Here is a 144,179-nt window from a genome sequence, read left to right as displayed (position 1 = left end):
TATATAAGTATGGAATGGAGTTGGCAACTGAAAAGAAACTTTGTGTTCCCAACAAGCTAGGTGAACGACGGCTTTCACACACACTTATCTCTCAGAACTGAGCAAGTGGAGAGACGTTCGTTCATCTAGCACAATGGGAACGGGTTGCAGGAGACACTTTTTCTCTGCTTTCTCAGTCTGATTCCTAGTGCCGGTTTGAAGTTCCTGCAGTTTTCACTGTCAAACCGAGTTGGAGCTAGTACCTTCCCATGTATATGTATGGAATGGAGTTTGCAACTGAAAAGAAACTTTGTGTTCCCAACAAGCTAGGTGAAGGACGGCTTTCACACACATTTATCTCTCAGAACTGAGCAAGTGGAGAGACGTTCGTTCATCTAGCACCACGGGAACGGGTTGCAAGAGACACTTTTTCTCTGCTTTCTCAGTCTGTTTCCTAGTGCCGGTTTGAAGTTCCTGCAGTTTTCACTGTCAAACCGAGTTGGAACTTCTACCTCCCCATATATATGTATGGAATGGAGTTTGCAACTGAAAAGAAACTTTGTGTTCCCAACAAGCTAGGTGAAGGACGGCTTTCACACACACTTATCTCTCAGAAATGAGCAAGTGGAGAGACGTTCGTTCATCTAGCAACAATGGAACGGGTTGCAGGAGACACTTTTTCTCTCCTTTTTCAGTCTTTATCTTAGTGCCGGTTTGAAGTTCCTGCAGTTTTCACTGTCAAACCGAGTTGGAGCTAGTACCTCTCCATATATATGTATGGAATGGAGTTGGCAACTGAAAAGAAGCTTTGTGTTCCCAACAAGATAGGTGAAGGACGGCTTTCACACACACTTATCTCTCAGAACTGGGCAAGTGGAGAGACGTTCGTTCATCTAGCACCAAGGGAACGTGATGCAGGAGACATATTTTCTCTGCTTTCTCAGTCTGTGTCCTAGTGCCGGTTTGAAGTTCCTGCAGATTTCACTGTAAAACCGAGTTGGAGCTAGTACTTCCCCATATATATGTATGGAATGGAGTTTGCAACTGAAAAGAAACTTTGTGTTCCCAACAAGCTAGGTGAAGGACGGCTTTCACACACACTTATCTCTCAGAACTGAGCAAGTGGAGAGACGTTCGTTCATCTAGCACCAAGGGAACGGGTGGCAGGAGACACTTTTTCTCTGCTTTCTCAGTCTGTTTCCTAGTGCCGGTTTGAAGTTCCTGCAGTTTTCACTGTCAAACCGAGTTGGAGCTAGTACCTTCCCATGTATATGTATGGAATGGAGTTTGCAACTGAAAAGAAACTTTGTGTTCCCAACAAGCTAGGTGAAGGACGGCTTTCACACACATTTATCTCTCAGAACTGAGCAAGTGGAGAGACGTTCGTTCATCTAGCACCACGGGAACGGGTTGCAAGAGACACTTTTTCTCTGCTTTCTCAGTCTGTTTCCTAGTGCCGGTTTGAAGTTCCTGCAGTTTTCACTGTCAAACCGAGTTGGAACTTCTACCTCCCCATATATATGTATGGAATGGAGTTTGCAACTGAAAAGAAACTTTGTGTTCCCAACAAGCTAGGTGAAGGACGGCTTTCACACACACTTATCTCTCAGAAATGAGCAAGTGGAGAGACGTTCGTTCATCTAGCAACAATGGAACGGGTTGCAGGAGACACTTTTTCTCTCCTTTTTCAGTCTTTATCTTAGTGCCGGTTTGAAGTTCCTGCAGTTTTCACTGTCAAACCGAGTTGGAGCTAGTACCTCTCCATATATATGTATGGAATGGAGTTGGCAACTGAAAAGAAGCTTTGTGTTCCCAACAAGATAGGTGAAGGACGGCTTCCACACACACTTATCTCTCAGAACTGGGCAAGTGGAGAGACGTTCGTTCATCTAGCACCAAGGGAACGTGATGCAGGAGACATATTTTCTCTGCTTTCTCAGTCTGTGTCCTAGTGCCGGTTTGAAGTTCCTGCAGATTTCACTGTAAAACCGAGTTGGAGCTAGTACTTCCCCATATATATGTATGGAATGGAGTTTGCAACTGAAAAGAAACTTTGTGTTCCCAACAAGCTAGGTGAAGGACGGCTTTCACACACACTTATCTCTCAGAACTGAGCAAGTGGAGAGACGTTCGTTCATCTAGCACCAAGGGAACGGGTGGCAGGAGACACTTTTTCTCTGCTTTCTCAGTCTGTTTCCTAGTGCCGGTTTGAAGTTCCTGCAGTTTTCACTGTCAAACCGAGTTGGAGCTAGTACTTCCCCATATATATGTTTGGAATGGAGTTTGCAACTTAAAAGTAACTTTGTGTTCCCAACAAGCTAGGTGAAGGACGGCTTTCACACACACTTATCTTTCAGAACTGAGCAAGTGGAGAGACGTTCGTTCATCTAGCACCAAGGGAACGGGTTGCAGGAGACACTTTTTCTCTGCTTTCTCAGTCTGTTTCCTAGTGCCGGTTTGAAGTTCCTGCAGTTTTCACTGTCAAAAAGAGTTGGAGCTTGTACCTCCCCATATATATCTATGGAATGGAGTTTGCAACTGAAAAGAAACTTTGTGTTCCCAACAAGCTAGGTGAAGGACGGCTTTCACACACACTTATCTCTCAGAACTGAGCAAGTGGAGACACGTTCGTTCATCTAGAACCAAGGGAACGGGTTGCAGGAGACACTTTTTCTCTGCTTTCTCAGTCTGTTTCCTAGTGCCGGTTTGAAGTTCCTGCAGTTTTCACTGTCAAAACGTTTTGGAGCTAGTACCTCCCCATATATATGTATGTAATGGAGTTTGCAACTGAAAAGAAACTTTGTGTTCCCAACAAGCTAGGTGAAGGACGGCTTTCACACACACTTATCTCTCAGAAATGAGCAAGTGGAGAGACGTTCGTTCATCTAGCAACAATGGAACGGGTTGCAGGAGACACTTTTTCTCTCCTTTTTCAGTCTTTATCTTAGTGCCGGTTTGAAGTTCCTGCAGTTTTCACTGTCAAACCGAGTTGGAGCTAGTACCTCTCCATATATATGTATGGAATGGAGTTGGCAACTGAAAAGAAGCTTTGTGTTCCCAACAAGATAGGTGAAGGACGGCTTTCACACACACTTATCTCTCAGAACTGGGCAAGTGGAGAGACGTTCGTTCATCTAGCACCAAGGGAACGTGATGCAGGAGACATATTTTCTCTGCTTTCTCAGTCTGTGTCCTAGTGCCGGTTGTAAGTTCCTGCAGATTTCACTGTAAAACCGAGTTGGAGCTAGTACTTCCCCATATATATGTATGGAATGGAGTTTGCAACTGAAAAGAAACTTTGTGTTCCCAACAAGCTAGGTGAAGGACGGCTTTCACACACACTTATCTCTCAGAACTGAGCAAGTGGAGAGACGTTCGTTCATCTAGCACCAAGGGAACCGGTTGCAGGAGACACATTTTCTCTGCTTTATCAGTCTGTTTCCTAGTGCCGATTTCAAGTTCCTGCAGTTTTCACTGTCAAACCGAGTTGGAGCTAGTACTTCCCCATATATATGTATTGAATGGAGTTTGCAACTTAAAAGTAACTTTGTGTTCCCAACAAGCTAGATGAAGGACGGCTTTCACACACACTTATCTCTCAGAACTGAGCAAGTGGAGAGACGTTCGTTCATCTAGCACCAAGGGAACGGGTGGCAGGAGACACTTTTTCTCTGCTTTCTCAGTCTGTTTCCTAGTGCCGGTTTGAAGTTCCTGCAGTTTTCACTGTCAAACCGAGTTGGAGCTAGTACTTCCCCACATATATGTATGGAATGGAGTTTGCAACTTAAAAGTAACTTTGTGTTCCCAACAAGCTAGGTGAAGGACGGCTTTCACACACACTTATCTTTCAGAACTGAGCAAGTGGAGAGACGTTCGTTCATCTAGCACCAAGGGAACGGGTTGCAGGAGACACTTTTTCTCTGCTTTCTCAGTCTGTTTCCTAGTGCCGGTTTGAAGTTCCTGCAGTTTTCACTGTCAAACAGAGTTGGAGCTTGTACCTCCCCATATATATCTATGGAATGGAGTTTGCAACTGAAAAGAAACTTTGTGTTCCCAACAAGCTAGGTGAAGGACGGCTTTCACACACACTTATCTCTCAGAACTGAGCAAGTGGAGACACGTTCGTTCATCTAGAACCAAGGGAACGGGTTGCAGGAGACACTTTTTCTCTGCTTTCTCAGTCTGTTTCCTAGTGCCGGTTTGAAGTTCCTGCAGTTTTCACTGTCAAAACGATTTGGAGCTAGTACCTCCCCATATATATGTATGTAATGGAGTTTGCAACTGAAAAGAAACTTTGTGTTCCCAACAAGCTAGGTTAAGGACGGCTTTCACACACACTTATCTCTCAGAACTTAGCAAGTGGAGAGACGTTCGTTCATCTAGCACCAAGGGAACGGTTTGCAGGAGACACTTTTTCTCTGCTTTCTCAGTCTGTTTCCTAGTGCCGGTTTGAAGTTCCTGCAGTTTTCACTGTAAAACCGAGTTGGAGCTAGTACCTCCCCATATATATGTATGGAATGGAGTTTGCAACTGAAAAGAAACTTTGTGTTCCCAACAAGCTAGGTGAAGGACGGCTTTCACACACACTTATCTCTCAGAACTGAGCAAGTGGAGAGACGTTCGTTCATCTAGCACCAAGGGAACGGGTTGCAGGAGACACATTTTCTCTGCTTTCTCAGTCTGTTTCCTAGTGCCGGTTAGAAGTTCCTGCAGTTTTCACTGTGAAAACGAGTTGGAACTTGTACCTCCCCATATATATGTATGGAATGGAGTTTGCAACTGAAAAGAAACTTTGTGTTCCCAACAAGCTAGGTGAAGGACGGCTTTCACACACATTTATCTCTCAGAACTGAGCAAGTGGAGAGACGTTCGTTCATCTAGCACCACGGGAACGGGTTGCAAGAGACACTTTTTCTCTGCTTTCTCAGTCTGTTTCCTAGTGCCGGTTTGAAGTTCCTGCAGTTTTCACTGTCAAACCGAGTTGGAACTTCTACCTCCCCATATATATGTATGGAATGGAGTTTGCAACTGAAAAGAAACTTTGTGTTCCCAACAAGCTAGGTGAAGGACGGCTTTCACACACACTTATCTCTCAGAAATGAGCAAGTGGAGAGACGTTCGTTCATCTAGCAACAATGGAACGGGTTGCAGGAGACACTTTTTCTCTCCTTTTTCAGTCTTTATCTTAGTGCCGGTTTGAAGTTCCTGCAGTTTTCACTGTCAAACCGAGTTGGAGCTAGTACCTCTCCATATATATGTATGGAATGGAGTTGGTAACTGAAAAGAAGCTTTGTGTTCCCAACAAGATAGGTGAAGGACGGCTTTCACACACACTTATCTCTCAGAACTGGGCAAGTGGAGAGACGTTCGTTCATCTAGCACCAAGGGAACGTGATGCAGGAGACATATTTTCTCTGCTTTCTCAGTCTGTGTCCTAGTGCCGGTTTGAAGTTCCTGCAGATTTCACTGTAAAACCGAGTTGGAGCTAGTACTTCCCCATATATATGTATGGAATGGAGTTTGCAACTGAAAAGAAACTTTGTGTTCCCAACAAGCTAGGTGAAGGACGGCTTTCACACACAATTATCTCTCAGAACTGAGCAAGTGGAGAGACGTTCGTTCATCTAGCACCAAGGGAACCGGTTGCAGGAGACACATTTTCTCTGCTTTATCAGTCTGTTTCCTAGTGCCGATTTCAAGTTCCTGCAGTTTTCACTGTCAAACCGAGTTGGAGCTAGTACTTCCCCATATATATGTATTGAATGGAGTTTGCAACTTAAAAGTAACTTTGTGTTCCCAACAAGCTAGATGAAGGACGGCTTTCACACACACTTATCTCTCAGAACTGAGCAAGTGGAGAGACGTTCGTTCATCTAGCACCAAGGGAACGGGTGGCAGGAGACACTTTTTCTCTGCTTTCTCAGTCTGTTTCCTAGTGCCGGTTTGAAGTTCCTGCAGTTTTCACTGTCAAACCGAGTTGGAGCTAGTACTTCCCCATATATATGTATGGAATGGAGTTTGCAACTTAAAAGTAACTTTGTGTTCCCAACAAGCTAGGTGAAGGACGGCTTTCACACACACTTATCTTTCAGAACTGAGCAAGTGGAGAGACGTTCGTTCATCTAGCACCAAGGGAACGGGTTGCAGGAGACACTTTTTCTCTGCTTTCTCAGTCTGTTTCCTAGTGCCGGTTTGAAGTTCCTGCAGTTTTCACTGTCAAACAGAGTTGGAGCTTGTACCTCCCCATATATATCTATGGAATGGAGTTTGCAACTGAAAAGAAACTTTGTGTTCCCAACAAGCTAGGTGAAGGACGGCTTTCACACACACTTATCTCTCAGAACTGAGCAAGTGGAGACACGTTCGTTCATCTAGAACCAAGGGAACGGGTTGCAGGAGACAATTTTTCTCTGCTTTCTCAGTCTGTTTCCTAGTGCCGGTTTGAAGTTCCTGCAGTTTTCACTGTCAAAACGATTTGGAGCTAGTACCTCCCCATATATATGTATGTAATGGAGTTTGCAACTGAAAAGAAACTTTGTGTTCCCAACAAGCTAGGTTAAGGACGGCTTTCACACACACTTATCTCTCAGAACTTAGCAAGTGGAGAGACGTTCGTTCATCTAGCACCAAGGGAACGGTTTGCAGGAGACACTTTTTCTCTGCTTTCTCAGTCTGTTTCCTAGTGCCGGTTTGAAGTTCCTGCAGTTTTCACTGTAAAACCGAGTTGGAGCTAGTACCTCCCCATATATATGTATGGAATGGAGTTTGCAACTGAAAAGAAACTTTGTGTTCCCAACAAGTTAGGTGAAGGACGGCTTTCACACACACTTATCTCTCAGAACTGAGCAAGTGGAGAGACGTTCGTTCATCTAGCACCAAGGGAACGGGTTGCAGGAGACACATTTTCTCTGCTTTCTCAGTCTGTTTCCTAGTGCCGGTTTGAAGTTCCTGCAGTTTTCACTGTGAAAACGAGTTGGAACTTGTACCTCCCCATATATATGTATGGAATGGAGTTTGCAACTGAAAAGAAACTTTGTGTTCCCAACAAGCTAGGTGAAGGACGGCTTTCACACACACTTTTTTCTCAGAACTGAGCAAGTGGAGAGACGTTCGTTCATCTAGCACCAAGGGAACGGGTTGCAGGAGACACATTTTCTCTGTTTCTCAGTCTGTTTCCTAATGCCGGTTTGAAGTTCCTGCAGTTTTCACTGTCAAACCGAGTTGGAGCTTCTACCTCCCCTATATATGTATGGATTGGAGTTTGCAACTGAAAAGAAACCTTGTGTTCACAGCAAGCTAGGTGAAAGACGGCTTTCACACACACTTATCTCTCAGAACTGAGCAAGTGGAGAGACGTTCGTTCATATAGCACCAAGGGAACGGGTTGCAGGGGACACTTTTTCTCTGCTTTCTCAGTCTGTTTCCTAGTGCCGGTTTGAAGTTCCTGCAGTTTTCACTGTAAAACCGAGTTGGAGCTTCTACCTCCCCATATATATGTATGGAATGGAGTTTGCAACTGAAAAGAAACTTTGTGTTCCCAACAAGCTAGGTGAAGGACGGCTTTCACACACACTTATCTCTCAGAACTGAGCAAGTGGAGAGACGTTCGTTCATCTAGCACAAAGGGAACGGGTTGCAGGAGACACATTTTCTCTGCTTTATCAGTCTGTTTCCTAATGCCGATTTTAAGTTCCTGCAGTTTTCACTGTCAAACCGAGTTGGAGCTAGTACTTCCCCATATATATGTATTGAATGGAGTTTGCAACTTAAAAGTAACTATGTGTTCCCAACAAGCTAGATGAAGGACGGCTTTCACACACACTTATCTCTCAGAACTGAGCAAGTGGAGAGACGTTCGTTCATCTAGCACCAAGGGAACGGGTGGCAGGAGACACTTTTTCTCTGCTTTCTCAGACTGTTTCCTAGTGCCGGTTTGAAGTTCCTGCAGTTTTCACTGTCAAACCGATTTGGAGCTAGTACTTCCCCATATATATGTATGGAATGGAGTTTGCAACTTAAAAGTAACTTTGTGTTCCCAACAAGCTAGTTGAAGGACGGCTTTCACACACACTTATCTTTCAGAACTGAGCAAGTGGAGAGACGTTCGTTTATCTAGCACCAAGGGAACGGGTTGCAGGAGACACTTTTTCTCTGCTTTCTCAGTCTGTTTCCTAGTGCCGGTTTGAAGTTCCTGCAGTTTTCACTGTCAAACAGAGTTGGAGCTTGTACCTCCCCATATATATCTATGGAATGGAGTTTGCAACTGAAAAGAAACTTTGTGTTCCCAACAAGCTAGGTGAAGGACGGCTTTCACACACACATATCTCTCAGAACTGAGCAAGTGGAGACACGTTCGTTCATCTAGAACCAAGGGAACGGGTTGCAGGAGACACTTTTTCTCTGCTTTCTCAGTCTGTTTCCTAGTGCCGGTTTGAAGTTCCTGCAGTTTTCACTGTAAAACCGAGTTGGAGCTAGTACCTCCCCATATATATGTATGGAATGGAGTTTGCAACTGAAAAGAAACTTTGTGTTCCCAACAAGCTAGGTGAAGGACGGCTTTCACACACACTTATCTCTCAGAACTGAGCAAGTGGAGAGACGTTCGTTCATCTAGCACCAAGGGAACGGGTTGCAGGAGACACATTTTCTCTGCTTTCTCAGTCTGTTTCCTAGTGCCGGTTTGAAGTTCCTGCAGTTTTCACTGTGAAAACGAGTTGGAACTTGTACCTCCCCATATATATGTATGGAATGGAGTTTGCAACTGAAAAGAAACTTTGTGTTCCCAACAAGCTAGGTGAAGGACGGCTTTCACACACACTTATCTCTCAGAACTGAGCAAGTGGAGACACGTTCGTTCATCTAGAACCAAGGGAACGGGTTGCAGGAGACACTTTTTCTCTGCTTTCTCAGTCTGTTTCCTAGTGCCGGTTTGAAGTTCCTGCAGTTTTCACTGTCAAAACGATTTGGAGCTAGTACCTCCCCATATATATGTATGTAATGGAGTTTGCAACTGAAAAGAAACTTTGTGTTCCCAACAAGCTAGGTTAAGGACGGCTTTCACACACACTTATCTCTCAGAACTTAGCAAGTGGAGAGACGTTCGTTCATCTAGCACCAAGGGAACGGTTTGCAGGAGACACTTTTTCTCTGCTTTCTCAGTCTGTTTCCTAGTGCCGGTTTGAAGTTCCTGCAGTTTTCACTGTAAAACCGAGTTGGAGCTAGTACCTCCCCATATATATGTATGGAATGGAGTTTGCAACTGAAAAGAAACTTTGTGTTCCCAACAAGCTAGGTGAAGGACGGCTTTCACACACACTTATCTCTCAGAACTGAGCAAGTGGAGAGACGTTCGTTCATCTAGCACCAAGGGAACGGGTTGCAGGAGACACATTTTCTCTGCTTTCTCAGTCTGTTTCCTAGTGCCGGTTAGAAGTTCCTGCAGTTTTCACTGTGAAAACGAGTTGGAACTTGTACCTCCCCATATATATGTATGGAATGGAGTTTGCAACTGAAAAGAAACTTTGTGTTCCCAACAAGCTAGGTGAAGGACGGCTTTCACACACATTTATCTCTCAGAACTGAGCAAGTGGAGAGACGTTCGTTCATCTAGCACCACGGGAACGGGTTGCAAGAGACACTTTTTCTCTGCTTTCTCAGTCTGTTTCCTAGTGCCGGTTTGAAGTTCCTGCAGTTTTCACTGTCAAACCGAGTTGGAACTTCTACCTCCCCATATATATGTATGGAATGGAGTTTGCAACTGAAAAGAAACTTTGTGTTCCCAACAAGCTAGGTGAAGGACGGCTTTCACACACACTTATCTCTCAGAAATGAGCAAGTGGAGAGACGTTCGTTCATCTAGCAACAATGGAACGGGTTGCAGGAGACACTTTTTCTCTCCTTTTTCAGTCTTTATCTTAGTGCCGGTTTGAAGTTCCTGCAGTTTTCACTGTCAAACCGAGTTGGAGCTAGTACCTCTCCATATATATGTATGGAATGGAGTTGGTAACTGAAAAGAAGCTTTGTGTTCCCAACAAGATAGGTGAAGGACGGCTTTCACACACACTTATCTCTCAGAACTGGGCAAGTGGAGAGACGTTCGTTCATCTAGCACCAAGGGAACGTGATGCAGGAGACATATTTTCTCTGCTTTCTCAGTCTGTGTCCTAGTGCCGGTTTGAAGTTCCTGCAGATTTCACTGTAAAACCGAGTTGGAGCTAGTACTTCCCCATATATATGTATGGAATGGAGTTTGCAACTGAAAAGAAACTTTGTGTTCCCAACAAGCTAGGTGAAGGACGGCTTTCACACACAATTATCTCTCAGAACTGAGCAAGTGGAGAGACGTTCGTTCATCTAGCACCAAGGGAACCGGTTGCAGGAGACACATTTTCTCTGCTTTATCAGTCTGTTTCCTAGTGCCGATTTCAAGTTCCTGCAGTTTTCACTGTCAAACCGAGTTGGAGCTAGTACTTCCCCATATATATGTATTGAATGGAGTTTGCAACTTAAAAGTAACTTTGTGTTCCCAACAAGCTAGATGAAGGACGGCTTTCACACACACTTATCTCTCAGAACTGAGCAAGTGGAGAGACGTTCGTTCATCTAGCACCAAGGGAACGGGTGGCAGGAGACACTTTTTCTCTGCTTTCTCAGTCTGTTTCCTAGTGCCGGTTTGAAGTTCCTGCAGTTTTCACTGTCAAACCGAGTTGGAGCTAGTACTTCCCCATATATATGTATGGAATGGAGTTTGCAACTTAAAAGTAACTTTGTGTTCCCAACAAGCTAGGTGAAGGACGGCTTTCACACACACTTATCTTTCAGAACTGAGCAAGTGGAGAGACGTTCGTTCATCTAGCACCAAGGGAACGGGTTGCAGGAGACACTTTTTCTCTGCTTTCTCAGTCTGTTTCCTAGTGCCGGTTTGAAGTTCCTGCAGTTTTCACTGTCAAACAGAGTTGGAGCTTGTACCTCCCCATATATATCTATGGAATGGAGTTTGCAACTGAAAAGAAACTTTGTGTTCCCAACAAGCTAGGTGAAGGACGGCTTTCACACACACTTATCTCTCAGAACTGAGCAAGTGGAGACACGTTCGTTCATCTAGAACCAAGGGAACGGGTTGCAGGAGACAATTTTTCTCTGCTTTCTCAGTCTGTTTCCTAGTGCCGGTTTGAAGTTCCTGCAGTTTTCACTGTCAAAACGATTTGGAGCTAGTACCTCCCCATATATATGTATGTAATGGAGTTTGCAACTGAAAAGAAACTTTGTGTTCCCAACAAGCTAGGTTAAGGACGGCTTTCACACACACTTATCTCTCAGAACTTAGCAAGTGGAGAGACGTTCGTTCATCTAGCACCAAGGGAACGGTTTGCAGGAGACACTTTTTCTCTGCTTTCTCAGTCTGTTTCCTAGTGCCGGTTTGAAGTTCCTGCAGTTTTCACTGTAAAACCGAGTTGGAGCTAGTACCTCCCCATATATATGTATGGAATGGAGTTTGCAACTGAAAAGAAACTTTGTGTTCCCAACAAGTTAGGTGAAGGACGGCTTTCACACACACTTATCTCTCAGAACTGAGCAAGTGGAGAGACGTTCGTTCATCTAGCACCAAGGGAACGGGTTGCAGGAGACACATTTTCTCTGCTTTCTCAGTCTGTTTCCTAGTGCCGGTTTGAAGTTCCTGCAGTTTTCACTGTGAAAACGAGTTGGAACTTGTACCTCCCCATATATATGTATGGAATGGAGTTTGCAACTGAAAAGAAACTTTGTGTTCCCAACAAGCTAGGTGAAGGACGGCTTTCACACACACTTTTTTCTCAGAACTGAGCAAGTGGAGAGACGTTCGTTCATCTAGCACCAAGGGAACGGGTTGCAGGAGACACATTTTCTCTGTTTCTCAGTCTGTTTCCTAATGCCGGTTTGAAGTTCCTGCAGTTTTCACTGTCAAACCGAGTTGGAGCTTCTACCTCCCCTATATATGTATGGATTGGAGTTTGCAACTGAAAAGAAACCTTGTGTTCACAACAAGCTAGGTGAAAGACGGCTTTCACACACACTTATCTCTCAGAACTGAGCAAGTGGAGAGACGTTCGTTCATATAGCACCAAGGGAACGGGTTGCAGGGGACACTTTTTCTCTGCTTTCTCAGTCTGTTTCCTAGTGCCGGTTTGAAGTTCCTGCAGTTTTCACTGTAAAACCGAGTTGGAGCTTCTACCTCCCCATATATATGTATGGAATGGAGTTTGCAACTGAAAAGAAACTTTGTGTTCCCAACAAGCTAGGTGAAGGACGGCTTTCACACACACTTATCTCTCAGAACTGAGCAAGTGGAGAGACGTTCGTTCATCTAGCACAAAGGGAACGGGTTGCAGGAGACACATTTTCTCTGCTTTATCAGTCTGTTTCCTAATGCCGATTTTAAGTTCCTGCAGTTTTCACTGTCAAACCGAGTTGGAGCTAGTACTTCCCCATATATATGTATTGAATGGAGTTTGCAACTTAAAAGTAACTATGTGTTCCCAACAAGCTAGATGAAGGACGGCTTTCACACACACTTATCTCTCAGAACTGAGCAAGTGGAGAGACGTTCGTTCATCTAGCACCAAGGGAACGGGTGGCAGGAGACACTTTTTCTCTGCTTTCTCAGACTGTTTCCTAGTGCCGGTTTGAAGTTCCTGCAGTTTTCACTGTCAAACCGATTTGGAGCTAGTACTTCCCCATATATATGTATGGAATGGAGTTTGCAACTTAAAAGTAACTTTGTGTTCCCAACAAGCTAGTTGAAGGACGGCTTTCACACACACTTATCTTTCAGAACTGAGCAAGTGGAGAGACGTTCGTTTATCTAGCACCAAGGGAACGGGTTGCAGGAGACACTTTTTCTCTGCTTTCTCAGTCTGTTTCCTAGTGCCGGTTTGAAGTTCCTGCAGTTTTCACTGTCAAACAGAGTTGGAGCTTGTACCTCCCCATATATATCTATGGAATGGAGTTTGCAACTGAAAAGAAACTTTGTGTTCCCAACAAGCTAGGTGAAGGACGGCTTTCACACACACATATCTCTCAGAACTGAGCAAGTGGAGACACGTTCGTTCATCTAGAACCAAGGGAACGGGTTGCAGGAGACACTTTTTCTCTGCTTTCTCAGTCTGTTTCCTAGTGCCGGTTTGAAGTTCCTGCAGTTTTCACTGTAAAACCGAGTTGGAGCTAGTACCTCCCCATATATATGTATGGAATGGAGTTTGCAACTGAAAAGAAACTTTGTGTTCCCAACAAGCTAGGTGAAGGACGGCTTTCACACACACTTATCTCTCAGAACTGAGCAAGTGGAGAGACGTTCGTTCATCTAGCACCAAGGGAACGGGTTGCAGGAGACACATTTTCTCTGCTTTCTCAGTCTGTTTCCTAGTGCCGGTTTGAAGTTCCTGCAGTTTTCACTGTGAAAACGAGTTGGAACTTGTACCTCCCCATATATATGTATGGAATGGAGTTTGCAACTGAAAAGAAACTTTGTGTTCCCAACAAGCTAGGTGAAGGACGGCTTTCACACACACTTTTTTCTCAGAACTGAGCAAGTGGAGAGACGTTCGTTCATCTAGCACCAAGGGAACGGGTTGCAGGAGACACATTTTCTCTGTTTCTCAGTCTGTTTCCTAGTGCCGGTTTGAAGTTCCTGCAGTTTTCACTGTCAAACCGAGTTGGAGCTTCTACCTCCCCTATATATGTATGGATTGGAGTTTGCAACTGAAAAGAAACCTTGTGTTCACAACAAGCTAGGTGAAAGACGGCTTTCACACACACTTATCTCTCAGAACTGAGCAAGTGGAGAGACGTTCGTTCATCTAGCACCAAGGGACTGGGTTGCAGGGGACACTTTTTCTCTGCTTTCTCAGTCTGTTTCCTAGTGCCGGTTTGAAGTTCCTGCAGTTTTCACTGTAAAACAGAGTTGGAGCTTCTACCTCCCCTATATATGTATGGATTGGAGTTTGCAAGTGAAAAGAAACTTTGTGTTCAAAACAAGATAGGTGATGGACGGCTTTCACACACACTTATCTCTCAGAACTGAGCAAGTGGAGAGACGTTCGTTCATCTAGCACCAAGGGAACGGGTTGCAGGAGACAATTTTTCTCTGCTTTCTCAGTCTGTTTCCTAGTGCCGGTTTGAAGTTCCTGCAGTTTTCAGTGTAAAACAGAGTGGAGCTTATACCTCCACATATATATGTATGGAATGGAGATTGCAACTGAAAAGAAACTTTATGTTCCCAACAAGCTAGGTGAAGGACGGCTTTCACTCACACTTATCTCTCAGAACTGAGCAAGTGGAGAGACCTTCTTTCATCTAGCACCAAGGGAACGGGTTGAAGGAAACACCTTTTCTCTGCTTTCTCAGTCTGTTTCCTAGTGCCCGTTTGAAGTTCCTGCAGTTTTCACTGTAAAACCGAGTTGGAGTTAGTACCTCCCCATATATATGTATGGAATGGAGTTTGCAACTGAAAAGAAACTTTGTGTTCCCAACAAGCTAGTTGAAGGACGGCTTTCACAAACACTTATCTCTCAGAACTGAACAAGTGGAGAGACTTTCGTTCATCTAGCACCAAGGGAACGTGTTGCAGGAGAAACTTTTTCTCTGCTTTCTCAGTCTTTTTCTAGTGCCGGTTTGAAGTTCCTGCAGTTTTCACTGTAAAACATAGTTGGAGCTAGTTCCTCCCCATATATATGTATGGAATGGAGTTTGCAACTGAAAAGAAACTTTGTGTTCCCAACAAGCTAGGTGAAAGACGGCTTTCACACACACTTATCTCTCAGAACTGAGCAAGTGGAGAGACTTTCGTTCATCTAGCACCAAGGGAACGGGTTGCAGGAGACACATTTTCTCTGCTTTCTCAGACTGTTTCCTAGTGCCGCTTTGAAGTTCCTGCAGTTTTCACTGTAAAACAGAGTTGGAGCTTCTACCTCCCCTATATATGTATGGATTGGAGTTTGCAACTGAAAAGAAACTTTGTGTTGAAAACAAGATAGGTGATGGACGGCTTTCACACACACTTATCTCTCAGAACTGAGCAAGTGGAGAGACGTTCGTTCATCTAGCACCAAGGGAACAGGTTGCAGGAGACACTTTTTCTCTGCTTTCTCAGTATGTTTCCTAGTGCCGTTTTGAAGTTCCTGCAGTTTTCAGTGTAAAACCGAGTTGGAGCTTCTACCTCCCCATATATATGTATGGAATGGAGTTTGCAACTGAAAAGAAACTTTGTGTTCCCAACAAGCTAGGTGAAGGACGGCTTTCACACACACTTATCTCTCAGAACTGAGCAAGTGGAGAGACGTTCGTTCATCTAGCACCAAGGGAACGGGTTGCAGGAGACACTTTTTCTCTGCTTTCTCAGTCTGTTTCCTAGTGCCGGTTTGAAGTTCCTGCAGTTTTCAGTGTAAAACCGAGTTGGAGCTTCTACCTCACCATATATATGTATGGAATGGAGTTTGCAACTGAAAAGAAACTTTGTGTTCCCAACAAGCTAGGTGAAGGACGGCTTTCACACACACTTATCTCTCAGAACTGAGCAAGAGGAGAGACGTACGTTCATCTAGCACCAAGGGAACGGGTTGCAGGAGACACTTTTTCTCTGCTTTCTCAGTCTGTTTCCTAGTGCCGGTTTGAAGTTCCTGCAGTTTTCACTGTGAAAACGAGTTGGAACTTGTACCTCCCCATATATATGTATGGAATGGAGTTTGCAACTGAAAAGAAACTTTGTGTTCCCAACAAGCTAGGTGAAGGACGGCTTTCACACACACTTTTTTCTCAGAACTGAGCAAGTGGAGAGACGTTCGTTCATCTAGCACCAAGGGAACGGGTTGCAGGAGACACATTTTCTCTGTTTCTCAGTCTGTTTCCTAGTGCCGGTTTGAAGTTCCTGCAGTTTTCACTGTCAAACCGAGTTGGAGCTTCTACCTCCCCTATATATGTATGGATTGGAGTTTGCAACTGAAAAGAAACCTTGTGTTCACAACAAGCTAGGTGAAAGACGGCTTTCACACACACTTATCTCTCAGAACTGAGCAAGTGGAGAGACGTTCGTTCATATAGCACCAAGGGAACGGGTTGCAGGGGACACTTTTTCTCTGCTTTCTCAGTCTGTTTCCTAGTGCCGGTTTGAAGTTCCTGCAGTTTTCACTGTAAAACCGAGTTGGAGCTTCTACCTCCCCATATATATGTATGGAATGGAGTTTGCAACTGAAAAGAAACTTTGTGTTCCCAACAAGCTAGGTGAAGGACGGCTTTCACACACACTTATCTCTCAGAACTGAGCAAGTGGAGAGACGTTCGTTCATCTAGCACAAAGGGAACGGGTTGCAGGAGACACATTTTCTCTGCTTTATCAGTCTGTTTCCTAATGCCGATTTTAAGTTCCTGCAGTTTTCACTGTCAAACCGAGTTGGAGCTAGTACTTCCCCATATATATGTATTGAATGGAGTTTGCAACTTAAAAGTAACTATGTGTTCCCAACAAGCTAGATGAAGGACGGCTTTCACACACACTTATCTCTCAGAACTGAGCAAGTGGAGAGACGTTCGTTCATCTAGCACCAAGGGAACGGGTGGCAGGAGACACTTTTTCTCTGCTTTCTCAGACTGTTTCCTAGTGCCGGTTTGAAGTTCCTGCAGTTTTCACTGTCAAACCGATTTGGAGCTAGTACTTCCCCATATATATGTATGGAATGGAGTTTGCAACTTAAAAGTAACTTTGTGTTCCCAACAAGCTAGTTGAAGGACGGCTTTCACACACACTTATCTTTCAGAACTGAGCAAGTGGAGAGACGTTCGTTTATCTAGCACCAAGGGAACGGGTTGCAGGAGACACTTTTTCTCTGCTTTCTCAGTCTGTTTCCTAGTGCCGGTTTGAAGTTCCAGCAGTTTTCACTGTCAAACAGAGTTGGAGCTTGTACCTCCCCATATATATCTATGGAATGGAGTTTGCAACTGAAAAGAAACTTTGTGTTCCCAACAAGCTAGGTGAAGGACGGCTTTCACACACACATATCTCTCAGAACTGAGCAAGTGGAGACACGTTCGTTCATCTAGAACCAAGGGAACGGGTTGCAGGAGACACTTTTTCTCTGCTTTCTCAGTCTGTTTCCTAGTGCCGGTTTGAAGTTCCTGCAGTTTTCACTGTAAAACCGAGTTGGAGCTAGTACCTCCCCATATATATGTATGGAATGGAGTTTGCAACTGAAAAGAAACTTTGTGTTCCCAACAAGCTAGGTGAAGGACGGCTTTCACACACACTTATCTCTCAGAACTGAGCAAGTGGAGAGACGTTCGTTCATCTAGCACCAAGGGAACGGGTTGCAGGAGACACATTTTCTCTGCTTTCTCAGTCTGTTTCCTAGTGCCGGTTTGAAGTTCCTGCAGTTTTCACTGTGAAAACGAGTTGGAACTTGTACCTCCCCATATATATGTATGGAATGGAGTTTGCAACTGAAAAGAAACTTTGTGTTCCCAACAAGCTAGGTGAAGGACGGCTTTCACACACACTTTTTTCTCAGAACTGAGCAAGTGGAGAGACGTTCGTTCATCTAGCACCAAGGGAACGGGTTGCAGGAGACACATTTTCTCTGTTTCTCAGTCTGTTTCCTAGTGCCGGTTTGAAGTTCCTGCAGTTTTCACTGTCAAACCGAGTTGGAGCTTCTACCTCCCCTATATATGTATGGATTGGAGTTTGCAACTGAAAAGAAACCTTGTGTTCACAACAAGCTAGGTGAAAGACGGCTTTCACACACACTTATCTCTCAGAACTGAGCAAGTGGAGAGACGTTCGTTCATCTAGCACCAAGGGACTGGGTTGCAGGGGACACTTTTTCTCTGCTTTCTCAGTCTGTTTCCTAGTGCCGGTTTGAAGTTCCTGCAGTTTTCACTGTAAAACAGAGTTGGAGCTTCTACCTCCCCTATATATGTATGGATTGGAGTTTGCAAGTGAAAAGAAACTTTGTGTTCAAAACAAGATAGGTGATGGACGGCTTTCACACACACTTATCTCTCAGAACTGAGCAAGTGGAGAGACGTTCGTTCATCTAGCACCAAGGGAACGGGTTGCAGGAGACAATTTTTCTCTGCTTTCTCAGTCTGTTTCCTAGTGCCGGTTTGAAGTTCCTGCAGTTTTCAGTGTAAAACAGAGTGGAGCTTATACCTCCACATATATATGTATGGAATGGAGATTGCAACTGAAAAGAAACTTTATGTTCCCAACAAGCTAGGTGAAGGACGGCTTTCACTCACACTTATCTCTCAGAACTGAGCAAGTGGAGAGACCTTCTTTCATCTAGCACCAAGGGAACGGGTTGAAGGAAACACCTTTTCTCTGCTTTCTCAGTCTGTTTCCTAGTGCCCGTTTGAAGTTCCTTCAGTTTTCACTGTAAAACCGAGTTGGAGTTAGTACCTCCCCATATATATGTATGGAATGGAGTTTGCAACTGAAAAGAAACTTTGTGTTCCCAACAAGCTAGTTGAAGGACGGCTTTCACAAACACTTATCTCTCAGAACTGAACAAGTGGAGAGACTTTCGTTCATCTAGCACCAAGGGAACGTGTTGCAGGAGAAACTTTTTCTCTGCTTTCTCAGTCTTTTTCTAGTGCCGGTTTGAAGTTCCTGCAGTTTTCACTGTAAAACATAGTTGGAGCTAGTTCCTCCCCATATATATGTATGGAATGGAGTTTGCAACTGAAAAGAAACTTTGTGTTCCCAACAAGCTAGGTGAAGGACGGCTTTCACACACACATATCTCTCAGAACTGAGCAAGTGGAGAGACGTTCGTTCATCTAGCACCAAGGGAACGGGTTGCAGGAGAAACATTTTCTCTGCTTTCTCAGTCTGTTTCCTAGTGCCGGTTTGAAGTTCCTGCAGTTTTCACTGTAAAACCGAGTTGGAGTTTCTACCTCCCCTATATATGTATTGATTGGAGTTTGCAACTGAAAAGAAACTTTGTGTTCCCAACAAGCTAGGTGAAAGACGGCTTTCACACACACTTATCTCTCAGAACTGAGCAAGTGGAGAGACTTTCGTTCATCTAGCACCAAGGGAACGGGTTGCAGGAGACACATTTTCTCTGCTTTCTCAGACTGTTTCCTAGTGCCGCTTTGAAGTTCCTGCAGTTTTCACTGTAAAACAGAGTTGGAGCTTCTACCTCCCCTATATATGTATGGATTGGAGTTTGCAACTGAAAAGAAACTTTGTGTTGAAAACAAGATAGGTGATGGACGGCTTTCACACACACTTATCTCTCAGAACTGAGCAAGTGGAGAGACGTTCGTTCATCTAGCACCAAGGGAACAGGTTGCAGGAGACTCTTTTTCTCTGCTTTCTCAGTATGTTTCCTAGTGCCGTTTTGAAGTTCCTGCAGTTTTCAGTGTAAAACCGAGTTGGAGCTTCTACCTCCCCATATATATGTATGGAATGGAGTTTGCAACTGAAAAGAAACTTTGTGTTCCCAACAAGCTAGGTGAAGGACGGCTTTCACACACACTTATCTCTCAGAACTGAGCAAGTGGAGAGACGTTCGTTCATCTAGCACCAAGGGAACGGGTTGCAGGAGACACTTTTTCTCTGCTTTCTCAGTCTGTTTCCTAGTGCCGGTTTGAAGTTCCTGCAGTTTTCAGTGTAAAACCGAGTTGGAGCTTCTACCTCCCCATATATATGTATGGAATGGAGTTTGCAACTGAAAAGAAACTTTGTGTTCCCAACAAGCTAGGTGAAGGACGGCTTTCACACACACTTATCTCTCAGAACTGAGCAAGAGGAGAGACGTACGTTCATCTAGCACCAAGGGAACGGGTTGCAGGAGACACTTTTTCTCTGCTTTCTCAGTCTGTTTCCTAGTGCCGGTTTGAAGTTCCTGCAGTTTTCAGTGTAAAACCGAGTGGAGCTTATACCTCCACATATATATGTATGGAATGGAGTTTGCAACTGAAAAGAAACTTTGTGTTCCCAACAAGCTAGGTGAAGGACGGCTTTCACACACACTTATCTCTCAGAACTGAACAAGTGGAGAGACGTTCGTTCATCTAGCACCAAGGGAACGGGTTGCAGGGACATTTTTCTCTGCTTTCTCAGTCTTTTTCTAGTGCCGGTTTGAAGTTCCTGCAGTTTTCACTGTAAAACCGAGTTGGAGCTAGTACCTCCCCATATATATGTATGGAATGGAGTTTGCAACTGAAAAGAAACTTTGTGTTCCCAACAAGCTATGTGAAGGACGGCTTTCACACACACATATCTCTCAGAACTGAGCAAGTGGAGAGACGTTCGTTCATCTAGAACCAAGGGTACGGGTTGCAGGAGAAACTTTTTCTCTGCTTTCTCAGTCTGTTTCCTAGTGCCAGTTTGAAGTTCCTGCAGTTTTCACTGTCAAAACGAGTTGGAACTTGTACCTCCCCATATATATTTATGGAATGGAGTTTGCAACTGAAAAGAAACTTTGTGTTCCCAACAAGCTAGGTGAAGGACGGCTTTCACACACACTTATCTCTCAGAACTGAGCAAGTGGAGAGACGTTCGTTCATCTAGCACAATGGGAACGGGTTGCAGGAGACACTTTTTCTCTGCTTTCTCAGTCTGATTCCTAGTGCCGGTTTGAAGTTCCTGCAGTTTTCACTGTCAAACCGAGTTGGAGCTAGTACCTTCCCATGTATATGTATGGAATGGAGTTTGCAACTGAAAAGAAACTTTGTGTTCCCAACAAGCTAGGTGAAGGACGGCTTTCACACACACTTATCTCTCAGAACTGAGCAAGTGGAGAGACGTTCGTTCATCTAGCACCACGGGAACGGGTTGCAGGGGACACTTTTTCTCTGCTTTCTCAGTCTGTTTCCTAGTGCCGGTTTGAAGTTCCTGCAGTTTTCACTGTCAAACCGAGTTGGAACTTCTACCTCCCCATATATATGTATGGAATGGAGTTTGCAACTGAAAAGAAACTTTGTGTTCCCAACAAGCTACGTGAAGGACGGCTTTCACACACAATTATCTCTCAGAAATGAGCAAGTCGAGAGACGTTCGTTCATCTAGCAACAATGGAACGGGTTGCAGGAGACACTTTTTCTCTCCTTTTTCAGTCTTTATCTTAGTGCCGGTTTGAAGTTCCTGCAGTTTTCACTGTCAAACCGAGTTGGAGCTAGTACCTCTCCATATATATGTATGGAATGGAGTTGGCAACTGAAAAGAAGCTTTGTGTTCCCAACAAGATAGTTGAAGGACGGCTTTCACACACACTTATCTCTCAGAACTGAGCAAGTGGAGAGACGTTCGTTCATCTAGCACCAAGGGAACGTGATGCAGGAGACACTTTTTCTCTGCTTTCTCAGTCTGTTTCCTAGTGCCGGTTTGAAGTTCCTGCAGTTTTCACTGTCAAAACGATTTGGAGTTAGTACCCCCCCATATATATGTATGTAATGGAGTTTGCAACTGAAAAGAAACTTTGTGTTCCCAACAAGCTAGGTTAAGGACGGCTTTCACACACACTTATCTCTCAGAACTGAGCAAGTGGAGAGACGTTCCTTCATCTAGCACCAAGGGAACGGGTTGCAGGAGACACTTTTTCTCTCCTTTCTCAGTCTGTTTCCTGGTGCCGGTTTGAAGTTCCTGCAGTTTTCACTGTAAAACCGAGTTGGAGCTAGTACCTCCCCATATATATGTATGGAATGGAGTTTGCAACTGAAAAGAAACTTTGTGTTCCCAACAAGCTAGGTGAAGGACGGCTTTCACACACACTTATCTCTCAGAACTGAGCAAGTGGAGAGAAGTTCGTTCATCTAGCACCAAGGGAACGGGTGGCAGGAGACACTTTTTCTCTGCTTTCTCAGTCTGTTTCCTAGTGCCGGTTTGAAGTTCCTGCAGATTTCACTGTAAAACCGAGTTGGAGCTAGTACTTCCCCATATATATGTATGGAATGGAGTTTGCAACTGAAAAGAAACTTTGTGTTCCCAACAAGCTAGGTGAAGGACGGCTTTCACACACACTTATCTCTCAGAAATGAGCAAGTCGAGAGACGTTAGTTCATCTAGCAACAATGGAACGGGTTGCAGGAGACACTTTTTCTCTCCTTTTTCAGTCTTTATCTTAGTGCCGGTTTGAAGTTCCTGCAGTTTTCACTGTCAAACCGAGTTGGAGCTTGTACCTCTCCATATATATGTATGGAATGGAGTTGGCAACTGAAAAGAAGCTTTGTGTTCCCAACAAGATAGTTGAAGGACGGCTTTCACACACACTTATCTCTCAGAACTGAGCAAGTGGAGAGACGTTCGTTCATCTAGCACCAAGGGAACGTGATGCAGGAGACATATTTTCTCTGCTTTCTCAGTCTGTTTCCTAGTGCCGGTTTGAATTTCCTGCAGTTTTCACTGTCAAAACGAGTTGGAGCTTGTACCTCCCCATATATATGTATGGAATGGAGTTTGCAACTGAAAAGAAACTTTGTGTTCCCAACAAGCTAGGTGAAGGACGGCTTTCACACACACTTATCTCTCAGAACTGAGCAAGTGGAGACACGTTCGTTCATCTAGAACCAAGGGAACGGGTTGCAGGAGACACTTTTTCTCTGCTTTCTCAGTCTGTTTCCTAGTGCCGGTTTGAAGTTCCTGCAGTTTTCACTGTCAAAACGATTTGGAGTTAGTACCTCCCCATATATATGTATGTAATGGAGTTTGCAACTGAAAAGAAACTTTGTGTTCCCAACAAGCTAGGTTAAGGACGGCTTTCACACACACTTATCTCTCAGAACCTAGCAAGTGGAGAGACGTTCCTTCATCTAGCACCAAGGGAACGGGTTGCAGGAGACACTTTTTCTCTGCTTTCTCAGTCTGTTTCCTAGTGCCGGTTTGAAGTTCCTGCAGTTTTCACTGTAAAACCGAGTTGGAGCTAGTACCTCCCCATATATATGTATGGAATGGAGTTTGCAACTGAAAAGAAACTTTGTGTTCCCAACAAGCTAGGTGAAGGACGGCTTTCACACACACTTATCTCTCAGAACTGAGCAAGTGGAGAGACGTTCGTTCATCTAGCACCAAGGGAACGGGTTGCAGGAGACACTTTATCTCTGCTTTCTCAGTCTGTTTCCAAGTGCCGGTTTGAAGTTCCTGCAGTTTTCACTGTGAAAACGAGTTGGAACTTGTACCTCCCCATATATATGTATGGAATGGAGTTTGCAACTGAAAAGAAACTTTGTGTTCCCAACAAGCTAGGTGAAGGACGGCTTTCACACACACTTTTTTCTCAGAACTGAGCAAGTGGAGAGACGTTCGTTCATCTAGCACCAAGGGAACGGGTTGCAGGAGACACATTTTCTCTGTTTCTCAGTCTGTTTCCTAGTGCCGGTTTGAAGTTCCTGCAGTTTTCACTGTCAAACCGAGTTGGAGCTTCTACCTCCCCTATATATGTATGGATTGGAGTTTGCAACTGAAAAGAAACTTTGTGTTCCCAACAAGCTAGGTGAAAGACGGCTTTCACACACACTTATCTCTCAGAACTGAGCAAGTGGAGAGACGTTCGTTCATCTAGCACCAAGGGACTGGGTTGCAGGGGACACTTTTTCTCTGCTTTCTCAGTCTGTTTCCTAGTGCCGGTTTGAAGTTCCTGCAGTTTTCACTGTAAAACAGAGTTGGAGCTTCTACCTCCCCTATATATGTATGGATTGGAGTTTGCAAGTGAAAAGAAACTTTGTGTTCAAAACAAGATAGGTGATGGACGGCTTTCACACACACTTATCTCTCAGAACTGAGCAAGTGGAGAGACGTTCGTTCATCTAGCACCAAGGGAACGGGTTGCAGGAGACAATTTTTCTCTGCTTTCTCAGTCTGTTTCCTAGTGCCGTTTTGAAGTTCCTGCAGTTTTCAGTGTAAAACAGAGTGGAGCTTATACCTCCACATATATATGTATGGAATGGAGATTGCAACTGAAAAGAAACTTTATGTTCCCAACAAGCTAGGTGAAGGACGGCTTTCACTCACACTTATCTCTCAGAACTGAGCAAGTGGAGAGACGTTCGTTCATCTAGCACCAAGGGAACGGGTTGAAGGAAACACCTTTTCTCTGCTTTCTCAGTCTGTTTCCTAGTGCCCGTTTGAAGTTCCTGCAGTTTTCACTGTAAAACCGAGTTGGAGCTAGTACCTCCCCATATATATGTATGGAATGGAGTTTGCAACTGAAAAGAAACTTTGTGTTCCCAACAAGCAAGTTGAAGGACGGCTTTCACACACACTTATCTCTCAGAACTGAACAAGTGGAGAGACTTTCGTTCATCTAGCACCAAGGGAACGTGTTGCAGGAGAAACTTTTTCTCTGCTTTCTCAGTCTTTTTCTAGTGCCGGTTTGAAGTTCCTGCAGTTTTCACTGTAAAACATAGTTGGAGCTAGTTCCTCCCCATATATATGTATGGAATGGAGTTTGCAACTGAAAAGAAACTTTGTGTTCCCAACAAGCTATGTGAAGGACGGCTTTCACACACACTTATCTCTCAGAACTGAGCAAGTGGAGAGACGTTCGTTCCTCTAGCACCAAGGGAACGGGTTGCAGGAGACACATTTTCTCTGCTTTCTCAGTCTGTTTCCTAGTGCCGGTTTGAAGTTCCTGCAGTTTTCACTGTAAAACCGAGTTGGAGTTTCTACCTCCCCTATATATGTATTGATTGGAGTTTGCAACTGAAAAGAAACTTTGTGTTCCCAACAAGCTAGGTGAAAGACGGCTTTCACACACACTTATCTCTCAGAACTGAGAAAGTGGAGAGACTTTCGTTCATCTAGCACCAAGGGAACGGGTTGCAGGAGACACATTTTCTCTGCTTTCTCAGTCTGTTTCCTAGTGCCGCTTTGAAGTTCCTGCAGTTTTCACTGTAAAACAGATTTGGAGCTTCTACCTCCCCTATATATGTATGGATTGGAGTTTGCAACTGAAAAGAAACTTTGTGTTCAAAACAAGATAGGTGATGGACGGCTTTCACACACACTTATCTCTCAGAACTGAGCAAGTGGAGAGACGTTCGTTCATCTAGCACCAAGGGAACAGGTTGCAGGAGACACGTTTTCTCTGCTTTCTCAGTATGTTTCCTAGTGCCGTTTTGAAGTTCCTGCAGTTTTCAGTGTAAAACCGAGTTGGAGCTTCTACCTCCCCATATATATGTATGGAATGGAGTTTGCAACTGAAAAGAAACTTTGTGTTCCCAACAAGCTAGGTGAAGGACGGCTTTCACACACACTTATCTCTCAGAACTGAGCAAGTGGAGAGACGTTCGTTCATCTAGCACCAAGGGAACGGGTTGCAGGAGACACTTTTTCTCTGCTTTCTCAGTCTGTTTCCTAGTGCCGGTTTGAAGTTCCTGCAGTTTTCAGTGTAAAACCGAGTGGAGCTTATACCTCCACATATATATGTATGAAATGGAGTTTGCAACTGAAAAGAAACTTTATGTTCCCAACAAGCTAGGTGAAGGACGGCTTTCACTCACACTTATCTCTCAGAAATGAGCAAGTGGATAGACGTTCTTTCATCTAGCACCAAGGGAACGGGTTGCAGGAAACACCTTTTCTCTGCTTTCTCAGTCTGTTTCCTAGTGCCCGTTTGAAGTTCCTGCAGTTTTCACTGTAAAACCGAGTTGGAGCTAGTACCTCCCCATATATATGTATGGAATGGAGTTTGCAACTGAAAAGAAACTTTGTGTTCCCAACAAGTTATGTGAAGGGCGGCTTTCACACACACTTATCTCTCAGAACTGAACAAGTGGAGAGACGTTCGTTCATCTAGCACCAAGGGAACGGGTTGCAGGAGACATTTTTCTCTGCTTTCTCAGTCTTTTTCTAGTGCCGGTTTGAAGTTCCTGCAGTTTTCACTGTAAAACCGAGTTGGAGCTAGTACCTCCCCATATATATGTATGGAATGGAGTTTGCAACTGAAAAGAAACTTTGTGTTCCCAACAAGCTATGTGAAGGACGGCTTTCACACACACATATCTCTCAGAACTGAGCAAGTGGAGAGACGTTCGTTCATCTAGAACCAAGGGAACGGGTTGCAGGAGACACTTTTTCTCTGCTTTCTCAGTCTGTTTCCTAGTGCCGGTATGAAGTTCCTGCAGTTTTCACTGTAAAACCGAGTTGGAGTTTCTACCTCCCCTATATATGTATTGATTGGAGTTTGCAACTGAAAAGAAACTTTGTGTTCCCAACAAGCTAGGTGAAAGACGGCTTTCACACACACTTATCTCTCAGAACTGAGAAAGTGGAGAGACTTTCGTTCATCTAGCACCAAGGGAACGGGTTGCAGGAGACACATTTTCTCTGCTTTCTCAGTCTGTTTCCTAGTGCCGCTTTGAAGTTCCTGCAGTTTTCACTGTAAAACAGAGTTGGAGCTTCTACCTCCCCTATATATGTATGGATTGGAGTTTGCAACTGAAAAGAAACTTTGTGTTCAAAACAAGATAGGTGATGGACGGCTTTCACACACACTTATCTCTCAGAACTGAGCAAGTGGAGAGACGTTCGTTCATCTAGCACCAAGGGAACAGGTTGCAGGAGATACTTTTTCTCTGCTTTCTCAGTATGTTTCCTAGTGCCGTTTTGAAGTTCCTGCAGTTTTCAGTGTAAAACCGAGTTGGAGCTTCTACCTCCCCATATATATGTATGGAATGGAGTTTGCAACTGAAAAGAAACTTTGTGTTCCCAACAAGCTAGGTGAAGGACGGCTTTCACACACACTTATCTCTCAGAACTGAGCAAGTGGAGAGACGTTCGTTCATCTAGCACCAAGGGAACGGGTTGCAGGAGACACTTTTTCTCTGCTTTCTCAGTCTGTTTCCTAGTGCCGGTTTGAAGTTCCTGCAGTTTTCAGTGTAAAACCGAGTGGAGCTTATACCTCCACATATATATGTATGAAATGGAGTTTGCAACTGAAAAGAAACTTTATGTTCCCAACAAGCTAGGTGAAGGACGGCTTTCACTCACACTTATCTCTCAGAACTGAGCAAGTGGATAGACTTTCTTTCATCTAGCACCAAGGGAACGGGTTGCAGGAAACACCTTTTCTCTGCTTTCTCAGTCTGTTTCCTAGTGCCCGTTTGAAGTTCCTGCAGTTTTCACTGTAAAACCGAGTTGGAGCTAGTACCTCCCCATATATATGTATGAAATGGAGTTTGCAACTGAAAAGAAACTTTGTGTTCCCAACAAGTTATGTGAAGGGCGGCTTTCACACACACTTATCTCTCAGAACTGAACAAGTGGAGAGACGTTCGTTCATCTAGCACCAAGGGAACGGGTTGCAGGAGACATTTTTTCTCTGCTTTCTCAGTCTGTTTCCTAGTGCCGGTTTGAATTTCCTGCAGTTTTCACTGTCAAAACGAGTTGGAGCTAGTACCTCCCCATATATATGTATGGAATGGAGTTTGCAACTGAAAAGAAACTTTGTGTTCCCAACAAGCTAGGTGAAGGACGGCTTTCACACACACTTATCTCTCAGAACTGAGCAAGTGGAGACACGTTCGTTCATCTAGAACCAAGGGAACGGGTTGCAGGAGACACTTTTTCTCTGCTTTCTCAGTCTGTTTCCTAGTGCCGGTTTGAAGTTCCTGCAGTTTTCACTGTCAAAACGATTTGGAGTTAGTACCTCCCCATATATATGTATGTAATGGAGTTTGCAACTGAAAAGAAACTTTGTGTTCCCAACAAGCTAGGTTAAGGACGGCTTTCACACACACTTATCTCTCAGAACCTAGCAAGTGGAGAGACGTTCCTTCATCTAGCACCAAGGGAACGGGTTGCAGGAGACACTTTTTCTCTGCTTTCTCAGTCTGTTTCCTAGTGCCGGTTTGAAGTTCCTGCAGTTTTCACTGTAAAACCGAGTTGGAGCTAGTACCTCCCCATATATATGTATGGAATGGAGTTTGCAACTGAAAAGAAACTTTGTGTTCCCAACAAGCTAGGTGAAGGACGGCTTTCACACACACTTATCTCTCAGAACTGAGCAAGTGGAGAGACGTTCGTTCATCTAGCACCAAGGGAACGGGTTGCAGGAGACACTTTATCTCTGCTTTCTCAGTCTGTTTCCAAGTGCCGGTTTGAAGTTCCTGCAGTTTTCACTGTGAAAACGAGTTGGAACTTGTACCTCCCCATATATATGTATGGAATGGAGTTTGCAACTGAAAAGAAACTTTGTGATCCCAACAAGCTAGGTGAAGGACGGCTTTCACACACACTTTTTTCTCAGAACTGAGCAAGTGGAGAGACGTTCGTTCATCTAGCACCAAGGGAACGGGTTGCAGGAGACACATTTTCTCTGTTTCTCAGTCTGTTTCCTAGTGCCGGTTTGAAGTTCCTGCAGTTTTCACTGTCAAACCGAGTTGGAGCTTCTACCTCCCCTATATATGTATGGATTGGAGTTTGCAACTGAAAAGAAACTTTGTGTTCCCAACAAGCTAGGTGAAAGACGGCTTTCACACACACTTATCTCTCAGAACTGAGCAAGTGGAGAGACGTTCGTTCATCTAGCACCAAGGGACTGGGTTGCAGGGGACACTTTTTCTCTGCTTTCTCAGTCTGTTTCCTAGTGCCGGTTTGAAGTTCCTGCAGTTTTCACTGTAAAACAGAGTTGGAGCTTCTACCTCCCCTATATATGTATGGATTGGAGTTTGCAAGTGAAAAGAAACTTTGTGTTCAAAACAAGATAGGTGATGGACGGCTTTCACACACACTTATCTCTCAGAACTGAGCAAGTGGAGAGACGTTCGTTCATCTAGCACCAAGGGAACGGGTTGCAGGAGACAATTTTTCTCTGCTTTCTCAGTCTGTTTCCTAGTGCCGGTTTGAAGTTCCTGCAGTTTTCAGTGTAAAACAGAGTGGAGCTTATACCTCCACATATATATGTATGGAATGGAGATTGCAACTGAAAAGAAACTTTATGTTCCCAACAAGCTAGGTGAAGGACGGCTTTCACTCACACTTATCTCTCAGAACTGAGCAAGTGGAGAGACGTTCGTTCATCTAGCACCAAGGGAACGGGTTGAAGGAAACACCTTTTCTCTGCTTTCTCAGTCTGTTTCCTAGTGCCCGTTTGAAGTTCCTGCAGTTTTCACTGTAAAACCGAGTTGGAGCTAGTACCTCCCCATATATATGTATGGAATGGAGTTTGCAACTGAAAAGAAACTTTGTGTTCCCAACAAGCAAGTTGAAGGACGGCTTTCACACACACTTATCTCTCAGAACTGAACAAGTGGAGAGACTTTCGTTCATCTAGCACCAAGGGAACGTGTTGCAGGAGAAACTTTTTCTCTGCTTTCTCAGTCTTTTTCTAGTGCCGGTTTGAAGTTCCTGCAGTTTTCACTGTAAAACATAGTTGGAGCTAGTTCCTCCCCATATATATGTATGGAATGGAGTTTGCAACTGAAAAGAAACTTTGTGTTCCCAACAAGCTATGTGAAGGACGGCTTTCACACACACTTATCTCTCAGAACTGAGCAAGTGGAGAGACGTTCGTTCCTCTAGCACCAAGGGAACGGGTTGCAGGAGACACATTTTCTCTGCTTTCTCAGTCTGTTTCCTAGTGCCGGTTTGAAGTTCCTGCAGTTTTCACTGTAAAACCGAGTTGGAGTTTCTACCTCCCCTATATATGTATTGATTGGAGTTTGCAACTGAAAAGAAACTTTGTGTTCCCAACAAGCTAGGTGAAAGACGGCTTTCACACACACTTATCTCTCAGAACTGAGAAAGTGGAGAGACTTTCGTTCATCTAGCACCAAGGGAACGGGTTGCAGGAGACACATTTTCTCTGCTTTCTCAGTCTGTTTCCTAGTGCCGCTTTGAAGTTCCTGCAGTTTTCACTGTAAAACAGATTTGGAGCTTCTACCTCCCCTATATATGTATGGATTGGAGTTTGCAACTGAAAAGAAACTTTGTGTTCAAAACAAGATAGGTGATGGACGGCTTTCACACACACTTATCTCTCAGAACTGAGCAAGTGGAGAGACGTTCGTTCATCTAGCACCAAGGGAACAGGTTGCAGGAGACACGTTTTCTCTGCTTTCTCAGTATGTTTCCTAGTGCCGTTTTGAAGTTCCTGCAGTTTTCAGTGTAAAACCGAGTTGGAGCTTCTACCTCCCCATATATATGTATGGAATGGAGTTTGCAACTGAAAAGAAACTTTGTGTTCCCAACAAGCTAGGTGAAGGACGGCTTTCACACACACTTATCTCTCAGAACTGAGCAAGTGGAGAGACGTTCGTTCATCTAGCACCAAGGGAACGGGTTGCAGGAGACACTTTTTCTCTGCTTTCTCAGTCTGTTTCCTAGTGCCGGTTTGAAGTTCCTGCAGTTTTCAGTGTAAAACCGAGTGGAGCTTATACCTCCACATATATATGTATGAAATGGAGTTTGCAACTGAAAAGAAACTTTATGTTCCCAACAAGCTAGGTGAAGGACGGCTTTCACTCACACTTATCTCTCAGAAATGAGCAAGTGGATAGACGTTCTTTCATCTAGCACCAAGGGAACGGGTTGCAGGAAACACCTTTTCTCTGCTTTCTCAGTCTGTTTCCTAGTGCCCGTTTGAAGTTCCTGCAGTTTTCACTGTAAAACCGAGTTGGAGCTAGTACCTCCCCATATATATGTATGGAATGGAGTTTGCAACTGAAAAGAAACTTTGTGTTCCCAACAAGTTATGTGAAGGGCGGCTTTCACACACACTTATCTCTCAGAACTGAACAAGTGGAGAGACGTTCGTTCATCTAGCACCAAGGGAACGGGTTGCAGGAGACATTTTTCTCTGCTTTCTCAGTCTTTTTCTAGTGCCGGTTTGAAGTTCCTGCAGTTTTCACTGTAAAACCGAGTTGGAGCTAGTACCTCCCCATATATATGTATGGAATGGAGTTTGCAACTGAAAAGAAACTTTGTGTTCCCAACAAGCTATGTGAAGGACGGCTTTCACACACACATATCTCTCAGAACTGAGCAAGTGGAGAGACGTTCGTTCATCTAGAACCAAGGGAACGGGTTGCAGGAGACACTTTTTCTCTGCTTTCTCAGTCTGTTTCCTAGTGCCGGTATGAAGTTCCTGCAGTTTTCACTGTAAAACCGAGTTGGAGTTCCTACCTCCCCTATATATGTATTGATTGGAGTTTGCAACTGAAAAGAAACTTTGTGTTCCCAACAAGCTAGGTGAAAGACGGCTTTCACACACACTTATCTCTCAGAACTGAGCAAGTGGAGAGACTTTCGTTCATCTAGCACCAAGGGAACGGGTTGCAGGAGACACATTTTCTCTGCTTTCTCAGTCTGTTTCCTAGTGCCGCTTTGAAGTTCCTGCAGTTTTCACTGTAAAACAGAGTTGGAGCTTCTACCTCCCCTATATATGTATGGATTGGAGTTTGCAACTGAAAAGAAACTTTGTGTTCAAAACAAGATAGGTGATGGACGGCTTTCACACACACTTATCTCTCAGAACTGAGCAAGTGGAGAGACGTTCGTTCATCTAGCACCAAGGGAACAGGTTGCAGGAGACACTTTTTCTCTGCTTTCTCAGTATGTTTCCTAGTGCCGTTTTGAAGTTCCTGCAGTTTTCAGTGTAAAACCGAGTTGGAGCTTCTACCTCCCCATATATATGTATGGAATGGAGTTTGCAACTGAAAAGAAACTTTGTGTTCCCAACAAGCTAGGTGAAGGACGGCTTTCACACACACTTATCTCTCAGAACTGAGCAAGTGGAGAGACGTTCGTTCATCTAGCACCAAGGGAACGGGTTGCAGGAGACACTTTTTCTCTGCTTTCTCAGTCTGTTTCCTAGTGCCGGTTTGAAGTTCCTGCAGTTTTCAGTGTAAAACCGAGTGGAGCTTATACCTCCACATATATATGTATGAAATGGAGTTTGCAACTGAAAAGAAACTTTATGTTCCCAACAAGCTAGGTGAAGGACGGCTTTCACTCACACTTATCTCTCAGAACTGAGCAAGTGGATAGACTTTCTTTCATCTAGCACCAAGGGAACGGGTTGCAGGAAACACCTTTTCTCTGCTTTCTCAGTCTGTTTCCTAGTGCCCGTTTGAAGTTCCTGCAGTTTTCACTGTAAAACCGAGTTGGAGCTAGTACCTACCCATATATATGTATGGAATGGAGTTTGCAACTGAAAAGAAACTTTGTGTTCCCAACAAGTTATGTGAAGGGCGGCTTTCACACACACTTATCTCTCAGAACTGAACAAGTGGAGAGACGTTCGTTCATCTAGCACCAAGGGAACGGGTTGCAGGAGACATTTTTCTCTGCTTTCTCAGTCTTTTTCTAGTGCCGGTTTGAAGTTCCTGCAGTTTTCACTGTAAAACCGAGTTGGAGCTAGTACCTCCCCATATATATGTATGGAATGGAGTTTGCAACTGAAAAGAAACTTTGTGTTCCCAACAAGCTATGTGAAGGACGGCTTTCACACACACATATCTCTCAGAACTGAGCAAGTGGAGAGACGTTCGTTCATCTAGAACCAAGGGAACGGGTTGCAGGAGACACTTTTTCTCTGCTTTCTCAGTCTGTTTCCTAGTGCCGGTTTGAAGTTCCTGCAGTTTTCACTGTCAAAACGAGTTGGAACTTGTACCTCCCCATATATATTTATGGAATGGAGTTTGCAACTGAAAAGAAACTTTGTGTTCCCAACAAGCTAGGTGAAGGACGGCTTTCACACACACTTATTTCTCAGAACTGAGCAAGTGGAGAGACTTTCGTTCATCTAGCACCAAGGGAAAGGGTTGCAGGAGACACAATTTCTCTGCTTTCTCAGTCTGTTTCCTAGTGCCGTTTTGAAGTTCCTGCAGTTTTCAGTGTAAAACCGAGTTGGAGCTTCTAACTCCCCATATATATGTATGGAATGGAGTTTGCAACTGAAAAGAAACTTTGTGTTCCCAACAAGCTAGGTGAAGGACGGCTAAAACACACACTTATCTCTCAGAACTGAGCAAGTTGAGAGACGTTCGTTCATCTAGCACCAAGGGAACGGGTGGCAGGAGACACTTTTTCTCTGCTTTCTCAGTCTGTTTCCTAGTGCCGGTTTGAAGTTCCTGCAGTTTTCACTGTCAAACCGAGTTGGAGCTTCTACCTCCCCATATATATCTATGGAATGGAGTTTGCAACTGAAAAGAAACTTTGTGTTCCCAACAAGCTAGGTGAAGGACGGCTTTCACACACACTTATCTCTCAGAACTGAGCAAGTGGAGACACGTTCGTTCATCTAGAACCAAGGGAACGGGTTGCAGGAGACACTTTTTCTCTGCTTTCTCAGTCTGTTTCCTAGTGCCGGTTTGAAGTTCCTGCAGTTTTCACTGTCAAAACGATTTGGAGTTAGTACCTCCCCATATATATGTATGTAATGGAGTTTGCAACTGAAAAGAAACTTTGTGTTCCCAACAAGCTAGGTTAAGGACGGCTTTCACACACACTTATCTCTCAGAACTGAGCAAGTGGAGAGACGTTCCTTCATCTAGCACCAAGGGAACGGGTTGCAGGAGACACTTTTTCTCTGCTTTCTCAGTCTGTTTCCTAGTGCCGGTTTGAAGTTCCTGCAGTTTTCACTGTAAAACAGAGTTGGAGCTTCTACCTCCCCTATATATGTATGGATTGGAGTTTGCAAGTGAAAAGAAACTTTGTGTTCAAAACAAGATAGGTGATGGACGGCTTTCACACACACTTATCTCTCAGAACTGAGCAAGTGGAGAGACGTTCGTTCATCTAGCACCAAGGGAACGGGTTGCAGGAGACAATTTTTCTCTGCTTTCTCAGTCTGTTTCCTAGTGCCGGTTTGAAGTTCCTGCAGTTTTCAGTGTAAAACAGAGTGGAGCTTATACCTCCACATATATATGTATGGAATGGAGATTGCAACTGAAAGGAAACTTTATGTTCCCAACAAGCTAGGTGAAGGACGGCTTTCACTCACACTTATCTCTCAGAACTGAGCAAGTGGAGAGACCTTCTTTCATCTAGCACCAAGGGAACGGGTTGAAGGAAACACCTTTTCTCTGCTTTCTCAGTCTGTTTCCTAGTGCCCGTTTGAAGTTCCTGCAGTTTTCACTGTAAAACCGAGTTGGAGCTAGTACCTCCCCATATATATGTATGGAATGGAGTTTGCAACTGAAAAGAAACTTTGTGTTCCCAACAAGCTAGTTGAAGGACGGCTTTCACACACACTTATCTCTCAGAACTGAACAAGTGGAGAGACTTTCGTTCATCTAGCACCAAGGGAACGTGTTGCAGGAGAAACTTTTTCTCTGCTTTCTCAGTCTTTTTCTAGTGCCGGTTTGAAGTTCCTGCAGTTTTCACTGTAAAACATAGTTGGAGCTAGTTCCTCCCCATATATATGTATGGAATGGAGTTTGCAACTGAAAAGAAACTTTGTGTTCCCAACAAGCTATGTGAAGGACGGCTTTCACACACACTTATCTCTCAGAACTGAGCAAGTGGAGAGACGTTCGTTCATCTAGCACCAAGGGAACGGGTTGCAGGAGACACATTTTCTCTGCTTTCTCAGTCTGTTTCCTAGTGCCGGTTTGAAGTTCCTGCAGTTTTCACTGTAAAACCGAGTTGGAGTTTCTACCTCCCCTATATATGTATTGATTGGAGTTTGCAACTGAAAAGAAACTTTGTGTTCCCAACAAGCTAGGTGAAAGACGGCTTTCACACACACTTATCTCTCAGAACTGAGCAAGTGGAGAGACTTTCGTTCATCTAGCACCAAGGGAACGGGTTGCAGGAGACACATTTTCTCTGCTTTCTCAGTCTGTTTCCTAGTGCCGCTTTGAAGTTCCTGCAGTTTTCACTGTAAAACAGAGTTGGAGCTTCTACCTCCCCTATATATATATGGATTGGAGTTTGCAAGTGAAAAGAAACTTTGTGTTCAAAACAAGATAGGTGATGGACGGCTTTCACACACACTTATCTCTCAGAACTGAGCAAGTGGAGAGACGTTCGTTCATCTAGCACCAAGGGAACAGGTTGCAGGAGACACTTTTTCTCTGCTTTCTCAGTATGTTTCCTAGTGCCGTTTTGAAGTTCCTGCAGTTTTCAGTGTAAAACCGAGTTGGAGCTTCTACCTCCCCATATATATGTATGGAATGGAGTTTGCAACTGAAAAGAAACTTTGTGTTCCCAACAAGCTAGGTGAAGGACGGCTTTCACACACACTTATCTCTCAGAACTGAGCAAGTGGAGAGACGTTCGTTCATCTAGCACCAAGGGAACGGGTTGCAGGAGACACTTTTTCTCTGCTTTCTCAGTCTGTTTCCTAGTGCCGGTTTGAAGTTCCTGCAGTTTTCAGTGTAAAACCGAGTGGAGCTTATACCTCCACATATATATGTATGAAATGGAGTTTGCAACTGAAAAGAAACTTTATGTTCCCAACAAGCTAGGTGAAGGACGGCTTTCACTCACACTTATCTCTCAGAACTGAGCAAGTGGATAGACGTTCTTTCATCTAGCACCAAGGGAACGGGTTGCAGGAAACACCTTTTCTCTGCTTTCTCAGTCTGTTTCCTAGTGCCCGTTTGAAGTTCCTGCAGTTTTCACTGTAAAACCGAGTTGGAGCTAGTACCTACCCATATATATGTATGGAATGGAGTTTGCAACTGAAAAGAAACTTTGTGTTCCCAACAAGTTAGGTGAAGGACGGCTTTCACACACACTTATCTCTCAGAACTGAACAAGTGGAGAGACGTTCGTTCATCTAGCACCAAGGGAACGGGTTGCAGGAGACATTTTTCTCTGCTTTCTCAGTCTTTTTCTAGTGCCGGTTTGAAGTTCCTGCAGTTTTCACTGTAAAACCGAGTTGGAGCTAGTACCTCCCCATATATATGTATGGAATGGAGTTTGCAACTGAAAAGAAACTTTGTGTTCCCAACAAGCTATGTGAAGGACGGCTTTCACACACACATATCTCTCAGAACTTAGCAAGTGGAGAGACGTTCGTTCATCTAGAACCAAGGGAACGGGTTGCAGGAGACACTTTTTCTCTGCTTTCTCAGTCTGTTTCCTAGTGCCGGTTTGAAGTTCCTGCAGTTTTCACTGTCAAAACGAGTTGGAACTTGTACCTCCCCATATATATTTATGGAATGGAGTTTGCAACTGAAAAGAAACTTTGTGTTCCCAACAAGCTAGGTGAAGGACGGCTTTCACACACACTTATTTCTCAGAACTGAGCAAGTGGAGAGACGTTCGTTCATCTAGCACCAAGGGAAAGGGTTGCAGGAGACACAATTTCTCTGCTTTCTCAGTCTGTTTCCTAGTGCCGTTTTGAAGTTCCTGCAGTTTTCAGTGTAAAACCGAGTTGGAGCTTCTAACTCCCCATATATATGTATGGAATGGAGTTTGCAACTGAAAAGAAACTTTGTGTTCCCAACAAGCTAGGTGAAGTACGGCTAAAACACACACTTATCTCTCAGAACTGAGCAAGTGGAGAGACGTTCGTTCATCTAGCACCAAGGGAACGGGTGGCAGGAGACACTTTTTCTCTGCTTTCTCAGTCTGTTTCCTAGTGCCGGTTTGAAGTTCCTGCAGTTTTCACTGTCAAACCGAGTTGGAGCTAGTACTTCCCCATATATATGTATGGAATGGAGTTTGCAACTTAAAAGTAACTTTGTGTTCCCAACAAGCTAGGTGAAGGACGGCTTTCACACACACTTATCTTTCAGAACTGAGCAAGTGGAGAGACGTTCGTTCATCTAGCACCAAGGGAACGGGTTACAGGAGACACTTTTTCTCTGCTTTCTCAGTCTGTTTCCTAGTGCCGGTTTGAAGTTCCTGCAGTTTTCACTGTCAAACCGAGTTGGAGCTTCTACCTCCCCATATATATCTATGGAATGGAGTTTGCAACTGAAAAGAAACTTTGTGTTCCCAACAAGCTAGGTGAAGGACGGATTTCACACACACTTATCTCTCAGAACTGAGCAAGTGGAGACACTTTCGTTCATCTAGAACCAAGGGAACGGGTTGCAGGAGACACTTTTTCTCTGCTTTCTCAGTCTGTTTCCTAGTGCCGGTTTGAAGTTCCTGCAGTTTTCACTGTCAAAACGATTTGGAGTTAGTACCTCCCCATATATATGTATGTAATGGAGTTTGCAACTGAAAAGAAACTTTGTGTTCCCAACAAGCTAGGTTAAGGACGGCTTTCACACACACTTATCTCTCAGAACTGAGCAAGTGGAGAGACGTTCCTTCATCTAGCACCAAGGGAACGGGTTGCAGGAGACACTTTTTCTCTGCTTTCTCAGTCTGTTTCCTAGTGCCGGTTTGAAGTTCCTGCAGTTTTCACTGTAAAACCGAGTTTGAGCTAGTACCTCACCATATATATGTATGGAATGGAGTTTGCAACTGAAAAGAAACTTTGTGTTCCCAACAAGCTAGGTGAAGGACGGCTTTCACACACACTTATCTCTCAGAACTGAGCAAGTGGAGAGACGTTCGTTCATCTAGCACCAAGGGAACGGGTTGCAGGAGACACTTTTTCTCTGCTTTCTCATTCTGTTTCCTAGTGCCGTTTTGAAGTTCCTGCAGTTTTCACTGTGAAAACGAGTTGGAACTTGTACCTCCCCATATATATGTATGGAATGGAGTTTGCAACTGAAAAGAAACTTTGTGTTCCCAACAAGCTAGGTGAAGGACGGCTTTCACACACACTTTTTTCTCAGAACTGAGCAAGTGGAGAGACGTTCGTTCATCTAGCACCAAGGGAACGGGTTGCAGGAGACACATTTTCTCTGTTTCTCAGTCTGTTTCCTAGTGCCGGTTTGAAGTTCCTGCAGTTTTCACTGTCAAACCGAGTTGGAGCTTCTACCTCCCCTATATATGTATGGATTGGAGTTTGCAACTGAAAAGAAACTTTATGTTCCCAACAAGCTAGGTGAAGGACGGCTTTCACTCACACTTATCTCTCAGAACTGAGCAAGTGGATAGACGTTCTTTCATCTAGCACCAAGGGAACGGGTTGCAGGAAACACCTTTTCTCTGCTTTCTCAGTCTGTTTCCTAGTGCCCGTTTGAAGTTCCTGCAGTTTTCACTGTAAAACCGAGTTGGAGCTAGTACCTCCCCATATATATGTATGGAATGGAGTTTGCAACTGAAAAGAAACTTTGTGTTCCCAACAAGTTAGGTGAAGGACGGCTTTCACACACACTTATCTCTCAGAACTGAACAAGTGGAGAGACGTTCGTTCATCTAGCACCAAGGGAACGGGTTGCAGGAGACATTTTTCTCTGCTTTCTCAGTCTTTTTCTAGTGCCGGTTTGAAGTTCCTGCAGTTTTCACTGTAAAACCGAGTTGGAGCTAGTACCTCCCCATATATATGTATGGAATGGAGTTTGCAACTGAAAAGAAACTTTGTGTTCCCAACAAGCTATGTGAAGGACGGCTTTCACACACACATATCTCTCAGAACTGAGCAAGTGGAGAGACGTTCGTTCATCTAGAACCAAGGGAACGGGTTGCAGGAGACACTTTTTCTCTGCTTTCTCAGTCTGTTTCCTAGTGCCGGTTTGAAGTTCCTGCAGTTTTCACTGTCAAAACGAGTTGGAACTTGTACCTCCCCATATATATTTATGGAATGGAGTTTGCAACTGAAAAGAAACTTTGTGTTCCCAACAAGCTAGGTGAAGGACGGCTTTCACACACACATATTTCTCAGAACTGAGCAAGTGGAGAGACGTTCGTTCATCTAGCACCAAGGGAAAGGGTTGCAGGAGACACAATTTCTCTGCTTTCTCAGTCTGTTTCCTAGTGCCGTTTTGAAGTTCCTGCAGTTTTCAGTGTAAAACCGAGTTGGAGCTTCTAACTCCCCATATATATGTATGGAATGGAGTTTGCAACTGAAAAGAAACTTTGTGTTCCCAACAAGCTAGGTGAAGGACGGCTAAAACACACACTTATCTCTCAGAACTGAGCAAGTGGAGAGACGTTCGTTCATCTAGCACCAAGGGAACGGGTGGCAGGAGACACTTTTTCTCTGCTTTCTCAGTCTGTTTCCTAGTGCCGGTTTGAAGTTCCTGCAGTTTTCACTGTCAAACCGAGTTGGAGCTAGTACTTCCCCATATATATGTATGGAATGGAGTTTGCAACTTAAAAGTAACTTTGTGTTCCCAACAAGCTAGGTGAAGGACGGCTTTCACACACACTTATCTTTCAGAACTGAGCAAGTGGAGAGACGTTCGTTCATCTAGCACCAAGGGAACGGGTTGCAGGAGACACTTTTTCTCTGCTTTCTCAGTCTGTTTCCTAGTGCCGGTTTGAAGTTCCTGCAGTTTTCACTGTCAAACCGAGTTGGAGCTTCTACCTCCCCATATATATCTATGGAATGGAGTTTGCAACTGAAAAGAAACTTTGTGTTCCCAACAAGCTAGGTGAAGGACGGCTTTCACACACACTTATCTCTCAGAACTGAGCAAGTGGAGACACGTTCGTTCATCTAGAACCAAGGGAACGGGTTGCAGGAGACACTTTTTCTCTGCTTTCTCAGTCTGTTTCCTAGTGCCGGTTTGAAGTTCCTGCAGTTTTCACTGTCAAAACGATTTGGAGTTAGTACCTCCCCATATATATGTATGTAATGGAGTTTGCAACTGAAAAGAAACTTTGTGTTCCCAACAAGCTAGGTTAAGGACGGCTTTCACACACACTTATCTCTCAGAACTGAGCAAGTGGAGAGACGTTCCTTCATCTAGCACCAAGGGAACGGGTTGCAGGAGACACTTTTTCTCTGCTTTCTCAGTCTGTTTCCTAGTGCCGGTTTGAAGTTCCTGCAGTTTTCACTGTAAAACCGAGTTGGAGCTAGTACCTCACCATATATATGTATGGAATGGAGTTTGCAACTGAAAAGAAACTTTGTGTTCCCAACAAGCTAGGTGAAGGACGGCTTTCACACACACTTATCTCTCAGAACTGAGCAAGTGGAGAGACGTTCGTTCATCTAGCACCAAGGGAACGGGTTGCAGGAGACACTTTTTCTCTGCTTTCTCAGTCTGTTTCCTAGTGCCGGTTTGAAGTTCCTGCAGTTTTCACTGTGAAAACGAGTTGGAACTTGTACCTCCCCATATATATGTATGGAATGGAGTTTGCAACTGAAAAGAAACTTTGTGTTCCCAACAAGCTAGGTAAAGGACGGCTTTCACACACACTTTTTTCTCAGAACTGAGCAAGTGGAGAGACGTTCGTTCATCTAGCACCAAGGGAACGGGTTGCAGGAGACACATTTTCTCTGTTTCTCAGTCTGTTTCCTAGTGCCGGTTTGAAGTTCCTGCAGTTTTCACTGTCAAACCGAGTTGGAGCTTCTACCTCCCCTATATATGTATGGATTGGAGTTTGCAACTGAAAAGAAACTTTGTGTTCCCAACAAGCTAGGTGAAAGACGGCTTTCACACACACTTATCTCTCAGAACTGAGCAAGTGGACAGACGTTCGTTCATCTAGCACCAAGGGACTGGGTTGCAGGGGACACTTTTTCTCTGCTTTCTCAGTCTGTTTCCTAGTGCCGGTTTGAAGTTCCTGCAGTTTTCACTGTAAAACAGATTTGGAGCTTCTACCTCCCCTATATATGTATGGATTGGAGTTTGCAAGTGAAAAGAAACTTTGTGTTCAAAACAAGATAGGTGATGGACGGCTTTCACACACACTTATCTCTCAGAACTGAGCAAGTGGAGAGACGTTCGTTCATCTAGCACCAAGGGAACGGGTTGCAGGAGACAATTTTTCTCTGCTTTCTCAGTCTGTTTCCTAGTGCCGGTTTGAAGTTCCTGCAGTTTTCAGTGTAAAACAGAGTGGAGCTTATACCTCCACATATATATGTATGGAATGGAGATTGCAACTGAAAAGAAACTTTATGTTCCCAACAAGCTAGGTGAAGGACGGCTTTCACTCACACTTATCTCTCAGAACTGAGCAAGTGGAGAGACCTTCTTTCATCTAGCACCAAGGGAACGGGTTGAAGGAAACACCTTTTCTCTGCTTTCTCAGTCTGTTTCCTAGTGCCCGTTTGAAGTTCCTGCAGTTTTCACTGTAAAACCGAGTTGGAGCTAGTACCTCCCCATATATATGTATGGAATGGAGTTTGCAACTGAAAAGAAACTTTGTGTTCCCAACAAGCTAGTTGAAGGACGGCTTTCACACACACTTATCTCTCAGAACTGAACAAGTGGAGAGACTTTCGTTCATCTAGCACCAAGGGAACGTGTTGCAGGAGAAACTTTTTCTCTGCTTTCTCAGTCTGTTTCCTAGTGCCGGTTTGAAGTTCCTGCAGTTTTCACTGTAAAACCGAGTTGGAGCTAGTACCTCACCATATATATGTATGGAATGGAGTTTGCAACTGAAAAGAAACTTTGTGTTCCCAACAAGCTAGGTGAAGGACGGCTTTCACACACACTTATCTCTCAGAACTGAGCAAGTGGAGAGACGTTCGTTCATCTAGCACCAAGGGAACGGGTTGCAGGAGACACTTTTTCTCTGCTTTCTCAGTCTGTTTCCTAGTGCCGGTTTGAAGTTCCTGCAGTTTTCACTGTGAAAACGAGTTGGAACTTGTACCTCCCCATATATATGTATGGAATGGAGTTTGCAACTGAAAAGAAACTTTGTGTTCCCAACAAGCTAGGTGAAGGACGGCTTTCACACACACTTTTTTCTCAGAACTGAGCAAGTGGAGAGACGTTCGTTCATCTAGCACCAAGGGAACGGGTTGCAGGAGACACATTTTCTCTGTTTCTCAGTCTGTTTCCTAGTGCCGGTTTGGAGTTCCTGCAGTTTTCACTGTCAAACCGAGTTGGAGCTTCTACCTCCCCTATATATGTATGGATTGGAGTTTGCAACTGAAAAGAAACTTTGTGTTCCCAACAAGCTAGGTGAAAGACGGCTTTCACACACACTTATCTCTCAGAACTGAGCAAGTGGACAGACGTTCGTTCATCTAGCACCAAGGGACTGGGTTGCAGGGGACACTTTTTCTCTGCTTTCTCAGTCTGTTTCCTAGTGCCGGTTTGAAGTTCCTGCAGTTTTCACTGTAAAACAGAGTTGGAGCTTCTACCTCCCCTATATATGTATGGATTGGAGTTTGCAAGTGAAAAGAAACTTTGTGTTCAAAACAAGATAGGTGATGGACGGCTTTCACACACACTTATCTCTCAGAACTGAGCAAGTGGAGAGACGTTCGTTCATCTAGCACCAAGGGAACGGGTTGCAGGAGACAATTTTTCTCTGCTTTCTCAGTCTGTTTCCTAGTGCCGGTTTGAAGTTCCTGCAGTTTTCAGTGTAAAACAGAGTGGAGCTTATACCTCCACATATATATGTATGGAATGGAGATTGCAACTGAAAAGAAACTTTATGTTCCCAACAAGCTAGGTGAAGGACGGCTTTCACTCACACTTATCTCTCAGAACTGAGCAAGTGGAGAGACCTTCTTTCATCTAGCACCAAGGGAACGGGTTGAAGGAAACACCTTTTCTCTGCTTTCTCAGTCTGTTTCCTAGTGCCCGTTTGAAGTTCCTGCAGTTTTCACTGTAAAACCGAGTTGGAGCTAGTACCTCCCCATATATATGTATGGAATGGAGTTTGCAACTGAAAAGAAACTTTGTGTTCCCAACAAGCTAGTTGAAGGACGGCTTTCACACACACTTATCTCTCAGAACTGAACAAGTGGAGAGACTTTCGTTCATCTAGCACCAAGGGAACGTGTTGCAGGAGAAACTTTTTCTCTGCTTTCTCAGTCTTTTTCTAGTGCCGGTTTGAAGTTCCTGCAGTTTTCACTGTAAAACATAGTTGGAGCTAGTTCCTCCCCATATATATGTATGGAATGGAGTTTGCAACTGAAAAGAAACTTTGTGTTCCCAACAAGCTATGTGAAGGACGGCTTTCACACACACTTATCTCTCAGAACTGAGCAAGTGGAGAGACGTTCGTTCATCTAGCACCAAGGGAACGGGTTGCAGGAGACACATTTTCTCTGCTTTCTCAGTCTGTTTCCTAGTGCCGGTTTGAAGTTCCTGCAGTTTTCACTGTAAAACCGAGTTGGAGTTTCTACCTCCCCTATATATGTATTGATTGGAGTTTGCAACTGAAAAGAAACTTTGTGTTCCCAACAAGCTAGGTGAAAGACGGCTTTCACACACACTTATCTCTCAGAACTGAGCAAGTGGAGAGACTTTCGTTCATCTAGCACCAAGGGAACGGGTTGCAGGAGACACATTTTCTCTGCTTTCTCAGTCTGTTTCCTAGTGCCGCTTTGAAGTTCCTGCAGTTTTCACTGTAAAACAGAGTTGGAGCTTCTACCTCCCCTATATATGTATGGATTGGAGTTTGCAACTGAAAAGAAACTTTGTGTTCAAAACAAGATAGGTGATGGACGGCTTTCACACACACTTATCTCTCAGAACTGAGCAAGTGGAGAGACGTTCGTTCATCTAGCACCAAGGGAACGGGTTGCAGGAGACACTTTTTCTCTGCTTTCTCAGTATGTTTCCTAGTGCCGTTTTGAAGTTCCTGCAGTTTTCAGTGTAAAACCGAGTTGGAGCTTCTACCTCCCCATATATATGTATGGAATGGAGTTTGCAACTGAAAAGAAACTTTGTGTTCCCAACAAGCTAGGTGAAGGACGGCTTTCACACACACTTATCTCTCAGAACTGAGCAAGTGGAGAGACGTTCGTTCATCTAGCACCAAGGGAACGGGTTGCAGGAGACACTTTTTCTCTGCTTTCTCAGTCTGTTTCCTAGTGCCGGTTTGAAGTTCCTGCAGTTTTCAGTGTAAAACCGAGTGGAGCTTATACCTCCACATATATATGTATGAAATGGAGTTTGCAACTGAAAAGAAACTTTATGTTCCCAACAAGCTAGGTGAAGGACGGCTTTCACTCACACTTATCTCTCAGAACTGAGCAAGTGGATAGACGTTCTTTCATCTAGCACCAAGGGAACGGGTTGCAGGAAACACCTTTTCTCTGCTTTCTCAGTCTGTTTCCTAGTGCCCGTTTGAAGTTCCTGCAGTTTTCACTATAAAACCGAGTTGGAGCTAGTACCTCCCCATATATATGTATGGAATGGAGTTTGCAACTGAAAAGAAACTTTGTGTTCCCAACAAGTTAGGTGAAGGACGGCTTTCACACACACTTATCTCTCAGAACTGAGCAAGTGGAGAGACGTTCGTTCATCTAGAACCAAGGGAACGGGTTGCAGGAGACACTTTTTCTCTGCTTTCTCAGTCTGTTTCCTAGTGCCGGTTTGAAGTTCCTGCAGTTTTCACTGTCAAAACGAGTTGGAACTTGTACCTCCCCATATATATTTATGGAATGGAGTTTGCAACTGAAAAGAAACTTTGTGTTCCCAACAAGCTAGGTGAAGGACGGCTTTCACACACACTTATTTCTCAGAACTGAGCAAGTGGAGAGACGTTCGTTCATCTAGCACCAAGGGAAAGGGTTGCAGGAGACACAATTTCTCTGCTTTCTCAGTCTGTTTCCTAGTGCCGTTTTGAAGTTCCTGCAGTTTTCAGTGTAAAACCGAGTTGGAGCTTCTAACTCCCCATATATATGTATGGAATGGAGTTTGCAACTGAAAAGAAACTTTGTGTTCCCAACAAGCTAGGTGAAGGACGGCTAAAACACACACTTATCTCTCAGAACTGAGCAAGTGGATAGACGTTCTTTCATCTAGCACCAAGGGAACGGGTGGCAGGAGACACTTTTTCTCTGCTTTCTCAGTCTGTTTCCTAGTGCCGGTTTGAAGTTCCTGCAGTTTTCACTGTCAAAACGATTTGGAGTTAGTACCTCCCCATATATATGTATGTAATGGAGTTTGCAACTGAAAAGAAACTTTGTGTTCCCAACAAGCTAGGTTAAGGACGGCTTTCACACACACTTATCTCTCAGAAATGAGCAAGTGGAGAGACGTTCCTTCATCTAGCACCAAGGGAACGGGTTGCAGGAGACACTTTTTCTCTGCTTTCTCAGTCTGTTTCCTAGTGCCGGTTTGAAGTTCCTGCAGTTTTCACTGTAAAACCGAGTTGGAGCTAGTACCTCCCCATATATATGTATGGAATGGAGTTTGCAACTGAAAAGAAACTTTGTGTTCCCAACAAGCTAGGTGAAGGACGGCTTTCACACACACTTATCTCTAAGAACTGAGCAAGTGGAGAGACGTTCGTTCATCTAGCACCAAGGGAACGGGTTGCAGGAGACACTTTTTCTCTGCTTTCTCAGTCTGTTTCCTAGTGCCGGTTTGAAGTTCCTGCAGTTTTCACTGTGAAAACGAGTTGGAACTTGTACCTCCCCATATATATGTATGGAATGGAGTTGGCAACTGAAAAGAAACTTTGTGTTCCCAACAAGCTAGGTGAAGGACGGCTTTCACACACACTTTTTTCTCAGAACTGAGCAAGTGGAGAGACGTTCGTTCATCTAGCACCAAGGGAACGGGTTGCAGGAGACACATTTTCTCTGTTTCTCAGTCTGTTTCCTAGTGCCGGTTTGAAGTTCCTGCAGTTTTCACTGTCAAACCGAGTTGGAGCTTCTACCTCCCCTATATATGTATGGATTGGAGTTTGCAACTGAAAAGAAACATTGTGTTCCCAACAAGCTAGGTGAAAGATTGCTTTCACACACACTTATCTCTCAGAACTGAGCAAGTGGAGAGACGTTCGTTCATCTAGCACCAAGGGACTGGGTTGCAGGGGACACTTTTTCTCTGCTTTCTCAGTCTGTTTCCTAGTGCCGGTTTGAAGTTCCTACAGTTTTCACTGTAAAACAGAGTTGGAGCTTCTACCTCCCCTATATATGTATGGATTGGAGTTTGCAAGTGAAAAGAAACTTTGTGTTCAAAACAAGATAGGTGATGGACGGCTTTCACACACACTTATCTCTCAGAACTGAGCAAGTGGAGAGACGTTCGTTCATCTAGCACCAAGGGAACGGGTTGCAGGAGACAATTTTTCTCTGCTTTCTCAGTCTGTTTCCTAGTGCCGGTTGGAAGTTCCTGCAGTTTTCAGTGTAAAACAGAGTGGAGCTTATACCTCCACATATATATGTATGGAATGGAGATTGCAACTGAAAGAAACTTTATGTTCCCAACAAGCTAGGTGAAGGACGGCTTTCACTCACACTTATCTCTCAGAACTGAGCAAGTGGAGAGACCTTCTTTCATCTAGCACCAAGGGAACGGGTTGAAGGAAACACCTTTTCTCTGCTTTCTCAGTCTGTTTCCTAGTGCCCGTTTGAAGTTCCTGCAGTTTTCACTGTAAAACCGAGTTGGAGCTAGTACCTCCCCATATATATGTATGGAATGGAGTTTGCAACTGAAAAGAAACTGTGTGTTCCCAACAAGCTAGTTGAAAGACGGCTTTCACACACACTTATCTCTCAGAACTGAACAAGTGGAGAGACTTTCGTTCATCTAGCACCAAGGGAACGTGTTGCAGGAGAAACTTTTTCTCTGCTTTCTCAGTCTTTTTCTAGTGCCGGTTTGAAGTTCCTGCAGTTTTCACTGTAAAACATAGTTGGAGCTAGTTCCTCCCCATATATATGTATGGAATGGAGTTTGCAACTGAAAAGAAACTTTGTGTTCCCAACAAGCTATGTGAAGGACGGCTTTCACACACACTTATCTCTCAGAACTGAGCAAGTGGAGAGACGTTCGTTCATCTAGCACCAAGGGAACGGGTTGCAGGAGACACATTTTCTCTGCTTTCTCAGTCTGTTTCCTAGTGCCGGTTTGAAGTTCCTGCAGTTTTCACTGTAAAACCGAGTTGGAGTTTCTACCTCCCCTATATATGTATTGATTGGAGTTTGCAACTGAAAAGAAACTTTGTGTTCCCAACAAGCTAGGTGAAAGACGGCTTTCACACACACTTATCTCTCAGAACTGAGCAAGTGGAGAGACGTTCGTTCATCTAGCACCCAGGGAACAGGTTGCAGGAAACACTTTTTCTCTGCTTTCTCAGTATGTTTCCTAGTGCCGTTTTGAAGTTCCTGCAGTTTTCAGTGTAAAACCGAGTTGGAGCTTCTACCTCCCCATATATATGTATGGAATGGAGTTTGCAACTGAAAAGAAACTTTGTGTTCCCAACAAGCTAGGTGAAGGACGGCTTTCACACACACTTATCTCTCAGAACTGAGCAAGTGGAGAGACGTTCGTTCATCTAGCACCAAGGGAACGGGTTGCAGGAGACACTTTTTCTCTGCTTTCTCAGTCTGTTTCCTAGTGCCGGTTTGAAGTTCCTGCAGTTTTCAGTGTAAAACCGAGTGGAGCTTATACCTCCACATATATATGTATGAAATGGAGTTTGCAACTGAAAAGAAACTTTATGTTCCCAACAAGCTAGGTGAAGGACGGCTTTCACTCACACTTATCTCTCAGAACTGAGCAAGTGGATAGACGTTCTTTCATCTAGCACCAAGGGAACGGGTTGAAGGAAACACCTTTTCTCTGCTTTCTCAGTCTGTTTCCTAGTGCCCGTTTGAAGTTCCTGCAGTTTTCACTGTAAAACCGAGTTGGAGCTAGTACCTCCCCATATATATGTATGGAATGGAGTTTGCAACTGAAAAGAAACTTTGTGTTCCCAACAAGTTAGGTGAAGGACGGCTTTCACACACACTTATCTCTCAGAACTGAACAAATGGAGAGACGTTCGTTCATCTAGCACCAAGGGAACGGGTTGCAGGAGACATTTTTCTCTGCTTTCTCAGTCTTTTTCTAGTGCCGGTTTGAAGTTCCTGCAGTTTTCACTGTAAAACCGAGTTGGAGCTAGTACCTCCCCATATATATGTATGGAATGGAGTTTGCAACTGAAAAGAAACTTTGTGTTCCCAACAAGCTATGTGAAGGACGGCTTTCACACACACATAACTCTCAGAACTGAGCAAGTGGAGAGACGTTCGTTCATCTAGAACCAAGGGAACGGGTTGCAGGAGAAACTTTTTCTCTGCTTTCTCAGTCTGTTTCCTAGTGCCGGTTTGAAGTTCCTGCAGTTTTCACTGTCAAAACGAGTTGGAACTTGTACCTCCCCATATATATTTATGGAATGGAGTTTGCAACTGAAAAGAAACTTTGTGTTCCCAACAAGCTAGGTGAAGGACGGCTTTCACACACACTTATTTCTCAGAACTGAGCAAGTGGAGAGACGTTCGTTCATCTAGCACCAAGGGAAAGGGTTGCAGGAGACACAATTTCTCTGCTTTCTCAGTCTGTTTCCTAGTGCCGTTTTGAAGTTCCTGCAGTTTTCAGTGTAAAACCGAGTTGGAGCTTCTAACTCCCCATATATATGTATGGAATGGAGTTTGCAACTGAAAAGAAACTTTGTGTTCCCAACAAGCTAGTTGAAGGACGGCTAAAACACACACTTATCTCTCAGAAATGAGCAAGTGGAGAGACGTTCGTTCATCTAGCAACAATGGAACGGGTTGCAGGAGACACTATTTCTCTCCTTTTTCAGTCTTTATCTTAGTGCCGGTTTGAAGTTCCTGCAGTTTTCACTGTCAAACCGAGTTGGAGCTAGTACCTCTCCATATATATGTATGGAATGGAGTTGGCAACTGAAAAGAAGCTTTGTGTTCCCAACAAGATAGGTGAAGGACGGCTTTCACACACACTTATCTCTCAGAACTGAGCAAGTGGAGAGACGTTCGTTCATCTAGCACCAAGGGAACGTGATGCAGGAGACATATTTTCTCTGCTTTCTCAGTCTGTTTCCTAGTGCCGGTTTGAATTTCCTGCAGTTTTCACTGTCAAAACGAGTTGGAGCTAGTACCTACCCATATATATGTATGGAATGGAGTTTGCAACTGAAAAGAAACTTTGTGTTCCCGACAAGCTAGGTGAAGTACGGCTTTCACACACACTTATCTCTCAGAACTGAGCAAGTGGAGAGACGTTCGTTCATCTAGCACCAAGGGAACGGGTGGCAGGAGACACTTTTTCTCTGCTTTCTCAGTCTGTTTCCTAGTGCCGGTTTGAAGTTCCTGCAGATTTCACTGTAAAACCGAGTTGGAGCTAGTACTTCCCCATATATATGTATGGAATGGAGTTTGCAACTGAAAAGAAACTTTGTGTTCCCAACAAGCTAGGTGAAGGACGGCTTTCACACACACTTATCTCTCAGAACTGAGCAAGTGGAGAGACGTTCGTTCATCTAGCACCAAGGGAACGGGTTGCAGGAGACACTTTTTCTCTGCTTTCTCAGTCTGTTTCCTAGTGCCGGTTTGAAGTTCCTGCAGTTTTCACTGTAAAACCGAGTTGGAGCTTCTACCTCCCCATATATATATGTATGGAATGGAGTTTGCAACTGAAAAGAAACTTTGTGTTCCCAACAAGCTAGGTGAAGGACGGCTTTCACACACACTTATCTCTCAGAACTGAGCAAGTGGAGAGACGTTCGTTCATCTAGCACAAAGGGAACGGGTTGCAGGAGACACATTTTCTCTGCTTTATCAGTCTGTTTCCTAGTGCCGATTTGAAGTTCCTGCAGTTTTCACTGTCAAACCGAGTTGGAGCTAGTACTTCCCCATATATATGTATTGAATGGAGTTTGCAACTTAAAAGTAACTTTGTGTTCCCAACAAGCTAGATGAAGGACGGCTTTCACACACACTTATCTCTCAGAACTGAGCAAGTGGAGAGACGTTCGTTCATCTAGCACCAAGGGAACGGGTGGCAGGAGACACTTTTTCTCTGCTTTCTCAGTCTGTTTCCTAGTGCCGGTTTGAAGTTCCTGCAGTTTTCACTGTCAAACCGAGTTGGAGCTAGTACTTACCCATATATATGTATGGAATGGAGTTTGCAACTTAAAAGTAACTTTGTGTTCCCAACAAGCTAGGTGAAGGACGGCTTTCACACACACTTATCTTTCAGAACTGAGCAAGTGGAGAGACGTTCGTTCATCTAGCACCAAGGGAACGGGTTGCAGGAGACACTTTTTCTCTGCTTTCTCAGTCTGTTTCCTAGTGCCGGTATGAAGTTCCTGCAGTTTTCACTGTCAAACCGAGTTGGAGCTTGTACCTCCCCATATATATCTATGGAATGGAGTTTGCAACTGAAAAGAAACTTTGTGTTCCCAACAAGCTAGGTGAAGGACGGCTTTCACACACACTTATCTCTCAGAACTGAGCAAGTGGAGACACGTTCGTTCATCTAGAACCAAGGGAACGGGTTGCAGGAGACACTTTTTCTCTGCTTTCTCAGTCTGTTTCCTAGTGCCGGTTTGAAGTTCCTGCAGTTTTCACTGTCAAAACGATTTGGAGCTAGTACCTCCCCATATATATGTATGTAATGGAGTTTGCAACTTAAAAGAAACTTTGTGTTCCCAACAAGATAGGTGAAGGACGGCTTTCACACACACTTATCTCTCAGAACTTAGCAAGTGGAGAGACGTTCGTTCATCTAGCACCAAGGGAACGGGTTGCAGGAGACACTTTTTCTCTGCTTTCTCAGTCTGTTTCCTAGTGCCGGTTTGAAGTTCCTGCAGTTTTCACTGTAAAACCGAGTTGGAGCTAGTACCTCCCCATATATATGTATGGAATGGAGTTTGCAACTGAAAAGAAACTTTGTGTTCCCAACAAGCTAGTTGAAGGACGGCTTTCACACACACTTATCTCTCAGAACTGAGCAAGTGGAGAGACGTTCGTTCATCTAGCACCAAGGGAACGGGTTGCAGGAGACACATTTTCTCTGCCTTCTCAGTCTGTTTCCTAGTGCCGGTTTGAAGTTCCTGCAGTTTTCACTGTGAAAACGAGTTGGAACTTGTACCTCCCCATATATATGTATGGAATGGAGTTTGCAACTGAAAAGAAACTTTGTGTTCCCAACAAGCTAGGTGAAGGACGGCTTTCACACACACTTTTTTCTCAGAACTGAGCAAGTGGAGAGACGTTCGTTCATCTAGCACCAAGGGAACGGGTTGCAGGAGACACATTTTCTCTGTTTCTCAGTCTGTTTCCTAGTGCCGGTTTGAAGTTCCTGCAGTTTTCACTGTCAAACCGAGTTGGAGCTTCTACCTCCCCTATATATGTATGGATTGGAGTTTGCAACTGAAAAGAAACTTTGTGTTCCCAACAAGCTAGGTGAAAGACGGCTTTCACACACACTTATCTCTCAGAACTGAGCAAGTGGAGAGACGTTCGTTCATCTAGCACCAAGGGACTGGGTTGCAGGGGACACTTTTTCTCTGCTTTCTCAGTCTGTTTCCTAGTGCCGGTTTGAAGTTCCTGCAGTTTTCACTGTAAAACAGGGTTGGAGCTTCTACCTCCCCTATATATGTATGGATTGGAGTTTGCAAGTGAAAAGAAACTTTGTGTTCAAAACAAGATAGGTGATGGACGGCTTTCACACACACTTATCTCTCAGAACTGAGCAAGTGGAGAGACGTTCGTTCATCTAGCACCAAGGGAACGGGTTGCAGGAGACAATTTTTCTCTGCTTTCTCAGTCTGTTTCCTAGTGCCGGTTTGAAGTTCCTGCAGTTTTCAGTGTAAAACAGAGTGGAGCTTATACCTCCACATATATATGTATGGAATGGAGATTGCAACTGAAAAGAAACTTTATGTTCCCAACAAGCTAGGTGAAGGACGGCTTTCACTCACACTTATCTCTCAGAACTGAGCAAGTGGAGAGACCTTCTTTCATCTAGCACCAAGGGAACGGGTTGAAGGAAACACCTTTTCTCTGCTTTCTCAGTCTGTTTCCTAGTGCCCGTTTGAAGATCCTGCACTTTTCACTGCAAAACCGAGTTGGAGCTAGTACCTCCCCATATATATGTATGGAATGGAGTTTGCAACTGAAAAGAAACTTTGTGTTCCCAACAAGCTATGTGAAGGACGGCTTTCACACACACATATCTCTCAGAACTGAGCAAGTGGAGAGACGTTCGTTCATCTAGCACCAAGGGAACGGGTTGCAGGAGACACATTTTCTCTGCTTTCTCAGTCTGTTTCCTAGTGCCGGTTTGAAGTTCCTGCAGTTTTCACTGTAAAACCGAGTTGGAGTTTCTACCTCCCCTATATATGTATTGATTGGAGTTTGCAACTGAAAAGAAACTTTGTGTTCCCAACAAGCTAGGTGAAAGACGGCTTTCACACACACTTATCTCTCAGAACTGAGCAAGTGGAGAGACTTTCGTTCATCTAGCACCAAGGGAACGGGTTGCAGGAGACACATATTCTCTGTTTCTCAGTCTGTTTCCTAGTGCCGCTTTGAAGTTCCTGCAGTTTTCACTGTAAAACAGAGTTGGAGCTTCTACCTCCCCTATATATGTATGGATTGGAGTTTGCAACTGAAAAGAAACTTTGTGTTCCCAACAAGCTAGGTGAAGGACGGCTTTCACACACACTTATCTCTCAGAACTGAGCAAGTGGAGAGACGTTCGTTCATCTAGCACCAAGGGAACGGGTTGCAGGAGACACTTTTTCTCTGCTTTCGCAGTCTGTTTCCAAGTGCCGGTTTGAAATTCCTGCAGTTTTCAGTGTAAAACCGAGTGGAGCTTATACCTCCACATATATATGTATGAAATGGAGTTTGCAACTGAAAAGAAACTTTATGTTCCCAACAAGCTAGGTGAAGGACGGCTTTCACTCACACTTATCTCTCAGAACTGAGCAAGTGGATAGACGTTCTTTCATCTAGCACCAAGGGAACGGGTTGCAGGAAACACCTTTTCTCTGCTTTCTCAGTCTGTTTCCTAGTGCCCGTTTGAAGTTCCTGCAGTTTTCACTGTAAAACCGAGTTGGAGCTAGTACCTCCCCATATATATGTATGGAATGGAGTTTGCAACTGAAAAGAAACTTTGTGTTCCCAACAAGCTATGTGAAGGACGGCTTTCACACACACATATCTCTCAGAACTGAGCAAGTGGAGAGACGTTCGTTCATCTAGAACCAAGGGAACGGGTTGCAGGAGACACTTTTTCTCTGCTTTCTCAGTCTTTTTCTAGTGCCGGTTTGAAGTTCCTGCAGTTTTCACTGTAAAATCGAGTTGGAGCTAGTACCTCCCCATATATATGTATGGAATGGAGTTTGCAACTGAAAAGAAACTTTGTGTTCCCAACAAGCTATGTGAAGGACGGCTTTCACACACACATATCTCTCAGAACTGAGCAAGTGGAGAGACGTTCGTTCATCTAGAACTAAGGGAACGGGTTGCAGGAGACACTTTTTCTCTGCTTTCTCTGTCTGTTTCCTAGTGCCGGTTTGAAGTTCCTGCAATTTTCACTGTAAAACCGAGTTGGAGCTTCTATATCCCCTATATATGTATGGAATGGAATTTGCAACTGAAAAGAAACTTTGTGTTCCCAACAAGCTAGGTGAAGGACGGCTTTCACACACAATTATCTCTCAGAACTGAGCAAGTGGAGAGACGTTCTTTCATCTAGCACCAAGGGAACGGGTTGCAGGAGACACTTTTTCTCTGCTTTCTCAGTCTGTTTCCTAGTGCCGGTTTGAAGTTCCTGCAGTTTTCACTGTCAAACAGTTTTGGAGCTAGTACTTCCCCATATATATGTATGGAATGGAGTTTGCAACTGAAAAGAAACTTTGTGTTCCCAACAAGCTAGGTGAAGGACGGCTTTCACACACACTTATCTGTCAGAACTGAGCAAGTGGAGAGACGTTCGTTCATCTAGCACCAAGGGAACGGTTTGCAGGAGACACTTTTTCTCTGCTTTCTCAGTCTGTTTCCTAGTGCCGGTTTGAGGTTCCTGCAGTTTTCAGTGTAAAACCGAGTTCGAGCTTCTACCTCCCCATATATATGAAAGGAATGGATTTTGCAACTGAAAAGAAACTTTGTGTTCCCAACAAACTAGGTGAAGGACGGCTTTCACACACACTTATCTCTCAGAACTGAGCAAGTGGAGAGACGTTCATTCATCTAGCACCATGGGAACGGGTTGCAGGAGACACTTTTTCTCTGCTTTCTCAGTCTGATTCCTAGTGCCAGTTTGAAGTTCCTGCAGTTTTCACTGTCAAACAGTTTTGGAGCTAGTACTTCTCCATATATATGTATGGAATGGAGTTTGCAACTGAAAAGAAACTTTGTGTTCCCAACAAGCTAGGTGAAGGACGGCTTTCACACACACTTATCTGTCAGAACTGAGCAAGTGGAGAGACGTTCGTTCATCTAGCACCAAGGGAACGGTTTGCAGGAGACACTTTTTCTCTGCTTTCTCAGTCTGTTTCCTAGTGCCGGTTTGAGGTTCCTGCAGTTTTCAGTGTAAAACCGAGTTCGAGCTTCTACCTCCCCATATATATGAATGGAATGGATTTTGCAACTGAAAAGAAACTTTGTGTTCCCAACAAGCTAGGTGAAGGACGGCTTTCACACACACTTATCTCTCAGAACTGAGCAAGTGGAGAGACGTTCGTTCATCTAGCACAATGGGAACGGGTTGCAGGAGACACTTTTTCTCTGCTTTCTCAGTCTGATTCCTAGTGCCGGTTTGAAGTTCCTGCAGTTTTCACTGTCAAACCGAGTTGGAGCTAGTACCTTCCCATGTATATGTATGGAATGGAGTTTGCAACTGAAAAGAAACTTTGTGTTCCCAACAAGCTAGGTGAAGGACGGCTTTCACACACACTTATCTCTCAGAACTGAGCAAGTGGAGAGACGTTCGTTCATCTAGCACCACGGGAACGGGTTGCAGGGGACACATTTTCTCTGCTTTCTCAGTCTGTTTCCTAGTGCCGGTTTGAAGTTCCTGCAGTTTTCACTGTCAAACCGAGTTGGAACTTCTACCTCCCCATATATATGTATGGAATGGAGTTTGCAACTGAAAAGAAACTTTGTGTTCCCAACAAGCTAGGTGAAGGACGGCTTTCACACACACTTATCTCTCAGAAATGAGCAAGTGGAGAGACGGTCGTTCATCTAGCAACAATGGAACGGGTTGCAGGAGACACTTTTTCTCTCCTTTTTCAGTCTTTATCTTAGTGCCGGTTTGAAGTTCCTGCAGTTTTCACTGTCAAACCGAGTTGGAGCTAGTACCTCTCCATATATATGTATGGAATGGAGTTGGCAACTGAAAAGAAGCTTTGTGTTCCCAACAAGATAGGTGAAGGACGGCATTCACACACACATATCTCTCAGAACTGAGCAAGTGGAGAGACGTTCGTTCATCTAGCACCAAGGGAACTTGATGCAGGAGACATATTTTCTCTGCTTTCTCAGTCTGTTTCCTAGTGCCGGTTTGAATTTCCTGCAGTTTTCACTGTCAAAACGAGTTGGAGCTAGTACATCCCCATATATATGTATGGAATGGAGTTTGCAACTGAAAAGAAACTTTGTGTTCCCAACAAGCTATGTGAAGTACGGCTTTCACACACACTTATCTCTCAGAACTGAGCAAGTGGAGAGACGTTCGTTCATCTAGCACCAAGGGAACGGGTGGCAGGAGACACTTTTTCTCTGCTTTCTCAGTCTGTTTCCTAGTGCCGGTTTGAAGTTCCTGCAGATTTCACTGTAAAACAGAGTTGGAGCTAGTACTTCCCCATATATATGTATGGAATGGAGTTTGCAACTGAAAAGAAACTTTGTGTTCCCAACAAGCTAGGTGAAGGACGGCTTTCACACACACTTATCTCTCAGAACTGAACAAGTGGAGAGACGTTCGTTCATCTAGCACCAAGGGAACGGGTTGCAAGAGACACTTTTTCTCTGCTTTCTCAGTCTGTTTCCTAGTGCCGGTTTGAAGTTCCTGCAGTTTTCACTGTAAAACCGAGTTGGAGCTTCTACCTCACCATATATATGCATGGAATGGAGTTTGCAACTGAAAAGAAACTTTGTGTTCCCAACAAGCTAGGTGAAGTACGGCTTTCACACCCACTTATCTTACAAAACTGAGCAAGTGGAGAGACGTTCGTTCATCTAGCACAAAGGGAACGGGTTGCAGGAGACACATTTTCTCTGCTTTATCAGTCTGTTTCCTAGTGCCGATTTGAAGTTCCTGCAGTTTTCACTGTCAAACCGAGTTGGAGCTAGTACTTCCCCATATATATGTATTGAATGGAGTTTGCAACTTAAAAGTAACTTTGTGTTCCCAACAAGCTAGATGAAGGACGGCTTTCACACACACTTATCTCTCAGAACTGAGCAAGTGGAGAGACGTTCGTTCATCTAGCACCAAGGGAACGGGTGGCAGGAGAAACTTTTTCTCTGCTTTCTCAGTCTGTTTCCTAGTGCCGGTTTGAAGTTCCTGCAGTTTTCACTGTCAAACCGAGTTGGAGCTAGTACTTCCCCATATATATGTATGGAATGGGGTTTGCAACTTAAAAGTAACTTTGTGTTCCCAACAAGCTATGTGAAGGACGGCTTTCACACACACTTATCTCTCAGAACTGAGCAAGTGGAGAGACGTTCGTTCATCTAGCACCAAGGGAACGGGTTGCAGGAGACATATTTTCTCTGCTTTCTCAGTCTGTTTCCTAGTGCCGGTTTGAAGTTCCTGCAGTTTTCACTGTAAAACCGAGTTGGAGTTTCTACCTCCCCTATATATGTATTGATTGGAGTTTGCAACTGAAAAGAAACTTTGTGTTCCCAACAAGCTAGGTGAAAGTCGGCTTTCACACACACTTATCTCTCAGAACTGAGCAAGTGGAGAGACTTTCGTTCATCTAGCACCAAGGGAACGGGTTGCAGGAGACACATTTTCTCTGCTTTCTCAGTCTGTTTCCTAGTGCCGCTTTGAAGTTCCTGCAGTTTTCACTGTAAAACAGAGTTGGAGCTTCTACCTCCCCTATATATGTATGGATTGGAGTTTGCAACTGAAAAGAAACATTGTGTTCAAAACAAGATAGGTGATGGACGGCTTTCACACACACTTATCTCTCAGAACTGAGCAAGTGGAGAGACGTTCGTTCATCTAGCACCAAGGGAACAGGTTGCAGGAGACACTTTTTCTCTGCTTTCTCAGTATGTTTCCTAGTGCCGTTTTGAAGTTCCTGCAGTTTTCAGTGTAAAACCTAGTTGGAGCTTCTACCTCCCCATATATATGTATGGAATGGAGTTTGCAACTGAAAAGAAACTTTGTGTTCCCAACAAGCTATGTGAAGGACGGCTTTCACACACACTTATCTCTCAGAACTGAGCAAGTGGAGAGACGTTCGTTCATCTAGCACCAAGGGAACGGGTTGCAGGAGACAATTTTTCTCTGCTTTCTCAGTCTGTTTCCTAGTGCCGGTTTGAAGTTCCTGCAGTTTTCAGTGTAAAACCGAGTGGAGCTTATACCTCCACATATATATGTATGAAATGGAGTTTGCAACTGAAAAGAAACTTTATGTTCCCAACAAGCTAGTTGAAGGACGGCTTTCACTCACACTTATCTCTCAGAACTGAGCAAGTGGATAGACGTTCTTTCATCTAGCACCAAGGGAACGGGTTGCAGGAAACACCTTTTCTCTGCTTTCTCAGTCTGTTTCCTAGTGCCCGTTTGAAGTTCCTGCAGTTTTCACTGTAAAACCGAGTTGGAACTAGTACCTCCCCATATATATGTATGGAATGGAGTTTGCAACTGAAAAGAAACTTTGTGTTCCCAACAAGCTAGGTGAAGGACGGCTTTCACACACACTTATCTCTCAGAACTGAACAAGTGGAGAGACGTTCGTTCATCTAGCACCAAGGGAACGGGTTGCAGGAGACATTTTTCTCTGCTTTCTCAGTCTTTTTCTAGTGCCGGTTTGAAGTTCCTGCAGTTTTCACTGTAAAACCGAGTTGGAGCTAGTACCTCCCCATATATATGTATGGAATGGAGTTTGCAACTGAAAAGAAACTTTGTGTTCCCAACAAGCTATGTGAAGGACGGCTTTCACACACACATATCTCTCAGAACTGAGCAAGTGGAGAGACGTTCGTTCATCTAGAACCAAGGGAACGGGTTGCAGGAGACACTTTTTCTCTGCTTTCTCAGTCTGTTTCCTAGTGCCGGTTTGAAGTTCCTGCAGTTTTCACTGTCAAAACGAGTTGGAACTTGTACCTCCCCATATATATTTATGGAATGGAGTTTGCAACTGAAAAGAAACTTTGTGTTCCCAACAAGCTAGGTGAAGGACGGCTTTCACACACACTTAGTTCTCAGAACTGAGCAAGTGGAGAGACGTTCGTTCATCTAGCACCAAGGGAAAGGGTTGCAGGAGACACATTTTCTCTGCATTCTCAGTCTGTTTCCTAGTGCCGTTTTGAAGTTCCTGCAGTTTTCAGTGTAAAACCGTGTTGGAGCTTCTAACTCCCCATATATATGTATGGAATGGAGTTTGCAACTGAAAAGAAACTTTGTGTTCAAAACAAGATAGGTGATGGACGGCTTTCACACACACTTATCTCTCAGAACTGAGCAAGTGGAGAGACGTTCGTTCATCTAGCACCAAGGGAACAGGTTGCAGGAGACACTTTTTCTCTGCTTTCTCAGTATGTTTCCTAGTGCCGTTTTGAAGTTCCTGCAGTTTTCAGTGTAAAACCGAGTTGGAGCATCTACCTCCCCATATATATGTATGGAATGGAGTTTGCAACTGAAAAGAAACTTTGTGTTCCCAACAAGCTAGGTGAAGGACGGCTTTCACACACACTTATCTCTCAGAACTGAGCAAGTGGAGAGACGTTCGTTCATCTAGCACCAAGGGAACGGGTTGCAGGAGACAATTTTTCTCTGCTTTCTCAGTCTGTTTCCTAGTGCCGGTTTGAAGTTCCTGCAGTTTTCAGTGTAAAACCGAGTGGAGCTTATACCTCCACATATATATGTATGAAATGGAGTTTGCAACTGAAAAGAAACTTTATGTTCCCAACAAGCTAGGTGAAGGACGGCTTTCACTCACACTTATCTCTCAGAACTGAGCAAGTGGATAGACGTTCTTTCATCTAGCACCAAGGGAACGGGTTGCAGGAAACACCTTTTCTCTGCTTTCTCAGTCTGTTTCCTAGTGCCCGTTTGAAGTTCCTGCAGTTTTCACTGTAAAACCGAGTTGGAACTAGTACCTCCCCATATATATGTATGGAATGGAGTTTGCAACTGAAAAGAAACTTTGTGTTCCCAACAAGCTAGGTGAAGGACGGCTTTCACACACACTTATCTCTCAGAACTGAACAAGTGGAGAGACGTTCGTTCATCTAGCACCAAGGGAACGGGTTGCAGGAGACATTTTTCTCTGCTTTCTCAGTCTTTTTCTAGTGCCGGTTTGAAGTTCCTGCAGTTTTCACTGTAAAACCGAGTTGGAGCTAGTACCTCCCCATATATATGTATGGAATGGAGTTTGCAACTGAAAAGAAACTTTGTGTTCCCAACAAGCTATGTGAAGGACGGCTTTCACACACACATATCTCTCAGAACTGAGCAAGTGGAGAGACGTTCGTTCATCTAGAACCAAGGGAACGGGTTGCAGGAGACACTTTTTCTCTGCTTTCTCAGTCTGTTTCCTAGTGCCGGTTTGAAGTTCCTGCAGTTTTCACTGTCAAAACGAGTTGGAACTTGTACCTCCCCATATATATTTATGGAATGGAGTTTGCAACTGAAAAGAAACTTTGTGTTCCCAACAAGCTAGTTGAAGGACGGCTTTCACACACACTTAGTTCTCAGAACTGAGCAAGTGGAGAGACGTTCGTTCATCTAGCACCAAGGGAAAGGGTTGCAGGAGACACATTTTCTCTGCTTTCTCAGTCTGTTTCCTAGTGCCGTTTTGAAGTTTCTGCAGTTTTCAGTGTAAAACCGTGTTGGAGCTTCTAACTCCCCTTATATATGTATGGAATGGAGTTTGCAACTGAAAAGAAACTTTGTGTTCCCAACAAGCTAGGTGAAGGACGGCTAAAACACTCACTTATCTCTCAGAACTGAGCAAGTGGAGAGACGTTCGTTCATCTAGCACCAAGGGAACGGGTTGCAGGAGACACATATTCTCTGCTTTCTGAGTCTGTTTCCTAGTGCCGGTTTGAAGTTCCTGCAGTTTTCAGTGTAAAACCGAGTGGAGCTTATACATCCACATATATATGTATGAAATGGAGTTTGCAACTGAAAAGAAACTTTATGTTCCCAACAAGCTAGGTGAAGGACGGCTTTCACTCACACTTATCTCTCAGAACTGAGCAAGTGGATAGACGTTCTTACATCTAGCACCAAGGGAACGGATTGCAGGAAACACCTTTTCTCTGCTTTCTCAGTCTGTTTCCTAGTGCCCGTTTGAAGTTCCTGCAGTTTTCACTGTAAAACCGAGTTGGAGCTAGTACCTCCCCATATATATGTATGGAATGGAGTTTGCAACTGAAAAGAAACTTTGTGTTCCCAACAAGCTAGGTGAAGGACGGCTTTCACACACACTTATCTCTCAGAACTGAGCAAGTGGAGAGACGTTCGTTCATCTAGCACCAAGGGAACGGGTTGCAGGAGACAATTTTTCTCTGCTTTCTCAGTCTGTTTCCTAGTGCCGGTTTGAAGTTCCTGCAGTTTTCAGTGTAAAACCGAGTGGAGTTTATACCTCCACATATATATGTATGGAATGGAGTTTGCAACTGAAAACAAACTTTATGTTCCCAAAAAGCTAGGTGAAGGACGGCTTTCACTCACACATATCTCTCAGAACTGAGCAAGTGGTGAGACGTTCTTTCATCTAGCACCAAGGGAACGGGTTGCAGGAAACACCTTTTCTCTGCTTTCTCAGTCTGTTTCCTAGTGCCCGTTTGAAGTTCCTGCAGTTTTCACTGTAAAACCGAGTTGGAGCTAGTACCTCCCCATATATATGTATGGAATGGAGTTTGCAACTGAAAAGAAACTTTGTGTTCCCAACAAGCTAGGTGAAGGACGGCTTTCACACACACTTATCTCTCAGAACTGAACAAGTGGAGAGACGTTCGTTCATCTAGCACCAAGGGAACGGGTTGCAGGAGACATTTTTCTCTGCTTTCTCAGTCTTTTTCTAGTGCCGGTTTGAAGTTCCTGCAGTTTTCTCTGTAAAACCGAGTCGGAGCTAGTACCTCCCCATATATATGTATGGAATGGAGTTTGCAACTGAAAAGAAACTTTGTGTTCCCAACAAACTATGTGAAGGACGGCTTTCACACACACATATCTCTCAGAACTGAGCAAGTGGAGAGACGTTCGTTCATCTAGCACCAAGGGAAAGGGTTGCAGGAGACACATTTTCTCTGCTTTCTCAGTCTGTTTCCTAGTGCCGTTTTGAAGTTCCTGCAGTTTTCAGTGTAAAACCGAGTTGGAGCTTCTAACTCCCCATATATATGTATGGAATGGAGTTTGCAACTGAAAAGAAACTTTGTGTTCCCAACAAGCTAGGTGAAGGACGGCTAAAACACACACTTATCTCTCAGAACTGAGCAAGTGGAGAGACGTTCGTTCATCTAGCACCAAGGGAACGGGTTGCAGGAGACACATTTTCTCTGCTTTCTCAGTCTGTTTCCTAGTGCCGGTTTGAAGTTCCTGCAGTTTTCAGTGTAAAACCGAGTGGAGCTTATACATCCACATATATATGTATGAAATGGAGTTTGCAACTGAAAAGAAACTTTATGTTCCCAACAAGCTAGGTGAAGGACGGCTTTCACTCACACTTATCTCTCAGAACTGAGCAAGTGGATAGACGTTCTTTCATCTAGCACCAAGGGAACGGATTGCAGGAAACACCTTTTCTCTGCTTTCTCAGTCTGTTTCCTAGTGCCCGTTTGAAGTTCCTGCAGTTTTCACTGTAAAACCGAGTTGGAGCTAGTACCTCCCCATATATATGTATGGAATGGAGTTTGCAACTGAAAAGAAACTTTGTGTTCCCAACAAGCTAGGTGAAGGACGGCTTTCACACACACTTATCTCTCAGAACTGAGCAAGTGGAGAGACGTTCGTTCATCTAGCACCAAGGGAACGGGTTGCAGGAGACAATTTTTCTCTGCTTTCTCAGTCTGTTTCCTAGTGCCGGTTTGAAGTTCCTGCAGTTTTCAGGGTAAAACCAAGTGGAGCTTATACCTCCACATATATATGTATGGAATGGAGTTTGCAACTGAAAACAAACTTTATGTTCCCAAAAAGCTAGGTGAAGGACGGCTTTCACTCACAATTATCTCTCAGAACTGAGCAAGTGGTGAGACGTTCTTTCATCTAGCACCAAGGGAACGGGTTGCAGGAAACACCTTTTCTCTGCTTTCTCAGTCTGTTTCCTAGTGCCCGTTTGAAGTTCCTGCAGTTTTCACTGTAAAACCGAGTTGGAGCTAGTACCTCCCCATATATATGTATGGAATGGAGTTTGCAAATGAAAAGAAACTTTGTGTTCAAAACAAGCTAGTTGAAGGACGGCTTTCACACACACTTATCTCTCAGAACTGAACAAGTGGAGAGACGTTCGTTCATCTAGCACCAAGGGACGGGTTGCGGGAGTCACTTTTCTCTGCTTTCTCAGTCTTTTTCTAGTGCCGGTTTGAAGTTCCTGCAGTTTTCACTGTAAAACAGAGTTGGAGCTAGTACCTCCCCATATATATGTATGGAATGGAGTTTGCAACTGAAAATAAACTTTGTGTTCAAAACAAGATAGGTGATGGACGGCTTTCACACACACTTATCTCTCAGAACTGAGCAAGTGGAGAGACGTTCGTTCATCTAGCACCAAGGGAACGGGTTGCAGGAGAAACTTTTTCTCTGCTTTCTCAGTCTGTTTCCTAGTGCCGTTTTGAAGTTCCTGCAGTTTTCAGTGTAAAACCGAGTTGGAGCTTCTACCTCCCCATATATATGTATGGAATGGAGTTTGCAACTGAAAAGAAACTTTGTGTTCCCAACAAGCTAGGTGAAGGACGGCTTTCACACACACTTATCTCTCAGAACTGAGCAAGTGGAGAGACGTTCGTTCATCTAGCACCAAGGGAACGGGTTGCAGGAGACAATTTTTCTCTGCTTTCTCAGTCTGTTTCCTAGTGCCGGTTTGAAGTTCCTGCAGTTTTCAGTGTAAAACCGAGTGGAGCTTATACCTCCACATATATATGTATGAAATGGAGTTTGCAACTGAAAAGAAACTTTATGTTCCCAACAAGCTAGGTGAAGGACGGCTTTCACTCACACTTATCTCTCAGAACTGAGCAAGTGGATAGACGTTCTTTCATCTAGCACCAAGGGAACGGGTTGCAGGAAACACCTTTTCTCTGCTTTCTCAGTCTGTTTCCTAGTGCCCGTTTGAAGTTCCTGCAGTTTTCACTGTAAAACCGAGTTGGAACTAGTACCTCCCCATATATATGTATGGAATGGAGTTTGCAACTGAAAAGAAACTTTGTGTTCCCAACAAGCTAGGTGAAGAACGGCTTTCACACACACTTATCTCTCAGAACTGAACAAGTGGAGAGACGTTCGTTCATCTAGCACCAAGGGAACGGGTTGCAGGAGACATTTTTCTCTGCTTTCTCAGTCTTTTTCTAGTGCCGGTTTGAAGTTCCTGCAGTTTTCACTGTAAAACCGAGTTGGAGCTAGTACCTCCCCATATATATGTATGGAATGGAGTTTGCAACTGAAAAGAAACTTTGTGTTCCCAACAAGCTATGTGAAGGACGGCTTTCACACACACATATCTCTCAGAACTGAGCAAGTGGAGAGACGTTCGCTCATCTAGAACCAAGGGAACGGGTTGCAGGAGACACTTTTTCTCTGCTTTCTCAGTCTGTTTCCTAGTGCCGGTTTGAAGTTCCTGCAGTTTTCACTGTCAAAACGAGTTGGAACTTGTACCTCCCCATATATATTTATGGAATGGAGTTTGCAACTGAAAAGAAACTTTGTGTTCCCAACAAGCTAGTTGAAGGACGGCTTTCACACACACTTAGTTCTCAGAACTGAGCAAGTGGAGAGACGTTCGTTCATCTAGCACCAAGGGAAAGGGTTGCAGGAGACACATTTTCTCTGCTTTCTCAGTCTGTTTCCTAGTGCCGTTTTGAAGTTTCTGCAGTTTTCAGTGTAAAACCGTGTTGGAGCTTCTAACTCCCCTTATATATGTATGGAATGGAGTTTGCAACTGAAAAGAAACTTTGTGTTCCCAACAAGCTAGGTGAAGGACGGCTAAAACACTCACTTATCTCTCAGAACTGAGCAAGTGGAGAGACGTTCGTTCATCTAGCACCAAGGGAACGGGTTGCAGGAGACACATATTCTCTGCTTTCTGAGTCTGTTTCCTAGTGCCGGTTTGAAGTTCCTGCAGTTTTCAGTGTAAAACCGAGTGGAGCTTATACATCCACATATATATGTATGAAATGGAGTTTGCAACTGAAAAGAAACTTTATGTTCCCAACAAGCTAGGTGAAGGACGGCTTTCACTCACACTTATCTCTCAGAACTGAGCAAGTGGATAGACGTTCTTACATCTAGCACCAAGGGAACGGATTGCAGGAAACACCTTTTCTCTGCTTTCTCAGTCTGTTTCCTAGTGCCCGTTTGAAGTTCCTGCAGTTTTCACTGTAAAACCGAGTTGGAGCTAGTACCTCCCCATATATATGTATGGAATGGAGTTTGCAACTGAAAAGAAACTTTGTGTTCCCAACAAGCTAGGTGAAGGACGGCTTTCACACACACTTATCTCTCAGAACTGAGCAAGTGGAGAGACGTTCGTTCATCTAGCACCAAGGGAACGGGTTGCAGGAGACAATTTTTCTCTGCTTTCTCAGTCTGTTTCCTAGTGCCGGTTTGAAGTTCCTGCAGTTTTCAGTGTAAAACCGAGTGGAGTTTATACCTCCACATATATATGTATGGAATGGAGTTTGCAACTGAAAACAAACTTTATGTTCCCAAAAAGCTAGGTGAAGGACGGCTTTCACTCACACATATCTCTCAGAACTGAGCAAGTGGTGAGACGTTCTTTCATCTAGCACCAAGGGAACGGGTTGCAGGAAACACCTTTTCTCTGCTTTCTCAGTCTGTTTCCTAGTGCCCGTTTGAAGTTCCTGCAGTTTTCACTGTAAAACCGAGTTGGAGCTAGTACCTCCCCATATATATGTATGGAATGGAGTTTGCAACTGAAAAGAAACTTTGTGTTCCCAACAAGCTAGGTGAAGGACGGCTTTCACACACACTTATCTCTCAGAACTGAACAAGTGGAGAGACGTTCGTTCATCTAGCACCAAGGGAACGGGTTGCAGGAGACATTTTTCTCTGCTTTCTCAGTCTTTTTCTAGTGCCGGTTTGAAGTTCCTGCAGTTTTCTCTGTAAAACCGAGTCGGAGCTAGTACCTCCCCATATATATGTATGGAATGGAGTTTGCAACTGAAAAGAAACTTTGTGTTCCCAACAAACTATGTGAAGGACGGCTTTCACACACACATATCTCTCAGAACTGAGCAAGTGGAGAGACGTTCGTTCATCTAGCACCAAGGGAAAGGGTTGCAGGAGACACATTTTCTCTGCTTTCTCAGTCTGTTTCCTAGTGCCGTTTTGAAGTTCCTGCAGTTTTCAGTGTAAAACCGAGTTGGAGCTTCTAACTCCCCATATATATGTATGGAATGGAGTTTGCAACTGAAAAGAAACTTTGTGTTCCCAACAAGCTAGGTGAAGGACGGCTAAAACACACACTTATCTCTCAGAACTGAGCAAGTGGAGAGACGTTCGTTCATCTAGCACCAAGGGAACGGGTTGCAGGAGACACATTTTCTCTGCTTTCTCAGTCTGTTTCCTAGTGCCGGTTTGAAGTTCCTGCAGTTTTCAGTGTAAAACCGAGTGGAGCTTATACATCCACATATATATGTATGAAATGGAGTTTGCAACTGAAAAGAAACTTTATGTTCCCAACAAGCTAGTTGAAGGACGGCTTTCACTCACACTTATCTCTCAGAACTGAGCAAGTGGATAGACGTTCTTTCATCTAGCACCAAGGGAACGGATTGCAGGAAACACCTTTTCTCTGCTTTCTCAGTCTGTTTCCTAGTGCCCGTTTGAAGTACCTGCAGTTTTCACTGTAAAACCGAGTTGGAGCTAGTACCTCCCCATATATATGTATGGAATGGAGTTTGCAACTGAAAAGAAACTTTGTGTTCCCAACAAGCTAGGTGAAGGACGGCTTTCACACACACTTATCTCTCAGAACTGAGCAAGTGGAGAGACGTTCGTTCATCTAGCACCAAGGGAACGGGTTGCAGGAGACAATTTTTCTCTGCTTTCTCAGTCTGTTTCCTAGTGCCGGTTTGAAGTTCCTGCAGTTTTCAGGGTAAAACCAAGTGGAGCTTATACCTCCACATATATATGTATGGAATGGAGTTTGCAACTGAAAACAAACTTTATGTTCCCAAAAAGCTAGGTGAAGGACGGCTTTCACTCACAATTATCTCTCAGAACTGAGCAAGTGGTGAGACGTTCTTTCATCTAGCACCAAGGGAACGGGTTGCAGGAAACACCTTTTCTCTGCTTTCTCAGTCTGTTTCCTAGTGCCCGTTTGAAGTTCCTGCAGTTTTCACTGTAAAACCGAGTTGGAGCTAGTACCTCCCCATATATATGTATGGAATGGAGTTTGCAAATGAAAAGAAACTTTGTGTTCAAAACAAGCTAGTTGAAGGACGGCTTTCACACACACTTATCTCTCAGAACTGAACAAGTGGAGAGACGTTCGTTCATCTAGCACCAAGGGACGGGTTGCGGGAGTCACTTTTCTCTGCTTTCTCAGTCTTTTTCTAGTGCCGGTTTGAAGTTCCTGCAGTTTTCAGTGTAAAACCGAGTTGGAGCTAGTACCTCCCCATATATATGTATGGAATGGAGTTTGCAACTGAAAATAAACTTTGTGTTCAAAACAAGATAGGTGATGGACGGCTTTCACACACACTTATCTCTCAGAACTGAGCAAGTGGAGAGACGTTCGTTCATCTAGCACCAAGGGAACGGGTTGCAGGAGAAACTTTTTCTCTGCTTTCTCAGTCTGTTTCCTAGTGCCGTTTTGAAGTTCCTGCAGTTTTCAGTGTAAAACCGAGTTGGAGCTTCTACCTCCCCATATATATGTATGGAATGGAGTTTGCAACTGAAAAGAAACTTTGTGTTCCCAACAAGCTAGGTGAAGGACGGCTTTCACACACACTTATCTCTTAGAACTGAGCAAGTGGAGAGACGTTTGTTCATCTAGCACCAAGGGAACGGGTTGCACGTGACACTTTTTCTCTGCTTTCTCAGTCTGTTTCCTAGTGCCGGTTTGAAGTTCCTGCAGTTTTCAGTGTAAAACCGAGTGGAGATTATACCTCCACATATATATGTATGGAATGGAGTTTGCAACTGAAAAGAAACTTTGTGTTCCCAACAAGCAAGGTGAAGGACGGCTTTCACACACACTTATCTCTCAGAACTGAGCAAGTGGTGAGACGTTCTTTCATCTAGCACCAAGGGAACGGGTTGCAGGAAACACCTTTTCTCTGCTTTCTCAGTCTGTTTCCTAGTGCCCGTTTGAAGTTCCTGCAGTTTTCACTGTAAAACCGAGTTGGAGCTAGTACCTCCCCATATATATGTATGGAATGGAGTTTGCAACTGAAAAGAAACTTTGTGTTCCCAACAAGCTAGGTGAAGGACGGCTTTCACACACACTTATCTCTCAGAACTGAACAAGTGGAGAGACGTTCGTTCATCTAGCACCAAGGGAACGGGTTGCAGGAGACATTTTTCTCTGCTTTCTCAGTCTTTTTCTAGTGCCGGTTTGAAGTTCCTGCAGTTTTCACTGTAAAACCGAGTCGGAGCTAGTACCTCCCCATATATATGTATGGAATGGAGTTTGCAACTGAAAAGAAACTTTGTGTTCCCAACAAACTATGTGAAGGACGGCTTTCACACACACATATCTCTCAGAACTGAGCAAGTGGAGAGACGTTCGTTCATCTAGCACCAAGGGAAAGGGTTGCAGGAGACACATTTTCTCTGCTTTCTCAGTCTGTTTCCTAGTGCCGTTTTGAAGTTCCTGCAGTTTTCAGTGTAAAACCGAGTTGGAGCTTCTAACTCCCCATATATATGTATGGAATGGAGTTTGCAACTGAAAAGAAACTTTGTGTTCCCAACAAGCTAGGTGAAGGACGGCTAAAACACACACTTATCTCTCAGAACTGAGCAAGTGGAGAGACGTTCGTTCATCTAGCACCAAGGGAACGGGTTGCAGGAGACACATTTTCTCTGCTTTCTCAGTCTGTTTCCTAGTGCCGGTTTGAAGTTCCTGCAGTTTTCAGTGTAAAACCGAGTGGAGCTTATACATCCACATATATATGTATGAAATGGAGTTTGCAACTGAAAAGAAACTTTATGTTCCCAACAAGCTAGGTGAAGGACGGCTTTCACTCACACTTATCTCTCAGAACTGAGCAAGTGGATAGACGTTCTTTCATCTAGCACCAAGGGAACGGATTGCAGGAAACACCTTTTCTCTGCTTTCTCAGTCTGTTTCCTAGTGCCCGTTTGAAGTTCCTGCAGTTTTCACTGTAAAACCGAGTTGGAGCTAGTACCTCCCCATATATATGTATGGAATGGAGTTTGCAACTGAAAAGAAACTTTGTGTTCCCAACAAGCTAGGTGAAGGACGGCTTTCACACACACTTATCTCTCAGAACTGAGCAAGTGGAGAGACGTTCGTTCATCTAGCACCAAGGGAACGGGTTGCAGGAGACAATTTTTCTCTGCTTTCTCAGTCTGTTTCCTAGTGACGGTTTGAAGTTCCTGCAGTTTTCAGGGTAAAACCAAGTGGAGCTTATACCTCCACATATATATGTATGGAATGGAGTTTGCAACTGAAAACAAACTTTATGTTCCCAAAAAGCTAGGTGAAGGACGGCTTTCACTCACAATTATCTCTCAGAACTGAGCAAGTGGTGAGACGTTCTTTCATCTAGCACCAAGGGAACGGGTTGCAGGAAACACCTTTTCTCTGCTTTCTCAGTCTGTTTCCTAGTGCCCGTTTGAAGTTCCTGCAGTTTTCACTGTAAAACCGAGTTGGAGCTTGTACCTCCCCATATATATGTATGGAATGGAGTTTGCAAATGAAAAGAAACTTTGTGTTCAAAACAAGCTAGTTGAAGGACGGCTTTCACACACACTTATCTCTCAGAACTGAACAAGTGGAGAGACGTTCGTTCATCTAGCACCAAGGGACGGGTTGCGGGAGTCACTTTTCTCTGCTTTCTCAGTCTTTTTCTAGTGCCGGTTTGAAGTTCCTGCAGTTTTCACTGTAAAACCGAGTTGGAGCTAGTACCTCCCCATATATATGTATGGAATGGAGTTTGCAACTGAAAATAAACTTTGTGTTCAAAACAAGATAGGTGATGGACGGCTTTCACACACACTTATCTCTCAGAACTGAGCAAGTGGAGACACGTTCGTTCATCTAGCACCAAGGGAACGGGTTGCAGGAGAAACTTTTTCTCTGCTTTCTCAGTCTGTTTCCTAGTGCCGTTTTGAAGTTCCTGCAGTTTTCAGTGTAAAACCGAGTTGGAGCTTCTACCTCCCCATATATATGTATGGAATGGAGTTTGCAACTGAAAAGAAACTTTGTGTTCCCAACAAGCTAGGTGAAGGACGGCTTTCACACACACTTATCTCTCAGAACTGAGCAAGTGGAGAGACGTTCGTTCATCTAGCACCAAGGGAACGGGTTGCAGGTGACACTTTTTCTCTGCTTTCTCAGTCTGTTTCCTAGTGCCGGTTTGAAGTTCCTGCAGTTTTCAGTGTAAAACCGAGTGGAGATTATACCTCCACATATATATGTATGGAATGGAGTTTGCAACTGAAAAGAAACTTTGTGTTCCCAACAAGCAAGGTGAAGGACGGCTTTCACACACACTTATCTCTCAGAACTGAGCAAGTGGAGAGACGTTCGTTCATCTAGCACCAAGGGAACGGTTTGCAGGAGACACTTTTTCTCTGCTTTCTCAGTCTGTTTCCTAGTGCCGGTTTGAAGTTCCTGCAGTTTTCAGTGTAAAACCGAGTGGAGATTATACCTCCACATATATATGTATGGAATGGAGTTTGCAACTGAAAAGAAACTTTGTGTTCCCAACAAGCAAGGTGAAGGACGGCTTTCACACACACTTATCTCTCAGAACTGAGCAAGTGGAGAGACGTTCGTTCATCTAGCACCAAGGGAACGGTTTGCAGGAGACACTTTTTCTCTGCTTTCTCAGTCTGTTTCCTAGTGCCGGTTTGAACTTCCTGCTCTTTTCAGTGTAAAACCGAGTGGAGCTTATACCTCCACATATATATGTATGGAATGGAGTTTGCAACTGAAAAGAAACTTTGTGTTCCCAACAAGCTAGGTGAAGGACGGCTTTCACACACAATTATCTCTCAGAATTGAACAAGTGGAGAGAGGTTCGTTCATATAGCACCAATGGAACGGGTTGCAGGAGACACTTTTTCTCTGCTTTCTCAGTCTTTTTCTAGTGCCGGTTTGAAGTTCCTGCAGTTTTCACTGTAAAACCGAGTAGGAGCTTCTACCTCCCCATATATATGTATGCAATGGAGTTTGCAACTGAAAAGAAACTTTGTGTACCCATCAAGCTAGGTGAAGGACGGCTTTCACACACACTTATCTCTCAGAACTGAGCAAGTGGAGAGACGTTCGTTCATCTAGCACCAAGGGAACGGGTTGCAGGAGACACTTTTTCTCTGCTTTCTCAGTGTGTTTCCTAGTGCCGGTTTGAAGTTCCTGCAGTTTTCACTGTAAAACCGATTTGGAGCTAGTACCTCTCCATATATATGTATGGAATGGAGTTTGCAACTGAAAAGAAACTTTGTGTTCCCAACAAGCTAGGTGAAGGACGGCTTTCACACACACTTATCTCACAGAACTGAGCAAGTTGAGAGACGTTCGTTCATCTAGCAACAAGGGAACGGGTTGCAGGAGACACTTTTTCTCTGCTTTCTCAGTCTGTTTCCTAGTGCCGGTTTGAAGTTCCTGCAGTTTTCACTGTCAAACCGAGTTGGAGCTAGTACCTCCCCATATATATGTATGGAATGGATTTTGCAACTGAAAAGAATATTTGTGGTCCCAACAAGCTAGGTGAAGGACGGCTTTCACACACAATTATCTCTCAGAAATGAGCAAGAGGAGAGACGTTCGTTCATCTAGCACCAAGGGAATGGGTTGCAGGAGACACTTTTTCCCTCCTTTTTCAGTTTTTATCCTAGTGCCGGTTTGAAGTTCCTGCAGTTTTTACTGTCAAACCGAGTTGGAGCTAGTACTTCTCCATATATATGTATGGAATGGAGTTTGCAACTGAAAAGAAGCTTTGTGTTCCCAACAAGATAGGTGAAGTACGGCTTTCACACACACTTGTCTCTCAGAACTGAGCAAGTGGAGAGACGTTCGTTCATCTAGCACCAAGGGAACGGGATGCAGGAGACACTTTTTCTCTGCTTTCACAGTCTGTTTCCTAGGGCCGATTTGAAGTTCTGCCGTTTTCACTGTCAAACGGATTTGGAGCTTGTACCTCCTCATATATATGTATGGAATGGAGTTTGCAACTGAAAAGAAACTTTGTGTTCCCAACAAGCTAGGTGAAGGACGGCTTTCACACACACTTATCTCTCAGAACTGAGCAACTGGAGAGACGTTCGTTCATCTAGCACCAAGGGAACGGGTTGCAGGAGACACTTTTTCTCTGCTTTCTCAGTCTGTTTCCTAGTGCCGGTTTGAAGTTCCTGCAGTTTTCACACTCAAACCGTGTTGGAGCTAGTACTTCCCCATATATATGTATGGAATGGAGTTTGCAACTGAAAAGAAACTTTGTGTTCCCAAAAAGCTAGGTGAAGGACGGCTTTCACACACACTTATCTCTCAGAACTGAGCAGGTGGAGAGACGTTCGTTCATCTAGCCCCAAGGGAACGGGTGGCAGGAGACACATTTTCTCTGCTTTCTCAGTATGTTTAATAGTGCCGGTTTGAAGTTCCTGCAGTTTTCATTGTAAAACCGAGTTGGAGCTTCTACCTCCCCATATATGTGTATGGAATGAAGTTTGCAACTTAAAAGAAACTTTGTGTTCCCAACAAGCTAGGTGAAGGACGGCTTTCACACACACTTATCTCTCAGAACTGAGCAAGTGGAGAGACGTTCGTTCATCTAGCACCAAGGGAACGGGTTGCAGGAGGCACTTTTTCTCTGCTTTCTCAGTCTGTTTCCTAGTGCCGGTTTGAAGTTCCTGCATTTTTCACTGTAAAACCGAGTTGGAGTTTCTACCTCCCCATATATATATATGGAATGGAGTTTGCAACTGAAAAGAAACTTTGTGTTCCCTACAAGCTTTGTGAAGGACGGCTTTCACACACAATTATCTCTCAGAACTGAGCAAGTGGAGAGACGTTCGTTCATCTAGCACCAAGGGAACGGGTTGCAGGTGACACATTTTCTCTGCTTTCTAAGTCTGTTTCTTAGTGCCGGTTTGAAGTTCCTGCAGTTTTCACTGTCAAACCGAGTTGGAGCTAGTATTTCCCCATATATATGTATGGAATGGAGTTTGCAACTGAAAAGAAACTTTGTGTTCCCTACAAGCTAGGTGAAGGACGGCTTTCACACACATTTATCTCTCAGAACTGAGCAAGTGGAGAGACGTTCGTTCATCTAGCACCAAGGGAACGGGTTGCAGGAGACACTTTTTCACTGCTTTCTCAGTCTGATTCCTAGTGCCGGTTTGAAGTTCCTGCCGTTTTCACTGTCAAACGGATTTGGAGCTAGTACCTCCTCATATATATGTATGGAATGGAGTTTGCAACTGAAGAGAAACTTTGTGTTCCCAACAAGCTAGGTGAAGGACGGCTTTCACACACACTTATCTCTCAGAACTGAGCAAGTGGAGAGACGTTCGTTCATCTAGCACCAAGGGAACGGGTTGCAGGAGACACTTTTTCTCTGCTTTCTCAGTCTCTTTCCTAGTGCCGGTTTCAAGTTCCTGCATTTTTCACTGTCAAACAGAGTTGGAGCTATTACCTCCCCATATATATGTATGCAATGGAGTTTGCAACTGAAAAGAAACTTTGTGTTCCCAACAAGCTTGTTGAAGGACGGCTTTCACACACACTTATCTCTCAGAACTGAGCAAGTGGAGAGACGTTCGTTCATCTAGAACCAAGGGAACGGGTTGCAGGAGACACTTTTTCTCTGCTTTCTCAGTCTGTTTCCTAGTGCCGGTTTGAAGTTCCTGCAGTTTTCACTGTCAAACCGAGTTGGAGCTAGTACCTCTCCATACATATGTATGGAATGGAGTTTGCAACTGAAAAGAAGCTTTCTGTTCCCAAAAAGCTAGGTGAAGGACGGCTTTCACACACAATTATCTCTCAGAATTGAGCAAGTGGAGAGACGTTCGTTCATCTAGCACCAAGGGAACGGGTTGCAGGAGACACTTTTTCTCTGCTTTCTCAGTCTTTTTCCTAGTGCCGGTTTGAAGTTCCTGCAGTTTTCACTGTAAAACCGAGTTGGAGGTAGTACCTCCCCATATATATGTATGGAATGGAGTTTGCAACTGAAAAGAAAATTTTGTGTTCCCAACAAGCTAGGTGAAGGACGGCTTTCACACACACTTATCTCTCAGAACTGAGCAAGTGGAGAGACGTTCGTTCATCTAGAATCAAGGGAACGGGTTGCAGGAGACACTTTTTCTCTGCTTTCTCAGTCTGTTTCCTAGTGCCGGTTTGAAGTTCCTGCAGTTTTCACTGTCAAACCGAGTTGGAGCTAGTACCTCCCCATATATATGTATGGAATGGAGTTTGCAACTGAAAAGAAACTTTGTTTTCCCAAAAAGCTAGGTGAAGGACGGCTTTCACACACACATATCTCTCAGAACTGAGCAAGTGGAGAGACGTTCGTTCATCTAGCACCAAGGGAACGGGTTGCAGGAGAGACTTTTTCTCTGCTTTCTCAGTCTGTTTCCTAGTGCCGGTTTGAAGTTCCTGCAGTTTAAACTGTAAAACCGAGTTGGAGCTAGTACCTCCCCATATATATGTATGGAATGGAGTTTGCAACTGAAAAGAAACTTTGTGTTCCAAACAAGCTAGGTGAAGGACGGCTTTCACACACAATTATCTCTCAGAACTGAGCAAGTGGAGAGACGTTCTTTCATCTAGAACCAAGGGAACGGGTTGCAGGAGACACTTTTTCTCTGCTTTCTCAGTCTGTTTCCTAGTGCCGGTTTGAAGTTCCTGCATTTTTCACTGTCAAATCGAGTTGGAGCTAGTACCTCCCCATATATACGTATGGAATGGAGTTTGCAACTGAAAAGAAACTTTGTGTTCCCAACAAGCTAGGTGAACGACGGCTTTCACACACACTTATCTCTAAGAAGTGAGCAAGTGGAGAGACGTTCGTTCATCTAGAACCAAGGGAACGGGTTGCAGGAGAAACATTTTCTCCGCTTTCTCAGACTGTTTCCTAGTGCCGGTTTGAAGTTCCTGCAGTTTTCACTGTCAAACCGATTTGGAGCTAGTACCTCCCCATATATATGTATGGAATGGAGTTTGCAACTGAAAATAAACTTTGTGTTCCCAACAAGCTAGGTGAAAGACGGCTTTCACACACACTTATCTCTCAGAACTGAGCAAGTGGAGAGACGTTCGTTCATCTAGCACCACGGGAACGGGTGGCAGGAGACACTTTTTCTCTGCTTTCTCAGTCTGTTTCCTAGTGCCGGTTTGAAGTTCCTGCAGTTTTCACTGTCAAACCGAGTTGGAGATAGTACCTCCCCATATATATGTATGGAATGGAGTTTGCAACTGAAAAGAAACTTTGTTTTCCCAACAAGCTAGGTGAAGGACGGCTTTCAAACACACATATCTCTCAGAACTGAGCAAGTGGAGAGACGTTCGTTCATCTAGCACCAAGGGAACGGATTGCAGGAGAGACTTTTTCTCTGCTTTCTCAGTCTGTTTCCTAGTGCCGGTTGAAGTTCCTGCAGTTTTTATCTAAAATCGAGTTGGAGCTAATACCTCCCCATATATATGTATGGAATGGAGTTTGCAACTGAAAAGAAACTTTGTGTTCCCAACAAGCTAGATGAAGTACGGCTTTCACACACACTTATCTCTCAGAACTGAGCAAGTGGAGAGACGTTCGTTCATCTAGCCCCAAGGGAACGGGTGGCAGGAGACACTTTTTCTCTGCTTTCTCAGTATGTTTCCTAGTGCCGGTTTGAAGTTCCTGCAGTTTTCATTGTAAAACCGAGTTGGAGCTTCTACCTCCCCATATATGTGTATTGAATGAAGTTTGCAACTTAAAAGAAACTTTGTGTTCCCAACAAGCTAGGTGAAGGACGGCTTTCACACACACTTATCTCTCAGAACTGAGCAAGTGGAGAGACGTTCGTTCATCTAGCACCAAGGGAACGGGTTGCAGGAGACACTTTTTCTCTGCTTTCTCAGTCTGTTTCCTAGTGCCGGTTTGAAGTTCCTGCATTTTTCACTGTAAAACAGAGTTGGAGCTTCTACCTCCCCATATATATATATGGAATGGAGTTTTCAACTGAAAAGAAACTTTGTGTTCCCAACAAGCTAGGTGAAGGACGGCTTTCACACACAATTATCTCTCAGAACTGAGCAAGTGGAGAGACGTTCGTTCATCTAGCACCAAGGGAACGGGTTGCAGGAGACACATTTTCTCTGCTTTCTAAGTCTGTTTCCTAGTGCCGGTTTGAAGTTCCTGCAGTTTTCACTGTCAAACCGAGTTGGAGCTAGTATTTCCCCATATATATGTATGGAATGGAGTTTGCAACTGAAAAGAAACTTTGTGTTCCCTACAAGCTAGGTGAAGGACGGCTTTCACACACAATTATCTCTCAGAACTGAGCAAGTGGAGAGGCGTTCGTTCATCTAGCACCAAGGGAACGGGTTGCAGGAGACACTTTTTCTCTGCTTTCTCAGTCTGATTCCTAGTGCCGGTTTGAAGTTCCTGCCGTTTTCACTGTCAAACGGATTTGGAGCTAGTACCTCCTCATATATATGTATGGAATGGAGTTTGCAACTGAAGAGAAACTTTGTGTTCCAAACAAGCTAGGTGAAGTACGGCTTTCACACACACTTTTCTCTCAGAACTGAGCAAGTGGAGAGACGTTCGTTCATCTAGCACCAAGGGAACGGGTTGCAGGAGACACTTTTTCTCTGCTTTCTCAGTCTGTTTCCTAATGCCGGTTTCAAGTTCCTGCATTTTTCACTGTCAAACAGAGTTGGAGCTAGTACCTCCCCATATATATGTATGCAATGGAGTTTGCAACTCAAAAGAAACTTTGTGTTCCCAACAAGCTAGTTGAAGGACGGCTTTCACACACACTTATCTCTCAGAACTGAGCAAGTGGAGAGACGTTCGTTCATCTAGAACCAAGGGAACGGGTTGCAGGAGACACTTTTTCTCTGCTTTCTCAGTCTGTTTCCTAGTGCCGGTTTGAAGTTCCTGCAGTTTTCACTGTCAAACCGAGTTGGAGCTAGTACCTCTCCATATATATGTATGGAATGGAGTTTGCAACTGAAAAGAAGCTTTGTGTTCCCAACAAGATAGGTGAAGGACGGCTTTCACACACACTTATCTCTCAGAACTGAGCAAGTGGAGAGACGTTCGTTCATGTAGCACCAAGGGAACTTGTTGCATGAGACACTTTTTTTCTGTTTTCTCAGTCTGATTCCTAGTGCCGGTTTGAAGTTCCTGCCGTTTTCTCTGTCAAACGGATTTGGAGCTATTACCTCCCCATATATATATATGGAATGGAGTTTGCAACTGAAAAGAAACTTTGTGTTCCCAACATGCTAGGTGAAGGACGGCTTTCACACACACTTATCTCTAAGAACTGAGCAAGTGGAGAGTCGTTCGTTCATCTAGCACCAAGGGAAAGGTTGGCAGGAGACACTATTTCTCTGCTTTCTCAGTCTTTTTCCTAGTGCCGGTTTGAAGTTCCTGCAGTTTTCACTGTCAAACCGAGTTGGAGCTAGTACTTCCCCATATATATGTATGGAATGGAGTTTGCAACTTAAAAGAAACTTTGTTTTCCCAAAAAGCTAGGTGAAGGACGGCTTTCACACACAATTATCTCTCAGAATTGAGCAAGTGGAGAGACGTTCGTTCATCTAGCACCAAGGGAACGGGTTGCAGGAGACACTTTTTCTCTGCTTTCTCAGTCTTTTTCTAGTGCCGGTTTGAAGTTCCTGCAGTTTTCACTGTAAAACCGAGTAGGAGCTTCTACCTCCCAATATATATGTATGCAATGGAGTTTGCAACTGAAAAGAAACTATGTGTACCCATCAAGCTAGGTGAAGGACGGCTTTCACACACACTTATCTCTCAGAACTGAGCAAGTGGAGAGACGTTCGTTCATCTAGCACCAAGGGAACGGGTTGCAGGAGACACTTTTTCTCTGCTTTCTCAGTGTGTTTCCTAGTGCCGGTTTGAAGTTCCTGCAGTTTTCACTGTAAAACCGATTTGGAGCTAGTACCTCTCCATATATATGTATGGAATGGAGTTTGCAACTGAAAAGAATATTTGTGTTCCCAACAAGCTAGGTGAAGGACGGCTTTCACACACAATTATCTCTCAGAAATGAGCAAGAGGAGAGACGTTCGTTCATCTAGCACCAAGGGAATGGGTTGCAGGAGACTCTTTTTCCCTCTTTTTCAGTCTTTATCCTAGTGCCGGTTTGAAGTTCCTGCAGTTTTCACTGTCAAACCGAGTTGGAGCTAGTACCTCTCCATATATATGTATGGAATGGAGTTTGCAACTGAAAAGAAGCTTTGTGTTCCCAACAAGATAGGTGAAGGACGGCTTTCACACACACTTGTCTCTCAGAACTGAGCAAGTGGAGAGACGTTCGTTCATCTAGCACCAAGGGAACGGGTTGCAGGAGACACTTTTTCTCTGCTTTCTCAGTCTGTTTCCTAGGGCCGGTTTGAAGTTCCTGCCGTTTTCACTGTCAAAAGGATTTGGAGCTAGTACCTCCTCATATGTATGTATGGAATGGAGTTTGCAACTGAAAAGAAACTTTGTGTTCCCAACAAGCTAGGTGAAGGACGGCTTTCACACACACTTATCTCTCAGAACTGAGCAACTGGAGAGACGTTCGTTCATCTAGCACCAAGGGAACGGGTTGCAGGAGACACTTTTTCTCTGCTTTCTCAGTCTGTTTCCTAGTGCCGGTTTGAAGTTCCTGCAGTTTTCACTCTCAAATCGTGTTGGAGCTAGTACTTCCCCATATATATGTATGGAATGGAGTTTGCAACTGAAAAGAAACTTTGTGTTCCCAACAAGCTAGGTGAAGGACGGCTTTCACACACACTTATCTCTCAGAACTGAGCAAGTGGAGAGACGTTCGTTCATCTAGCCCCAAGGGAACGGGTGGCAGGAGACACTTTTTCTCTGCTTTCTCAGTATGTTTCCTAGTGCCGGTTTGAAATTCCTGCAGTTTTCATTGTAAAACCGAGTTGGAGCTTCTACCTCCCCATATATGTGTATGGAATGAAGTTTGCAACTTAAAAGAAACTTTGTGTTCCCAACAAGCTAGGTGAAGGACGGCTTTCACACACACTTATCTCTCAGAACTGAGCAAGTGGAGAGACGTTCGTTCATCTAGCCCCAAGGGAACGGGTTGCAGGAGACACATTTTCTCTGCTTTCTCAGTCTTTTTCCTAGTGCCGGTTTTAAGTTCCTGCAGTTTTCACTGTAAAACCGAGTTGGAGCTAGTACCTCCCCATATATATGTATGGAATGGAGTTTGCAACTGAAAAGAAACTTTGTGTTCCAAACAAGCTAGGTGAAGGACGGCTTTCACACACAATTATCTATCAGAACTGAGCAAGTGGAGAGACGTTCTTTCATCTAGAACCAAGGGAACGGGTTGTAGGAGACAGTTTTTCTCTGCTTTCTCAGTCTGTTTCCTAGTGCCGGTTTGAAGTTCCTGCATTTTTCACTGTCAAATCGAGTTGGAGCTAGTACCTCCCCATATATATGTATGGAATGGAGTTTGCAACTGAAAAGAAACTTTGTGTTCCCAACAAGCTAGGTGAACGACGGCTTTCACACACACTTATCTCTAAGAAGTGAGCAAGTGGAGAGACGTTCGTTCATCTAGAACCAAGGGAACGGGTTGCAGGAGACACATTTTCTCCGCTTTCTCAGACTGTTCCCTAGTGCCGGTTTGAAGTTCCTGCAGTTTTCACTGTCAAACAGAGTTGGAGCTAGTACCTCCCCATATATATGTATGGAATGGAGTTTGCAACTGAAAATAAACTTTGTGTTCCCAACAAGCTAGGTGAAAGACGGCTTTCACACACACTTATCTCTCAGAACTGAGCATGTGGAGAGACGTTCGTTCATCTAGCACCACGGGAACGGGTGGCAGGAGACAATTTTTCTCTGCTTTCTCAGTCTGTTTCCTAGTGCCGGTTTGAAGTTCCTGCAGTTTTCACTGTCAAACCGAGTTGGAGATAGTACCTCCCCATATATATGTATGGAATGGAGTTTGCAACTGAAAAGAAACTTTGTTTTCCCAACAAGCTAGGTGAAGGACGGCTTTCACACACACATATCTCTCAGAACTGAGCAAGTGGAGAGACGTTCGTTCATCTAGCACCAAGGGAACGGGTTGCAGGAGAGACTTTTTCTCTGCTTTCTCAGTCTGTTTCCTAGTGCCGGTTGAAGTTCCTGCAGTTTTTATCTAAAACCGAGTTGGAGCTAGTACCTCCCCATATATATGTATGGAATGGAGTTTGCAACTGAAAAGAAACTTTGTGTTCCCAACAAGCTAGGTGAAGTACGGCTTTCACACACACTTATCTCTCAGAACTGAGCAAGTGGAGAGACGTTCGTTCATCTAGCCCCAAGGGAACGGGTGGCAGGAGAAACTTTTTTTCTGCTTTCTCAGTATGTTTCCTAGGGCCGGTTTGAAGTTCCTGCCGTTTTCACTGTCAAAAGGATTTGGAGCTAGTACCTCCTCATATGTATGTATGGAATGGAGTTTGCAACTGAAAAGAAACTTTGTGTTCCCAACAAGCTAGGTGAAGGACGGCTTTCACACACACCTATCTCTCAGAACTGAGCAACTGGAGAGACGTTCGTTCATCTAGCACCAAGGGAACGGGTTGCAGGAGACACTTTTTCTCTGCTTTCTCAGTCTGTTTCCTAGTGCCGGTTTGAAGTTCCTGCAGTTTTCACTCTCAAATCGTGTTGGAGCTAGTACTTCCCCATATATATGTATGGAATGGAGTTTGCAACTGAAAAGAAACTTTGTGTTCCCAAAAAGCTAGGTGAAGGACGGCTTTCACACACACTTATCTCTCAGAACTGAGCAAGTGGAGAGACGTTCGTTCATCTAGCCCCAAGGGAACGGGTGGCAGGAGACACTTTTTCTCTGCTTTCTCAGTATGTTTCCTAGTGCCGGTTTGAAGTTCCTGCATTTTTCATTGTAAAACCGAGTTGGAGCTTCTACCTCCCCATATATGTGTATGGAATGAAGTTTGCAACTTAAAAGAAACTTTGTGTTCCCAACAAGCTAGGTGAAGGACGGCTTTCACACACACTTATCTCTCAGAACTGAGCAAGTGGAGAGACGTTCGTTCATCTAGCACCAAGGGAACGGGTTGCAGGAGACACATTTTCTCTGCTTTCTCAGTCTTTTTCCTAGTGCCGGTTTGAAGTTCCTACAGTTTTCACTGTAAAACCGAGTTGGAGCTAGTACCTCCCCATATATATGTATGGAATGGAGTTTGCAACTGAAAAGAAAATTTTGTGTTCCCAACAAGCTAGGTGAAGGACGGCTTTCACACACAATTATCTCTCAGACCTGAGCAAGTGGAGAGACGTTCGTTCATCTAGAATCAAGGGAACGGGTTGCAGGAGACACTTTTTCTCTGCTTTCTCAGTCTGTTTCCTAGTGCCGGTTTGAAGTTCCTGCAGTTTTCACTGTCAAACCGAGTTGGAGATAGTACCTCCCCATATATATGTATGGAATGGAGTTTGCAACTCAAAAGAAACTTTTTGTTCCAAACAAGCTAGGTGAAGGACGGCTTTCACACACAATTATCTCTCAGAACTGAGCAAGTGGAGAGACGTTCTTTCATCTAGAACCAAGGGAACGGGTTGCAGGAGACACTTTTTCTCTGCTTTCTCAGTCTGTTTCCTAGTGCCGGTTTGAAGTTCCTGCATTTTTCACTGTCAAATCGAGTTGGAGCTAGTACCTCCCCATATATATGTATGGAATGGAGTTTGCAACTGAAAAGAAACTTTGTGTTCCCAACAAGCTAGGTGAACGACGGCTTTCACACACACTTATCTCTAAGAAGTGAGCAAGTGGAGAGACGTTCGTTCATCTAGAACCAAGGGAACGGGTTGCATGAGACACATTTTCTCCGCTTTCTCAGACTGTTTCCTAGTGCCGGTTTGAAGTTCCTGCAGTTTTCACTGTCAAACCGAGTTGGAGCTAGTACTTCCCAATATATATGTATGGAATCAGTCGAGCGCTGCGTAAGAAACTTTGTGTTCCCAACAAGCTAGGTGAAGGTCGGCTTTCACACACACTTATCTCTCAGAACTGAGCAAGTGGAGAGACGTTCGTTCATCTAGACCCAAGGGAACGGGTTGCAGGAGACACATTTTCTCTGCTTTCTCAGTCTGTTTCCTAGTGCCGGTTTGAAGTTCCTGCAGTTTTCACTGTCAAATCGAGTTGGAGCTAGTACTTCCCTATATATATGTATGGAATGGAGTTTGCAACTGAAAAGTAACTTTGTGTTCCCAACAAGCTAGGTGAAGTACGGCTTTCACACACACTTATCTCTCAGAACTGAGCAAGTGGAGAGACGTTCGTTCATCTAGCCCCAAGGGAACGGGTGGCAGGAGACACTTTTTCTCTGCTTTCTCAGTATGTTTCCTAGTGCCGGTTTGAAGTTCCTGCAGTTTTCATTGTAAAACCGTGTTGGAGCTTCTACCTCCCCATATATGTGTATGGAATGAAGTTTGCAACTTAAAAGAAACTTTGTGTTCCCAACAAGCTAGGTGAAGGACGGCTTTCACACACACTTATCTCTCAGAACTGAGCAAGTGGAGAGACGTTCGTTCATCTAGCACCAAGGGAACGGGTTGCAGGGGACACTTTTTCTCTGCTTTCTCAGTCTGTTTCCTAGTGCCGGTTTGAAGTTCCTGCATTTTTCACTGTAAAACAGAGTTGGAGCTTCTACCTCCCCATATATATATATGGAATGGAGTTTTCAACTGAAAAGAAACTTTGTGTTCCCAACAAGCTATGTGAAGGACGGCTTTCACACACAATTATCTCTCAGAACTGAGCAAGTGGAGAGACGTTCGTTCATCTAGCACCAAGGGAACGGGTTGCAGGAGACACATTTTCTCTGCTTTCTAAGTCTGTTTCCTAGTGCCGGTTTGAAGTTCCTGCAGTTTTCACTGTCAAACAGAGTTGGAGCTAGTATTTCCCCATATATATGTATGGAATGGAGTTTGCAACTGATCAGAAACTTTGTGTTCCCTACAAGCTAGGTGAAGGACGGCTTTCACACACATTTATCTCTCAGATCTGAGCAAGTGGAGAGACGTTCGTTCATCTAGCACCAAGGGAACGGGTTGCAGGATACACTATTTCTCTGCTTTCTCAGTCTGTTTCCTAGTGCCGGTTTGAAGTTCCTGCATTTTTCACTGTCAAATCGAGTTGGAGCTAGTACCTCCCCATATATATGTATGGAATGGAGTTTGCAACTGAAAAGAAACTTTGTGTTCCCAACAAGCTAGGTGAACGACGGCTTCCACACACACTTATCTCTAAGAAGTGAGCAAGTGGAGAGACGTTCGTTCATCTAGAACCAAGGGAACGGGTTGCAGGAGACACATTTTCTCCGCTTTCTCAGACTGTTTCCTAGTGCCGGTTTGAAGTTCCTGCAGTTTTCACTGTCAAACCGAGTTGGAGCTAGTACCTCCCCATATATATGTATGGAATGGAGTTTGCAACTGAAAATAAACTTTGTGTTCCCAACAAGCTAGGTGAAAGACGGCTTTCACACACACTTATCTCTCAGAACTGAGCAAGTGGAGAGACGTTCGTTCATCTAGCACCACGGGAACGGGTGGCAGGAGACACTTTTTCTCTGCTTTCTCAGTCTGTTTCCTAGTGCCGGTTTGAAGTTCCTGCAGTTTTCACTGTCAAACCGAGTTGGAGATAGTACCTCCCCATATATATGTATGGAATGGAGTTTGCAACTGAAAAGAAACTTTGTTTTCCCAACAAGCTGGGTGAAGGACGGCTTTCACACACACATATCTCTCAGAACTGAGCAAGTGGAGAGACGTTCGTTCATCTAGCACCAAGGGAACGGGTTGCAGGAGACACTTTTTCTCTGCTTTCTCAGTCTGTTTCCTAGTGCCGGTTGAAGTTCCTGCAGTTTTATCTAAAACCGAGTTGGAGCTAGTACCTCCCCATATATATGTATGGAATGGAGTTTGCAACTGAAAAGAAACTTTGTGTTCCCAACAAGCTAGGTGAAGTACGGCTTTCACACACACTTATCTCTCAGAACTGAGCAAGTGGAGAGACGTTCGTTCATCTAGCCCCAAGGGAACGGGTGGCAGGAGAAACTTTTTTTCTGCTTTCTCAGTATGTTTCCTAGTGCCGGTTTGAAGTTCCTGCAGTTTTCATTGTAAAACCGTGTTGGAGCTTCTACCTCCCCATATATATATATGGAATGGAGTTTTCAACTGAAAAGAAACTTTGTGTTCCCAACAAGCTATGTGAAGGACGGCTTTCACACACAATTATCTCTCAGAACTGAGCAAGTGGAGAGACGTTCGTTCATCTAGCACCAAGGGAACGGGTTGCAGGAGACACATTTTCTCTGCTTTCTAAGTCTGTTTCCTAGTGCCGGTTTGAAGTTCCTGCAGTTTTCACTGTCAAACCGAGTTGGAGCTAGTATTTCCCCATATATATGTATGGAATGGAGTTTGCAACTGAAAAGAAACTTTGTGTTCCCTACAAGCTAGGTGAAGGACGGCTTTCACACACAATTATCTCTCAGAACTGAGCAAGTGGAGAGACGTTCTTTCATCTAGCACCAAGGGAACGGGTTTCAGGAGACACTTTTTCTCTGCTTTCTCAGTGTGATTCCTAGTGCCGGTTTGAAGTTCCTGCCGTTTTCACTGTCAAAAGGATTTGGAGCTAGTACCTCCTCATATATATGTATGGAATGGAGTTTGCAACTGAAGAGAAACTTTGTGTTCCAAACAAGCCAAGTGAAGTACGGCTTTCACACACACTTATCTCTCAGAACTGAGCAAGTGGAGAGACGTTCGTTCATATAGCACCAAGGGAACTTGTTGCATGAGACACTTTTTCTCTGTTTTCTCAGTCTGATTCCTAGTGCCGGTTTGAAGTTCCTGCCGTTTTCTCTGTCAAACGGATTTGGAGCTATTACCTCCCCATATATATATATGGAATGGAGTTTGCAACTGAAAAGAATCTTTGTGTTCCCAACACGCTAGGTGAAGGACGGCTTTCACACACACTTATCTCTAAGAACTGAGCAAGTGGAGAGTCGTTCGTTCATCTAGCACCAAGGGAAAGGTTGGCAGGAGACACTTTTTCTCTGCTTTCTCAGTGTGTCTCCTAGTGCCGGTTTCAAGTTCCTGCAGTTTTCACTGTAAAAACGATTTGGAGCTAGTACCTCTCCATATATATGTATGGAATGGAGTTTGCAACTGAAAAGAAACTTTGTGTTCCCAACAAGCTAGGTGAAGGACGGCTTTCACACACACTTAACTCTCAGAACTGAGCAAGTTGAGAGACGTTCGTTCATCTAGCAACAAGGGAACGGGTTGCAGGAGACACTTTTTCTCTGCTTTCTCAGTCTGTTTCCTAGTGCCGGTTTGAAGTTCCTGCAGTTTTCACTGTCAAACCGAGTTGGAGGTAGTACCTCCCCATATATATGTATGGAATGGAGTTTGCAACTGAAAAGAAACTTTGTTTTCCCAACAAGCTGGGTGAAGGACGGCTTTCACACACACTTATCTCTCAGAACTGAGCAAGTGGAGAGACGTTCGTTCATCTAGCACCAAGGGAACGGGTTGCAGGAGAGACTTTTTCTCTGCTTTCTCAGTCTGTTTCCTAGTGCCGGTTGAAGTTCCTGCAGTTTTATCTAAAACCGAGTTGGAGCTAGTACCTCCCCATATATATGTATGGAATGGAGTTTGCAACTGAAAAGAAACTTTGTGTTCCCAACAAGCTAGGTGAAGTACGGCTTTCACACACACTTATCTCTCAGAACTGAGCAAGTGGAGAGACGTTCGTTCATCTAGCCCCAAGGGAACGGGTGGCAGGAGAAACTTTTTTTCTGCTTTCTCAGTATGTTTCCAAGTGCCGGTTTGAAGTTCCTGCAGTTTTCATTGTAAAACCGTGTTGGAGCTTCTACCTCCCCATATATGTGTATGGAATGAAGTTTGCAACTTAAAAGAAACTTTGTGTTCCCAACAAGCTAGGTGAAGGACGGCTTTCACACACATTTATCTCTCAGAACTGAGCAAGTGGAGAGACGTTCATTCATCTAGCACCAAGGGAACGGGTTGCAGGAGACACTATTTCTCTGCTTTCTCAGTCTGTTTCCTAGTGCCGGTTTGAAGTTCCTGCATTTTTCACTGTAAAACAGGGTTGGAGCTTCTACCTCCCCATATATATATATGGAATGGAGTTTTCAACTGAAAAGAAACTTTGTGTTCCCAACAAGCTATGTGAAGGACGGCTTTCACACACAATTATCTCTCAGAACTGAGCAAGTGGAGAGACGTTCGTTCATCTAGCACCAAGGGAACGGGTTGCAGGAGACACATTTTCTCTGCTTTCTAAGTCTGTTTCCTAGTGCCGGTTTGAAGTTCCTGCAGTTTTCACTGTCAAACCGAGTTGGAGATAGTACCTCCCCATATATATGTATGGAATGGAGTTTGCAACTGAAAAGAAACTTTGTTTTCCCAACAAGCTGGGTGAAGGACGGCTTTCACACACACATATCTCTCAGAACTGAGCAAGTGGAGAGACGTTCGTTCATCTAGCACCAAGGGAACGGGTTGCAGGAGAGACTTTTTCTCTGCTTTCTCAGTCTGTTTCCTAGTGCCGGTTGAAGTTCCTGCAGTTTTATCTAAAACCGAGTTGGAGCTAGTACCTCCCCATATATATGTATGGAATGGAGTTTGCAACTGAAAAGAAACTTTGTGTTCCCAACAAGCTAGGTGAAGTACGGCTTTCACACACACTTATCTCTCAGAACTGAGCAAGTGGAGAGACGTTCGTTCATCTAGCCCCAAGGGAACGGGTGGCAGGAGAAACTTTTTTTCTGCTTTCTCAGTATGTTTCCTAGTGCCGGTTTGAAGTTCCTGCAGTTTTCATTGTAAAACCGTGTTGGAGCTTCTACCTCCCCATATATATATATGGAATGGAGTTTTCAACTGAAAAGAAACTTTGTGTTCCCAACAAGCTATGTGAAGGACGGCTTTCACAAACAATTATCTCTCAGAACTGAGCAAGTGGAGAGACGTTCGTTCATCTAGCACCAAGGGAACGGGTTGCAGGAGACACATTTTCTCTGCTTTCTAAGTCTGTTTCCTAGTGCCGGTTTGAAGTTCCTGCAGTTTTCACTGTCAAACCGAGTTGGAGCTAGTATTTCCCCATATATATGTATGGAATGGAGTTTGCAACTGAAAAGAAACTTTGTGTTCCCTACAAGCTAGGTGAAGGACGGCTTTCACACACAATTATCTCTCAGAACTGAGCAAGTGGAGAGACGTTCGTTCATATAGCACCAAGGGAACTTGTTGCATGAGACACTTTTTCTCTGTTTTCTCAGTCTGATTCCTAGTGCCGGTTTGAAGTTCCTGCCGTTTTCTCTGTCAAACGGATTTGGAGCTATTACCTCCCCATATATATATATGGAATGGAGTTTGCAACTGAAAAGAATCTTTGTGTTCCCAACACGCTAGGTGAAGGACGGCTTTCACACACACTTATCTCTAAGAACTGAGCAAGTGGAGAGTCGTTCGTTCATCTAGCACCAAGGGAAAGGTTGGCAGGAAACACTTTTTCTCTGCTTTCTCAGTGTGTCTCCTAGTGCCGGTTTCAAGTTCCTGCAGTTTTCACTGTAAAAACGATTTGGAGCTAGTACCTCTCCATATATATGTATGGAATGGAGTTTGCAACTGAAAAGAAACTTTGTGTTCCCAACAAGCTAGGTGAAGGACGGCTTTCACACACACTTAACTCTCAGAACTGAGCAAGTTGAGAGACGTTCGTTCATCTAGCAACAAGGGAACGGGTTGCAGGAGACACTTTTTCTCTGCTTTCTCAGTCTGTTTCCTAGTGCCGGTTTGAAGTTCCTGCAGTTTTCACAGTCAAACCGAGTTGGAGCTAGTACCTCCCCATATATATGTATGGAATGGAGTTTGCAACTGAAAAGAATATTTGTGTTCCCAACAAGCTAGGTGAAGGACGGCTTTCACACACAATTATCTCTCAGAAATGAGCAAGAGGAGAGACGTTCGTTCATCTAGCACCAAGGGAATGGGTTGCAGGAGACCCTTTTTCCCTCCTTTTTCAGTCTTTATCCTAGTGCCGGTTTGAAGTTCCTGCAGTTTTCACTGTCAAACCGAGTTGGAGCTAGTACCTCTCCATATATATGTATGGAATGGAGTTTGCAACTGAAAAGAAGCTTTGTGTTCCCAACAAGATAGGTGAAGGACGGCTTTCACACACACTTGTCTCTCAGAACTGAGCAAGTGGAGAGACGTTCGTTCATCTAGCACCAAGGGAACGGGTTGCAGGAGACACTTTTTCTCTGCTTTCTCAGTCTGTTTCCTAGGGCCGGTTTGAAGTTCCTGCCGTTTTCACTGTCAAAAGGATTTGGAGCTAGTACCTCCTCATATGTATGTATGGAATGGAGTTTGCAACTGAAAAGAAACTTTGTGTTCCCAACAAGCTAGGTGAAGTACGGCTTTCACACACACTTATCTCTCAGAACTGAGCAACTGGAGAGACGTTCGTTCATCTAGCACCAAGGGAACGGGTTGCAGGAGACACTTTTTCTCTGCTTTCTCAGTCTGTTTCCTAGTGCCGGTTTGAAGTTCCTGCAGTTTTCACTCTCAAACCGTGTTGGAGATAGTACTTCCCCATATATATGTATGGAATGGAGTCTGCAACTGAAAAGAAACTTTGTGTTCCCAAAAGCTAGGTGAAGGACGGCTTTCACTCACACTTATCTCTCAGAACTGAGCAAGTGGAGAGACGTTCGTTCATCTAGCACCAAGGGAACGGGTTGCAGGAGACACTTTTTCTCTGCTTTCTCAGTATGTTTCTTAGTGCCGGTTTGAAGTTCCTGCAGTTTTCATTGTAAAACCGAGTTGGAGATTCTACCTCCCCATATATGTGTATGGAATGAAATTTGCAACTTAAAAGAAACTTTGTGTTCCCAACAAGCTAGGTGAAGGACGGCTTTCACACACACTTTTCTCTCAGAACTGAGCAAGTGGAGAGACGTTCGTTCATCTAGCACCAAGGGAACGGGTTGCAGGGGACACTTTTTCTCTGCTTTCTCAGTCTGTTTCCTAGTGCCGGTTTGAAGTTCCTGCATTTTTCACTGTAAAACAGAGTTGGAGCTTCTACCTCCCCATATATATATATGGAATGGAGTTTTCAACTGAAAAGAAACTTTGGTTTCCCAACAAGCTATGTGAAGGACGGCTTTCACACACAATTATCTCTCAGAACTGAGCAAGTGGAGAGACGTTCGTTCATCTAGCACCAAGGGAACGGGTTGCAGGAGACACATTTTCTCTGCTTTCTAAGTCTGTTTCCTAGTGCCGGTTTGAAGTTCCTGCAGTTTTCACTGTCAAACCGAGTTGGAGCTAGTATTTCCCCATATATATGTATGGAATGGAGTTTGCAACTGAAGAGAAACTTTGTGTTCCCAACAAGCTAAGTTAAGGACGGCTTTCACACACACTTATCTCTCAGAACTGAGCAAGTGGAGAGACGTTCGTTCATCTAGCACCAAGGGAACGGGTTGCAGGAGACACTTTTTCTCTGCTTTCTCAGTCTGTTTCCTAGTGCCGGTTTCAAGTTCCTGCAGTTTTCACTGTAAAACCGAGTTGGAGCTAGTACCTCCCCATATATATGTATGGATTGGAGTTTGCAACTGAAAAGAAACTTTGTGTTCCAAACAAGCTAGGTGAAGGACGGCTTTCACACACAATTATCTCTCAGAACTGAGCAAGTGGAGAGACGTTCTTTCATCTAGAACCAAGGGAACGGGTTGCAGGAGACAGTTTTTCTCTGCTTTCTCAGTCTGTTTCCTAGTGCCGGTTTGAAGTTCCTGCATTTTTCACTGTCAAATCGAGTTGGAGCTAGTACCTCCCCATATATATGTATGGAATGGAGTTTGCAACTGAAAAGAAACTTTGTGTTCCCATCAAGCTAGGTGAACGACGGCTTTCACACACACTTATCTCTAAGAAGTGAGCAAGTGGAGAGACGTTCGTTCATCTAGAACCAAGGGAACGGGTTGCAGGAGACACATTTTCTCCGCTTTCTCAGACTGTTTCCTAGTGCCGGTTTGAAGTTCCTGCAGTTTTCACTGTCAAACCGAGTTGGAGCTAGTACCTCCCCATATATATGTATGGAATGGAGTTTGCAACTGAAAATAAACTTTGTGTTCCCAACAAGCTAGGTGAAAGACGGCTTTCACACACACTTATCTCTCAGAACTGAGCAAGTGGAGAGACGTTCGTTCATTTAGCACCACGGGAACGGGTGGCAGGAGACACTTTTTCTCTGCTTTCTCAGTCTGTTTCCTAGTGCCGGTTTGAAGTTCCTGCAGTTTTCACTGTCAAACCGAGTTGGAGATAGTACCTCCCCATATATATGTATGGAATGTAGTTTGCAACTGAAAAGAAACTTTGTTTTCCCAACAAGCTAGGTGAAGGACGGCTTTCACACACACATATCTCTCAGAACTGAGCAAGTGGAGAGACGTTCGTTCATCTAGCACCAAGGGAACGGGTTGCAGGTGAGACTTTTTCTCTGCTTTCTCAGTCTGATTCCTAGTGTCGGTTTGAAGTTCCTGCCGTTTTCACTGTCAAACGGATTTGGAGCTAGTACCTCCTCATATATATGTATGGAATGGAGTTTGCAACTGAAGAGAAACTTTGTGTTCCAAACAAGCTAGGTGAAGTACGGCTTTCACACACACTTATCTCTCAGAACTGAGCAAGTGGAGAGACGTTCGTTCATCTAGCACCAAGGGAACGGGTTGCAGGAGACACTTTTTCTCTGCTTTCTCAGTCTGTTTCCTAGTGCCGGTTTCAAGTTCCTGCATTTTTCACTGTCAAACAGAGTTGGAGCTAGTACCTCCCCATATATATGTATGCAGTGGAGTTTGCAACTGAAAAGAAACTTTGTGTTCCCAACAAGCTAGTTGAAGGACGGCTTTCACACACACTTATCTCTCAGAACTGAGCAAGTGGAGAGACGTTCGTTCATCTAGAACCAAGGGAACGGGTTGCAGGAGACACTTTTTCTCTGCTTTCTCAGTCTGTTTCCTAGTGCCGGTTTGAAGTTCCTGCAGTTTTCACTGTCAAACCGAGTTGGAGCTAGTACCTCTCCATATATATGTATGGAATGGAGTTTGCAACTGAAAAGAAGCTTTGTGTTCCCAACAAGATAGGTGAAGGACGGCTTTCACACACACTTATCTCTCAGAACTGAGCAAGTGGAGAGACGTTCGTTCATGTAGCACCAAGGGAACTTGTTGCATGAGACACTTTTTCTCTGTTTTCTCAGTCTGTTTCCTAGTGCCGGTTTGAAGTTCCTGCAGTTTTCACTGTCAAACCGAGTTGGAGCTAGTACTTCCCCATATATATGTATGGAATGGAGTTTGCAACTGAAAAGAAACTTTGTGTTCCCAAAAAGCTAGGTGAAGGACGGCTTTCACACACAATTATCTCTCAGAATTGAGCAAGTGGAGAGACGTTCGTTCATCTAGCACCAAGGGAACGGGTTGCAGGAGACACTTTTTCTCTGCTTTATCAGTCTTTTTCCTAGTACCGGTTTGAAGTTCCTGCAGTTTTCACTGTAAAACCGAGTTGGAGCTAGTACCTCCCCATATATATGTATGGAATGGAGTTTGCAACTGAAAAGAAAATTTTGTGTTCCCAACAAGCTAGGTGAAAGACGGCTTTCACACACACTTATCTCTCAGAACTGAGCAAGTGGAGAGACGTTCGTTCATCTAGAATCAAGGGAACGGGTTGCAGGAGACACTTTTTCTCTGCTTTCTCAGTCTTTTTCTAGTGCCGGTTTGAAGTTCCTGCAGTTTTCACTGTAAAACCGAGTAGGAGCTTCTACCTCCCCATATATATGTATGCAATGGAGTTTGCAACTGAAAAGAAACTATGTGTACCCATCAAGATAGGTGAAGGACGGCTTTCACACACACTTATCTCTCAGAACTGAGCAAGTGGAGAGACGTTCGTTCATCTAGCACCAAGGGAACGGGTTGCAGGAGACACTTTTTCTCTGCTTTCTCAGTGTGTCTCCTAGTGCCGGTTTAAAGTTCCTGCAGTTTTCACTGTAAAAACGATTTGGAGCTAGTACCTCTCCATATATATGTATGGAATGGAGTTTGCAACTGAAAAGAAACTTTGTGTTCCCAACAAGCTAGGTGAAGGACGGCTTTCACACACACTTAACTCTCAGAACTGAGCAAGTTGAGAGACGTTCGTTCATCTAGCAACAAGGGAACGGGTTGCAGGAGACACTTTTTCTCTGCTTTCTCAGTCTGTTTCCTAGTGCCGGATTGAAGTTCCTGCAGTTTTCACTGTCAAACCGAGTTGGAGCTAGTACCTCCCCATATATATGTATGGAATGGAGTTTGCAACTGAAAAGAATATTTGTGTTCCCAACAAGATAGGTGAAGGACGGCTTTCACACACAATTATCTCTCAGAAATGAGCAAGAGGAGAGACGTTCGTTCATCTAGCACCAAGGGAATGGGTTGCAGGAAACTCTTTTTCCCTCCTTTTTCAGTCTTTATCCTAGTGCCGGTTTGAAGTTCCTGCAGTTTTCACTGTCAAACCGAGTTGGAGCTAGTACCTCTCCATATATATGTATGGAATGGAGTTTGCAACTGAAAAGAAGCTTTGTGTTCCCAACAAGATAGGTGAAGGACGGCTTTCACACACACTTGTCTCTCAGAACTGAGCAAGTGGAGAGACGTTCGTTCATCTAGCACCAAGGGAACGGGTTGCAGGAGACACTTTTTCTCTGCTTTCTCAGTCTGTTTCCTAGGGCCGGTTTGAAGTTCCTGCCGTTTTCACTGTCAAAAGGATTTGGAGCTAGTAACTCCTCATATGTATGTATGGAATGGAGTTTGCAACTGAAAAGAAACTTTGTGTTCCCAACAAGCTAGGTGAAGGACGGCTTTCACACACACTTATCTCTCAGAACTGAGCAACTGGAGAGACGTTCGTTCATCTAGCACCAAGGTAACGGGTTGCAGGAGACACTTTTTCTCTGCTTTCTCAGTCTGTTTCCTAGTGCCGGTTTGAAGTTCCTGCAGTTTTCACTCTCAAACCGTGTTGGAGCTTGTACTTCCCCATATATATGTATGGAATGGAGTTTGCAACTGAAAAGAAACTTTGTGTTCCCAAAAAGCTAGGTGAAGGACGGCTTTCACACACACTTATCTCTCAGAACTGAGCAAGTGGAGAGACGTTCGTTCATCTAGCCCCAAGGGAACGGGTGGCAGGAGAAACTTTTTCTCTGCTTTCTCAGTATGTTTCATAGTGCCGGTTTGAAGTTCCTGCAGTTTTCATTGTAAAACCGAGTTGGAGCTTCTACCTCCCCATATATGTGTATGGAATGAAATTTGCAACTTAAAAGAAACTTTGTGTTCCCAACAAGCTAGGTGAAGGACGGCTTTCACACACACTTATCTCTCAGAACTGAGCAAGTGGAGAGACGTTCGTTCATCTAGCACCAAGGGAACGGGTTGCAGGAGACACTTTTTCTCTGCTTTCTCAGTCTTTTTCCTAGTGCCGGTTTGAAGTTCCTGCAGTTTTCACTGTAAAAACGAGTTGGAGCTAGTACCTCCCCATATATATGTATGGAATGGAGTTTGCAACTGAAAAGAAAATTTTGTGTTCCCAACAAGCTAGGTGAAGGACGGCTTTCACACACACTTATCTCTAAGAAGTGAGCAAGTGGAGAGACTTTCGTTCATCTAGCACCAAGGGAACGGGTTGCAGGAGACACATTTTCTCCGCTTTCTCAGACTGTTTCTAGTGCCGGTTTGAAGTTCCTGCAGTTTTCACTGTCAAACCGAGTTGGAGCTAGTACCTCCCCATATATATGTATGGAATGTAGTTTGCAACTGAAAATAAACTTTGTGTTCCCAACAAGCTAGGTGAAGGTCGGCTTTCACACACACTTATCTCTCAGAACTGAGCAAGTGGAGAGACGTTCGTTCATCTAGACCCAAGGGAACGGGTTGCAGGAGACACTTTTTCTCTGCTTTCTCAGTCTGTTTCCTAGTGCCGGTTTGAAGTTCCTGCAGTTTTCACTGTCAAATCGAGTTGGAGCTAGTACCTCCCTATAGATATGTATGGAATGGAGTTTGCAACTGAAAAGAAACTTTGTGTTCCAAACAAGCTAGGTGAAGTACGGCTTTCACACACACTTATCTCTCAGAACTGAGCAAGTGGAGAGACGTTCGTTCATCTAGCCCCAAGGGAACGGGTGGCAGGAGACACTTTTTCTCTGCTTTCTCAGTATGTTTCCTAGTGCCGGTTTGAAGTTCCTGCAGTTTTCATTGTAAAACCGAGTTGGAGCTTCTACCTCCCCATATATGTGTATGGAATGAAGTTTGCAACTGAAAAGAAACTTTGTGTTCCCAACAAGCTAGGTGAAGGACGGCTTTCACACACACTTATCTCTCAGAACTGAGCAAGTGGAGAGACGTTCGTTCATCTAGCACCAAGGGAACGGGTTGCAGGGGACACTTTTTCTCTGCTTTCTCAGTCTGTTTCCTAGTGCCGGTTTGAAGTTCCTGCATTTTTCACTGTAAAACAGAGTTGGAGCTTCTACCTCCCCATATATATATATGGAATGGAGTTTCCAACTGAAAAGAAACTTTGTGTTCCCAACAAGCTATGTGAAGGACGGCTTTCACACACAATTATCTCTCAGAACTGAGCAAGTGGAGAGACGTTCGTTCATCTAGCACCAAGGGAACGGGTGGCAGGAGAAACTTTTTCTCTGCTTTCTCAGTATGTTTCATAGTGCCGGTTTGAAGTTCCTGCAGTTTTCATTGTAAAACCGAGTTGGAGCTTCTACCTCCCCATATATGTGTATGGAATGAAATTTGCAACTTAAAAGAAACTTTGTGTTCCCAACAAGCTAGGTGAAGGACGGCTTTCACACACACTTATCTCTCAGAACTGAGCAAGTGGAGAGACGTTCGTTCATCTAGCACCAAGGGAACGGGTTGCAGGAGACACTTTTTCTCTGCTTTCTCAGTCTTTTTCCTAGTGCCGGTTTGAAGTTCCTGCAGTTTTCACTGTAAAAACGAGTTGGAGCTAGTACCTCCCCATATATATGTATGGAATGGAGTTTGCAACTGAAAAGAAAATTTTGTGTTCCCAACAAGCTAGGTGAAGGACGGCTTTCACACACACTTATCTCTAAGAAGTGAGCAAGTGGAGAGACTTTCGTTCATCTAGCACCAAGGGAACGGGTTGCAGGAGACACATTTTCTCCGCTTTCTCAGACTGTTTCTAGTGCCGGTTTGAAGTTCCTGCAGTTTTCACTGTCAAACCGAGTTGGAGCTAGTACCTCCCCATATATATGTATGGAATGTAGTTTGCAACTGAAAATAAACTTTGTGTTCCCAACAAGCTAGGTGAAGGTCGGCTTTCACACACACTTATCTCTCAGAACTGAGCAAGTGGAGAGACGTTCGTTCATCTAGACCCAAGGGAACGGGTTGCAGGAGACACTTTTTCTCTGCTTTCTCAGTCTGTTTCCTAGTGCCGGTTTGAAGTTCCTGCAGTTTTCACTGTCAAATCGAGTTGGAGCTAGTACCTCCCTATAGATATGTATGGAATGGAGTTTGCAACTGAAAAGAAACTTTGTGTTCCAAACAAGCTAGGTGAAGTACGGCTTTCACACACACTTATCTCTCAGAACTGAGCAAGTGGAGAGACGTTCGTTCATCTAGCCCCAAGGGAACGGGTGGCAGGAGACACTTTTTCTCTGCTTTCTCAGTATGTTTCCTAGTGCCGGTTTGAAGTTCCTGCAGTTTTCATTGTAAAACCGAGTTGGAGCTTCTACCTCCCCATATATGTGTATGGAATGAAGTTTGCAACTGAAAAGAAACTTTGTGTTCCCAACAAGCTAGGTGAAGGACGGCTTTCACACACACTTATCTCTCAGAACTGAGCAAGTGGAGAGACGTTCGTTCATCTAGCACCAAGGGAACGGGTTGCAGGGGACACTTTTTCTCTGCTTTCTCAGTCTGTTTCCTAGTGCCGGTTTGAAGTTCCTGCATTTTTCACTGTAAAACAGAGTTGGAGCTTCTACCTCCCCATATATATATATGGAATGGAGTTTGCAACTGAAAAGAAACTTTGTGTTCCCAACAAGCTATGTGAAGGACGGCTTTCACACACAATTATCTCTCAGAACTGAGCAAGTGGAGAGACGTTCGTTCATCTAGCACCAAGGGAACGGGTTGCAGGAGACACATTTTCTCTGCTTTCTAAGTCTGTTTCCTAGTGCCGGTTTGAAGTTCCTGCAGTTTTCACTGTCAAACCGAGTTGGAGCTAGTATTTCCCCATATATATGTATGGAATGGAGTTTGCAACTGAAAAGAAACTTTGTGTTCCCTACAAGCTAGGTGAAGGACGGCTTTCACACACATTTATCTCTCAGAACTGAGCAAGTGGAGAGACGTTCGTTCATCTAGCACCAAGGGAACGGGTTGCAGGTGACACCTTTTCTCTGCTTTCTCAGTCTGATTCCTAGTGCCGGTTTGAAGTTCCTGCCGTTTTCACTGTCAAACGGATTTGGAGCTAGTACCTCCTCATATATATGTATGGAATGGAGTTTGCAACTGAAGAGAAACTTTGTGTTCCCAACAAGCTAGGTGAAGTACGGCTTTCACACACACTTATCTCTCAGAACTGAGCAAGTGGAGAGACGTTCGTTCATCTAGCACCAAGTGAACGGGTTGCAGGAGACACTTTTTCTCTGCTTTCTCAGTCTGTTTCCTAGTGCCGGTTTCAAGTTCCTGCATTTTTCACTGTCAAACAGAGTTGGAGCTAGTACCTCCCCATATATATGTATGCAATGGAGTTTGCAACTGAAAAGAAACTTTGTGTTCCCAACAAGCTAGTTGAAGGACGGCTTTCACACACACTTATCTCTCAGAACTGAGCAAGTGGAGAGACGTTCGTTCATCTAGACCCAAGGGAACGGGTTGCAGGAGACACTTTTTCTCTGCTTTCTCAGTCTGTTTCCTAGTGCCCCTTGAAGTTCCTGCAGTTTTTATCTAAAACCGAGTTGGAGCTAGTACCTCCCCACATATATGTATGGAATGGAGTTTGCAACTGAAAAGAAACTTTGTGTTCCCAACAAGCTAGGTGAAGGACGGCTTTCACACACACTTATCTCTCAGAACTGAGCAAGTGGAGAGACGTTCGTTCATCTAGACCCAAGGGAACGGGTTGCAGGAGACACTTTTTCTCTGCTTTCTCAGTCTGTTTCCTAGTGCCGGTTTGAAGTTCCTGCAGTTTTCACTGTCAAATCGAGTTGGAGCTAGTACCTCCCTATATATATGTATGGAATGGAGTTTGCAACTGAAAAGAAACTTTGTGTTCCCAACAAGTTAGGTGAAGTACGGCTTTCACACACACTTATCTCTCAGAACTGAGCAAGTGGAGAGACGTTCGTTCATCTAGCCCCAAGGGAACGGGTGGCAGGAGACACTTTTTCTCTGCTTTCTCAGTATGTTTCCTAGTGCCGGTTTGAAGTTCCTGCAGTTTTCATTGTAAAACCGAGTTGGAGCTTCTACCTCCCCATATATGTGTATGGAATGAAGTTTGCAACTGAAAAGAAACTTTGTGTTCCCAACAAGCTAGGTGAAGGACGGCTTTCACACACACTTATCTCTCAGAACTGAGCAAGTGGAGAGACGTTCGTTCATCTAGCACCAAGGGAACGGGTTGCAGGGGACACTTTTTCTCTGCTTTCTCAGTCTGTTTCCTAGTGCCGGTTTGAAGTTCCTGCATTTTTCACTGTAAAACAGAGTTGGAGCTTCTACCTCCCCATATATATATATGGAATGGAGTTTCCAACTGAAAAGAAACTTTGTGTTCCCAACAAGCTATGTGAAGGACGGCTTTCACACACAATTATCTCTCAGAACTGAGCAAGTGGAGAGACGTTCGTTCATCTAGCACCAAGGGAACGGGTTGCAGGAGACACATTTTCTCTGCTTTCTAAGTCTGTTTCCTAGTGCCGGTTTGAAGTTCCTGCAGTTTTCACTGTCAAACCGAGTTGGAGCTAGTATTTCCCCATATATATGTATGGAATGGAGTTTGCAACTGAAAAGAAACTTTGTGTTCCCTTCAAGCTAGGTGAAGGACGGCTTTCACACACATTTATCTCTCAGAACTGAGCAAGTGGAGAGACGTTCGTTCATCTAGCACCAAGGGAACGGGTTGCAGGAGACACTTTTTCTCTGCTTTCTCAGTCTGATTCCTAGTGCCGGTTTGAAGTTCCTGCCGTTTTCACTGTCAAACGGATTTGGAGCTAGTACCTCCTCATATATATGTATGGAATGGAGTTTGCAACTGAAGAGAAACTTTGTGTTCCCAACAAGATAGGTGAAGGACGGCTTTCACACACACTTATCTCTCAGAACTGAGCAAGTGGAGAGACGTTCGTTCATCTAGCACCAAGGGAACGGGTTGCAGGAGACACTTTTTCTCTGCTTTCTCAGTCTGTTTCCTAGTGCTGGTTTCAAGTTCCTGCATTTTTCACTGTCAAACAGAGTTGGAGCTAGTACCTCCCCATATATATGTATGCAATGGAGTTTGCAACTGAAAAGAAACTTTGTGTTCCCAACAAGCTAGTTGAAGGACGGCTTTCACACACACTTATCTCTCAGAACTGAGCAAGTGGAGAGACGTTCGTTCATCTAGAACCAAGGGAACGGGTTGCAGGAGACACTTTTTCTCTGCTTTCTCAGTCTGTTTCCTAGTGCCGGTTTGAAGTTCCTGCAGTTTTCACTGTCAAACCGAGTTGGAGCTAGTACCTCTCCATATATATGTATGGAATGGAGTTTGCAACTGAAAAGAAGCTTTGTGTTCCCAACAAGATAGGTGAAGGACGGCTTTCACACACACTTATCTCTCAGAACTGAGCAAGTGGAGAGACGTTCGTTCATGTAGCACCAAGGGAACTTGTTGCATGAGACACTTTTTCTCTGTTTTCTCAGTCTGATTCCTAGTGCCGGTTTGAAGTTCCTGCCGTTTTCTCTGTCAAACGGATTTGGAGCTATTACCTCCCCATATATATATATGGAATGGAGTTTGCAACTGAAAAGAAACTTTGTGATCCCAACACGCTAGGTGAAGGACGGCTTTCACACACACTTATCTCTAAGAACTGAGCAAGTGGAGTGTCGTTCGTTCATCTAGCACCAAGGGAAAGGTTGGCAGGAGACACTTTTTCTCTGCTTTCTCAGTCTGTTTCCTAGTGCCGGTTTGAAGTTCCTGCAGTTTTCACTGTCAAACCGAGTTGGAGCTAGTACTTCCCCATATATATGTATGGAATGGAGTTTGCAACTGAAAAGAAACTTTGTGTTCCCAAAAAGCTAGGTGAAGGACGGCTTTCACACACAATTATCTCTCAGAATTGAGCAAGTGGAGAGACGTTCGTTCATCTAGCACCAAGGGAACGGGTTGCAGGAGACACTTTTTCTCTGCTTTCTCAGGCTTTTTCCTAGTGCCGGTTTGAAGTTCCTGCAGTTTTCACTGTAAAACCGAGTTGGAGCTAGTACCTACCCATATATATGTATGGAAAGGAGTTTGCAACTGAAAAGAAAATTTTGTGTTCCCAACAAGCTAGGTGAAGGACGGCTTTCACACACACTTATCTCTCAGAACTGAGCAAGTGGAGAGACGTTCGTTCATCTAGAATCAAGGGAACGGGTTGCAGGAGACACTTTTTCTCTGCTTTCTCAGTCTTTTTCTAGTGCCGGTTTGAAGTTCCTGCAGTTTTCACTGTAAAACCGAGTAGGAGCTTCTACCTCCCCATATATATGTATGCAATGGAGTTTGCAACTGAAAAGAAACTTTGTGTACCCATCAAGCTAGGTGAAGGACGGCTTTCACACACACTTATCTCTCAGAACTGAGCAAGTGGAGAGACGTTCGTTCATCTAGCACCAAGGGAACGGGTTGCAGGAGACACTTTTTCTCTGCTTTCTCAGTGTGTTTCCTAGTGCCGGTTTGAAGTTCCTGCAGTTTTCACTGTAAAACCGATTTGGAGCTAGTACCCCTCCATATATATGTATGGAATGGAGTTTGCAACTGAAAAGAAAATTTGTGTTCCCAACAAGCTAGGTGAAGGACGGCGTTCACACACACTTAACTCTCAGAACTGAGCAAGTTGAGAGACGTTCGTTCATCTAGCAACAAGGGAACGGGTTGCAGGAGACACTTTTTCTCTGCTTTCTCAGTCTGTTTCCTAGTGCCGGTTTGAAGTTCCTGCAGTTTTCACTGTCAAAACGATTTGGAGCTAGTACCTCCCCATATATATGTATGGAATGGAGTTTGCAACTGAAAAGAATATTTGTGTTCCCAACAAGCTAGGTGAAGGACGGCTTTCACACACAATTATCTCTCAGAACTGAGCAAGTGGAGAGACGTTCGTTCATCTAGCACCAAGGGGACGGGTTGCAGGAGACACATTTTCTCTGCTTTCTAAGTCTGTTTCCTAGTGCCGGTTTGAAGTTCCTGCAGTTTTCACTGTCAAACCGAGTTGGAGCTAGTATTTCCCCATATATATGTATGGAATGGAGTTTGCAACTGAAAAGAAACTTTGTGTTCCCTACAAGCTAGGTGAAGGACGGCTTTCACACACATTTATCTCTCAGAACTGAGCAAGTGGAGAGACGTTCGTTCATCTAGAATCAAGGGAACGGGTTGCAGGAGACACTTTTTCTCTGCTTTCTCAGTCTGTTTCCTAGTGCCGGTTTGAAGTTTCTGCAGTTTTCACTGTCAAACCGAGTTGGAGATAGTACCTCCCCATATATATGTATGGAATGGAGTTTGCAACTGAAAAGAAACTTTGTTTTCCCAACAAGCTAGGTGAAGGACGGCTTTCACACACACATATCTCTCAGAACTGAGCAAGTGGAGAGACGTTTGTTCATCTAGCACCAAGGGAACGGGTTGCAGGAGAGACTTTTTCTCTGCTTTCTCAGTCTGTTTCCTAGTGCCGGTTTGAAGTTCCTGCAGTTTTCACTGTAAAACCGAGTTGGAGCTAGTACCTCCCCATATATATGTATGGAATGGAGTTTGCAACTGAAAAGAAACTTTGTGTTCCAAACAAGCTAGGTGAAGGACGGCTTTCACACACAATTATCTCTCAGAACTGAGCAAGTGGAGAGACGTTCTTTCATCTAGAACCAAGGGAACGGGATGCAGGAGACACTTTTTCTCTGCTTTCTCAGTCTGTTTCCTAGTGCCGGTTTGAAGTTCCTGCATTTTTCACTGTCAAATCGAGTTGGAGCTAGTACCTCCCCATATATATGTATGGAATGGAGTTTGCAACTGAAAAGAATCTTTGTGTTCCCAACAAGCTAGGTGAACGACGGCTTTCACACACACTTATCTCTAAGAAGTGAGCAAGTGGAGAGACGTTCGTTCATCTAGAACCAAGGGAACGGGTTGCAGGAGACACATTTTCTCCGCTTTCTCAGACTGTTTCCTAGTGCCGGTTTGAAGTTCCTGCAGTTTTCACTGTCAAACCGAGTTTTAGCTAGTACCTCCCCATATATATGTATGGAATGGAGTTTGCAACTGAAAATAAACTTTGTGTTCCCAACAAGCTAGGTGAAAGACGGCTTTCACACACACTTATCTCTCAGAACTGAGCAAGTGGAGAGACGTTCGTTCATCTAGCACCACGGGAAAGGGTGGCAGGAGACACTTTTTCTCTGCATTCTCAGTCTGTTTCCTAGTGCCGGTTTGAAGTTCCTGCAGTTTTCACTGTCAAACCGAGTTGGAGCTAGTACTTCCCCATATATATGTATGGAATGGAGTTTGCAACTGAAAAGAAACTTTGTGTTCCCAAAAAGCTAGGTGAAGAACGGCTTTCACACACAATTATCTCTCAGAACTGAGCAAGTTGAGAGACGTTCGTTCATCTAGCAACAAGGGAACGGGTTGCAGGAGACACTTTTTCTCTGCTTTCTCAGTCTGTTTCCTAGTGCCGGTTTGAAGTTCCTGCAGTTTTCACTGTCAAAACGATTTGGAGCTAGTACCTCCCCATATATATGTATGGAATGGAGTTTGCAACTGAAAAGAATATTTGTGTTCCCAACAAGCTAGGTGAAGGACGGCTTTCACACACAATTATCTCTCAGAACTGAGCAAGTGGAGAGACGTTCGTTCATCTAGCACCAAGGGAACGGGTTGCAGGAGACACATTTTCTCTGCTTTCTAAGTCTTTTTCCTAGTGCCGGTTTGAAGTTCCTGCAGTTTTCACTGTCAAACCGAGTTGGAGCTAGTATTTCCCCATATATATGTATGGAATGGAGTTTGCAACTGAAAAGAAACTTTGTGTTCCCTACAAGCTAGGTGAAGGACGGCTTTCACACACATTTATCTCTCAGAACTGAGCAAGTGGAGAGACGTTCGTTCATCTAGAATCAAGGGAACGGGTTGCAGGAGACACTTTTTCTCTGCTTTCTCAGTCTGTTTCCTAGTGCCGGTTTGAAGTTTCTGCAGTTTTCACTGTCAAACCGAGTTGGAGATAGTACCTCCCCATATATATGTATGGAATGGAGTTTGCAACTGAAAAGAAACTTTGTTTTCCCAACAAGCTAGGTGAAGGACGGCTTTCACACACACATATCTCTCAGAACTGAGCAAGTGGAGAGACGTTTGTTCATCTAGCACCAAGGGAACGGGTTGCAGGAGAGACTTTTTCTCTGCTTTCTCAGTCTGTTTCCTAGTGCCGGTTTGAAGTTCCTGCAGTTTTCACTGTAAAACCGAGTTGGAGCCAGTACCTCCCCATATATATGTATGGAATGGAGTTTGCAACTGAAAAGAAACTTTGTGTTCCAAACAAGCTAGGTGAAGGACGGCTTTCACACACAATTATCTCTCAGAACTGAGCAAGTAGAGAGACGTTCTTTCATCTAGAACCAAGGGAACGGGATGCAGGAGACACTTTTTCTCTGCTTTCTCAGTCTGTTTCCTAGTGCCGGTTTGAAGTTCCTGCATTTTTCACTGTCAAATCGAGTTGGGGCTAGTACCTCCCCATATATAAGTATGGAATGGAGTTTGCAACTGAAAAGAATCTTTGTGTTCCCAACAAGCTAGGTGAACGACGGCTTTCACACACACTTATCTCTAAGAAGTGAGCAAGTGGAGAGACGTTCGTTCATCTAGAACCAAGGGAACGGGTTGCAGGAGACACATTTTCTCCGCTTTCTCAGACTGTTTCCTAGTGCCAGTTTGAAGTTCCTGCAGTTTTCACTGTCAAACCGAGTTGGAGCTAGTACCTCCCCATATATATGTATGGAATGGAGTTTGCAACTGAAAATAAACTTTGTGTTCCCAACAAGCTAGGTGAAAGGCGGCTTTCACACACACTTATCTCTCAGAACTGAGCAAGTGGAGAGACGTTCGTTCATCTAGCACCACGGGAAAGGGTGGCAGGAGACACTTTTTCTCTGCATTCTCAGTCTGTTTCCTAGTGCCGGTTTGAAGTTCCTGCAGTTTTCACTGTTAAACCGAGTTGGAGGTAGTACTTCCCCATATATATGTATGGAATGGAGTTTGCAACTGAAAAGAAACTTTGTGTTCCCAACAAGCTAGGTGAAAGACGGCTTTCACACACACTTATCTCTCAGAACTGAGCAAGTGGAGAGACGTTCGTTCATCTAGCACCACGGGAACGGGTGGCAGGAGACACTTTTTCTCTGCTTTCTCAGTCTGTTTCCTAGTGCCGGTTTGAAGTTCCTGCAGTTTTCACTGTTAAACCGAGTTGGAGCTAGTACTTCCCCATATATATGTATGGAATGGAGTTTGCAACTGAAAAGAAACTTTGTGTTCCCAACAAGCTAGGTGAAGGACGGCTTTCACACACACTTATCTCTCAGAACTGAGCAAGTGGAGAGACGTTCCTTCATCTAGACCCAAGGGAACGGGTTGCAGGAGACACTTTTTCTCTGCTTTCTCAGTCTGTTTCCTAGTGCCGGTTGAAGTTCCTGCAGTTTTTATCTAAAACCGAGTTGGAGCTAGTACCTCCCCATATATATGTATAGAATGGAGTTTGCAACTGAAAAGAAACTTTGTGTTCCCAACAAGCTAGGTGAAGGACGGCTTTCACACACACTTATCTCTCAGAACTGAGCAAGTGGAGAGACGTTCGTTCATCTAGAACCAAGGGAACGGGTTGCAGGAGACACTTTTTCTCTGCTTTCTCAGTCTGTTTCCTAGTGCCGGTTTGAAGTTCCTGCAGTTTTCACTGTCAAATCGAGTTGGAGCTAGTACCTCCCTATATATATGTATGGAATGGAGTTTGCAACTGAAAAGAAACTTTGTGTTCCCAACAAGCTAGGTGAAGTACGGCTTTCACACACACTTATCTCTCAGAACTGAGCAAGTGGAGAGACGTTCGTTCATCTAGCCCCAATGGAACGGGTGGCAGGAGACACTTTTTCTCTGCTTTCTCAGTATGTTTCCTAGTGCCGGTTTGAAGTTCCTGCAGTTTTCATTGTAAAACCGAGTTGGAGCTTCTACCTCCCCATATATGTGTATGGAATGAAGTTTGCAACTTAAAAGAAACTTTGCGTTCCCAACAAGCTAGGTGAAGGACGGCTTTCACACACACTTATCTCTCAGAACTGAGCAAGTGGAGAGACGTTCGTTCATCTAGCACCAAGGGAACGGGATGCAGGAGACACTTTTTCTCTGCTTTCTCAGTCTGTTTCCTAGTGCCGGTTTGAAGTTCCTGCATTTTTCACTGTAAAACCGAGTTGGAGCTTCTACCTCCCCATATATATATATGGAATGGAGTTTTCAACTGAAAAGAAACTTTGTGTTCCCAACAAGCTATGTGAAGGACGGCTTTCACACACAATTATCTCTCAGAACTGAGCAAGTGGAGAGACGTTCGTTCATCTAGCACCAAGGGAACGGGTTGCAGGAGACACATTTCTTTGCTTTCTAAGTCTGTTTCCTAGTGCCGGATTGAAGTTCCTGCAGTTTTCACTGTCAAACCGAGTTGGAGCTAGTATTTCCCCATATATATGTATGGAATGGAGTTTGCAACTGAAAAGAAACTTTGTGTTCCCTACAAGCTAGGTGAAGGACGGCTTTCACACACATTTTTATCTCAGAACTGAGCAAGTGGAGAGACGTTCGTTCATCTAGCACCAAGGGAACGGGTTGCAGGAGACACTTTTTCTCTGCTTTCTCAGTCTGATTCCTAGTGCCGGTTTGAAGTTCCTGCCGTTTTCACTGTCAAACGGATTTGGAGCTAGTACCTCCTCATATATATTTATGGAATGGAGTTTGCAACTGAAGAGAAACTTTGTGTTCCCAACAAGCTAGGTGAAGTACGGCTTTCACACACACTTATCTCTCAGAACTGAGCAAGTGGAGAGACGTTCGTTCATCTAGCACCAGGGGAACGGGTTGCAGGAGACACTTTTTCTCTGCTGTCTCAGTCTGTTTCCTAGTGCCGGTTTCAAGTTCCTGCATTTTTCACTGTCAAACAGAGTTGGAGCTAGTACCTCCCCATATATATGTATGCAATGGAGTTTGCAACTGAAAAGAAACTTTGTGTTCCCAACAAGCTAGTTGAAGGACGGCTTTCACACACAATTATCTCTCAGAACTAAGCAAGTGGAGAGACGTTCGTTCATCTAGAACCAAGGGAACGGGTTGCAGGAGACACTTTTTCTCTGCTTTCTCAGTCTGTTTCCTAGTGCCGGTTTGAAGTTCCTGCAGTTTCCACTGTCAAACCGAGTTGGAGCTAGTACCTCTCCATATATATGTATGGAATGGAGTTTGCAACTGAAAAGAAGCTTTGTGTTCCCAACAAGATAGGTGAATGACGGCTTTCACACACACTTATCTCTCAGAACTGAGCAAGTGGAGAGACGTTCGTTCATGTAGCACCAAGGGAACTTGTTGCATGAGACACTTTTTCTCTGTTTTCTCAGTCTGATTCCTAGTGCCGGTTTGAAGTTCCTGCCGTTTTCTCTGTCAAACGGATTTGGAGCTATTACCTCCCCATATATATATATGGAATGGAGTTTGCAACTGAAAAGAAACTTTGTGTTCCCAACACGCTAGGTGAAGGACGGCTTTCACACACACTTATCTCTCAGAACTGAGCAAGTGGAGAGTCGTTCGCTCATCTAGCACCAAGGGAAAGGTTGGCAGGAGACACTTTTTCTCTGCTTTCTCAGTCTGTTTCCTAGTGCCGGTTTGAAGTTCCTGCAGTTTTCACTGTCAAACCGAGTTGGAGCTAGTACTTCCCCATATATATGTATGGAATGGAGTTTGCAACTGAAAAGAAACTTTGTGTTCCCAAAAAGCTAGGTGAAGGACGGCTTTCACACACAATTATCTCTCAGAATTGAGCAAGTGGAGAGACGTTCGTTCATCTAGCACCAAGGGAACGGGTTGCAGGAGACACTTTTTCTCTGCTTTCTCAGTCTTTTTCCTAGTGCCGGTTTGAAGTTCCTGCAGTTTTCACTGTAAAACCGAGTTGGAGCTAGTACCTCCCCATATATATGTATGGAATGGAGTTTGCAACTGAAAAGAAAATTTTGTGTTCCCAACAAGCTAGGTGAAGGACGGCTTTCACACACACTTATCTCTCAGAACTGAGCAAGTGGAGAGACGTTCGTTCATCTAGAATCAAAGGAACGGGTTGCAGGAGACACTTTTTCTCTGCTTTCTCAGTCTGTTTCCTAGTGCCGGTTTGAAGTTCCTGCAGTTTTCACTGTCAAACCGAGTTGGAGATAGTACCTCCCCATATATATGTATGGAATGGAGTTTGCAACTGAAAAGAAACTTTGTTTTCCCAACAAGCTAGGTGAAGGACGGCTTTCACACACACATATCTCTCAGAACTGAGCAAGTGGAGAGACGTTCGTTCATCTAGCACCAAGGGAACGGGTTGCAGGAGAGACTTTTTCTCTGCTTTCTCAGTCTGTTTCCTAGTGCCGGTTTGAAGTTCCTGCAGTTTTCACTGTAAAACCGAGTTGGAGCTAGTACCTCCCCATATATATGTATGGAATGGAGTTTGCAACTGAAAAGAAACTTTGTGTTCCAAACAAGCTAGGTGAAGGACGGCTTTCACACACAATTATCTCTCAGAACTGAGCAAGTGGAGAGACGTTCTTTCATCTAGAACCAAGGGAACGGGTTGCAGGAGACACTTTTTCTCTGCTTTCTCAGTCTGTTTCCTAGTGCCGGTTTGAAGTTCCTGCAGTTTTCACTGTCAAATCGAGTTGGAGCTAGTACCTCCCCATATATATGTATGGAATGGAGTTGGCAACTGAAAAGAAACTTTGTGTTCCCAACAAGCTAGGTGAAGGACGGCTTTCACACACACTTATCTCTAAGAAGTGAGCAAGTGGAGAGACGTTCGTTCATCTAGAACCAAGGGAACGGGTTGCAGGGACACATTTTCTCCGTTTTCTCAGAATGTTTCCTAGTGCCGGTTTGAAGTTCCTGCAGTTTTCACTGTAAAACCGAGTTGGAGCTAGTACCTCCCCATATATATGTATGGAATGGAGTTTGCAACTGAAAATAAACTTTGTGTTCCCAACAAGCTAGGTGAAAGACGGCTTTCACACACACTTATCTCTCAGAACTGAGAAAGTGGAGAGACGTTCGTTCATCTAGCACCATGGGAACGGGTGGCAGGAGACACTTTTTCTCTGCTTTCTCAGTCTGTTTCCTAGTGCCAGTTTGAAGTTCCTGCAGTTTTCACTGTTAAACAGAGTTGGAGCTAGTACTTCCCCATATATATGTATGGAATGGAGTTTGCAACTGAAAAGAAACTTTGTGTTCCCAACAAGCTAGGTGAAGGACGGCTTTCACACACACTTATCTCTCAGAACTGAGCAAGTGGAGAGACATTCGTTCATCTAGACCCAAGGGAACGGGTTGCAGGAGACAATTTTTCTCTGCTTTCTCAGTCTGTTTCCTAGTGCCGGTTGAAGTTCCTGCAGTTTTTATCTAAAACCGAGTTGGAGCTAGTACCTCCCCATATATATGTATAGAATGGAGTTTGCAACTGAAAAGAAACTTTGTGTTCCCAACAAGCTAGGTGAAGGACGGCTTTCACACACACTTATCTCTCAGAACTGAGCAAGTGGAGAGACGTTCGTTCATCTAGAACCAAGGGAACGGGTTGAAGGAGACACTTTTTCTCTGCTTTCTCAGTCTGTTTCCTAGTGCCGGTTTGAAGTTCCTGCAGTTTTCACTGTCAAATCGAGTTGGAGCTAGTACCTCCCTATATATATGTATGGAATGGAGTTTGCAACTGAAAAGAAACTTTGTGTTCCCAACAAGCTAGGTGAAGTACGGCTTTCACACACACTTATCTCTCAGAACTGAGCAAGTGAAGAGACGTTCGTTCATCTAGCACCAAGGGAACGGGTTGCAGGAGACACTTTTTCTCTGCTTTCTCAGTCTGTTTCCTAGTGCCGGTTTGAAGTTTCTGCAGTTTTCACTGTAAAACCGAGTTGGAGCTAGTACCTCCCCATATATATGTATGGAATGGAGTTTGCAACTGAAAACAAACTTTGTGTTCCCAACAAGGTATGTGAAGGACGGCTTTCACACACACTTATCTCTCAGAACTGAGCAAGTAGAGAGACGTTCGTTCATCTAGAACCAAGGGAACGGGTTGCAGGGACACTTTTTCTCTGCTTTCTCTGTCTGTTTCCTAGTGCCGGTTTGAAGTTCCTGCAGTTTTCACTGTCAAACCGAGTTGGAGCTAGTACCTCCCCATATATATGTACGGAATGGAGTTTGCAACTGAAAAGAAAATTTGTGTTCCCAACAAGCTAGGTGTAGGACGGCTTTCACACACACTTATCTCTCAGAACTGAGCAAGTGGAGAGACGTTCGTTCATCTAGCACCAAGGGAACGGGTTGCAGGAGACACTTTTTCTCTGCATTCTCAGTCTGATTCCTAGTGCCGGTTTGAAGTTCCTGCAGTTTTCACTGTAAAACCGAGTTGGAGCTAGTACCTCCTCATATATATGTATGGAATGTAGTTTGCAACTGAAAAGAAACTTTGTGTTCCCAACAAGCTAGGTGAAGGACGGCTTTCACACACACTTATCTCTCAGAACTGAGCAAGTGGAGAGACGTTCGTTCATCTAGCACCAAGGGAACGGGTTGCTGGAGACACTTTTTCTCTGCTTTCTCAGTCTGTTCCCTAGTGCCGGTTTGAAGTTCCTGCAGTTTTCACTGTAAAACCGAGTTGGAGCTAGAACCTCCCCATATATATGTATGGAATGGAGTTTGCAACTGAAAAGAAAATTTGTGTTCCCAACAAGCTAGGTGAAGGACGGCTTTCACACACACTTATCTCTCAGAACTGAGCAAGTGGAGAGACGTTCGTTCATCTAGAACCAAGGGAACGGGTTGCAGGAGACACTTTTTCTCTGCTTTCTCAGTCTGTTTCCTAGTGCCGGTTTGATGTTCCTGCAGTTTTCACTGTCAAACCGAGTTGGAACTTGTACCTCCCCATATATATGTATGCAATGGAGTTTGCACCTGAAAAGAAATTTTGTGTTCCCAGCAAGCTAGGTGAAGGACGTCTTTCACCCACACTTATCTCTCAGAACAGAGCAAGTGGAGAGACGTTCGTTCATCTAGCACCAAGGGAACGGTTTGCATGAGACACTTTTTCTCTGCTTTCTCAGTCTGTTTCCTAGTGCCGGTTTGAAGTTCCTGCAGTTTTCACTGTAAAACCGAGTTGGAGCTAGTACCTCCCCATATATATGTATGGAATGGAGTTTGCAACTGAAAAGAAACTTTGTGTTCCCAACAAGCTATGTGAAGGACTGCTTTCACACACACTTAACTCTCAGAACTGAGCAAGTAGAGAGACGTTCGTTCATCTAGAACCAAGGGAACGGGTTGCAGGAGACACTTTTTCTCTGCTTTCTCAGTCTGTTTCCTAGTGCCGGTTTGAAGTTCCTGCAGTTTTCACTGTCAAACCGAGTTGGAGCTAGTACCTCCCCATATATATGTATGGAATGGAGTTTGCAACTGAAAAGAATATTTGAGTTCCCAACAAGCTAGGTGAAGGACGGCTTTCACACACACTTATCTCTCAGAACTGAGCAAGTGGAGAGACGTTCGTTCATCTAGCACCAAGGGAACGGGTTGCAGGAGACACTTTTTCTCTGCTTTCTCAGACTGATTCCTAGTGCCGGTTTGAAGTTCCTGCAGTTTTCACTGTAAAACCGAGTTGGAGCTAGTACCTCCTCATATATATGTATGGAATGTAGTTTGCAACTGAAAAGAAACTTTGTGTTCCCAACAAGCTAGGTGAAGGACGGCTTTCACACACACTTATCTCTCAGAACTGAGCAAGTGGAGAGACGTTCGTTCATCTAGCACCAAGGGAACGGGTTGCAGGAGACACTTTTTCTCTGCTTTCTCAGTCTGATTCCTAGTGCCGGTTTGAAGTTCCTGCAGTTTTCACTGTAAAACCGAGTTGGAGCTAGAACCTCCCCATATATATGTATGGAATGGAGTTTGCAACTGAAAAGAAACTTTGTGTTCCCAACAAGCTAGGTGAAGGACGGCTTTCACACACACTTATCTCTCAGAACTTAGCAAGTGGAGAGACGTTCGTTCATCTAGAACCAATGGAACGGGTTGCAGGAGACACTTTTTCTCTGCTTTCTCAGTCTGTTTCCTAGTGCCGGTTTGATGTTCCTGCAGTTTTCACTGTCAAACCGAGTTGGAACTTGTACCTCCCCATATATATGTATGCAATGGAGTTTGCAACTGAAAAGAAATTTTGTGTTCCCAACAAGCTAGGTGAAGGACGGCTTTCACACACACTTATCTCTCAGAACTGAGCAAGTGGAGAGACGTTCGTTCATCTAGCACAAAGGGAACGGGTTGCAGGAGACACTTTTTCTCTGCTTTCTCAGTCTGATTCCTAGTGCCAGTTTGAAGTTCCTGCAGTTTTCACTGTAAAACCGAGTTGGTGCTTCTACCTCCCCTATATATGTATGGATTGGAATTTGCAACTGAAAACAAACTTTGTGTTCCCAACAAGCTAGGTGAAGGACGGCTTTCACACACACTTATCTCTCAGAACTGAGCAAGTGGAGAGACGTTCGTTCATCTTGCACCAAGGGAACGGGTTGCTGGAGATACATTTTCTCTGCTTTCTCAGTCTGTTTCCTAGTGCCGGTTTGAAGTTCCTGCAGTTTTCACTGTAAAACCGTGTTGGAGCTTCAACCTCCCCTTTATATGTATGGATTGGAGTTTGCAACTGAAAAGAAACTATGTGTTCCTAACAAGCTAGGTGATGGACGGCTTTCACACACTTATCTCTCAGAACTGAGCAAGTGGAGAGACGTTCGTTCATCTAGCACCAAGGGAACGGGTTGCAGGAGACACTTTTTCTCTGCTTTCTCAGTCTGTTTCCTAGTGCCGGTTTGAAGTTCCTGCAGTTTTCACTGTCAAACAGTTTTGGAGCTAGTACTTCCCCATATATATGTATGGAATGGAGATTGCAACTGAAAAGAAACTTTGTGTTCCCAACAAGCTAGGTGAAGGACGGCTTTCACACACATTTATCTCTCAGAACTGAGCAAGTGGAGAGACGTTCGTTCATCTAGAACCAAGGGAACGGGTTGCAGGAGACACTTTTTCTCTGCTTTCTCAGTCTGTTTCCTAGTGCCGGTTTGATGTTCCTGCAGTTTTCACTGTCAAACTGAGTTGGAACTTGTACCTCCCCATATATATGTATGCAATGGAGTTTGCAACTGAAAAGAAATTTTGTGTTCCCAACAAACTAGGTGAAGGACGGCTTTCACACACACTTATCTCTCAGGACTGAGCAAGTGGAGAGACGTTTGTTCATCTAGCACCAAGGGAACGGGTTGCAGGGGACACTTTTTCTCTGCTTTATCAGTCTGTTTCCTAGTGCCGGTTTGAAGTTCCTGCAGTTTTCACTGTAAAACCGTGTTGGAGCTTCTACCTCCCCTATATATGTATGGATTGGAATTTGCAACTGAAAAGAAACTTTGTGTTCCCAACAAGCTAGGTGAAGGACGGCTTTCACACACACTTATCTCTCAGAACTGAGCAAGTGGAGAGACGTTCGTTCATCTTGCACCAAGGGAACGGGTTGCAGGAGATACTTTTTCTCTGCATTCTCAGTGTGTTTCCTAGTGCCGGTTTGAAGTTCCTGCAGTTTTCACTGTCAGACCGTTTTGGAGCTAGTACTTCCCCATATATATGTATGGAATGGAGTTTGCAACTGAAAAGAAACTTTGTGTTCCCAACAAGCTAGGTGAAGTACGGCTTTCACACACACTTATCTCTCAGAACTGAGCAAGTGGAGAGACGTTTGTTCATCTTGCACCAAGGGAACGGGTTGCAGGAGATACTTTTTCTCTGCTTTCTCAGTCTGTTTCCTAGTGCCGGTTTGAAATTCCTGCAGTTTTCAGTGTAAAACCGACTTGGAGATTCTACCTCCCCATATATATGTATGGAATGGATTTTGCAACTGAAAAGAAACTTTGTGTTCCCAACAAGCTAGGTAAAGGACGGCTTTCACACAGACTTATCTCTCAGAACTGAGAAAGTGGAGAGACTTTCGTTCATCTAGCACCAAGGGAACGGGTTGTAGGAGTCAATTTTTCTCTGCTTTCTCAGTCTGTTTCCTAGTGCCGGTATGAGGTTCCTGCAGTTTTCAGTGTAAAATCGAGTTGGAGCTTTTACCTCCCCATATATATGTATGGAATGGAATTTGCAACTGAAAAGAAGCTTTGTGTTCCCAACAAGCTAGGTGAAGGTCGGCTTTCACACGCACTTATCTCTCAGAACTGAGCAAGTGGAGAGACGTTCGTTCATCTAGCACCAAGGGAACGGTTTTCAGGAGTCACTTTTTCTCTGCTTTCTCAGTCTTTTTCCTAGTGCCGGTTTGAAGTTCCTGCAGTTTTCACTGTCAAACCGAGTTGGAGCTAGTACCTCCCCTTATATATGCATGGAATGGAGTTTGCAACTGAAAAGAATCTTTGTGTTCCCAACAAGCTAGGTGAATTACGGCTTTCACACACACTTAACTCTCAGAACTGAGCAAGTGGAGAGACGTTCGTTCATCTAGCACCAAGGGAACGGGTTGCAGGAGACACTTTTTGTCTGCTTTCTCAGTCTGTTTCCTAGTGCCGGTATGAAGTTCCTGCAGTTTTCTCTGTCAAACCGAGTTGGAGATAGTAATTCCCCATATATATGTATGGAATGGAGTTTGCAACTGAAAAGAAACTTTGTGTTCCCAAAAAGCTAGGTAAAGGACGGCTTTCACACAGACTTATCTCTCAGAACTGAGCAAGTGGAGAGACGTTCGTTCATCTAGCACCAAGGGAACGGGTTGCAGGAGAAACTTTTTCTCTGATTTCTCAGTCTGTTTCCTAGTGCCGTTATGAAGTTCCTGCAGTTTTCACTGTCAAACCGAGTTGGAGCTAGTACCTCCCCATATATATGTATGGAATGGAGTTTGCAACTGAAAAGAAACTTTGTGTTCCCAAAAAGCTAGTTGAAGGACGGCTGTCAAACACACTTATCTCTCAGAACTGAGCAAGGGGAGAGACGTTCGTTCATCTAGCACCAAGGGAACGGGTTGCAGGAGACATTATTTCTCTGCTTTCTCAGTCTGTTTCCTAGTGCCGGTTTGAAGATCCTGCAGTTTTCACTGTCAAACCGAGTTGGAGCTAGTACCTCCCCATATATATGTATGGAATGGAGTTTGCAACTGAAAAGAATCTTTGTGTTCCCAACCAGCTAGTTGAAGGACGGCTTTCACACACACTTATCTCTCAGGACTGAGCAAGTGGAGAGACGTTCGTTCATCTAGCACCAAGGGAACGGGTTGCAGGAGACACTTTTTCTCTGCTTTATCAGTCTGTTTCCTAGTGCCAGTTTGAAGTTCCTGCAGTTTTCACTGTAAAACCGTGTTGGAGCTTCTACCTCCCCTATATATGTATGGATTGGAATTTGCAACTGAAAAGAAACTTTGTGTTCCCAACAAGCTAGGTGAAGGACGGCTTTCACACACACTTATCTCTCAGAACTGAGCAAGTGGAGAGACGTTCGTTCACCTTGCACCAAGGGAACGGGTTGCAGGGGACACTTTTTCTCTGCATTCTCAGTCTGTTTCCTAGTGCCGGTTTGAAGTTCCTGCAGTTTTCACTGTCAAACCGTTTTGGAGCTAGTACTTCCCCATATATATGTATGGAATGGAGTTTGCAACTGAAAAGAAACTTTGTGTTCCCAACAAGCTATGTGAAGTACGGCTTTCACACACACTTATATCTCAGAACTGAGCAAGTGGAGAGACGTTCGTTCATCTTGCACCAAGGGAACGGGTTGCAGGAGATACTTTTTCTCTGCTTTCTCAGTCTGTTTCCTAGTGCCGGTTTGAAGTTCCTGCAGTTTTCAGTGTAAAACCGACTTGGAGATTCTACCTCCCCATATATATGTATGGAATGGATTTTGCAACTGAAAAGAAACTTTGTGTTCCCAACAAGCTAGGTAAAGGACGGCTTTCACACAGACTTATCTCTCAGAACTGAGCAAGTGGAGAGACGTTCGTTCATCTAGCACCAAGGGAACGGGTTGTAGGAGATACTTTTTCTCTGCTTTCTCAGTCTGTTTCCTAGTGCCGGTTTGAAGTTCCTGCAGTTTTCAGTGTAAAACCGACTTGGAGATTCTACCTCCCCATATATATGTATGGAATGGATTTTGCAACTGAAAAGAAACTTTGTGTTCCCAACAAGCTAGGTAAAGGACGGCTTTCACACAGACTTATCTCTCAGAACTGAGCAAGTGGAGAGACGTTCGTTCATCTAGCACCAAGGGAACGGGTTGTAGGAGTCAATTTTTCTCTGCTTTCTCAGTCTGTTTCCTAGTGCCGGTTTGAGGTTCCTGCAGTTTTCAGTGTAAAACCGAGTTGGAGCTTTTACCTCCCCATATATATGTATGGAATGGATTTTGCAACTGAAAAGAAGCTTTGTGTTCCCAACAAGCTAGGTGAAGGACGGCTTTCACACGCACTTATCTCTCAGAACTGAGCAAGTGGAGAGACGTTCGTTCATCTAGCACCAAGGGAACGGTTTTCAGGAGTCACTTTTTCTCTGCTTTCTCAGTCTGTTTCCTAGTGCCGGTTTGAAGTTCCTGCAGTTTTCACTGTCAAACCGAGTTGGAGCTAGTACCTCCCCTTATATATGCATGGAATGGAGTTTGCAACTGAAAAGAATCTTTGTGTTCCCAACAAGCTAGGTGAATTACGGCTTTCACACACACTTAATTCTCAGAACTGAGCAAGTGGAGAGACGTTCGTTCATCTAGCACCAAGGGAACGGGTTGCAGGAGACACTTTTGTCTGCTTTCTCAGTCTGTTTCCTAGTGCCGGTATGAAGTTCCTGCAGTTTTCTCTGTCAAACCGAGTTGGAGATAGTAATTCCCCATATATATGTATGGAATGGAGTTTGCAACTGAAAAGAAACTTTGTGTTCCCAAAAAGCTAGGTAAAGGACGGCTTTCACACAGACTTATCTCTCAGAACTGAGCAAGTGGAGAGACGTTCGTTCATCTAGCACCAAGGGAACGGGTTGCAGGGGAAACTTTTTCTCTGATTTCTCAGTCTGTTTCCTAGTGCCGTTATGAAGTTCCTGCAGTTTTCACTGTCGAACCGAGTTGGAGCTAGTACCTCCCCATATATATGTATGGAATGGAGTTTGCAACTGAAAAGAAACTTTGTGTTCCCAAAAAGCTAGTTGAAGGACGGCTGTCAAACACACTTATCTCTCAGAACTGAGCAAGGGGAGAGACGTTCGTTCATCTAGCACCAAGGGAACGGGTTGCAGGAGACATTATTTCTCTGCTTTCTCAGTCTGTTTCCTAGTGCCGGTTTGAAGATCCTGCAGTTTTCACTGTCAAACCGAGTTGGAGCTAGTACCTCCCCATATATATGTATGGAATGGAGTTTGCAACTGAAAAGAATCTTTGTGTTCCCAACCAGCTAGTTGAAGGACGGCTTTCACACACACTTAGCTCTCAGGACTGAGCAAGTGGAGAGACGTTCGTTCATCTAGCACCAAGGGAACGGGTTGCAGGAGACACTTTTTCTCTGCTTTATCAGTCTGTTTCCTAGTGCCAGTTTGAAGTTCCTGCAGTTTTCACTGTAAAACCGTGTTGGAGCTTCTACCTCCCCTATATATGTATGGATTGGAATTTGCAACTGAAAAGAAACTTTGTGTTCCCAACAAGCTAGGTGAAGGACGGCTTTCACACACATTTATCTCTCAGAACTGAGCAAGTGGAGAGACGTTCGTTCATCTTGCACCAAGGGAAAGGTTTGCAGGAGACACTTTTTCTCTGCATTCTCAGTCTGTTTCCTAGTGCCGGTTTGAAGTTCCTGCAGTTTTCACTGTCAAACCGTTTTGGAGCTAGTACTTCCCCATATATATGTATGGAATGGAGTTTGCAACTGAAAAGAAACTTTGTGTTCCCAACAAGCTATGTGAAGTACGGCTTTCACACACACTTATATCTCAGAACTGAGCAAGTGGAGAGACGTTCGTTCATCTTGCACCAAGGGAACGGGTTGCAGGAGATACTTTTTCTCTGCTTTCTCAGTCTGTTTCCTAGTGCCGGTTTGAAGTTCCTGCAGTTTTCAGTGTAAAAGCAACTTGGAGATTCTACCTCCCCATATATATGTATGGAATGGATTTTGCAACTGAAAAGAAACTTTGTGTTCCCAACAAGCTAGGTAAAGGACGGCTTTCACACAGACTTATCTCTCAGAACTGAGCAAGTGGAGAGACGTTCGTTCATCTAGCACCAAGGGAACGGGTTGTAGGTGTCAATTTTTCTCTGATTTCTCAGTCTGTTTCCTAGTGCCGGTTTCAGGTTCCTGCAGTTTTCAGTGTAAAACCGAGTTGGAGCTTCTACCTCCCCATATATATGTATGGAATGGATTTTGCAACTGAAAAGAAGCTTTGTGTTCCCAACAAGCTAGGTGAAGGACGGCTTTCACACGCACTTATCTCTCAGAACTGAGCAAGTGGAGAGACGTTCGTTCATCTAGCACCAAGGGAACGGTTTTCAGGAGTCACTTTTTCTCTGCTTTCTCAGTCTGTTTCCTAGTGCCGGTTTGAAGTTCCTGCAGTTTTCACTGTCAAACCGAGTTGGAGCTAGTACCTCCCCATATATATGCATGGAATGGAGTTGGCAACTGAAAAGAATCTTTGTGTTCCCAACAAGCTAGGTGAATTACGGCTTTCACACACACTTAACTCTCAGAACTGAGCAAGTGGAGAGACGTTCGTTCATCTAGCACCAAGGGAACGGGTTGCAGGAGACACTTTTTGTCTGCTTTCTCAGTCTGATCCTAGTGCCGGTATGAAGTTCCTGCAGTTTTCTCTGTCAAACCGAGTTGGAGCTAGTAATTCCCCATATATATGTATGGAAAGGAGTTTGCAACTGAAAAGAAACTTTGTGTTCCCAAAAAGCTAGGTAAAGGACGGCTTTCACACAGACTTATCTCTCAGAACTGAGCAAGTGGAGAGACGTTCGTTCATCTAGCACCAAGGGAACGGGTGGCAGGAGACACTTTTTCTCTGATTTCTCAGTCTGTTTCCTAGTGCCGGTATGAAGTTCCTGCAGTTTTCACTGTAAAACCGAGTTGGAGCTAGTACCTCCCCATATATATGTATGGAATGAAGTTTGCAACTGAAAAGAAACTTTGTGTTCCCAAAAAGCTAGTTGAAGGACGGCTGTCAAACACACTTATCTCTCAGAACTGAGCAAGTGGAGAGACGTTCGTTCATCTAGCACCAAGGGAACGGGTTGCAGGAGACATTTTTTCTCTGCTTTCTCAGTCTGTTTCCTAGTGCCGGTTTGAAGTTCCTGCAGTTTTCACTGTCAAACCGAGTTGGAGCTAGTACCTCCCCATATATATGTATGGAATGGAGTTTGCAACTGAAAAGAAGCTTTGTGTTCCCAACAAGCTAGGTGAAGGACGGCTTTCACACACACTTAACTCTCAGAACTGAGCAAGTGGAGAGACATTCGTTCATCTAGCACCAAGGGAACGGGTTGCAGGAGACACTTTTTCTCTGCTTTCTCAGACTGTTTCCTAGTGCCGGTATGAAGTTCCTGCAGTTTTCTCTGTCAAACCGAGTTGGAGCTAGTACTTCCCCATATATATGTATGCAATGGAGTTTGCAACTGAAAAGAAACTTTGTGTTCCCAACAAGCTAGGTAAAGGACGGCTTTCACACAGACTTATCTCTCAGAACTGAGCAAGTGGAGAGACGTTCGTTCATCTAGCACCAAGGGAACGGGTTGCAGGAGACACTTTTTCTCTGCTTTCTCAGTCTGTTTCCTAGTGCCGATTTGAAGTTCCTGCAGTTTTCAGTGTAAAACCGAGTTGGAGATTCTACTTCCCATATATATGGATGGAATGGATTTTGCAAATGAAAAGAAACTTTGTGTTCCCAAAAAGCTAGGTGAAGGACGGCTTTCACACTCACTTATCTCTCAGAACTGAGCAAGTGGAGAGACGTTCGTTCATCTAGCACCAAGGGAACGGGTTGCAGGAGACACTTTTTCTCTGCTTTCTCAGTCTGTTTCCTAGTGCCGGTTTGAAGTTCCTGCAGTTTTCACTGTAAAACCGAGTTGGAGCTAGAACCTCCCCATATATATGTATGGAATGGAGTTTGCAACTGAAAAGAAACTTTGTGTTCCCAACAAGCTATGTGAAGGACTGCTTTCACACACACATATCTCTCAGAACTGAGCAAGTGGATAGACGTTCGTTCATCTAGAACCAAGGGAACGGGTTGCAGGAGACACTTTTTCTCTGATTTCTCAGTCTGTTTCCTAGTGCCGGTTTGATGTTCCTGCAATTTTCACTGTCAAACCGAGTTGGAACTTGTACCTCCCCATATATATGTATGCAATGGAGTTTGCAACTGAAAAGAAATTTTGTGTTCCCAACAACCTAGGTGAAGGACGGCTTTCACACACACTTATCTCTCAGAACTGAGCAAGTGGAGAGACGTTCGTTCATCTAGCACCAAGGGAACGGGTGGCAGGAGACACTTTTTCTCTGCTTTCTCATTCTGTTTCCTAGTGCCAGTTTGAAGTTCCTGCAGTTTTCACTGTAAAACCGAGTTGGAGCTTCTACCTCCCCTATATATGTATGGATTGGAATTTGCAACTGAAAAGAAACTTTGTGTTCCCAACAAGCTAGGTGAAGGACGGCTTTCACACACACTTATCTCTCAGAACTGAGCAAGTGGAGAGACGTTCGTTCATCTTGCACCAAGGGAACGGGTTGCAGGAGATACTTATTCTCAGCTTCCTCAGTCTGTTTCCTAGTGCCGGTTTGAAGTTCCTGCAGTTTTCACTGTAAAACCGAGTTGGAGCTAGAACCTCCCCATATATATGTATGGAATGGAGTTTGCAACTGAAAAGAAACTTTGTGTTCCCAACAAGCTAGGTGAAGGACGGCTTTCACACACACTTATCTCTCCGAACTGAGCAAGTGGAGAGACGTTCGTTCATCTTGCACCAAGGGAACGGGTTGCAGGAGATACTTTTTCTCTGCTTTCTCAGTCTGTTTCCTAGTGCCGGTTTGAAGTTCCTGCATTTTTCACTGTAAAATTGAGTTGGAGCTTCAACCTCCCCTATATATGTATGGATTGGAGATTGCAACTGAAAAGAAACTTTGTGTTCCTAACAAGCTAGGTGATGGACGGCTTTCACACACTTATCTCTCAGAACTGAGCAAGTGGAGAGACGTTCGTTCATCTAGCACATAGGGAAAGGGTTGTAGGAGTTACTTTTTCTCTGCTTTCTCAGTCTGTTTCCTAGTGCCGGTTTGAAGTTCCTCTAGTTTTCACTGTCAAACCGTTTTGGAGCTAGTTCTTCCCCATATATATGTATCGAATGGAGTTTGCAACTGAAAAGAATCTTTGTGTTCCCAAAAAGCTAGGTAAAGGACGGCTTTCACACAGACTTATCTCTCAGAACTGAGCAAGTGGAGAGACGTTCGTTCATCTAGCACCAAGGGAACGGGTGGCAGGAGACACTTTTTCTCTGATTTCTCAGTCTGTTTCCTAGTGCCGGTATGAAGTTCCTGCAGTTTTCACTGTAAAACCGAGTTGGAGCTAGTACCTCCCCATATATATGTATGGAATGGAGTTTGCAACTGAAAAGAAACTTTGTGTTCCCAAAAAGCTAGTTGAAGGACGGCTGTCAAACACACTTATCTCTCAGAACTGAGCAAGTGGAGAGACGTTCGTTCATCTAGAACCAAGGGAACGGGTTGCAGGAGACACTTTTTCTCTGCTTTCTCAGTCTGTTTCCTAGTGCCGGTTTGAAGTTCCTGCAGTTTTCACTGTCAAACCGAGTTGGAGCTAGTACCTCCCCATATATATGTATGGAATGGAGTTTGCAACTGAAAAGAATCTTTGTGTTCCCAACAAGCTAGGTGAAGTACGGCTTTCACACACACTTAACTCTCAGAACTGAGCAAGTGGAGAGACATTCGTTCATCTAGCACCAAGGGAACGGGTTGCAGGAGACACTTTTCTCTGCATTCTCAGTCTGTTTCCTAGTGCCGGTATGATGTTCCTGCAGTTTTCTCTGTCAAACCGAGTTGGAGCTAGTACTTACCCATATATATGTATGGAATGGAGTTTGCAACTGAAAAGAAACTTTGTGTTCCCAACAAGCTAGGTAAAGGACGGCTTTCACACAGACTTATCTCTCAGAACTGAGCAAGTGGAGAGACGTTCGTTCATCTAGCACCAAGGGAACGGGTTGCAGGAGACACTTTTTCTCTGCTTTCTCATTCTGTTTCCTAGTGCCAGTTTGAAGTTCCTGCAGTTTTCACTGTAAAACCGAGTTGGAGCTTCTACCTCCCCTATATATGTATGGATTGGAATTTGCAACTGAAAAGAAACTTTGTGTTCCCAACAAGCTAGGTGAAGGACGGCTTTCACACACACTTATCTCTCAGAACTGAGCAAGTGGAGAGACGTTCGTTCATCTTGCACCAAGGGAACGGGTTGCAGGAGATACTTATTCTCAGCTTCCTCAGTCTGTTTCCTAGTGCCGGTTTGAAGTTCCTGCAGTTTTCACTGTAAAACCGAGTTGGAGCTAGAACCTCCCCATATATATGTATGGAATGGAGTTTGCAACTGAAAAGAAACTTTGTGTTCCCAACAAGCTAGGTGAAGGACGGCTTTCACACACACTTATCTCTCAGAACTGAGCAAGTGGAGAGACGTTCGTTCATCTTGCACCAAGGGAACGGGTTGCAGGAGATACTTTTTCTCTGCTTTCTCAGTCTGTTTCCTAGTGCCGGTTTGAAGTTCCTGCATTTTTCACTGTAAAATTGAGTTGGAGCTTCAACCTCCCCTATATATGTATGGATTGGAGATTGCAACTGAAAAGAAACTTTGTGTTCCTAACAAGCTAGGTGATGGACGGCTTTCACACACTTATCTCTCAGAACTGAGCAAGTGGAGAGACGTTCGTTCATCTAGCACATAGGGAAAGGGTTGTAGGAGTTACTTTTTCTCTGCTTTCTCAGTCTGTTTCCTAGTGCCGGTTTGAAGTTCCTCTAGTTTTCACTGTCAAACCGTTTTGGAGCTAGTTCTTCCCCATATATATGTATCGAATGGAGTTTGCAACTGAAAAGAATCTTTGTGTTCCCAAAAAGCTAGGTAAAGGACGGCTTTCACACAGACTTATCTCTCAGAACTGAGCAAGTGGAGAGACGTTCGTTCATCTAGCACCAAGGGAACGGGTGGCAGGAGACACTTTTTCTCTGATTTCTCAGTCTGTTTCCTAGTGCCGGTATGAAGTTCCTGCAGTTTTCACTGTAAAACCGAGTTGGAGCTAGTACCTCCCCATATATATATATGGAATGGAGTTTGCAACTGAAAAGAAACTTTGTGTTCCCAAAAAGCTAGTTGAAGGACGGCTGTCAAACACACTTATCTCTCAGAACTGAGCAAGTGGAGAGACGTTCGTTCATCTAGAACCAAGGGAACGGGTTGCAGGAGACACTTTTTCTCTGCTTTCTCAGTCTGTTTCCTAGTGCCGGTTTGAAGTTCCTGCAGTTTTCACTGTCAAACCGAGTTGGAGCTAGTACCTCCCCATATATATGTATGGAATGGAGTTTGCAACTGAAAAGAATCTTTGTGTTCCCAACAAGCTAGGTGAAGTACGGCTTTCACACACACTTAACTCTCAGAACTGAGCAAGTGGAGAGACATTCGTTCATCTAGCACCAAGGGAACGGGTTGCAGGAGACACTTTTCTCTGCATTCTCAGTCTGTTTCCTAGTGCCGGTATGATGTTCCTGCAGTTTTCTCTGTCAAACCGAGTTGGAGCTAGTACTTCCCCATATATATGTATGGAATGGAGTTTGCAACTGAAAAGAAACTTTGTGTTCCCAACAAGCTAGGTAAAGGACGGCTTTCACACACACTTATCTCTCAGAACTGAGCAAGTGGAGAGACGTTCGTTCATCTAGCACCAAGGGAACGGGTTGCAGGAGACCCTTTTTCTCTGATTTCTCAGTCTGTTTCCTCGTGCCGGTATGAAGTTCCTGCAGTTTTCACTGTCAAACCGAGTTGGAGCAAGTACCTCCCCATATATATGTATGGAATGGAGTTTGCAACTGAAAAGAAACTTTGTGTTCCCAAAAGCTAGGTGAAGGACGGCTTCCAAACACACTTATCTCTCAGAACTGAGCAAGTGGAGAGACGTTCGTTCATCTAGAACCAAGGGAACGGGTTGCAGAAGACACTTTTCCTCTGCTTTCTCAGTCTGTTTCCTACTGCCGGTTTGAAGTTCCTGCAGTTTTCACTGTAAAACCAAGTTGGAGCTAGTACCTCCCCATATATATGTATGGAATGGACTTTGCAACGGAAAAGAAATTTTGTGTTCCCAACAAGCTAGGTGAAGGACGGCTTTCACACACACTTATCACTCAGAACTGAGCAAGTGGAGAGACGTTAGTTCATCTAGCACCAACGGAACGGGTTGCAGGAGACACTTTTTCTCTGCTTTCTCAGTCTGTTTCCTAGTGCCGGTTTGAAGTTCCTGCAGTTTTCACTGTAAAACCGTGTTGGAGCTTCTACCTCCCCTATATATGTATGGAATGGAGTTTGCAACTGAAAAGAAACTTTGTGTTCCCAACAAGCTAGGTGAAGGACGGCTTTCACACACACTTATCTCTCAGAACTGAGCAAGTGGAGAGACGTTCGTTCATCTAGAACCAAGGGAACGGTTTGCAGGAGACACTTTTTCTCTTCTTTCTCAGTCTGTTTCCTAGTGCCGGTATGAAGTTCTTGCAGTTTTCACTGTCAAACCGATTTGGAACTTGTACCTCCCCATATATATGTATGGAATGGGGTTTGCAACTGAAAAGAAATTTTGTGTTCCCAACAAGCTAGGTGAAGGACGGCTTTCACACACACTTATCTCTCAGAACTGAGCAAGTGGAGAGAAGTTCGTTCATCTAGCACCAAGGGAACGGGTTGCAGTAGACACTTTTTCTCTGCATTCTCAGACTGTTTCATATTGCCGGTTTGAAGTTCCTGCAGTTTACACTGTAAAACCGAGTTGGAGCTTCTACCTCCCCTATATATGTATGGATTGGAGTTTGCAACTGAAAAGAAACTTTGTGTTCCCAACAAGCTAGGTGAAGGACGGCTTTCACACACACTTATCTCCTAGAACTGAGCAAGTGGAGAGACGTTCGTTCATCTAGCACCAAGGGAACGGGTTGCAGGAGACACTTTTTCTCTGTTTTCTCAGTCTGTTTCCTAGTGCCGGTTTGAAGTTCCTGCAGTTTTCACTGTCAAACCGTGTTGAAGCTAGGATTTCCCCATATATATGTATGGAATGGAGTTTGCAACTGAAAAGAAACTTTGTGTTCCCAACAAGCTAGGTGAAGGACGGCTTTCACACACACATATCTCTCAGAACTGAGCAAGTGGAGAGACGTTCGTTCATCTAGAACCAAGGGAACGGGTTGCAGAAGACACTTTTCCTCTGCTTTCTCAGTCTGTTTCCTAGTGCCGGTTTGAAGTTCCTGCAGTTTTCACTGTAAAACCAAGTTGGAGCTAGTACCTCCCCATATATATGTATGGAATGGACTTTGCAACGGAAAAGAAATTTTGTGTTCCCAACAAGCTAGGTGAAGGACGGCTTTCACACACACTTATCACTCAGAACTGAGCAAGTGGAGAGACGTTAGTTCATCTAGCACCAACGGAACGGGTTGCAGGAGACACTTTTTCTCTGCTTTCTCAGTCTGTTTCCTAGTGCCGGTTTGAAGTTCCTGCAGTTTTCACTGTAAAACCGAGTTGGAGCTTCTACCTCCCCTATATATGTATGGAATGGAGTTTGCAACTGAAAAGAAACTTTGTGTTCCCAACAAGCTAGGTGAAGGACGGCTTTCACACACACTTATCTCTCAGAACTGAGCAAGTGGAGAGACGTTCGTTCATCTAGAACCAAGGGAACGGTTTGCAGGAGACACTTTTTCTCTTCTTTCTCAGTCTGTTTCCTAGTGCCGGTATGAAGTTCCTGCAGTTTTCACTGTCAAACCGATTTGGAACTTGTACCTCCCCATATATATGTATGGAATGGAGTTTGCAACTGAAAAGAAATTTTGTGTTCCCAACAAGCTAGGTGAAGGACGGCTTTCACACACACTTATCTCTCAGAACTGAGCAAGTGGAGAGACGTTCGTTCATCTAGCACCAAGGGAACGGGTTGCAGTAGACACTTTTTCTCTGCATTCTCAGACTGTTTCATATTGCCGGTTTGAAGTTCCTGCAGTTTTCACTGTAAAACCGAGTTGGAGCTTCTACCTCCCCTATATATGTATGGATTGGAGTTTGCAACTGAAAAGAAACTTTGTGTTCCCAACAAGCCAGGTGAAGGACGGCTTTCACACACACTTATCTCTCAGAACTGAGCAAGTGGAGAGACGTTCGTTCATCTAGCACCAAGGGAACGGGTTGCAGGAGACACTTTTTCTCTGTTTTCTCAGTCTGTTTCCTAGTGCCGGTTTGAAGTTCCTGCAGTTTTCACTGTCAAACCGTGTTGAAGCTAGGATTTCCCCATATATATGTATGGAATGGAGTTTGCAACTGAAAAGAAACTTTGTGTTCCCAACAAGCTAGGTGAAGGACGGCTTTCACACACACTTATCTCTCAGAAATTAGCAAGTGGAGAGACGTTCGTTCATCTAGCACCAAGGGAACGGGTTGCAGGAGACACTTTTTCTCTGTTTTCTCAGTCTGTTTCCTAGTGCCGGTTTGAAGTTCCTGCAGTTTTCAGTGTAAAACAGAGTTGGAGCTTCTACCTCCCCATATATATGTATGGAATGGATTTTGCAACTGAAAAGAAACTTTGTGTTCCCAACAAGCTAGGTGAAGGACGGCTTTCACACACACTTATCTCTCAGAATTGAGCAAGTGGAGAGACTTTCGTTCATCTAGAACCAAGGGAAAGGGTTGCAGGAGACACTTTTTCACTGCTTTCTCAGTCTGTTTCCTAGTGCAGGTTTGAAGTTCCTGCAGTTTTCACTGTCAAACCGAGTTGGAACTTGTACCTCCCCATATATATGTATGGAATGGAATTTGCAAATGAAATGAAACTTTGTGTTCCCAAAAAGCTAGGTGAAGGACGGCTTTCACACACACTTATCTCTCAGAACTGAGCAAGTGGAGAGACGTTCGTTCATCTAGCACCAAGGGAACGGTTTGCAGGAGACACTTTTTCTCTGCTTTCTCAGTCTTTTTCCTAGTGCCGGTTTGAAGTTCCTGCAGTTTTCACTGTAAAACCTTGTTGGAGCTTCTACCTCCCCTATATATGTATGGATTGGAGTTTGCAACTGAAAAGAAAATTTGTGTTCCCAACAAGCTAGGTGATGGACGGCTTTCACACAATTATCTCTCAGAACTGAGCAAGTGGAGAGACGTTCGTTCATCTAGCACCAAGGGAACGGGTTGCAGGAGACAGTTTTTCTCTGCTTTCTCAGTCTGTTTCCTAGTGCCGGTTTGAAGTTCCTGCAGTTTTCAGTGTAAAACAGAGTTGGAGCTTCTACCTCCCCATATAAATGTATGAAATGCATTATGCAACTGAAAAGAAACTTTGTGTTCCCTACAAGATAGGTGAAGGACGGCTTTCACACACACGTTTCTCTCAGAACAGAGCAAGTGGAGAGACGTTCGTTCATCTAGAACCAAGGGAACGGGTTGCAGGAGACACTTTTTCACTGCTTTCTCAGTCTGTTTCCTAGTGCCGGTTTGAAGTTCCTGCAGTTTTCACTGTCAAGCCGAGTTGGAACTTGTACCTCCCCATATATATGTATGGAATGGAGTTAGCAACTGAAAAGAAATTTTGTGTTCCCAACAAGCTAGGTGAAGGACGGCTTTCACACACACTTATCTCTCAGAACTGAGCAAGTGGAGAGACGTTCGTTCATCTAGCACCAAGGGAACGGGTTGCAGGAGACACTTTTTCTCTGCTTTCTCAGTCTGTTTCCTAGTGCCGGTTTGAAGTTCCTGCAGTTTTCACTGTAAAACCGAGTTGGAGCTTCTTCCTCCCCTATATATGTATGGATTGGAGTTTGCAACTGAAAAGAAACTTTGTGTTCCCAACAAGCTAGGTGAAGGACGGCTTTCACACACAATTATCTCTCAGAACTGAGCAAGTGGAGAGACGTTCGTTCATCTTGCACCAAGGGAACGGTTTGCAGGAGACACTTTTTCTCTGCTTTCTCAGTCTGTTTCCTAGTGCCGGTTTGAAGTTCCTGCAGTTTTCACTGTAAAACCGAGTTGGAGCTTCAACCTCCCCTATATATGTATGGATTGGAGATTGCAACTGAAAAGAAACTTTGTGTTCCCAACAAGCTAGGTGATGGACGGCTTTCACACACTTATCTCTCAGAACTGAGCAAGTGGAGAGACGTTCGTTCATCTATCACCTAGGTAACGGGTTGCAGGAGACAGTTTTCCTCTGCATTCTCAGTCTTTTTCCTAGTGCCAGTTTGAAGTTCCTGCAGTTTTCACTGTCAAACCGAGTTGGAGCTAGTATTTCCCCATATATATGTATGGAATGGAGTTTGCAACTGAAAAGAAACTTTGTGTTCCCAACAAGCTAGGTGAAGGACGGCTTTCACACACACTTATCTCTCAGAACTGAACAAGTGGAGAGACGTTCGTTCATCTAGCACCAATGGAACTGGTTGCAGGAGTCACTTTTTCTCTGCTTTCTCAGTCTGTTTCCTAGTGCCGGTTTGAAGTTCCTGCAGTTTTCAGTGTAAAACAGAGTTGGAGCTTCTACCTTCCCATATATATGTAGGGAATGGATTTTGCAACTGAAAAGAAACTTTGTGTTCCCAACAAGCTAGGTGAAGGACGGCTTTCACACACACTTATCTCTCAGAACTGAGCAAGTGGAGAGACGTTCGTTCATCTAGCACCAAGGGAACGGGTTGCAGGAGACACTTTTTCTCTGCTTTCTCAGTCTGTTTCCTAGTGCCGGTTTGAAGTTCCTGCAGTTTTCACTGTAAAACCGAGTTGGAGCTTCAACCTCCCCTATATATGTATGGATTGGAGATTGCAACTGAAAAGAAACTTGGAGTTCCCAACAAGCTAGGTGAAAGACGGCTTTCACACACACTTATCTCTCAGAACTGAGCAAGTGGAGAGACGTTCGTTCATCTAGCACCAAGGGAACGGTTTGCAGGAGACACTTTTTCTCTGATTTCTCAGTCTGTTTCCTAGTGCCGGTTTGAGGTTCCTGCAGTTTTCAATGTAAAACAGTTTTGGAGCTAGTACTTCCCCATATATATGTATGGAATGGAGTTTGCAACTGAAAAGAAACTTTGTGTTCCCAACAAGCTAGGTGAAAGACGGCTTTCACACACACTTATCTCTCAGAACTGAGCAAGTGGAGAGACGTTCGTTCATCTAGCACCAAGGGAACGGGTTGCAGGAGACACTTTTTCTCTGATTTCTCAGTCTGTTTCCTAGTGCCGGTTTGAGGTTCCTGCAGTTTTCAGTGTAAAACCGAGTTGGAGCTTCTACCTCCCCATATATATGTATGGAATGGATTTTGCAACTGAAAAGAAACTTGGAGTTCCCAACAAGCTAAGTGAAGGACGGCTTTCACACACACTTATCTCTCAGAACTGAGCAAGTGGAGAGACGTTCGTTCATCTAGCACCAAGGGAACGGTTTGCAGGAGTCACTTTTTCTCTGCTTTCTCAGTCTGTTTCCTAGTGCCGGTTTGAAGTTCCTGCAGTTTTCACTGTAAAATCGAGTTGGAGCTAGTACCTCCCCATATATATGTATGGAATGGGGTTTGCAACTGAAAAGAATCTTTGTGTTCCCAACAAGCTAGGTGAAGGACGGCTTTCACACACACTTAACTCTCAGAACTGAGCAAGTGGAGAGACGTTCGTTCATCTAGCACCAAGGGAACGGGTTGCAGGCGACACTTTTTCTCTGCTTTCTCAGTCTGTTTCCTAGTGCCGGTATGAAGTTCCTGCAGTTTTCTCTGTCAAACCGAGTTGGAGCTAGTACTTCCCCATATATATTTATGGAATGGAGTTTGCAACTGAAAAGAAACTTTGTGTTCCCAACAAGCTAGGTAAATGACGGCTTTCACACAGACATATATCTCAGAACTGAGCAAGTGGAGAGACGTTCGTTCATTTAGCACCAAGGGAACGGGTTGCAGGAGACACTTTTTCTCTGATTTCTCAGTCTGTTTCCTAGTGCCGGTATGAAGTTCCTGCAGTTTTCACTGTCAAACCGAGTTGGAGCTAGTACCTCCCCATATATATGTATGGAATGGAGTTTGCAACTGAAAAGAAAATTTGTGTTCCCAACAAGCTAGTTGAAGGACGGCTTTCACACACAATTATCTCTCAGAAATGAGCAAGTGGAGAGACCTTCGTTCATCTAGCACCAAGGGAACGGGTTGCAGGAGACACTTTTTCTCTGTTTCTCAGTCTGTTTCCTAGTGCCGGTTTGATGTTCCTGCAGTTTTCACTGTCAAACCGAGTTGGAGCTATTACCTCTCCATATATATGTATGGAATGTAGTTTGCAACTGAAAAGAAGCTTTGTGTTCCCAACAAGATAGGTGAAGGACGGCTTTCACACACACTTATCTCTCAGAACTGAGCAAGGGGAGAAACGTTCGTTCGTCTAGCACCAAGGGAACGGGTTCAGGACACACATTTTCTCTGCTTTCTCAGTCTGATTCCTAGTGCCGGTTTGAAGTTCCTGCAGTTTTCACTGTCAAACCGAGTTGGAGCTAGTACCTCCTCATATATATGTATGGAATGGAGTTTGCAACTGAAAAGAAACTTTGTGTTCCCAACAAGCTAGGTGAAGGACGGCTTTCACACACACTTATCTCTCAGAAATGAGCAAGTGGAGAGACGTTCGTTCATCTAGCACCAAGGGAACGGGTTGCAGAAGACACTTTTTCTCTGCTTTCTCAGTCTGTTTCCTAGTGCCGGTTTGAAGTTCCTGCAGTTTTCACTGTCAAAGCGAGTTGGAGCTAGAACCTCCCCATATATATGTATGGAATGGAGTTTGCAACTGAAAAGAAACTTTGTGTTCCCAACAAGCTAGGTGAAGGACGGCTTTCACACACACTTATCTCTCAGAACTGAGCAAGTGGAGAGACGTTCGTTCATCTAGAACCAAGGGAACAGTTTGCAGGAGAAACTTTTTCTCTGCTTTCTCAGTCTGTTTCCTAGTGCCGATTTGAAGTTCCTGCAGTTTTCACTGTCAAACCGAGTTGGAAATTTTACCTCCCCATATATATGTATGGAATGGATTTTGCAACTGAAAAGAAATTTTGTGTTCTCAACAAGCTAGGTGAAGGACGGCTTTCACACACACTTATCTCTCAGAACTTAGCAAGTGGAGAGACGTTCGTTCATCTAGCACCAAGGGAACGGGTTGCAGGAGACACATTTCTCTGTTTTCTCAGACTGTTTCCTAGTGCCGGTTTGAAGTTCCTGCAGTTTTCACTGTAAAACCGAGTTGGAGCTTCTACCTCCCTTATATATGTATGGATTGGAGTACGCAACTGAAAAGAAACTTTGTGTTCCCAACAAGCTAAGTGAAGGACGGCTTTCACACACACTTATCTCTCAGAACTGAGCAAGTGGATAGACGTTCGTTCATCTTGCACCAAGGGAACGGTTTGCAGGAGACACTTTTTCTCTGCTTTCTCAGTCTGTTTCCTAGTGCCAGTTTGAAGTTCCTGCAGTTTTCACTGTAAAACCGTTTTGGAGCTTCAACCACCCCTATACATGTATGGATTGGAGTTTGCAACTGAAAAGAAACTTTGTGTTCCCAACAAGCAAGGTGATGGACGGCTTTCACACACACTTAACTCTCAGAACTGAGGAAGTGGAGAGACGTTCGTTCATCTAGCACCAAGGGAACGGGTTGCAGGAGACACTTTTTCTCTGCTTTCTCAGTCTGTTTCCTAGTGCCGGTTTGAAGTTCCTGAAGTTTTCTCTGTCAAACCGATTTGGAGCTAGTACTTCCCGTATATATATGTATGGAATGGAGTTTGCAACTGAAAAGAAACTTTGTGTTCCCTACAAGCTAGGTAAAGGAAGGCTTTCAAACACACTTATCTCTCAGAACTGAGCAAGTGAAGAGACGTTCTTTCATCTAGCACCAAGGGAATGGGTTGCAGGAGACACTTTTTCTCTGCTTTCTCAGTCTGTTTCCTAGTGCCGGTTTGAAGTTCCTGCAGTTTTCACTGTCAAACCGAGTTGGAGCTAGTACCTCCCCATATATATGCATGGAATGGAGTTGGCAACTGAAAAGAATCTTTGTGTTCCCAACAAGCTAGGTGAATTACGGCTTTCACACACACTTAACTCTCAGAACTGAGCAAGTGGAGAGACGTTCGTTCATCTAGCACCAAGGGAACGGGTTGCAGGAGACACTTTTTGTCTGCTTACTCAGTCTGATCCTAGTGCCGGTATGAAGTTCCTGCAGTTTTCTCTGTCAAACCGAGTTGGAGCTAGTAATTCCCCATATATATGTATGGAAAGGAGTTTGCAACTGAAAAGAAACTTTGTGTTCCCAAAAAGCTAGGTAAAGAACGGCTTTCACACAGACTTATCTCTCAGAACTGAGCAAGTGGAGAGACGTACGTTCATCTAGCACCAAGGGAACGGGTTGCAGGAGAAACTTTTTCTCTGATTTCTCAGTCTGTTTCCTAGTGCCGTTATGAAGTTCCTGCAGTTTTCACTGTCAAACCGAGTTGGAGCTAGTACCTCCCCATATATATGTATGGAATGGAGTTTGCAACTGAAAAGAAACTTTGTGTTCCCAAAAAGCTAGTTGAAGGACGGCTGTCAAACACACTTATCTCTCAGAACTGAGCAAGTGGAGAGACGTTCGTTCATCTAGCACCAAGGGAACGGGTTGCAGGAGACATTTTTTCTCTGCTTTCTCAGTCTGTTTCCTAGTGCCGGTTTGAAGTTCCTGCAGTTTTCACTGTCAAACCGAGTTGGAGCTAGTACCTCCCCATATATATGTATGGAATGGAGTTTGCAACTGAAAAGAAGCTTTGTGTTCCCAACAAGCTAGGTGAAGGACGGCTTTCACACACACTTAACTCTCAGAACTGAGCAAGTGGAGAGACATTCGTTCATCTAGCACCAAGGGAACGGGTTGCAGGAGACACTTTTTCTCTGCTTTCTCAGTCTGTTTCCTAGTGCCGGTATGAAGTTCCTGCAGTTTTCTCTGTCAAACCGAGTTGGAGCTAGTACTTCCCCATATATATGTATGCAATGGAGTTTGCAACTGAAAAGAAACTTTGTGTTCCCAACAAGCTAGGTAAAGGACGGCTTTCACACAGACTTATCTCTCAGAACTGAGCAAGTGGAGAGACGTTCGTTCATCTAGCACCAAGGGAACGGGTTGCAGGAGACCCTTTTTCTCTGAATTCTCAGTCTGTTTCCTAGTGCCGGTATGAAGTTCCTGCAGTTTTCACTGTCAAACCGAGTTGGAGCTAGTACCTCCCCATATATATTTATGGAATGGAGTTTGCAACTGAAAAGAAACTTTGTGTTCCCAAAAGCTAGGTGAAGGACGGCTTTCACACACACTTATCTCTCAGAACTGAGCAAGTGGAGAGACGTTCGTTCATCTAGCACCAAGGGAACGAGTTGCAGGAGACACTTTTTCTCTGCTTTCTCAGTCTGTTTCCTAGTGCCGGTTTGAAGTTCCTGCAGTTTTCAGTGTAAAACCGAGTTGGAGATTCTACTTCCCATATATATGGATGGAATGGATTTTGCAACTGAAAAGAAACTTTGTGTTCCCAACAAGCTAGGTGAAGGACGGCTATCACACTCACTTATCTCTCAGAACTGAGCAAGTGGAGAGACGTTCGTTCATCTAGCACCAAGGGAACGGGTTGCAGGAGACACTTTTTCTCTGCTTTCTCAGTCTGTTTCCTAGTGCCGGTTTGAAGTTCCTGCAGTTTTCACTGTAAAACCGAGTTGGAGCTAGAACCTCCCCATATATATGTATGGAATGGAGTTTGAAACTGAAAAGAAACTTTGTGTTCCCAACAAGCTATGTGAAGGACTGCTTTCACACACACTTATCTCTCAGAACTGAGCAAGTGGAGAGACGTTCGTTCATCTAGCACCAAGGGAACGGGTTGCAGGAGAAACTTTTTCTCTGCTTTCTCAGTCTGTTTCCTAGTGCCGGTTTGATGTTCCTGCAGTTTTCACTGTCAAACCGAGTTGGAAATGTACCTCCCCATATATATGTATGAAATGGAGTTTGCAACTGAAAAGAAATTTTGTGTTCCCAACAAGCTAGGTGAAGGACGGCTTTCACACACACTTATCTCTCAGAAGTGAGCAAGTGGAGAGACGTTCGTTCATCTAGCACCAAGGGAACGGTTTGCAGGAGACACTTTTTCTCTGCTTTCTCAGTCTGTTTCCTAGTGCCAGTTTGAAGTTCCTGCAGTTTTCACTGTAAAACCGAATGGAGCTTCTACCTCCCCTATATATGTATGGATTGGAATTTGCAACTGAAAAGAAACATTGTGTTCCCAACAAGCTACGTGAAGGACGGCTTTCACACACACTTATCTCTCAGAACTGAGCAAGTGGAGAGACGTTCGTTCATCTTGCACCAAGGGAACGGGTTGCAGGAGATACTTTTTCTCAGTTTCCTCAGTCTGTTTCCTAGTGCCGGTTTGAAGTTCCTGCAGTTTTCACTGTAAAACCGAGTTGGAGCTAGAACCTCCCCATATATATGTATGGAATGGAGTTTGCAACTGAAAAGAAACTTTGTGTTCACAACAAGCTAGGTGAAGGACGGCTTTCACACACACTTATCTCTCAGAACTGAGCAAGTGGAGAGACGTTCGTTCATCTAGAACCAAGGGAACGGGTTGCAGGAGACACTTTTTCTCTGCTTTCTCAGTCTGTTTCCTAGTGCCGGTTTGATGTTCCTGCAGTTTTCACTGTCAAACCGAGTTGGAACTTGTACCTCCCCATATATATGTATGGAATGGAGTTTGCAACTGAAAAGAAACTTTGTGTTCCCAACAAGCTAGGTGAAGGACGGCTTTCACACACACTTATCTCTCAGAACTGAGCAAGTGGAGAGACGTTCGTTCATCTTGCACCAAGGGAACGGGTTGCAGGAGATACTTTTTCTCTGCTTTCTCAGTCTGTTTCCTAGTGCCGGTTTGAAGTTCCTGCATTTTTCACTGTAAAATTGAGTTGGAGCTTCAACCTCCCCTATATATGAATGGATTGGAGATTGCAACTGAAAAGAAACTTTGTGTTCCTAACAAGCTAGGTGATGGACGGCTTTCACACACTTATCTCTCAGAACTGAGCAAGTGGAGAGACGTTCGTTCATCTAGCACCAAGGGAAAGGGTTGTAGGAGTCACTTTTTCTCTGCTTTCTCAGTCTGTTTCCTAGTGCCGGTTTGAAGTTCCTCTAGTTTTCACTGTCAAACCGTTTTGGAGCTAGTTCTTCCCCATATATATGTATCGAATGGAGTTTGCAACTGAAAAGAAACTTTGTGTTCCCAAAAATCTAGGTAAAGGACGGCTTTCACACAGACTTATATCTCAGAACTGAGCAAGTGGAGAGACGTTCGTTCATCTAGCACCAAGGGAACGGGTTGCAGGAGAAACTTTTTCTCTGATTTCTCAGTCTGTTTCCTAGTGCCGGTATGACGTTCCTGCAGTTTTCACTCTCAAACCGAGTTGGAGCTAGTACCTCCCCATATATATGTATGGAATGGAGTTTGCAACTGAAAAGAAACTTTGTGTTCCCAAAAAGCTAGTTGAAGGACGGCTGTCAAACACACTTATCTCTCAGAACTGAGCAAGTGGAGAGACGTTCGTTCATCTAGAACCAAGGGAACGGGTTGCAGGAGACACTTTTTCTCTGCTTTCTCAGTCTGTTTCCTAGTGCCGGTTTGAAGTTCCTGCAGTTTTCACTGTCAAACCGAGTTGGAGCTAGTACCTCCCCATATATATGTATGGAATGGAGTTTGCAACTGAAAAGAATCTTTGTGTTCCCAACAAGCTAGGTGAAGTACGGCTTTCACACACACTTATCTCTCAGAACTGAGCAAGTGGAGAGACATTCGTTCATCTAGCACCAAGGGAACGGGTTGCAGGAGACACTTTTCTCTGCTTTCTCAGTCTGTTTCCTAGTGCCGGTATGATGTTCCTGCAGTTTTCTCTGACAAACCGAGTTGGAGCTAGTACTTCCCCATATATATGTATGGAATGGAGTTTGCAACTGAAAAGAAACTTTGTGTTCCCAACAAGCTAGGTAAAGGACGGCTTTCACACAGACTTATCTCTCAGAACTGAGCAAGTGGAGAGACGTTCGTTCATCTAGCACCAAGGGAACGGGTTGCAGGAGACACTTTTTCTCTGATTTCTCAGTCTGTTTCCTCGTGCCGGTATGAAGTTCCTGCACTTTTCACTGTCAAACCGAGTTGGAGCTAGTACCTCCCCATATATATGTATGGAATGGAGTTTGCAACTGAAAAGAAACTTTGTGTTCCCAAAAGCTAGGTGAAGGACGGCTTCCAAACACACTTATCTCTCAGAACTGAGCAAGTGGAGAGACGTTCGTTCATCTAGCACCAAGGGAACGGGTTGCAGAAGAAAATTTTTCTCTGCTTTCTCAGTCTGTTTCCTAGTGCCGGTTTGAAGTTCCTGCAGTTTTCACTGTCAAACCGAGTTGGAGCTAGTACCTCCCCATATATATGTATGGAATGGAGTTTGCAACTGAAAAGAAACTTTGTGTTCCCAAAAGCTAGGTGAAAGACGGCTTCCAAACACACTTATCTCTCAGAACTGAGCAAGTGGAGAGACGTTCGTTCATCTAGCACCAAGGGAACGGGTTGCAGGAGACACTTTTTCTCTGCTTTCTCAGTCTGTTTCCTAGTGCCGGTTTGAAGTTCCTGCAGTTTTCACTGTAAAACCGAGTTGGAGCTAGTACCTCCCCATATATATGTATGGAATGGACTTTGCAACGGAAAAGAAATTTTGTGTTCCCAACAAGCTAGGTGAAGGACGGCTTTCACACACACTTATCACTCAGAACTGAGCAAGTGGAGAGACGTTAGTTCATCTAGCACCAACGGAACGGGTTGCAGGAGACACTTTTTCTCTGCTTTCTCAGTCTGTTTCCTAGTGCCGGTTTGAAGTTCCTGCAGTTTTCACTGTAAAACCGAGTTGGAGCTTCTACCTCCCCTATATATGTATGGAATGGAGTTTGCAACTGAAAAGAAACTTTGTGTTCCCAACAAGCTAGGAGAAGGATGGCTTTCACACACACTTATCTCTCAGAACTGAGCAAGTGGAGAGACGTTCGTTCATCTAGCACCAAGGGAACGGGTTGCAGGAGACAGTTTTTCTCTGCTTTCTCAGTCTGTTTCCTAGTGCCGGTTTGAAGTTCCTGCAGTTTTCACTTTCAAACCGTGTTGGAGCTAGTACTTCCCATATATATGTATGGAATGGAGTTTGCAACTGAAAAGAAACTTTGTGTTCCCAAAAAGCTAGGTGAAGGACGGCTTTCACACACACTTATCTCTCAGAACTGAGCAAGTAGAGAGACGTTCGTTCATCTAGCACCAAGGGAACGGTTTGCAGGAGACACTTTTCTCTGCATTCTCAGTCTGTTTCCTAGTGCCAGTTTGAAGTTCCTGCAGTTTTCAGTGTAAAACAGAGTTGGAGCTTCTACCTCCCCATATAAATGTATGAAATGCATTTTGCAACTGAAAAGAAACTTTGTGTTCCCAACAAGATAGGTGAAGGACCGCTTTCACACACACGTTTCTCTCAGAACAGAGCAAGTGGAGAGACGTTCGTTCATCTAGAACCAAGGGAACGGGTTGCAGGAGACACTTTTTCACTGCTTTCTCAGTCTGTTTCCTAGTGCCGGTTTGAAGTTCCTGCAGTTTTCACTGTCAAACCGAGTTGGAACTTGTACCTCCCCATATATATGTATGGAATGGAGTTAGCAACTGAAAAGAAATTTTGTGTTCCCAACAAGCTAGGTGAAGGACGGCTTTCACACACACTTATCTCTCAGAACTGAGCAAGTGGAGAGACGTTCGTTCATCTAGCACCAAGGGAACGGGTTGCAGGAGACACTTTTTCTCTGCTTTCTCAGTCTGTTTCCTAGTGCCGGTTTGAAGTTCCTGCAGTTTTCACTGTAAAACCGAGTTGGAGCTTCTTCCTCCCCTATATATGTATGGATTGGAGTTTGCAACTGAAAAGAAACTTTGTGTTCCCAACAAGATAGGTGAAGGACGGCTTTCACACACAATTATCTCTCAGAACTGAGCAAGTGGAGAGACGTTCGTTCATCTAGCACCAAGGGAACGGGTTGCAGGAGACACTTTTTCTCTGCTTTCTCAGTCTGTTTCCTAGTGCCGGTTTGAAGTTCCTGCAGTTTTCACTGTAAAACCGAGTTGGAGCTTCAACCTCCCCTATATATGTATGGATTGGAGATTGCAACTGAAAAGAAACTTTGTGTTCCCAACAAGCTAGGTGATGGAAGGCTTTCACACACTTATCTCTCAGAACTGAGCAAGTGGAGAGACGTTCGTTCATCTATCACCTAGGTAACGGGTTGCAGGAGACAGTTTTTCTCTGCATTCTCAGTCTTTTTCCTAGTGCCAGTTTGAAGTTCCTGCAGTTTTCACTGTCAAACCGAGTTGGAGCTAGTATTTCCCCATATATATGTATGGAATGGAGTTTGCAACTGAAAAGAAACTTTGTGTTCCCAACAAGCTAGGTGAAGGACGGCTTTCACACACACTTATCTCTCAGAACTGAACAAGTGGAGAGACGTTCGTTCATCTAGCACCAATGGAACGGGTTGCAGGAGTCACTTTTTCTCTGCTTTCTCAGTCTGTTTCCTAGTGCCGGTTTGAAGTTCCTGCAGTTTTCAGTGTAAAACAGAGTTGGAGCTTCTACCTTCCCATATATATGTAGGGAATGGATTTTGCAACTGAAAAGAAACTTTGTGTTCCCAACAAGCTAGGTGAAGGACGGCTTTCACACACACTTATCTCTCAGAACTGAGCAAGTGGAGAGACGTTCGTTCATCTAGCACCAAGGGAACGGGTTGCAGGAGACACTTTTTCTCTACTTTCTCAGTCTGTTTCCTAGTGCCGGTTTGAAATTCCTGCAGTTTTCACTGTAAAACCGAGTTGGAGCTTCTTCCTCCCCTATATATGTATGGATTGGAGTTTGCAACTGAAAAGAAACTTTGTGTTCCCAACAAGCTTGGTGAAGGACGGCTTTCACACACACTTATCTCTCAGAACTGAGCAAGTGGTGAGACGTTCGTTCATCTTGCACCAAGGGAACGGGTAGCAGGAGACACTTTTTCTCTGATTTCTCAGTCTGTTTCCTAGTGCCGGTTTGAGGTTCCTGCAGTTTTCAGTGTAAAACCGAGTTGGAGCTTCTACCTCCCCATATATATGTATGGAATGGATTTTGCAACTGAAAAGAAACTTGGAGTTCCCAACAAGCTAAGTGAAGGACGGCTTTCACACACACTTATCTCTCAGAACTGAGCAAGTGGAGAGACGTTCGTTCATCTAGCACCAAGGGAACGGTTTGCAGGAGTCACTTTTTCTCTGCTTTCTCAGTCTGTTTCCTAGTGCCGGTTTGAAGTTCCTGCAGTTTTCACTGTAAAACCGAGTTGGAGCTAGTACCTCCCCATATATATGTATGGAATGGGGTTTGCAACTGAAAAGAATCTTTGTGTTCCCAACAAGCTAGGTGAAGGACGGCTTTCACACACACTTAACTCTCAGAACTGAGCAAGTGGAGAGACGTTCGTTCATCTAGCACCAAGGGAACGGGTTGCAGGAGACACTTTTTCTCTGCTTTCTCAGTCTGTTTCCTAGTGCCGGTATGAAGTTCCTGCAGTTTTCTCTGTCAAACCGAGTTGGAGCTAGTACTTCCCCATATATATGTATGGAATGGAGTTTGCAACTGAAAAGAAACTTTGTGTTCCCAACAAGCTAGGTAAATGACGGCTTTCACACAGACATATCTCTCAGAACTGAGGAAGTGGAGAGACGTTCGTTCATTTAGCACCAAGGGAACGGGTTGCAGGAGACACTTTTTCTCTGATTTCTCAGTCTGTTTCCTAGTGCCGGTATGAAGTTCCTGCAGTTTTCACTGTCAAACCGTGTTGGAGCTAGTACCTCCCCATATATATGTATGGATTGGAGTTTGCAACTGAAAAGAAAATTTGTGTTCCCAACAAGCTAGGTGAAGGACGGCTTTCACACACACTTATCTCTCAGAAATGAGCAAGTGGAGAGACCTTCGTTCATCTAGCACCAAGGGAACGGGTTGCAGGAGACACTTTTTCTCTGTTTCTCAGTCTGTTTCCTAGTGCCGGTTTGATGTTCCTGCAGTTTTCACTGTAAAACCGAGTTGGAGCTAGTACCTCCCCATATATATGTATGGAATGGGGTTTGCAACTGAAAAGAATCTTTGTGTTCCCAACAAGCTAGGTGAAGGACGGCTTTTACACACACTTAACTCTCAGAACTGAGCAAGTGGAGAGACGTTCGTTCATCTAGAACCAAGGGAACGGGTTGCAGGAGACACTTTTTCTCTGCTTTCTCAGTCTGTTTCCTAGTGCCGGTATGAAGTTCCTGCAGTTTTCTCTGTCAAACCGAGTTGGAGCTAGTACTTCCCCATATATATGTATGGAATGGAGTTTGCAACTGAAAAGAAACTTTGTGTTCCCAACAAGCTAGGTAAATGACGGCTTTCACACAGACATATCTCTCAGAACTGAGGAAGTGGAGAGACGTTCGTTCATTTAGCACCAAGGGAACGGGTTGCAGGAGACACTTTTTCTCTGATTTCTCAGTCTGTTTCCTAGTGCCGGTATGAAGTTCCTGCAGTTTTCACTGTCAAACCGTGTTGGAGCTAGTACCTCCCCATATATATGTATGGAATGGAGTTTGCAACTGAAAAGAAAATTTGTGTTCCCAACAAGCTAGGTGAAGGACGGCTTTCACACACACTTATCTCTCAGAAATGAGCAAGTGGAGAGACCTTCGTTCATCTAGCACCAAGGGAACGGGTTGCAGGAGACACTTTTTCTCTGTTTCTCAGTCTGTTTCCTAGTGCCGGTTTGATGTTCCTGCAGTTTTCACTGTCAAACCGAGTTGGAGCTATTACCTCTCCATATATATGTATGGAATGTAGTTTGCAACTGAAAAGAAGCTTTGTGTTCCCAACAAGATAGGTGAAGGACGGCTTTCACACACACTTATCTCTCAGAACTGAGCAAGTGGAGAAACGTTCGTTCGTCTAGCACCAAGGGAACGGGTTCAGGACAAACATTTTCTCTGCTTTCTCAGTCTGATTCCTAGTGCCGGTTTGAAGTTCCTGCAGTTTTCACTGTAAAACCGAGTTGGAGCTAGTACCTCCTCGTATATATGTATGGAATGGAGTTTGCAACTGAAAAGAAACTTTGTGTTCCCAACAAGCTAGGTGAAGGACGGCTTTCACACACACTTATCTCTCAGAACTGAGCAAGTGGAGAGACGTTCGTTCATCTAGCACCAAGGGAACGGGTTGCAGGAGACACTTTTTCTCTGCTTTCTCAGTCTGTTTCCTAGTGCCGGTTTGAAGTTCCTGCAGTTTTCACTGTCAAAGCGAGTTGGAGCTAGAACCTCCCCATATATATGTATGGAATGGAGTTTGCAACTGAAAAGAAACTTTGTGTTCCCAACAAGCTAGGTGAAGGACGGCTTTCACACACACTTATCTCTCAGAACTGAGCAAGTGGAGAGACGTTCGTTCATCTAGAAACAAGGGAACAGTTTGCAGGAGACAATTTTTCTCTGCTTTCTCAGTCTGTTTCCTAGTGCTGGTTTGAAGTTCCTGCAGTTTTCACTGTCAAACCGAGTTGGAAATTTTACCTCCCCATATATATGTATGGAATGGATTTTGCAACTGAAAAGAAATTTTGTGTTCTCAACAAGCTAGGTGAAGGACGGCTTTCACACACACTTATCTCTCAGAACTTAGCAAGTGGAGAGACGTTCGTTCATCTAGCACCAAGGGAACGGGTTGCAGGAGACACATTTCTCTGTTTTCTCAGACTGTTTCCTAGTGCCGGTTTGAAGTTCCTGCAGTTTTCACTGTAAAACCTAGTTGCAGCTTCTACCTCCCTTATATATGTATGGATTGGAGTACGCAACTGAAAAGAAACTTTGTGTTCCCAACAAGCTAAGTGAAGGACGGCTTTCACACACACTTATCTCTCAGAACTGAGCAAGTGGATAGACGTTCGTTCATCTTGCACCAAGGGAACGGTTTGCAGGAGACACTTTTTCTCTGCTTTCTCAGTCTGTTTCCTAGTGCCGGTTTGAAGTTCCTGCAGTTTTCACTGTAAAACCGTTTTGGAGCTTCAACCTCCCCTATACATGTATGGATTGGAGTTTGCAACTGAAAAGAAACTTTGTGTTCACAACAAGCGAGGTGATGGACGGCTTTCACACACACTTAACTCTCAGAACTGAGGAAGTGGAGAGACGTTCGTTCATCTAGCACCAAGGGAACGGGTTGCAGAAGACACTTTTTCTCTGCTTTCTCAGTCTGTTTCCTAGTGCCGGTTTGAAGATCCTGCAGTTTTCACTGTCAAACCGAGTTGGAGCTAGTACCTCCCCATATATATGTATGGAATGGAGTTTGCAACTGAAAAGAAAATTTGTGTTCCCAACAAGCTAGGTGAAGAACGGCTTTCACACACACTTTTCTCTCAGAAATGAGCAAGTGGAGAGACGTTCGTTCATCTAGCACCAAGGGAACGGTTTGCAGGAGACACATTTTCTCTCCTTTTTCAGTCTGTTTCCTAGTGCCGGTTTGAAGTTCCTGCAGTTTTCAGTGTAAAACCGAGTTGGAGCTTCTACCTCTCCATATATATGTATGGAATGGAGTTTGCAACTGAAAAGAAGCTTTGTGTTCCCAACAAGATAGGTGAAGGACGGCTTTCACACACACTTATCTCTCAGAACTGAGCAAGTGGAGAGACGTTCGTTCATCTAGCACCAAGGGAACGGGTTGCAGGAGACACTTTTTCTCTGCTTTCTCAGTCTGATTCCTAGTGCCGGTTTGAAGTTCCTGCAGTTTTCACTGTCAAACCGAGTTGGAGCTTGTACCTCCCCATATATATGTATGGAATGGAGTTTACTACTGAAAAGAAACTTTGTGTTACCAACAAGCTAGGTGAAGTACGGCTTTCACACACACTTATCTCTCAGAACTGAGCAAGTGGAGAGACGTTCGTTCATCTAGCACCAAGGGAACGGGTTGCAGGAGAGAGTTTTTCTCTGCTTCCTCATTCTGTTTCCCAGTGCCGGTTTGAAGTTCCTGCAGTTTTCACTGTCAAACCGAGTTGGAGCTAGTACTTCCCCATATATATGTATGGAATGGAGTTTGCAACTAAAAAGTAACTTTGTGTTCCCAACAAGCTAGTTGAAGGACGGCTTTCACACACACTTATCTCTCAGAACTGAGCAAGTGGAGAGACGTTCGTTCATCTAGAACCAAAGGAACGGGTTGCAGGAGACACTTTTTCTCTGCTTTCTCAGTCTGTTTCCTATTGCCGGTTTGAAGTTCCTGCAGTTTTCACTGTCAAACCGAGTTGGAACTTGTACCTCCCCATATAAATATATGGAATGGAGTTTGCAACTGAAAAGAAACTTTGTGTTCCCAACAAGCTAGGTGAAGGACGGCTTTCACACACACTTATCTCTCAGAAATGAGCAAGTTGAGAGACGTTCGTTCATCTAGCAAAAAGGGAACGTGTTGCAGGAGGCACTTTTTCTTTCTTTTTCAGTCTTTATCCTAGTGCCGGTTTGAAGTTCCTGCAGTTTTCACTGTCAAACCGAGTTGGAGCTTGTACCTCTCCATATATATGTATGGAATGGAGTTTGCAACTGAAAAGAAGCTTTGTGTTCCCAACAAGATAGGTGAAGGACGGCTTTCACACACACTTATCTCTCAGAACTGAGCAAGTGGAGAGACGTTCGTTCATCTAGCACCAAGGGAACGTGTTGCAGGAGACATATTTTCTCTGCTTTCTCAGTCTGTTTCCTAGTGCCGGTTTGAATTTCCTGCACTTTTCACTGTCAAAACGAGTTGGAGATAGTACCTCCCCATATATATGTATGGAATGGATTTTGCAACTGAAAAGAATCTTTGTGTTCCCAACAAGCTAGGTGAAGGACAGCTTTCACACACACTTATCTCTCAGAACTGAGCAAGTGGAGAGACGTTCGTTCATCTAGCACCAAGGGAACGGGTGGCTGGACACACTATTTATCTGCTTTCTCAGTCTGTTTCCTAGTGCTGGTTTGAAGTTCCTGCAGTTTTCACTGTCAAACACTGTTGGAGCTAGTACTTCCCCATATATATGTATGGAATGGAGTTTGCAACTGAAAAGAAACTTTGTGTTCCCAACAAGCAAGGTGAAGGACGGCTTTCACACACACTTATCTCTCAGAACTGAGCAAGTGGAGAGACGTTCGTTCATCTAGCACCAAGGGAACGGGTTGCAGGAGACACTTTTTCTCTGCTTTCTCAGTCTGTTTCCTAGTGCCGGTTTGAAGTTCCTGCAGTTTTCACTGTAAAACCGAGTTGGAGCTTCTACCTCCCCATATATATGTATGGAATGGAGTTTGCAACTGAAAAGAAACTTTGTGTTCCCAACAAGCTAGGTGAAGGACGGCTTTCACACACACTTATCTCTCAGAACTGAGCAAGTGGAGAGACGTTCGTTCATCTAGAACCAAGGGAACGGTTTGCAGGAGACACTTTTTCTCTGCTTTCTCAGTCTGTTTCCTTGTGCCGGTTTGAAGTTCCTGCATTTTTCACTGTCAAATCGAGTTGGAGCTCGTACCTCCCTATATATATGTATGGAATGCAGTTTGCAACTGAAAAGAAACTTTGTGTTCCCAACAAGCTAGGTGAAGGATGGCTTTCACACACACTTATCTCTCAGAACTGAGCAAGTGGAGAGACGTTCGTTCATCTAGCACCAGGGGAACGGGTTGCAGGAGACACATTTTCTCTGCTTTCTCAGTCTCTTTCCTAGTGCCGGTTTGAAGTTCCTGCAGTTTTCACTGTCAAACCGAGTTGGAGCTAGTACCTCCCCATATATATGTATGGAATGGAGTTTGCAACTTAAAAGAAACTTTGTGTTCCCAACAAGCTAGGTGAAGGACACTTTCACACACACTTATCTCTCAGAACTGAGCAAGTGGAGAGACGTTCGTTCATCTAGCACCAAGGGAACGGGTTGCAGGAGACACTTTTTCTCTGCTTTCTCAGTCTGTTTCCTAGTGCCGATTTGAAGTTCCTGCAGTTTTCACTGTAAAACAGAGTTGGAGCTAGTACCTCTCCATATATATCTATGGAATGGAGTTTGCAAATGAAAAGAAACTTTGTGTTCCCAACAAGCTAGGTGAAGGACGGCTTTCACACACACTTATCTCTCAGAACTGAGCAAGTGGAGAGACGTTCGTTCATCTAGAACCAAGGGAACGGGTTGCAGGAGACACTTTTTCTCTGCTTTCTCAGTCTGTTTCCTAGTGCCGGTTTGAAGTTCCTGCAGTTTTCACTGTCAAATCCAGTTGGAGCTAGTACCTCCCCATATATATGTATGGATTGGAGTTTGCAACTGAAAAGAAACTTTGTGTTCCCAACAAGCTAGGTTAAGGACGGCTTTCACACACACTTATCTCTCAGAACTTAGCAAGTGGAGAGACGTTCGTTCATGGAGCACCAAGGGAACGGGTTCCAGGAGACACTTTTTCTCTGCTTTCTCAGTCTTTTTCCTAGTGCCGGTTTGAAGTTCCTGCAGTTTTCACTGTAAAACAGAGTTGGAGCTAGTACCTCCCCATATATATTTATGGAATGGAGTTTGCTACTGAAAAGAAACTTTGTGTTCCCAACAAGCTATGTGAAGGACGGCTTTCAAACACACTTATCTCTCAGAACTGAGCAAGTGGAGAGACTTTCGTTCATCTAGAACCAAGGGAACGGGTTGCAGGGACACTTTTTCTCTGCTTTCTCAGTCTGTTTCCTAGTGCCGGTTTGAAGTTCCTGCAGTTTTCACTGAAAAACCGAGTT

Source organism: Camelus dromedarius, unplaced genomic scaffold (genome assembly GCF_036321535.1).
Source record: "Camelus dromedarius isolate mCamDro1 unplaced genomic scaffold, mCamDro1.pat HAP1_SCAFFOLD_121, whole genome shotgun sequence".
Taxonomy (NCBI): Eukaryota; Metazoa; Chordata; class Mammalia; order Artiodactyla; family Camelidae; genus Camelus; species Camelus dromedarius.
This window is presented reverse-complemented; position numbering follows the sequence as displayed.